Raw genomic sequence first — 144,179 nt, forward strand, 5'->3', positions numbered from 1 at the left:
CAGTCAATTTTGCATTGAAAAGTCAAATGGCGCTCCTTCCCTTCCAAGCTCTGCCATGCGCCCAAACAATGGTTTACACCCACATATGGGGTATCATCGTACTCAGGACAAATTGCACAACATTTTTTGGGGTCCAATTTCTTCTCTTACCCTTGGGAAAATAAAAAATTGGGGGCGAAAAGATCATTTTTGTGAAAAAATATGATTTTTTATTTTTACGGCTCTGCATTATAAACTTCTGTGAAGCACTTGGTGGGTCAAAGTGCTCACCACACATCTAGATAAGTTCCTTAGGGGGTCTACTTTCCAAAATGGTGTCACTTGTAGGGAGTTTCAATGTTTAGGCACATCAGGGGCTCTCCAAACGCAACATGGCGTCCCATCTCAATTCCAGTCAATTTTGCATTGAAAAGTCAAATGGCGCTCCTTCCCTTCCAAGCTCTGCCATGCGCCCAAACAATGGTTTACACCCACATATGGGGTATCATCGTACTCAGGACAAATTGGCCAACATTTTTTGGGGTCCAATTTCTTCTCTTACCCTTGGGAAAATAAAAAATTGGGGGCGAAAAGATCATTTTTGTGAAAAAATATGATTTTTTATTTTTACGGCTCTGCATTATAAACTTCTGTGAAGCACTTGGTGGGTCAAAGTGCTCACCACACATCTAGATAAGTTCCTTAGGGGGTCTACTTTCCAAAATGGTGTCACTTGTAGGGAGTTTCAATGTTTAGGCACATCAGGGGCTCTCCAAACGCAACATGGCGTCCCATCTCAATTCCAGTCAATTTTGCATTGAAAAGTCAAATGGCGCTCCTTCCCTTCCAAGCTCTGCCATGCGCCCAAACAATGGTTTACACCCACATATGGGGTATCATCGTACTCAGGACAAATTGCACAACATTTTTTGGGGTCCAATTTCTTCTCTTACCCTTGGGAAAATAAAAAATTGGGGGCGAAAAGATCATTTTTGTGAAACAATATGATTTTTTATTTTTACGGCTCTGCATTATAAACTTCTGTGAAGCACTTGGTGGGTCAAAGTGCTCACCACACATCAAGATAAGTTCCTTAGGGGGTCTACTTTCCAAAATGGTGTCACTTGTAGGGGGTTTCAGTGTTTAGGCACATCAGGGGCTCTCCAAACGCAACATGGCGTCCCATCTCAATTCCAGTCAATTTTGCATTGAAAAGTCAAATGGCGCTCCTTTCCTTCCGAGCTCTGCCATACGCCCAAACAGTGGTTTACCCCCACATATGGGGTATCAGCGTACTCAGGACAAATTGTACAACAACTTTGGGGGTCCATTTTCTCCTGTTACCCTTGGTAAAATAAAACAAATTGGAGCTGAAATAAATTTTGTGTGAAAAAAAGTTAAATGTTCATTTTTATTTAAACATTCCAAAAATTCCTGTGAAACACCTGAAGGGTTAATAAACTTCTTGAATGTGGTTTTGAGCACCTTGAGGGGTGCAGTTTTTAGAATGGTGTCACACTTGGGTATTTTCTATCATATAGACCCCTCAAAATGACTTCAAATGAGATGTGGTCCCTAAAAAAAAATGGTGTTGTAAAAATGAGAAATTGCTGGTCAACTTTTAACCCTTATAACTCCGTCACAAAAAAAAATTTTGGTTCCAAAATTGTACTGATGTAAAGTAGACATGTGGGAAATGTTACTTATTAAGTATTTTGCGTGACATATGTCTGTGATTTAAGGGCATAAAAATTCAAAGTTGGAAAATTGCAAAATTTTCAAAATTTTCGCCAAATTTCCATTTTTTTCACAAATAAACGCAAGTTATATCGAATAAATTTTACCACTAACATGAAGTACAATATGTCACGAGAAAACAATGTCAGAATCGCCAAGATCCGTCAAAGCGTTCCAGAGTTATAGCCTCATAAAGGGACAGTGGTCAGAATTGTAAAAATTGGCCCGGTCATTAACGTGCAAACCACCCTTGGGGGTGAAGGGGTTAATGCTTTTTATGCTAATTTTCAGCTGTGTTTTCCAGTACCAGCATAGCCGATGAGATTTCAGAAATCTCCTGCACACACATTGGTTTTGTGTCATTGGTATTTTGTACTTGGCATATTATTTTGGACATACAGCATGTCACTTCTTTCAGCGGTTTTTTTCACAGTTTTTACCCATTTACTTGAATGGGTGGTGAAAAGAACGCTGAAAAAACTCACTAAAAATGCAGGTATTAGGTTTTCTGCGTTTTTTTTGTGCCAAAACCTGATTCTATAGAATAGGACTTTTTTTTCCAACATTGAACTTTATCAGCATGCGCAAGAGGCAAATATATTTCATCGGTTGGACTAAATATGTAGAGTGTGATAATATAAACGTTTAGAAAAATGTCACAGCTTCCAGATTATCATATTTTCTAACATGTAATAAAATATCACAACTAAGCTGTTGTTTTCTTCTAAATGAAGTTAGTGCTTGATGGGCAGCTGTGATGATACGGTATGTGTAACTTAATGTATTTGCGAGAGTTAAGCATAGCCAAATTTAGAAAGAAAAACAGACCTCTGACAAGAAAATATGAGTCAGAGCTTACCCTAATTAAATGTTGCCATGGTAAAAGCTTTCCATGCCAGCCATATACACAGAATATTCCAGCTCTTCAGGGAGATAACAAATCAGAGCTAAGAAGCTATTTCAATATTTTTTTCTGGGGCCATTATACAGAAACTTTGTTTTTCTGGATGCGGCTTAAGTAGTATTTGCAGTTGTGGGCTCATTGGCAAAAGCTGCTAAATGCACATTTGCTTTATTGGCAGCAAAATGCTGATAATGTAGAACAGTAAAACAGTTGTAGCTGGGTAATAACAATATAGCTGGTAGCTAGCCATGGACAATAATGGAAACAAATCATATTTTATGTAATTTTAGCTTAATTATTATCGCACAATTGATAAAATATGTGTGGAGATTGGGTCATATGAAATCTCTAATGTCTTTATGGCAAAATATAACTGTTTCCTTCTATACAAATGGGTATAACTGTTTAGTCGTGGTTTAGTATTGAAGAAATGCTTTTATTTTTTGGACTAAACGATAGATGCATCTATACAATGGAGCCGTGCGTGCTAAGTATGGGATTTGCTTCTAAGATTTTTCGCCACAAGCTTCACAATTTCAAAACCACTTGGAGAACTTCTGTACCAAATGCAACAAATTTAAAATGTCACCAAAAATTAATATCAAAAGAGTGCATAAAAAACCTATAAGTAAAACAGCTAACAATGCTAGATAGGAGAAATTTAGAGGTTTTCCCAAATACCTTACAGTAGTGTCTCAAGAGCTACAAGAAAATGATGTTTGATTCCATTCCCCACTGGTATTTTGACAGTGGTCAATAAAAAGCTGAAGTGGTTTTAGCACATTTTCTCCCGATTCGCTGGTTCCACAGCTGGTATATATATATATATATATATATATATATACTGGCATGGTATGTGAGGGAAGACATGTATGACGAAGATTGCTATCCCAGAAGTTTCTCTCCAGCATGTTATGTGCTGCCAGGGATTAATCGGCCATGACAGGGTTGGATTTTTTGTGAGTGGCTGTAAAAGGTAGGTAGGACGGCTACTCATCATATCTCATCCTTAAGGGTGTGGTTTGGGAAGTTATATGTCTGACCACTGAGTTTTTTCTCTGTCTGTGGATATAGAGGCAGTAGAGCTCCCGAGAAGTTTTTACGTGAAACTTTGCTGGACTCTGAGCGATTAGATTCTGGCAGGCATAAGGACTGTGCTATAACTTCTCTTTTTGTTTCACATTTTTTCCAGAAAGGCCACGTTTATTTTATTGAAACTTGCACTGGTTTATACCATGATTTAAATTAGCCAGCAGAAGACACATTCCTGTGTCTGTTAGGAGTCGAGGTCCCTCTGCTGCACAGGGGGAATCTCGAGCCGTGTCTGCTGCGGTCTCCCATTCTGTATCGGCCGCAGTGGAGCCTGCTCAGCGGAGACATCGGTCCCAGCGTCTCACTGAGTCTGATACTGTGCAAAGGGTTACTGCTGCCTCTCCAGGCTCTGCTATTGTACCCTGCACTGATCTGCGGCAAGCAGGCTTTTTTGGGACTAAGTCCTGCTTTGCACACACTGAGCATGCCCAGGGTAAGATCTCTCAGTGGAGATCAAGGGTCACATGCTCAGGTACTGCAGCAACTTCCATTGGTCCTCCAGGAATGTCCTGTTCCTGATCAAGTTCTGTGGCAGCCTTCCATTGGTCCTTCTTGGAAGGTCCTGTAGGTGCTGCAGCTATCTAAGGTTCTCATGACCACACAGCCATGCGCCAGTGTCAAATATGTACGAGCTCAGCGCCAGTGTGGTCTTGTGTGTGGTCAGGGACCCGGCTGAAATAAGCCCCTAGAATGCTGGCACCTCCGGCGAGGAGTTTTGTGTATGCAGTCAGGGACCCGGCTGAAATAAGCCCCTAGAGGAGTTTATGTGTGAATTCAGGGCTGGCTAATAGCCGATAGAATTCCGGCTCCACCGGAGAGGAGCTGCGTGTTGGTTGGACTGCATGACCACTGTCGGCTCTACACAGTAGCTGTGTCCCCGTAAGCTAAACAGGGCACAGCGTTCTCTTTACTACGGGCTCTGTGAAGTAACAGAGTTTGTTTATTCTATTTTGCTTCACCGCCTTACTTAGCAGCAGGTTTTTTCCTGCACGGTGGATCCCGGGTTGTGAATGCACCTATCCCATCTAATAAATATATTCAGTGCGTTCCGCCAACCCTAACAGTACACTAGCACCAGGATCTGGCTAAGTAATGGCGGATGAACAGCGATTGCAGGGGTACAAGTGCAGTGCCCCAGAGTCCTGGTCGTTGCAGTACTGATGCTCCGCCGCTAAGGGGAGTGATGGTACGTCTGATGGCACTGAAGGAGTTCATCTGACCAGGTATCACAGACACCAATACACTTCATAGTCTGGCCTCCAGGGGGAGCAAAGGGCGCTATGTATTAGGCCACTCCTCACAATCTGGTAAAACTGGGGGTTAGATAGAAAGTTAGAGAGAAGCTGACTGGTTTGGAACCAGGCAACATCCTGTGGCAGAGGGTGTTGCAAGGGAAGATTCAGGGGGGTCCCTGTCAGGGGTGGGATCCTGACAGAGGCCTAACGAAAAGGAAAGAACGTTAAGGAACCGCGCCTGCACTACATCGCGGCGATATCTCAAGAAAGGACAAGAAGCGAGGTTTATTGTGGAGAGTGAGAAACGAGATCAAAGCAAAAAGGAGATAACACCAGTAGGAGTCGTGCTGTAAGATCGAGGCAACATCCTACTGAGGCGCGTAGCCGGTGGCCGGAACGCCGAGGAAGTATTAGGCTCCAAGCAATACTTCAAACCAACGGCAGGACAGTTAATTATAGGTTGGCTGTCTCACCTAAATCACCTAAGCAGACATAGGGGGCAACTGTGGGAGAGGGGCGTCACTAGGGTCCCGGAAGAACTCCAGGCCTACCCGTCATACGGGTGCGTCCTATCCATATCATCTGGGGGACGGAGAAGAACATCAGAATAGACATAAGTTGTGGGAAAGAACATCAGAAATAGACACAACAGTTGTGAGGACTATCCCGTGGTGCTCAGCAGGGAAGTACTACAACACACAGGCGCTAGAAGGAAGGCACAGATTTCCACCTGCAAAGGGACCTCTGGAGGTGCCATCGGACCGGCCGGTCTCAGACAGCCCTGTTAACCGTACTCTGGATTGAGGATCTTGAAGCCTTCAGTAAAGAGGTAAAGAGACTGCAACCCTGTGTCATCGTTATTCAGCACAAATTGCACCATGCACCACCACCTACACCTTTCATTGGACGCCTCTTAGCAGGGTCACGGACCGGGTCTAGCCACCGTGACAACCCCAGAACCGAGACAGAGAGGCCCAATACCGAGTTCCCCCGCGGCCCTGCATCTGGGGGCGCTCCACATCCAGCTGCTGGAGGGCCGGTTGGCATCTCTTGAGCGTGCAACCTCGGTGGTGGATGTTACCGCAATAGCTGTTCAGGCTGCTAGCGTGGCTGAAGCAGCTTTATCCACTGCCACCTCTGTTCCGACTTTATCTCACCTCCCATTGCCTGAAAGATACTCTGGGGACAGTAAGTCCTGTAGGGGTTTCGTGAGCCAGTGTGGTATACACCTCGAGATCCTGGCTGCATGTTTTCCCACAGAGCGGGCAAAGGTGGGATTCATAATCTCTCTCCTGTCAGACAGAGCGTTAGAGTGGGCTACACCGCTGTGGGAGCACAATGATCATGTGGTGCGGAGTGTTCCTTGGTTTCTGGACACTCTGAAACAGGTCTTTATAGGACCTCAAGTTACCCATGATACAGCGCTCCAACTGCTGGCTTTGACTCAGGGTTCAACCATGGTCAGCCATTTTGCCGTTCACTTCCGGACATTAGCGTCTGAGTTGGAAAGGCCAGATAAAACCCTCATTCCTGTATTTTGGAGGGGATTGGCTGACCATGTGAAGGACGCTTTGGCCACTAGGGAGATTCCCGCCACACTGGAGGAGCTCATAGCTGTATCAACTCGCATAGACCTTCGTGTTCATGAGCGAAGGTTGGAGCGAGCCCAGTGTAGGCAGAGGTTTCGGCTGGCTCCCACCTTCGCCAGACCTTTGTAATCTCCAGTCCAGGCGTCCGAGTCACATGAGGCCATAGAGGTGACACGAGCAGGATCCAAGTCCCAGTCCGCTTGTGCACTTAAGGTCTGTCATGTTTGCCGGCAGTCAGGACATCTTGCCTCCAAGTGTCCTCAGCGGTCAGGGAAACATCAGCGTCTAGTGGCAGTTGGATGAGGTACACCAGACACGGCGACGTTTGCCTCTAAGTTGTCCTTCAAGGGGGCAATTACCATAGGCCCATCCACTTTTATGGTAGAGCTATGCGTGGACTCTGGGGCGGTGGGTAATTTTATGTCATCCGCTTTCGCCCAGCGTCATGCAATACGCCTGGTGATGCTCGCCAAACCAGTAACCGTTCGAGTGGTAAATGGGTCAACACTACCCTCACAGATTTCCCACCAAACCATTCCTTCCACTCTTTCTGTCTCCATCACATCAGGAGATTATCTCCCTATTAGTCATTCCTGAGGGAATTGATGAGGTCCTGTTGGGGATACCATGGCTACGCAATCATTCTCATATAGAGTGGTCCTCAGGGAGAATATTGGGATGGAGTAAATCCTGTGAGGGTAGATGTCAGAGGGAGTGCGTTCAGGTTGCTACAACAGAGGTACCCGCAGATCTTTCCTCTCTCCCCAAGCACTATTGGCCCTATGCGGACTTGTTCTCCAAAAGGGCTGCGGAGACCTTTCCGCCTCACCGCCCCTATGACTGTCCTATTGACCACTTGCCTGGTGCTGAGCCTCCCCGGGGTCGAGTCTATCCGTTATCTCTCCTGGAGACGGAGGCAATGTCTCAGTACATCCAAGAGAATCTGGCAAGAGGATTCATTAGGAAGTCAGTGTCACCTGCAGGGGCTGGGTTCTTCTTCGTACAGAAGAAGAGTGGAGACTTACGTCCATGCATAGACTACAGGGGTGTTAACGCCATCACCGTTAAGAACAAGTACCCATTACCCCTGATATCTGAGCTTTTTGATAGGCTACAGGGAGCAAGGGTATTTACAAAATTAGATCTGCGGGGTGCTTACAACCTGATTCGTATCCGTGAGGGGGACGAATGGAAGACGGCTTTTAACACCAGGGACTGGCACTATGAATATCTGGTGATGCCCTTCGGGCTCTGTAATGCCCCGGCCATTTTCCAAGACTTTGTGAACGACATCTTCCGGGATATGCTCACCACCTCGGTCGTAGTCTATCTGCATGATATTCTCATCTACTCTCCAGATATTGACTCCCATCGGAGAGATGTTCGCAAAGTCTTCGACCTCTTATGAGCAAACTCCCTCTACACCAAGTAGGAGAAGTGTGTGTTTGAGCAGGAGTCCTTGCCTTTCCTTGGTTATATCATCTCTGCCCAGGGTTTGGCTGTGGATCCTGCCAAGCTACAGGCTGTGATGGACTGGCAGGAACCCCATTCACTTAAAGCAGGGCAGCGCTTTATGGGGATCATTAATTACTATCGTCAGTTCATCCCACACTTCTCAACTTTGGTAGCTCCCTTGGTTGCCCTCACCAAGAAGGGAGCAAATCCCAAGTTGTGGTCAGAGGATGTCTCCAAGGCCTTCCTCTCGGTTAAGTCACACTTCGCTAGCGCTCCCATTCTACATCGCCCTGATGTAGATAAGCCATTTATCATGGAGGTGGATGCCTCATCCGTTGGTGCTGGAGCAGTCCTTTTCCAAAAGGATGCTCAAGGTCGGAAGCATCCATGCTTCTTCTTCTCCAAGACCTTCACACCGGCGGAGAGGAATTATTCCATCGGGGACAGGGAGTTGCTAGCCATGAAGTTGGCTTTCTCAGAGTGGAGACATCTCTTGGAGGGAGCTCGCTTTCCCTTCCAGGTTTTCACTGACCACAAAAACTTTGTGTATCTACAGATGGCCCAGCGGCTGAATTCTCGCCAGGCTAGATGGTCCCTGTTCTTCTCCTGGTTTCATTTTACTCTTCATTTTCTCTCCGGGGAGAAGAACATTCGCGCCGACGCTCTTCTCCTGCTCCGTAGTGTCATCTGAGGAGGAGGAGGAGCCTCGGCTTATTGTCCCTTCTGAGAGCCTGAGAACTGTAGCTCCGGTTTCGCTAGAGTCTGTGCCCCCGGGCAAGACTTTTGTGCCAGCGAATTTGCGACCGGAGGTTCTCTCTTTGGCTCACTCGTCCAGAGTGGGTGGGCATTTTGGGACCAAAAGGACATCCGAGCTCTTGGCGAGAACGTACTGGTGGCCGCATATGGCCCGTGATGTCGGGGACTATATTCGGGTGTGCGTTTCCCGCACCCAGAATCGGTCTCCTCGGCAACGGCCTGCTGGATTGCTTTACCCCCTACCGGTGGCAGACAGGCCTTGGGAAATGGTTGGGATGGATTTCGTGGTGGGCTTTCCCAAGTCTCGTAGCTGCACCGTTATCTGGGTTGTCACCGATCATTTCTCTAAGATGGTGCACTTGGTGCCGCTTCCACGGTTACCTTCTGCACGGGCCTTGGCGGCGTTATTCATAAAGCACATTTTCCGTTTACATGGAATGCCTGATAAAATTGTCAGCGGCCGGGGTCCCCAATTCACGTCTCGGTTTTGGAGAGAGCTCTGCCGTTTACTCAGCATAGAGTTGAATCTCTCCTCCGCATACCATCCCAAGACGAATGGGTTGGTAGAGAGGACCAACCAGACTCTGGTGACATACTTGCGACATTTTGTCTCTGCTAGGCAGGATGATTGGGCATCTTTGTTACCTTGGGCGGAATTTGCCTTGAACAACGCCGTAGCCGATTCCACTGGGCAGACTCCTTTTCTCCTTAATTACGGCCAGCATCCACGTGTCCCTGTGCCCATGCCCGTATCATCCACCGATTCTAGGGTGGCAGACTGGGCGGTGGAGGCACGTGACATCTGGGACCACACACAGGATGCCATCCAGGGCTCCAAGGAGAGAATGAGGGTTTCTGCTGATACACACCGGCGCCCCGCTCCGACCTTTGCTCCTGGCGACTTAGTGTGGCTCTCCGCCCGTAACAACAGGCTGCGAGTTGAGTCCACTAAGTTTTCGCCTCGCTACATTGGCCCATTCAAGGTTCTGGAACAGATCAATCCTGTGGTCTACCGTTTGGCTATTCCTCCACGCCTTGATATCACCGACACTTTTCACGTTTCCCTCTTAAAGCCCGTTCATTTGTCCCAGTTTTCTGAGTCATCTGCCGGGACATCGGGTTTATCCTCGGATGAGTTTGAGGTGAATGCTATCGTGGGGTGCAAGGTGGTACGTGGCAAGAAATTTTATCTGGTGGACTGGAAGGGTCACGGTCCAGAAGATAGAACCTGGGAACCTGTGGAGCACATTCGGGCTCCGCTGCTCGTTGCAGCTTTTGAGCGTAGCGAGGCTCAAGGAGTGGGGCCCTAGGAGGGTGGGTAATGTTAGGAGTTGAGTTCCCGCTGCTGCACAGGGGGAATCTCGAGCCGTGTCTGCTGCGGTCTCCCATTCTGCATCGGCCGCAGTGGAGCCTGCTCAGCGGAGACGTCGGTCCCAGCGTCTCACTGAGTCTGATACTGTGAAAATGGTTACTGCTGCCTCTCCAGGCTCTGCTATTGTGCCCTGCACTGATCTGCGGCGAGCAGGCTTTTCTGGGACTAAGTCCTGCTTTGCACACACTGAGCATGCCCAGGGTAAGATCTCTCAGTGGAGATCAAGGGTCACATGCTCAGGTACTGCAGCAACTTCCATTGGTCCTCCAGGAATGTCCTGTTCCTGATCAAGTTCTGTGGCAGCCTTCCATTGGTCCTTCTTGGAAGGTCCTGTAGGTGCTGCAGCTATATAAGGTTCTCATGACCGCACGGCCATGTGCTAGTGTCAAATATGTACGAGCTCAGCGCCAGTGTGGTCTTGTGTGTGGTCAGGCACCCGGCTGAAATAAGCCCCTAGAATGCTGGCACCTCCGGCGAGGAGTTTTGTGTATGCAGTCAGGGACCCGGCTGAAGAAAGCCCCTAGAATGCTAGCACCCCCGGCGAGGAGTTTATGTGTGAATTCAGGGCTTGCTAATAGCTGATAGAATTCCGGCTCCACCGGAGAGGAGCTGCGTGTTGGTTGGACTGCATGACCACTGTCGGCTCTACACAGTAGCTGTCTCTCCTGTGAGCTAAACAGGGCACAGCATTCTCTTTACTACGGGCTCTGTGAAGTAACAGAGTTCGTTTATTCTATTTTGCTTCGCCGCCTTACTTAGCAGCAGGTTCTTTCCTGCACGGTGGATCCCGGGTTGCGAACGCACCTATCCCATCTAATAAATATATTCGGTTCGTTCCGCCAACCCTAACAGTGTCTTCCTCTGTGAGCAGATGAGTGAGTCGACCTACCACAATATGTATATACACAACACAATATTCACTGATATATATATATACTGTATATATATATATATATATATATATATATATATATATATATAAAATAATGTGGTAATGTATGTTTAACTGAAAAAAATGAATCCTGTAATAAAAATTAGAGCAAATCTGGATAAAAAATTGATAATTCAGAATCATACATAAAAATAGAAAAGATGAATGATCTAAGTGTGAATGAGTTCTTAGTCTCATAAACGTATCCACTGTAAGTTCTTGGCTTCCAATGGTTCTAGACAAAAAGCCATTCTGGTTGCCTGACTGCTTAGTTGCACCCATTTGGAAGTTCATGATCAGGACTAGAGTAAAAATGAAGCCTCCACTTTAGTTTCACGATAGACAAAAAGGATGTTTAAATAAATATGTATAGTGATTTTTATTTTTACATTACTTTGCTTTTGTATTCATGACTGAAAAAAATGAACAAGAATGCATTATTGCATTCTTTACAATGATTTTTATTGTGGCATTAAATATGCATCTAAAATATGCATAAGTTTGAAGCCATCTTTTTAAACTATTTTTCGGTTTAGGGTAGTTTAGGGTGGGGAATGTCCTTTGAGAAGGCCTGCCTCAGCACAATTACCACTACAAATAGTGGTAGATCTTCACGAGGGAAACTCACAACAGTCCTCAAAGACTATGGTGTGAAGTGGCACAGTGTACAGTAGCCGGACCACTCTAGTCATTTTAGGTACATTAACAGCTTGGTGCTTCATTCATTTGGTCGTGGTCGTGGAACTAGTGGTACAGCCATTTGACCAAAGTTTTCCAGGAGCAGCTTTTCAACACAATAAGCCACATGTTGCTCGTGTAGGAAAATGGACATGCTGCTCACATTTCCCTCTTGAGGAAACAAGTTTATTGTTGTAAAATGTTTTTAATGCACTGTGAACTGTGATGTGTATTTAAGGTGTCAGCAATACTGATGGTGTGTAGTTTGACAATAGGAATAGTGGGAGATGATGGTTGGAACTTGCCCTGAGTGGGAGGGGATAAGTTGATGGGTAGGTGACAATTTCCTGTTGCAATGTCAGATAGGGCCTGGAGTGCATTGCAAGTGGACCTTAAGGTCCACAGTGTCCATAATTGAGAGGAAACTGAAGTGAAGAGATAGCGTGATCCAGAGCAGAAGTGACTAAGAGACATAGTGACCTTAAGGAGATGGGTCCTAGGAGAGTTTATTACTTTTGAAAGTAAAGGGCCTAAGTTGGACTGTGTACATAAGATGAGTTAAGCATCTTGAGTGGGAGTTCTAGCGTGTCAGCATTACCAGCTAGATATATGGCAATGTATGGTATGCTAGATCATATCAGAAGAGAGCAAAATGAATGGAAAATCAGACTTTTTTTTCTTTTTGCAATCGCCGTTATTTGGTGAATAATGGTGATCACAACAATGGGGATGGTAAAAACCGACCCAAATCATGTTCTCTGGGGTCTCAACTACCCCTGGTAGCTGAGGCCTCGGAGATATTCTGATGCTGGGGGGTTGCTATACACTTATTTCTCAGCGCCATAAAAAGCGGCGCTAAGGAATAAGTACCCTTTACTGCCACAGTTAACTCCTTCGTGCCATGCGCCATACTAGTACGGCGCTGCGGCAACTGCAATTGTGCCAGCCGCAGTACTAGGATGGCGCACCGATCACTGCGGTCTCGCACTGATCGCCGCGGTAATCGGGTGCGGGTGTCAGCTGTATATGACAGCTGACACCCCGCAGCAATGCCCATGATCGGTGCTAGTGCCGATCGCAGGCATTTAACCCCTCTGATGCCACTGTCAGTAGTGACAGCGGCATAGAGGGGGATCGCGCAGGGACGGGGGCTCCCTGCGCTCTCCCACCAGAGCAACGCGATGCGATCGCGTTATTCCGGTATTCCGGAAGGAGTCCCCGGATCCAAGATGGCCGTGGGACTCCCTTCGGGTCATAAAGTGAGGCAGCTAGCCTGCGCCTGCTCAGAGCAGGCTCCAGAAAGCCTCCTTCACTGCATGTCAGATCGCTGATCTGACACAGTGCTATGCACAGTGTCAGATCAGCGATCTGATCTAATATAATGATGTCCCACCCTGGGACAATGTTAGAAAGTAAAAAAAAAAAAAATAAAGAATGCATAAAAAAAAAATCCCCAAATAAAGAAAAAAAAATTCCCAATAAATCCATTTATTTATGTAAATAAAGAAAACCCAATAAAAGTAAGTACATATTTGGTATTGCCGCGTCCGTAACGACCCGCTCTATAAAACTATCCCACTAGTTAACCCCTTCAGTGAACACCGCAAAAAAATAAATAAAAAACGAGGCAAAAAACAACGCTTTATTATCATACCGGCGAACAAAAAGTGAAATAATACGCGATCAAAAAGACGGATATAAATAAACATGGTACTGCTGAAAACGTCATCTTGTCCCGCAAAAAAAAGCTGCCATACAGCATCATCAGCACAAAAATAAAAAAGTTATAGCTCAGAATAAAACGATGCAAACACAATTATTTTTTATATAAAATAGATTTTATTTTGTGTAAAAGCGCCAAAACATAAAAAAAGATATAAATGAGGTATCGCTGTAATCATACTGACCTGAAGAATAAAGCTGCTTTATCAATTTTACCACACATGGAACAGTATAAACGCCCCCCCTAAAAGAAATTCAAGAATTGCTGGTTTTTGTTCATTCTGACTCCCAAAAATCGGAATATAAAGCGATCAAAAAATGTCATGTGCCCTAAAATGGTACCAATAAAAACGTCAACTCGTCCCACAAAAAACAAGACCTCAAATGACTCTGTGGGCCAAAATATGGATAAATTATAGCTCTCAAAATGTGGTGATGCAAAAACTATTTTTTGCAATAAAAAGCGTCTTTTAGTGTGTGACGGCTGCCAATCATAAAAATCCGCCAAAAAACGCTATAAAAGTAAATCAAACCCCCCTTCATCACCCCCTTAGTTAGGGAAAAGTAATAAAATTTTTAAAAATGTATTTATTTCCATTTTCCCATTAGGGTTAGGGCTAGGGTTAGGGCTAGGGTTAGGGCTAGGGTTATGGTTAGGGCTAGGGTAAGGGTTAGGGTTGGGGTTAGGGTTGGGGTTAGGTTTGGGTTTAGGGTTAGGGTTGGGGCTAAAGTTTGGGTTGGGGTTAGGGTTGGGGCTAAAGTTAGGGTTGGGGCTAAAGTTAGGGTTAGGGTTGGGGATAAAGTTAGGGATTGGATTACATTTACAGTTGGGACTAGGGTTGGGATTAGGGATAGGGGTGTGTTTGGGTTAGGGTTCCAGTTAGAATTGGGGGGTTTCCACTGTTTAGGCACATCAGGGGCTCTCCAAACGCGACATGGGGTCCGATTTCAATTCCAGCCAATTCTGTGTTGAAAAACTAAAACAGTGCTCCTTCCATTCATAGCTCTCCCGTGCGCCCAAACAGGGGTTTAGCCCCACATATGGGGTATTAGCGTACTCAGGACAAATTGGACAAGAACTTTTCAGGTCCAATTTCTCCTGTTACCCTTGGGAAAAAAAAATCACGGGATAAAAGATCATTTTGTGGAAAGAAAAAATGATTTTTTAATTTTCACGGCTCTACATTCTAAACTTTAGTGAAACAATTGGGGGTTAAAAGTGCTCACCACACATCTAGATACGTTCCTTAGGGGGTCTTCTTTCCAAAATGGGGTCACTTGTGGGGGGTTTCCACTGTTTAGGCACATCAGGGGCTCTCCAAATGCGACATGGGTTCCGATCTCAATTCCAACCAATTTTGCATTGAAAAGTCAAACGGCGCTCCTTCTCTTCCGAGCTCTGCCATGCGCTCAAGCAGTGGTTTACTCCCATATATGGGGTATCAGCGTACTCAGGACAAATTGCACAACAACTTTTGGGGTCCAATTTGACCTGTTACCCTTGGGAAAATAAAAAATTTGGGGCAAAATATAATTTATTGTGAAAATAAATATGATTTTTTTTTACGACTCTACATTATAAACTTCTGTGAAGCACTTGGAGGTTCAAAGTACTCACCACACATCTAGATTAGTTCCTTATGGGGTCTACTTTCCAAAATGGTGTTACTTGTGGGGGGTTTCCACTGTTTAGGCACATCAGGGGTTCTCTAAACGCGACATGATGTTCAATCTCAATTCCAGCAAATTTTGCATTGAAAAGTCAAATGGCGCTCCTTCCCTTCCGAGCTCTGCCATGTGCCCAAACGATGGTTTACCCCAACATATGGGGTATCGGCGTACTCAGGACAAATTTTACAATGACTTTTGTGGTCCAATTTCCCTGGTAAAATAAAACAAATTGGATCTGAAGTAAAAAATTTGTGAAAAAAAGTTAAATGTTCAATTTTTTTTAAACATTCCAAAAATTCCTGTGAAGCACCTGAAGGGTTAATAAACTTTTTTAATGTGGTTTTGAGTACCTTGAGGTGTGCAGTTTTTAGAATGGTGTCACATTTGGGCATTTTCTGTCATATAGACCCCTCAAAGTCACTTCAAGTGTGAAGTGGTCCCTAAAAAAAATGGTTTTGCAAATTTTGTTGTAAAAATGAGAAATCGCTGGTCAACTTTTAACCCTTATAACTCCCTAACAAAAAAAAATTATGTTTCCAAAATTGTGCTAATGTAAAGCAGACATGTGGGTAATGTTGTTTATTAACTATTTTGAATGATAGGACTCTCTAAGGGCATACAAACTAAAAGTTTAAAAATTGCTAAATTTTCACAATTTTCGCCAAATTTCCGTTTTTTTCACAAATAAATGCAAATCATATCGAAGAAGTTTTACCACTATCATAAAGTACAATATGTCTCGAGAAAAAAATCTCAGAATCACCAGGATCCGTTGAAGCGTTTCGGAGTTATGACCTCATAAAGTGACAGTGGTCAGAATTGTAAAAATTGGCCCTGTCACTTAGGTGAAAACAGGCTTCGGGGTGAAGAGGTTAAAAGGCATATCAGCTGTTGTTAAGTGGTTAAGTCAAGGTGAAAATGTTTGTAAATAATTAATTTCCCTGTTATCATTAGTAAGGAGACTGTTATATTTAAGTTCACACTGCTTCTTCATAATTGGGGATTAGTTGCACAATCCACAAACACCATCATCCTACTCTACTTAAAGAGGCAGTTACTATGCAAATCGTCATCTTTCACATTACTAGTTCTGATGTTCTCAGATTTGGGATTCACCATCGGTCCCCTGACAATGTCTTCATTCCTAGAAGCGGCGGAGATAGAAGCTGAGTGCCAGCACTGCACTCAAATCAGCCACAGTGTCATCACCATGTTCCAGGACATCTTTTGAAGAGGCAGCAATGCAAAATAAAATAGTGAATGACTGCAGCGCTGCCTCTGTGATGTCCTGTTCCAAGAGGGTCGATGAACGCTGCAAGGAGTGAGAGCAGAGCCAGCCTCATGTTTGAGACTCCTCTCAAATGAAATGGCACAGTAAGTACAGTTAAAAAATACATGTAGGGATCAGATAGATAGGGGCAACTGTATTGAGTATTGATTAATAAAGATAATTACAAAATTGGTTATGGTGTAAAGATAGATATAATATACAGTTTAGGTACTGGACCACCCATTTAATATTTGATCCTTTAGTGTCTGACTCAAGGGACCCTGCTTATCACCAACACAAAGAGACTATGGGTGTCCAATTCAAGGACAGCCTCCACATCAATGAAAAACTGTTAGCTAGAGATTCCCTTTAAATATTACCGCAGTTATGTTCTACTTTTTTTTATTAGTACTACATCCACCACTAATACTACAACTACTACCTCTACTATACATAATGATTAGTGTTATTATTTTGATGACGATGTCTTATGCTCCTTTATTCTCATCCTGACATCGTATGTGTTTAAAATTCCTTATGGATGATTATGTGAGCTCAAAATTCACCTACTCGGTCATTTCCCTTATGTTATTGATTTAATAAAAAAACATGCAATCACAAGAGTATTTACATATTCTATTCATTTTGCATGTGTACCTCCTAAAACATCACTTTTGTCGACACTCTAAAATGAATTGCTTCACATAACCATGTATCATTTTCATGTCCTCGTTTATGCAAATTCAAAGGAAACACAGTGTGCTTCAACAGGGAGACAAATTCAGGAATATCAATGAGGTAAGCTGAATACCTGACAATGACAAACTTCACATTATATAGCTATGTGAGAATAATTCTGACAGTCTGCATTATAGAAAATAATATGTGTAGACTGCCGAAATTGTTACCATCTGTTATAGCGGTGAAATTTTCTCTAGGACACACAAAACAGAGGAATACTGGCTTGTCTGTTTGTCACATACTAGATTCTTTTCACTCTCTAGATGGACATTCATCACATAACCCTTGTCATATGTAAACATATACACATAAAACCCATAAATATACCTATCCTAAAGTATCATAACAGTAATATGCCCAACATATGGAGTCGAAATGACTAAATAAACAGGAGGAGCTCTCTTTTTGTTAAAGCTTTTTTGTTTTATAAAGACCAGACAAGTACAGTCATTATTAGTGTTGAGCATTCCGATACTGCAAGTATCGGGTATCGGCCGATATTTGCTGTATCGGAATTCCGATACCGAGTTCCGATATTTTTGCGATATCGGAAATCGGAATCGGAAGTGTGTGGTGCGTATGGTTCCCAGGGTCTGGAGGAGAGGAGACTCTCCTTCAGGCCCTGGGATCCATATTCATGTAAAAAATAAATAATAAAAATAAAAAATATTGATATACTCACCCCTCCGGCAGACCCTGCCTCTTAGCGGTGCCTCAGTTCCTAAGAATGCAGGGAGTGAAGGACCTTCGATGACGTCGCGGCTTGTGATTGGTCGCGTGAGCGGTCACATGAGCGTCATCGAAGGTCCTTCACTCTGCATTCTTAGGAACGGAGGCAGACGCTTGGACCGGTGAGAACCGGGGCCGTCGGAGGGGTGAGTATATCAATATTTTTTATTTTTATTCTTTATTTTATACATGAATATGGATCCCAGGGCCTGAAGGAGAGTTTCCTCTCCTTCAGACCCTGGGAACCATTCTGATATTTTGTGTCCCATTGATATGCATTGGTATCGGGTATCGGTATCGGCGATATCCGATATTTTTTGGATATCGGCCGATCCAATCCGATACCGATACCTTTGCATATTGGAAGGTATCGCTCAACACTAGTCATTATTCCATCTCATGTGTACAACCTGATATCATGGGCACGGCAATGCCATGAGCATGTAATAACATTGTAGAAGCATTCAGGCCTTGTCTCACGTGCACTCTAGTTTGATTGATAGCTTGGATCAGCAGCATTGTTCCGTTTATGTGAACTGTGCACTGTAAAATCTTGCAGCCAAAGGCGGTTTTGCTTTTCAGCATTGGAGAAGCACAGAAGCACTGCAGTAGGCTGAATCCAGAGCAGTGATTACATGCTCTCTAGCACAGAACTTGTAAGTGCTGCACTCCTTCCACAGGTGACTGGACACTTCTAACAAACTAAAGTTATTCTGACCCCATAACTAGGCTGCAAGTGTAGGGTGCTTGAGACACCATTTTTAGGCTGCCTCAGTATGAACCAGTTTTCATAAATGTATCACCAGATAGCTTTGACTCGACTGCAGGAGGCACGTAGATTCCAAAAGAAGGTTCATTTTCAAGCTGAAGTCTTGTAGTATGCATATGCAAACGCCTACCAGGGCCATGGGGCACTCGAACCAGGTCAGACAGTTCTTTGGGGAAGTCACGGGGCCGTGACCCGACTCCTTGGCCCTGGGCATGTAATAAAAATGCAAGGGGAAAAGTTATATGGGATTGATTCGTCACGTCACCCGTGGTGTTCTGCAAGGGATGGCCGACGCTGCGGTTCAGGTCCTCTGGGGCCAATGGTGATGCAGCAAAGATGGTACAGCTCCCCACGGGTAGAGTGGGGCCCCAGGGCAGATATAACAGTCAGTTTAGGTGGTGGTGAATGTTGAGGTGCAGAGGGACGCAGAAAAGTACAGTTTTCTTTACCTTTACTTCTTGGTAGATGAACATGCAGTCCAGGGTACCAGTCACAGATGACAGCAGGTGTCTGTCTAGCTTTGAAGCATTCAAGGGGTCCATCTTAGCAGGTGGGGTTGGAGGCCTTACTGCTGCGTTCTGTTTTCAGGTCGCTGCTGCCTGTAGCTAGCTGTGGCCCTCTCCTGCTTGTTAGCTTCGACCTGTATGGCAGACAGCGAGAGCCTATCACAGGCACAGCCTATTCACTAGCAGCCTCCGGGTGTTCGGTGTGGCCAGGGGGCTTGCAATCCCCTGTCCTCCAGATTTGGCTGTCAGGGCATACAGCATTCGCACAGCCAAGGACTCTGGCGTCCTTCTTGTCAGCGCTCTGCTCCGGGGTCAGCTCTGACGCAGCTGCAATTCCCCAGAGCCCTTGTCTCCGCTCCTGTCCCTTGCCTCTGCCCAGACTAACTTCCTAACAGCCTAAACTGAATCTTCCTCCCGTTTCCATGACAACACTTCAATATCAACTGTCACTTTCTCCACCCACACCCTCTACCTAGTTCCCCCTCCAGCCTGAGATGGCCTGGAGTAGTGTGGTGTTGGATGCTAAAATGCTGGTACCGGGTAGTGCTCCCTTCTTACCCGAGAGTGGGGTACCACACCTCTGGCTGAGGTGCAGTACCTCTGTGGCGACTGGACCCTCAGGGGCGCTACACATAATTACAGTAGTAGAAACTGTAACACTTGCAGAAGGTAAAAAAGACTTATTCTGAACCAGAGCTGCCAGACATATGGCTACTTAATATCGCAGCCAAGATTTCAATGAGGAAAATGGGAGTTGCTGAGGTCAGAGCTAGGGAGGCAGACAGGCAAAGAGGGTGGGAAATCTTCTAAAAGAAAACCTTACTGCATTGCAACACAATAGCAAAAATACAATACTGTAAGATTCCCAAGTTGTGGGACATGACACACTTAAAAAAGGAACACCTTAGAAAAAGTCCTGTACGATACCTTATCTTCTGTAAACCACAGACAGCAGAGAGTGCACCTGTTTTTGTAGACTTTTGTAGACTTTCAGTGACTTTACAGAAGGCTGGCAGCCCAGCACCACATGCATAGTCACATGTAAGGTGAGGTGATCTGAGGAGAATCATCTTACTTCCTTGAACTATTCACAAACAGGGAAGTTTGAAGTCATGTTATGTCATGTTATATTTTATGTTCTCCCAATAGAAACCACCCACCTTGTACAGAATGCCTTTCCACAGCTCATATCTGTAAGGGTAGGTTCATAAAATCGTTCAGTGTCATCCAGACTTGTGGAATGATTTTTTCCCTCACTTGTCTGTGTGCAGTCTGTATGCAAACCGTTTTTTTGCAGCAGAAATGAATAATTTACAGGACCATTTTCAGTTTCCTATGTTGCAGGATTGCAATTTATCTGTAAAAATTGGATGCTGCACTGCAACACTCCATTTTTTTTTTACACACACATACGCTTGAATGGGTGAGTCTCATCTGATTTACAGAAGAAATTAGCGCATGCTGAAATTTTTTTCAGACGTAAATTTGGTGAGTGAAAAAATTGTATTATGCACTGGCTCAATGAATAAAACTGGTCCTGTGTGGTGTGTTTTTTTCACAGATAGCACTCTTTCCCACTGTGGTTTAACCCCTTAACGACCGCCGATACAACTTTTAACAGCGGCAGTTAAGGGGCCTTATTCTTCAGCGCCGCTTTTTAAAGGCGCTGATAAATAAGGGTATAGCACCCCGCAGTGTCAGAAAATCTCCGGGGTCTCTGCTACCAGGCGCTGCAGGGCCCCTCTGTCTTCCTATCTCTCTTGTGTCTGCTTCCTCCCTCCTCACTCCTCTGCGACAGACTACTGTAACTTCCCCTCCAGCCAGACTATATATAGGGGGGCCACCCACAAACTGGATCAGAGCTCCCCCTTCTGGCCTGGAGTAAGAACATGTTGCATGTTTGTGAATACCTGATAAAAGGAATCCTTCCTCGCTTCCAAGCATGGCATCACTCTCCCCATGAGGAAAGCAATGCCACTGTAACAACCAGGAACCTGGGGTGTTACATATACACACATACACAGATAACCAAAGTACACATTGATACATGAAAACACCTTCGGCCATGACTGTGTGTATATATATATATATATATATATATATATATATATATATATATATATATATGTATACAGTACATATATATTACATTATACTCACACATGCACCCACAGATAACCACAGTACACATACGGTAGTTACATATAAACATTTTGCACAGGTACATAGTTCTTGCATAATTTGGAGGTGTGCTTTGGGTCATTGTTCTGTTGTATGAAGAAAATCCAAGAGCCCAGAAACGGAAGTCAACGTCATATTATTATATGAACAAATAAGCTTTATTAAATATTAAAAAACAACACATCTATAGATAAAAATTATATTCCTAACAATGGAGTCAACATATGCAAATAAACCGCACAATACACGTCATGTGCCACAAGTCATATATGTGTGTATACATTGAAGTATATAGAGGTGCATAGAAGGCCTCTTTTGGTAATATCTATCCCCATTAATGTTGCTGCAGTTCTAAGTATAAAACTTAATCACACATATTGAGATGTCTCAGCAGTCAGAACCGCATGTATATACTTCATACCGAAGGTACACAAGAGTTTATCCAACCCACCAGGACAACCAATCGTCTCAGGGAATGGAAGTCTGTGTGAAGTTGCATGTAAGTACCTAGATCATCATCTGAAGCCAATTGTTCAAAATCTACCGTCACATATTAAAGATACCGGTGATGTATTAGGCAAAATAGAGGGCATCCCAATGGAGGAAGACATGTGGCTCGTCACACTTGACGTTGAATCATTGTACACTTCAGTTCAACATAGAGATGGCATACACGCGGTACAAACGTTCCTTGCAATGTCCAACTATGATGCAGAATTGATTGACTTTCTGATGTCCCTATTGAGATTTGCACTTGAACATAATTATTTTATTTTTAAAAACACTATCTACCTACAAAAGCAGGGTACTGCTATGGGGGCGGCTTTTGCCCCCTCATAAGCAAATCTCTTTTTAGGGGCATGGGAGAGGAAAATCTTCTTCACCAACCCTATAGTGGACATTGAAAAGGTTCTCTTTTGGGCCAGATTTATAGATGATATTCTTATGATCTGGCAGGGCACTGAACAAGAGCTCATCTCCTTTGTAGGTATCCTGAATAACAACAACATCAATGTGAAATTAACATGCAAGTATAGCCAGCAAAACATTGAATTTCTGGATATCTTCATTTTCAAGGGACCGTCAAATGTGTTAGAAACAGATGTATTCCGCAAAGAGACCACTGTAAATTCTCTTTTGCATGCCTCTTCTTCCCACCCCCATCAAGTGGTAAAAGCTGTACCAACTGGTCAGTTCCTACGGATTAAAAGAATCTGCTCGAATGATCATTTATTTAATAAGCAAGCTGATGACCTAGCTATGAGATTTAAGAACCGGGGATACTCTAATAGAAGTATCAAAAGAGCCCGTAGGAGAGCAACAGTGGAAAACCGAATGGATCTTCTCCAACCAAAAATCAAACCAACCAAACAGGACAACATGACCAGATTCATATCAACGTATAATGAGAAATGGATGGATATGAAAAAGGCCCTTAATAAGTATTGGGCAATATTGAAAACTGATCAAGTGTTAACGAGATATATTGGCAAAACTTCTTCCATTACTTATAGAAGATCACAGAATTTAAAAGATATGCTGGAACACAGTTACTACTCTGGTGAAGAACCAAATAAAGCGTTTGGCTCAAGAGGACCCAAGTGGGGGTTCTTCCCCTGCAATGATTGCATTGCCTGTCCAAATATGCAAAAGGCCTCAACGTTCAAATCGAGTGATGGAATTAGAACCTTTACCATCACACAACACATAACATGCAACACGGTAGGTGTTATATACTATGCTACCTGCCCATGCGACAAGATTTATGTGGGTCTAACATCTAGACCGTTAAAAATTCGCGTAAGAGAACACTATAGAGACATCATTAATGCACAAGAGGTAACGGACATATCAGTGCTTAAGCCAATACCAAGGCATTTTAAACGAGTCCATGACTGTAATGCCAGGTATTTGAGGGTGTCAGGGACTGACAAGGTCTTCATTGATCATAGAGGTGGGAATTGGAAAAAAGCATTAGCTTAGTTGGAAACCAGATGGATCAAAAAGATTGATTGTATCCATCCAAAAGGGTTAAATGAGAAATTGAGTTTTGCCCCTTTTCTTTAATTTTAATCATTCTTATGTGTGTTTTTGTTTTATTATTTTTAATAGTTCCTGTGTATATATAGTTTTTAATTCTGTCTTTTTCAGTTCTATTTTAGTTACTACTTACCATTTGGTGGTGATTTGGTTGGCTGTGTGGATCTGACTTGATTGGAGAGCTGTATATCATCGTGGGAGGTGTATATCCTCACTTGGGACTCCATGCTGGGGGGTGGAAGATTTCTTTAGAATCCATGAAAAGAAAATGAAAGCAACATAAGAGGAAGAGAATTGAAGAATATATGTACAATTTATTTGAAATGGACATGGTTGAATTGTGGACATTACTGGACACCCTCTGAAGCCTGGGCCATACCCACTGTGGGACTTAATAGTGAGCAATGATGTATAACAACATAATAGATACATTATTTTCTCCGTTGGATGTATCTGTTACTAAGCCGGCTTAAAATATATTGTGTATGTAATTCTCACTTTATTTTGTCATTTTATTTATATTAATATTATATACACATATGTTTTCTTAGGAGTAGTAGGAGTAGGTATTATTTACACATTAGTCACGGCCCTGTTTGGGCGTTTATTTATAATTATAGGTTTCTTATAGTTTTACCTTTGCCTTTATTGGGGACATTGCTCCCTTGTTATTCACATTGTCACCAATTATGGTGTTCACTATTAGGGTGTATCTCACTTGATGGAACTACAAAGTTTAGCGGCTTATTATATTGTTCATCCAAGTTAGTTTCCTCATTGCATATATATCTTTTTACCTACAATGTGGTCTATGGTACTTGCTTTTATATTTTATATTACCTGTTTCCCTTGCGTACCCTTATCGGTGGCGGTGTGTCCGCCGCTGCTCGGATCACCGCGCTGCCGTGGCAACGCGTCCGTGACGCTACTGACTCCGCCCCTGTCCTGACGCGTCGGATGGGGGGGCGTGGCGGTGGCGTGGGACGCTGACCTGCGCGTGCGCGGTGGCCTGAGGTGGCAGATAAGTGCTGTCGCCGCTCTGTGGCCGTATGGGAGGCGTAGCTGTCCCTTCCTTCCTCTCCTCTTCTCCTCTCCTCATATAGTCTCACCAGTGGTGAGCGCGATCCGTCACTGCTCGGTTCGCCGCGCTGCTATGGTTACACGTCCATGACGCCACTGACTCCGCCCCCTGCCTTGACGTTTCAGATGGGGGAGTGTGGAAGTGACGTTGGACGCCGACCTGCGCGTGCGCAGTTGTCGGATCCAGCGAAGTGAGCGCCATTAACACATTATGGCCGCATAATCAGTCAACCACTATAAATAGTCCTGTAACTGACACATAAACATACATTCCCCCGGACGAAGCTAACGCGAAACGCGCGTTGGGGTTCAGGACCGCACTTACAGGTTATGTAACACAGTTTCATTTCATTTCCTTTTGATACTTATACATTGTATATGGAGCATAGTTTTATAGGGCCAATAAGACTGAGATACGATGGTTACACCCTTTGGCTAGCAGTAGGACTTCCCTATATGTGACTTTGCATTTACTATGGAGGTCATGTGGTGGTAAGAGTGGGGCACTATGCACTTTACATTATATATGGCACCTTAGTACTTCGATAGGAGTGTTGACTGCTGAGACATCTCAATATGTGTGATTATGTTTTGTACTTAGAACTGCAGCAACATTAATGGGGATAGATATTACCAAAAGAGGCCTTCTATGCACCTCTATATACTTCAATGTATGCACACATATATGACTTGTGGCACATGACGTGTATTGTGCGGTTTATTTGCATATGTTGTCTCCATTGTTAGGAATATATTTTTTATCTATAGATGTGTTGTTTTTTAATATTTAATAAAGCTAATTTGTTCATATAATAATATGACGTTGACTTCCGTTTCTGGGCTCTTGGATTTTGTTGATTTAATGGAAGTGTCATATATATAGGCCAGTAGTTCTATATATGAAAATGTTGTAGGAAGAAGTTGGCTCCAATCAAGCTATGTCCACAGGGTATGGAATGGCGCTGCAAAATGGAGTGATAGCCTTCCTTATTCAAAATCCCTTTTACCTTGTACAAATCTCCCACTTTACCAGCACCAAAGAAACCCCAGAGCATCACATTACCTCCACCATGCTTGACAGATGGCACTGTTTTAGCATCTTTTCAGTTGTTCTGTGTCTCACAAATGTTCTTCTGTATGATCCAAACACCTCCAACTTGGATTCGTCTGTCCATAACACTTTTTTCCAATTTTCTCTGTCCAATGTGTGTTCTTTTGCCGATGTGTTTTCCCAAAAATAAGTCAGGGTCTCATATTAGTTTTTGCTCTGAAAGATGAGTTAGGGTTTATTTTCAGGGGACGTTTTTTGCGTAATCAACAATCCACATTTATTCTTGAAGAAAAATAAATCAATATTTATACAAATAACATCATTTCATCACACACTGCACATACATATGTATATACAAAAATGCTGTACATACACATGTGTACACAAACACATGCTGCACATACACATGTATGCCCAAACACATGTATATACACACTGCCCATACACATGTATATACACATACACAGCATATACTGTTATGACCCCAATGGCAGAGGGTCTCAGAAATAGTTACCAAGTCTGCAAACACAAAAACCAGCTCATAGGGCAGTGGTAACTGGGCTGACCATATATCTAATCCTAGCACCACAAATAACAGCAGCCGGGGAACGTGCCTACGTTGATTCTAGACGTCTCGCGCCAGCCGGAGAACTAACTAACCCTAGAAGGGAAAAGAAAGACCTTTCTTGCCTCCAGAGAAAAAGACCCCAAAAGTTGGATACAAGCCCCCAACAAATAATAACGGTGAGGTAAGAGGAAAAGACAAACGTAAGAATGAGCTAGGTATTTAGCAAAGAGAGGCCCACTAGCTAATAGCAGAATATAGTAAGATAACTTATATGGTCAGCAAAAACCCTATCAAAAATATCCACGCTGGAAATTCAAGAACCCCTGAACCGTCTAACGGCCCGGGGGGAGAACACCAGCCCCCTAGAGCTTCCAGCAAGGTCAGGAATCACATTTAGTACAAGCTGGACAAAAAAAAGAGCAAGCAAATAACTGAAAAAACAAAGAAGCAGGACTTAGCTTAATTTTGCACGAACCAGGACCAGCAGATAGGAGCAAACAAAAAGGATCTGATTACAACGATGCCAGGCACTGGACTAAGGATCCAAGAGGTTTATATAGCAACACCCTTGGACTAACGACCCAGGTGGGTGCAAACTGAGGGAAGAAAATCCCAGAGTCATATCACTAGTAACCACCAGAGGGAGCCAAAAAGTCTAATTCACAACAGTACCCCCCCCTTAAGGAGGGGTCACCGAACCCTCACTACGACCACCAGGGCGATCAGGATGAGCAGCGTGAAAGGCACGAACTAAATCGGCCGCATGCACATCAGAGGCAACCACCCAGGAATTATCCTCCTGACCATAGCCCTTCCACTTGACCAGATACTGAAGCCTCCGTCTGGAGAGACGAGAATCCAAGATCTACTCCACCACGTACTCCAACTCGCCCTCAACCAACACCGGAGCAGGAGGCTCAACAGAAGGAACCACAGGCACAACATAGCGCCGCAACAAAGACCTATGGAACACGTTGTGAATGGCAAACGACACCGGAAGATCCAAGCGAAAGGAAACTGGATTAAGGATTTCCAATATCTTGTAAGGACCGATGAAGCGAGGCTTAAATTTAGGAGAGGAGACCTTCATAGGAACAAATCGATAAGACAGCCATACCAAATCCCCTACACGAAGTCGGGGACCCACACCGCGGCGGCGGTTGGCAAAACGCTGAGCCTTCTCCTGTGACAACTGCAAGTTGTCCACCACATGATTCCAGATCTGCTGCAACCTATCCACCACAGAATCCACCCCAGGACAGTCAGAAGGCTCCACATGTCCCGAGGAAAAACGAGGATGGAAACCAGAGTTGCAGAAAAATGGCGAAACCAAAGTAGCGGAACTAGCCCGATTATTAAGGGCAAACTCAGCCAACGGCAAGAAGGTCACCCAATCATCCTGATCTGCCGAAACAAAACACCTCAAATAAGCCTCCAGAGTCTGATTAGTTCGCTCCGTTTGTCCATTAGTCTGAGGATGAAAGGCAGACGAGAACGACAAATCAATGCCCATCCTAGCACAAAAGGATCGCCAGAACCTGGAAACAAACTGGGATCCTCTGTCAGACACAATATTCTCAGGAATGCCGTGTAAACGAACCACATTCTGAAAGAACACAGGAACCAGATCAGAAGAGGAAGGCAGCTTAGGCAAAGGCACCAAATGGACCATTTTAGAAAAGCGATCACATACCACCCAGATGACAGACATGCCCTGAGACACCGGGAGATCAGAAATTAAATCCATGGAAATGTGTGTCCAAGGCCTCTTCGGGACAGGCAAGGGCAAGAGCAACCCGCTGGCACAAGAACAGCAAGGCTTAGCTCGAGCACAAGTCCCACAGGACTGCACAAATGACCGCACATCCCGTGACAAGGAAGGCCACCACACGATGCTTAGCACCTTCGAGCCAATGACGCCACTCCTCAAATGCCCACTTCATGGCCAGCAACTCCCAATTGCCAACATCATAATTCCGCTCAGCAGGCGAAAACTTCCTAGAGAAGAAAGCACATGGTCTCATTACCGAGCAACCAGAGCCTCTCTGTGACAACACGGCCCCTGCCCCAATCTCCGAAGCATCCACTTCGACCTGAAAGGGAAGTGAGACATCAGGCTGGCACAAAACAGGCGCTGAAGTAAACCGGCGCTTCAACTCTTGGAACGCCTCCACGGCTGCAGGAGCCCAGTTAGCAACATCAGAACCTTTCTTGGTCATATCCGTCAAAGGTTTAACAACGCTAGAAAAATTAGCGATAAAACGACGGTAGAAGTTAGCAAAACCCAAGAACTTCTGAAGACTCTTAACTGACGTGGGTTGAGTCCAATCATGAATAGCTCGGACCTTGACTGGGTCCATCTCCACAGCAGAAGGGGAAAAAATAAACCCCAAAATGGGAACCTTCTGTACTCCAAAGAGACACTTTGAGCCCTTAACAAACAACGCGTTCTCACGCAAAACCTGAAACACCATCCTGACCTGCTCCACATGTGAGTCCCAATCTTCAGAGAAAACCAGAATATCATCCAGATAAACAATCATAAATTTATCCAGATACTTCCGGAAAATATCATGTATAAAGGACTGAAACACTGAGGGAGCATTAGAGAGCCCAAAAGGCATCACCAAGTACTCAAAATGACCTTCGGGCGTATTAAATGCAGTCTTCCATTCATCTCCTTGCTTAATGCGCACAAGGTTGTACGCACCACGTAGATCTATCTTGGTGAACCACTTGGCACCTTTAATCCGGGCAAACAAGTCCGACAACAGAGGCAAAGGATACTGAAATTTAACAGTGATTTTATTCAGAAGACGATAGTCAATACAAGGTCTCAAAGATCCGTCCTTCTTAGCCACAAAAAAGAATCCCGCACCAAGAGGGGAAGAGGATGGACGGATATGCCCCTTCTCCAGAGACTCCTTGATATACGAACGCATTGCGGCATGCTCAGGTACAGACAGATTAAATAATCTACCCTTAGGAAATTTACTACCTGGAATCAAATCTATGGCGCAGTCACAGTCCCTATGAGGAGGCAGAGCACTGGATCTGGACTCGCTGAATACATCCTGATAATCAGACAAATACTCAGGAACTTCCGAAGGAGTAGAGGAAGCAATAGACACCGGCGGGGAATCAGCATGAATTCCCTGACAACCCCAAGGTGGTCTTGACTGATCACAAAAATTTGATGTATCTCGAGTCTGCTAAACGCCTGAATCCTAGACAGGCCGCTGGTCATTGTTTTTCTCCCATTTTGACTTTGTGGTCTCGTATTTACCAGGTTCAAAGAATGTGAAGGCTGATGCTCTTTCAAGGAGCTTTGTGCCTGACTCTCCTGGAGTCGCAGAACCTGTTGGTATTCTTAAAAAGGATCTGATTACAACGATGCCAGGCACTGGACTAAGGATCCAAGAGGTTTATATAGCAACACCCCTGGACTAACGACCCAGGTGGGTGCAAACTGAGGGAAGAAAATCCCAAAGTCATATCACTAGTAACCACCAGAGGGAGCCAAAAAGTCTAATTCACAACAATATACATACACATGTACTGTATATACACACACTGCACATACATCATATACAAGCCTGTCTCCTTTTCAGTTCCTCTAGACTTCCTCAGTTAAAGGACCTTTGGTGACATAGTGGTCACATTACTGTGATGTCACCAAAGGTCCTTGAACAGTCTTAGCCTCGGAATAGAAACACTGAGGCCTCTAAGAGAGTGGGGGCACTGGGATATTGCCCGGGTACCTGCCTCATGCCGGCCTTGACTGTAGCATGGCTTATTTTTGGTGTAGGGCTTATATTTCAAGCATACTCCAAAAATCCTTTAAATGCTAGGATTTACTTTTGCAGGTCTTATTTTTGAGGAAATACAACCCAAGACTTGTGGTGGACTGCTGTGTGTATTGGGCCTTTTGAGCAGATTGCCACTGGTGAGAAATTGATGTTGATATTGTTGTGCTTGCATAACACTGTCTATATGCAAATGCCTGAGACAGTAAGGAAAAGCGTGGTCCTTAACTTTAAGATGCTCTATGACCGGCAAAATTAAGTAGTTCTAAGACCTGCATGACTGAATTATACTATAGCCTGCTTCATTTAGCAACTTTGGGACTGTACCTTATGAAAGCATATCTTCTGTACACTGCATTACATCTGCTACATTGTGAAGTCTGTTGTCCAGAGTACCAAGTAGTTGGGCTGTGTCTATTGCTAATGGCAAGTGACTACTACAATTAGAGACTGCTTCTACTGTTCACTTTACCAACTAAGCTTTGTGCCTCAGGTCTGGTGTTTGCATCTTCATTTTCTGTATACGTTTTTATGCTAATGGATGGATTGCAACTGCTGCAATATTACTTTTAATTGCTCGATTTTAACCCTGTCCTGAGTCAATCAATGTGCAATCCTCAAGTGAGGTACAGTTTTGTACAATGTGTATGGGGTAGAAGGCCACACTCGTAAAACTGACCCACCTACAAGCACAATACACTTAAAGAAGCCATATAGTTAGATATGATGTAGCTGCCCTTTGTGGTAGAGTAGTTCCCTCCTCAGGAATGGCAAATAGATGCAGTTACACGCAAATATAATTTAAATAACTTTTCTCACAGGGAGGCAACAAACATGATGGTTCTGTGGTCTTGGATTACTCAAGAAGCGTAATGACCTATATGACGGATGCATTCCACTCTGGCAGGAATAAGACTCAATTCTCTCCTCTGCTGGGGCAATTCTCACCATCTTGTAAAGGTAGTACTCTAATACCTTGCTCTTGCTTCAACTTATCTTTTCAAATCCCTTACTGACGAGCTCTGTCTTCCTCCTCTTGGTGTAAAGCTTACAATTCAGTAACATTACACTGAAGCTTATAAATGTTCTCTATACCACCAATTGAAGGCCACATAGGCAGGCTGTTTCGCTTTTTGGAATCATTAAATCAGAAAATATGTGCCCATGATAATTTAATCATTTGTAAGTACATTTTGATGACATAGATATATTATTGGCCCTCGCTGTATTGATTACATGTTCCATTGACTGCACATCCTGATGATGTACTTATTCCTGGGAGCCAGACCTAAAGATAATGCGTAGTGCAATGAGACAACATCAATCGTATCCATACATCAGTTGCCTTTGTAGACCATCCATCTCGGCTACAATGCAGCTTGTAGGCGCTATGGATACATTAGGTACTTTGGTACCCAAAAACTTCAGTCCATCTCTGCAGCCAATTATTTCAGCTCTTCAAGTCCCAAACCTTCTTTTCAGAACATACTTAGCCCCTTGACGCTTGCTGGACTTTGTGCAGTGCTGACGTCTCTCTATGGTTGGCTGTCTTACAGAGCTCAGGACCCAAATAGTCTTGCAAGCGGGATTCCAGTGCAGAATGCTAACTCTGCAAGGCAACATCATCGGGATCTGATTGGTTTAGGTCCCGATGATGTTATTCCTGTCTTATCTTCTTGTTGCCACAATCAATAGAGATTGTGACATTTAGAAGATTGCGAAAGGTAGTGAGATTCCTCTCTCACCCCTCATGACATGATCATAGGGTGCCCACAGTTATCATGGCAGCCGGAGGTCACATGACGACTTCCGGGTCTGCCAGCTATGGTGGCCTGTTAGTCTCAGCCAGCAGCAGGGTATAACACACGATTTGCCAGTGTAAAGCGTCAGGTCCCCTGAATTGCAGTACATGTGTACAGGGACTAAGAAAAACGAGTTAGAATTTTAAAAAAATATATATATTAAAAAAGTCACAAAATAAATAAAAAAAATGAAGAAAAGATTATACCAATAAATACGTATATTGATGTAAAAACAAAAATAAACAAGTACATATATTTGGTATTGCCTTATCTGGAACAACCTGATCTATAAAGCTATCATATTAGTTAACCCTGTCAGTAAACTTTCGTAGAAAAAAAAAGCCTGGCAAAAGACTGCTTTTTCATGATACTGCCCCAAAAAAGTGGAATAAAACGTGATCAAAAACTCAAATGTAAATAAAAATGGTATTGCTGAAATCGTCATCTTATCCCGCAAAAAAAAACAAAAACAAGCCACCATACAGCTCTCAGTGGAGAAATAAAAATTATAAACCTCTCAGAATATAACAATGCAAAAATATATTTTTTCTATAAAATAGTTTTTATTGTGTACAAGCAACAAAACATAAAAAAATTGCACAAACTGGCACCGCTGTAATCGTACTGACCCAAAAAATAAATCTCTACTCTCTTTTTTCACACTGTGAACGGAATTAAAAATAATCTCTAAAAATTACCTGAAAATATAATTCCTCAATTGCTGTTTTTTGTTCATTCTGCCTGCCAAAAATTGCAATAGAAAGCGATCAAAATATGCTATGTGGCCGAAAATGGTTCCAATAAAAACTCCAACTCATCCTGCAAAAACCAAGCATTCACATGACTCTGTTGGCAGAAATATAGAAAAATAATAGCTCTCAAATTATGGAGATGCAAAAACCTTTTTTTGCATAAAAAATGTTTTTTAGTGCATTATAGCAGCCAAGCAAAAAACTACATAAATCTAGTATCGATGTAATTGCACCGACCTGAAGAATAAAGTTGTCAAATCACTTATACTGCACGAGGAACGGCAAAAAAATAAATAAAACCAATTCTTGACCTGCTCCATCTGCCTCTCAAAGATCGGAGAAAGAATTAGTGCACATTTATTCTGTGCTATATGCTGGTTTTCCATGTATATCTCTGAAATATACAATTCACACAGAACCCACAATGGAACATTCCTGTTAGGTGTCGAGTTCCCGCCGCTGCACAGAGGGAATCTTGCACCATGTCCTCTGTGGTCTCCCATTCTTCTCCAGCCACAGTAGAGTCTGCTCAGCAGAGACGTCAGTCCCAGCATCTGGCTCAGGCTGATACTGTGATCTGGTTACAGCTGCTGTCCCAGATTCAGCCTTTGTAACCAGTCCTGCTTTTCATCTACTGAGCAAGCCCGTGGAACGACCTTTCATTGGAGGTTGGAGGTCATATGCCCAGGTCCTGTAGCAGCTCTTATTGGAAAGGTCCTGGAAGGCTGCGACTATAAAAGGTTTGCATGGCCGCTCGGCCATGCGCTAGTATAGACTTGACTATGTATGTGTGTGCTGAGAGATTGATACTTGTGAATGCTCCTAAATGATCCCCATCCCTTTGGTTGTTGTCTGGGTATTAGGGTGAGTGGATAATGCAGTCATCGCCTAATAATGGCTTCCCAGCTACATTAACACTACTGAACAGTGTAGGGTGTGAATTCTCACTTGATCTCCGCATCTGACCCAATGCATCCTCAGGCGCGGGCTCAAAAGCCACCGAGGGTCAGAGCGAGATCAATCACCAGCGCAGTGGGGGTGAATTTCAGGGATCCACTAGCGTCCATCTGCTGCACCCTGTGACTGCTAACAGGGTACAGCGTTTACTTTGTTTCTCTGCGTCTCTGTGAAGCAACAAAGTTGGTGTCAGTTCATACCGGGTGACGGAACCCGTGTTTATTCTGGCGTTGTACCGCCATATAGTGCCGCCATTACCTAGCAGCAGGTTCCATCTCTGCATTGTGGACCCCGGGCTGCGAACGCACCTTTTACTATCTTTATAATTATTCGGTGCGTTCCGCCAACCTTAATGATTCCCTCTAATGAGTCAGAACGAAACATTTTGGACTTTGTCTGGCCTATGATCCATCTGTATCCGTCTTTTTAAGGGTGCATAAAAGTGTGGCCAGCCACAGTTTTATGCACCTTTGAAAAGAAGAACAACTCTGAACACAGGCCAGATGGAGTCCAGAGCAATGCTGCTGCCTCATTAGAGTGATTGGATCCATCAGGGGTGTCATCTGAGTCACGTAATTCAGAAATTTAGATGTAAACCCCAATGTAAGTGCTCGGTGTAGAGCATAGGATGTGTTCCCAAATTTTATGGAAAATGTTCCCAATAAAAACTTCAACTCAATCCACAAAAAAAACAATTCCCCACTTAGGTCTGTCATCTGTTAATGGAATTATAGTGGGCTTTCATTTTCCTGTACCAAAAAAGCTCTGGAAAAAAGCTGTGACACCGCCTTAAATAATGAAATTCAGCAAATTCTGCACTCCTAACTCCAAATGGCCTTCCTCCTTCTAAGCCACACAGTGTGCCTAAACCACATTTAACATCCACATTTAGCATTTCTGTGGCAATGAATGTCTGCTTGATTTACAGGGTGTGTGTCTCCAGAAGCATGAGCTGGGGACAATGTATGGGCACTACAACGACAGATTTGCAATTTTCACTTAACAACATCCATTATAGTATAGATTTTAGTGGAATGGTTTGAGGATGTCATTTCACATTGGCAGAGCCCCTGAGGTGCCATAACAGGAGAAAGACCCATAAATTACCTTACATTATAAACTATACCTCTCAATTAATTCACCTAGATGTGGAGTAATTATATTAACATGACAGGTGTGTCACAGAATTTTAGACCATTGGGTGGTAAAGAAAAAATAATCACATTTTTAGTACAAAAATTTAGTTTTAGCAAATGGGTAAAAGTGGCACCAAAATTTGTTACACAATTTCTGCTGAACCCCTTTATGTGGGTGTACAGTCCTGCTTCTCCACACAGCAAGACCCAGGATGGAAGGAGCACTATTTGGCTCTTACAGAACAAATGTTCATAGAATAGTTTTCAGAGAGCATAATCCCCCTTCAAGTGATCTCATTTTGGAAATTACACCTCTCTGGGAATCTATCTATCTATCTATCTATCTATCTATCTATCTATCTATCTATCTATCTATCTTTTAACTCAATGGGTGTTTTCGAGAAACAAGCAGCAATATTGGACTCTTCTTTGCACGGTACCCCAAAAGTAGTTTTCCACCACTTAAAGGGTATCGGCGTATTCAGGATAAATTGCATATAAATTATACTGTTTGTTATCTCCTATTACCCCTTTTGAAAATTACTTGGGGCCAAGCAACATTTTATGGGAAAAAATGGCAATTTTTCATTAACTAGGCCCAATTGTATCCAATTTTATGAATCACCTGACGGTGTATAAGAAAGACATAGCTGAACTGGAGCGGGTGCAGAGAAGAGCGACCAAGGTTATTAGAGGACTGGGGGGTCTGCAATACCAAGATAGGTTATTACACTTGGGGCTGTTTAGTTTGGAAAAACGAAGGCTAAGGGGTGATCTTATTTTAATGTATAAATATATGAGGGGACAGTACAAAGACCTTTCTGATGATCTTTTTACTCATAGAGCTGAGAAAGGGACAAGGGGGCATCCTCTACGTCTGGAGGAAAGAAAGTTTAAGCATAATAACAGACGCGGATTCTTTACTGTAAGAGCAGTGAGACTATGGAACTCTCTGCCGTATGATGTTGTAATGAGTGATTCATTACTTAAATTTAAGAGGGGACTGGATGCCTTTCTGGAAAAGTATAATGTTACTGGGTATATATATAGATTCCTTGATAAGGCATTGATCCAGGGAACTAGTCTGATTGCCATAGGTGGAGTCGGGAAGCAATTTTTTTCCCCAATGTGGAGCTTACTCTTTGCCACATGGCTTTTTTTGCCTTCCTCTGGATCAACATGTTAGGGCATGTTAGGTTAGGCTATGGGTTGAACTAGTTGGACATAAAGTCTTCCTTCAACCTTAATAACTATGTTACTATGTTACATTGCATTCGCTATCAATTCCTGACAATTTTGCACTCCAAAAGTCAACTGGTACTCCTTTTCTTCCAAGCACTGCCATGCACCTAAACAGCAGTTTTCCACCACGTATTAGGTATCTGCTTACTCAGGAGAAATTGTGCAACAAATTTTGGGAAGCACTTCCTTCTTCACCCCCCTTCAATGCTAGCACAGCATGCCAGGACCCTTTCGGAGTCATTTCTCTGCACCACTGTTCATCAGACACTGACTTTTGGACCTGTGGCTGCGAGGTGCAACTCTGTGAGTGAATTGTTCCAGCCTGGCTGCAGATTCTCTCCCCCCAAAATCACAATGTCTCCAGCTACAGGTTTCATGGTAACCATCTTGGATTTCTGATAACCTCGCAGCATCCTCGCTGCCTGCCTTCCTTCTCTTCATCATGCTCCTCTGCAGCCCATAAGCAGCGCTCATAGCCTCTTGATCTCTTCAGACACCAGGTATGTGCCTTTTCTCAGTCCAAATATACCTCAGGATGGGTTAATTAATTGTTCAGGGACAGCTTTCTGGAGTCATGTCCTCACCACATTCATGCTAAGCCACATCCCTTCCACAGAAAAGTTTAACATCCTTTTTCTCCTGTTAACCTTGTGAAAATGAAAACTTTGGGGCTAAAATTCCATTTTTGTGAGGAAAAAATGTGATTTTTTTTATTTTTACTGCTTAATGTTATAAAATTCTGTGAAGCACCTGTGGGTTCAAGGTACTCATCACACATCTAGATGATTTTTTTCTGGGGTGTAGTTTCAAAAATGGGGTCACTTGTGTGGGGGTTTCCACTGTTTAGGCACATTAGGGGCTCTGCAAATGTGACATGGCATCCGCTATTTATTCCAGCCAATTTTGCATTTCAAAAGTCGAATGCTCCTTCTCTTCGAAGCCCTGCCATGTGCCCAAACTGTAGTCTTCCACCACATATGGGATATCTGCATACTCAATTTGCACAACAAACTGTATGGTCCATTTTCTCCTGTTTCCCTTGTGAAAATGCAAAATTTGGGGCTAAATCAACATATTTGTGGGAAAAAGTTAAATTTTCATTTTTTTTCTCTCTACATTGCCTTAATTTCTGAGAAGCACCTGAAGGCTTAATAAATGTTTTGAATGTGGTTTTGAGCACTTTGAGGGGTGCAGTTTTTAAAATGGTGCCATTTTTGGGTATTTTCTGTCACATAGGCCTCTCCAAGTCAACTACATGTGATTCAAGCCCTAATAAAAAGCTTTGTAAATTTTGTTAGAAAAATGAAAAATTGCTGATTAGCTTTTAACACTTCCTAATAAACAAAAACTTTGTTTAAAAATGATGCTGATGTAAAGCAGACATATAGTAAATGTTATGTATTTTGTGTCACATGGCACGGAAATTAAAAGTTTGAAAATTTTCATAAAGTGACACTGATCAGAAATGAAAAATTTGGCCTGGTCAATAAGGTGAAAACAGGCTCTGGCGCAAATGGGCTAAAATTTGCTTGGGACATTTTGTAAGATTTGCCGTCTATCAATGGAGCTTGAGAGCTGTTAACCAGTTCTAGCAGGGTTGGCAGATTCATATTAGACGGTTCATTGGTAATGTCCTTCAGCAGCAGCTGATTGTTGACCCTAAAGGAATAGAGGAGTTATGCCACTTTTAAGAAGGGTGGGGATAGTTCTTAAGTGGATGGAAAAATTAGACTGGCATTAAAGACTAACTATCGTTTTAATTTGTATTTAATAAATCAAAAGTACACTTGAAAATAATCCACTGTGTAATATATAATTTCAGTGGAATCTGCTTTTATTTTTTTATCCTTGAATAAAGCTACTTTATTTATACGTCTGTTGCTTTTTGTAACACATCTGTCTCCAGTGGACAACTCTTGCTAGCATGACATTGAGGTACATGTGGGGAGTAAATAAAATGTATCCTAATGTATCTGATTTCAACAAATGTCAAAAAGGCACTTTGTTCCTCTGATGGGTGAAGTGGGGCTAATGGCTGCATTTGGCACATACAAAACATTGGCACATAATGAGATGTGAACTGAGTGTTTTCCATATTCTCACTGTAGGCATATATTGTGACTAGTGATGAGCAAATATACTCGTTACTCAAGATTTCTCGAGCATGCTCGGGTGTCCTCCGAGTATTTTTTAATGCTCGGAGTTTTAGTTTTTATTGCCGCAGCTGAATGATTTACATCTATTACCCAGCTTAAGTACATGTGGGGATTCCCTAGCAACCAGGCAACCCCCACATGTACTTATGCTGGCTAACAGATGTAAATCATTCAGCTGCGGCAATAAAAACTAAATCTCCGAGCATTAAAAAATACTCGGAGGACACCCGAGCATGCTCGAGAAATCTTGAGTAACGAGTATATTCGCTCATCACTAGTGTTGAGTGATACCGTCCGATACTTGAAAGTATCGGTATCGGAAAGTATCGGCCGATACCGGCAAAGTATCGGATCCAATCCGATACCGATACCGGATACCAATACAAGTCAATGGGACTCAAGTATCGGACGGTATTCCTGATGGTTCCCAGGGTCTGAAGGAGAGGAAACTCTCCTTCAGGCCCTGGGATCCATATAAATGTGTAAAAGAAAGAATTAAAATAAAAAATATCACTATACTCACCCTCCGACGCAGCCTGGACCTCAGCGAGGGAACCGGCAGCGTTGTTTGTTTAAAATTCGCGCTTTTACTTGGTTACGTGAAGTCCCGGCTTGTGATTGGTCAGGGCGGCCATGTTGCCGGGACGCGGACCAATCACAGCAAGCCGTGACGAAATTACGTCACGGCTTGCTGTGATTGGTCCGCGTCCCGGCAACATGGCCGCCATTAACCAATCACAAGCCGGGACGTCACGGGAGGCTGGACACGCGCCCATTTTAAAAAGCGCGCGTGTCCAGCCTCCAGTGACGTCCCAGCTTATGATTGGTCACGGCGCCATGTTGCCGGGACGCGGACCAATCACAGCAAGCCGTGACGAAATTACGTCACGGCTTGCTGTGATTGGTCCGCGTCCCGGCAACATGGCCGCCATTAACCAATCACAAGCCGTGACGTCACGGGAGGCTGGACACGCGCGCTTTTTAAAATGGGCGCGTGTCCAGCCTCCCGTGACGTCCCGGCTTGTGATTGGTTGCGCCGCGGTCAACCAATCACAAGCCGGGAGGCTGGACACGCGCGCATTTTAAAATTTTAAAATGCGCGCGTGTCCAGCCTCCCGGCTTGTGATTGGTTGATCGCGGCGCAACCAATCACAAGCCGGGACGTCACGGGAGGCTGGACACGTGCCCATTTTAAAATGCGCACGTGTCCAGCCTCCCATGACGTCACGGCTTGTGATTGGTTGCGTCTCCCATGTGACTGCGACGCAACCAATCACAACGCCGGAACGTAATTTTAAAATCCTGAAGGACCTGAAATTACGTCACGGCTTGCTGTGATTGGTTGCGTCCCGGTCACATGGGCGGCACGCAACCAATCACAAGCCGGGACTCACGTAAAGGAAAGAAAAGCGCAAATTTTAAACAAAGAACGCTGCCGCTTCCCTCGGTAAGGTGCAGGCTGCGTCGGAGAGGTGAGTATAGCAATATTTTTTATTTTAATTCTCTCTTTTACACATTTTTACATTAATGTTGTTTCGATACCGATACCCGATATCACAAAAATATCGGATCTCGGTATCGGAATTCCGATACAGCAAGTATCGGCCGATACCTGATACTTGCAGTATCGGAATGCTCAACACTACTCATCACTAATTGTGACTATGTAAGTGGTCTTACCTGTGGTTCTCTAGTTATATGCAGTCTCTGCATATTTAGGAGCCATAGCAATGACCTGGAGATGGATAGCAATCAATGCTGTATGAGTTTAGTGTCTGCACTGTGTCAGAATTATTTGGCAAGTTAGGATTTTTACTATTTCCTCATTTTTTATGCAGATTTCCCATCTCCAAGCTGTATAAACTAGAATGCTCATTAGATAAAGCAGATCAGTTTATGAGTCTCTGTGTAATGAGGGAGGCTGTGATCTAAGGATTCATCATCCTTTATCAGAGTGTGCAGAATTATTAGGCAGCTTGTTTTCCTCAGGCAAAATGGGCCAAAAAAAGATTTACCTATTGTGAAAAGGCAAAAATTGCTACAAGTCTTACAGAGGGACGCAGCACTCTTGAAATTGCTAAAATATTGGGGCGTGATAAAAGAAACCATTAAAAGTTTGGTTGCAAATAATCAACAGGGTTGCAAAAAATGTTCTCAGAAAATAAATGCACATTAACTGATAAAGATTTGAGAGGAATCAATTGTGAAGTGATCAGAAAGCCATTATCCTCTAGTGCTGACATATTTCAGAACTGCAACCTCCCTGAAGTGCCCAGAAGTAGAAGGTGTTCAGTGCTCAGAGACATGGCCAAGGCAAGAAAGGCTGAAGCCGACCACCACTGAACAAAACACAGAAGGTGAAATGTCAAGACTGGACCAAGAAATATCTGAAGACACATTTTTTAAAGGTTTTGTGCAATGATGAGATTAAATTGACTCTTGATGGACCAGATGGATGGGCCTGTGACTGGATGAGTAACGTACACAGACCTCCACTTCGATTCAGATGGCAGCAAGGCGGAGGTGGAGTGCGGCTATGGGCAAGTATTATTGATGATGAGCCAGTTGGACATTTTCAGGTTGAAGATAGACTCAAATTCAACTCCCAAACCTACTGACAGTTTTTAGAAAACTCTTTCTTCATAGAGTGATACAGGCTAAATTGTTCACTGATATTTTTTTAAATGTCAGAAATGTATTCATATATATTTTAAATACCGTAGTTTTTTATTCTCACTTTAACAGATGAAAATAAATAACTGAGATGGGAAAATGTATATTTTTCAATTACTTGCATAATATTTCTGTGCACTAATAGTTACCCAATAATTATGCCCACATAGAAATTCTCCTAACAAAGACAAAACCTCCCTTTTACTTTCTTACATTTTCAGGTTTCTGGTTTATTACCTTCTGGATTGACTGACAGCACCATAGTTGTTCAATAATAAACGGAATCGTCAAAAATAAAGATTGCCTAATAATTCTGTGCACAGTACATCATGGTCTTTTTGGCATATTGCTTGTAGTACATATGGTTTAGTTATCAAAAATAACCCCAGTCGTTCCAACTACTGCAACTATTTCCCAGATATTAATGATGGGAAACATCACATTTCTGTCACTAAAAGAAATGTTTTCACTTACTGATAGGCTAACGGTGATTTGTAGTCCATGCATGTGAAGGAGTTCAGAAAAAATACAAAAATCTTAGCATTTTATTTGTGATTTATTTACAATATATTGATTGTTACATATGCAGAAGTGTCATACTATTGGCTTACAAAAATATATATAAAAAGACTTGCTCTACCAAACCTTGCTATAAGCATATAACATGATTTCTCCAAAAACCCTTCGATACCATTATTTCATGCACATTCACACAACTTAGACAGTAAATATATTCTATAAATGCATGAAACGGCATATGAAATTTTCCATAATATTGAATAAGGAGCCTAACAAGCCAGCTGACGACATTTACATTGATCCAAAGAAAACACATACAATCTCTGGACTTTACATACAGAACATACAAGATTTGATAAAATAATAAGCTCCAAGGTATTAAATGTAGCAGTAGATGACAAAATATTCACATTAGTGTAACCCCTGAAGGGCTTTACACTGCAATATTAGAAGGCGACACTGGACATGGTCATTCCATACATTCGTCCTATTTACCCACAAATTGTCCTATTATTCTCCTCTACCTGTTCTTCCCTTAGCCAGTCACTTTATTGTGGTATCTTGCATTATCCAATTATGCCAGTTAATTGCATAATAAAAATGGCATCTATGTACAGCAGACGAGACTAAACCGAGCCGCTCTAAATTGCTTGTGTGCTACATTATAGACATTGTTGAGATTCGGCAGTTTCAAAGAAAAATAAGTGCATTGAATGAACAGCGCTCGTAAAGCAGGACCCCAAGATTGTATACAGGAAATGACAGGCTGGGCATAAAGATTACACATATAGGGCAATGGCTTTTTTCACAGTGTTTATCTACTACATTTTGTCAGCGTGATGTTTTATTTGCCTTAGATCCGAGAGGGATAAATAAAATGTAAATTGTAGGCTTGCTTTTCTGGCAGGGATGTCTTAATTTACTTGGCAGAAGACAATAGGTCATTTAAACATTTTATGTTTTCCACATTCTTCTATTGATGTATTATCTGTTGTTATAGTATTTTTCTATATGACCACCGTGGAGCTGGTAAGAGGGCACATAGAGGCCCATATAGCCATTGGGTCCAGCACATACAGAGGTCCCAGACAGAAAACGACTCTTGTTCAAAAATGGTATTTTGGCTCTTTGCAGTAAAATAGTTCTTTATACGAGAAGCTGCTAGCTGCTTTTGGGGGTGCTAGTAGGGCCCCCTTACTACCTTGGCCGCTGTGTGGCTGCACAGGTTGCGCCAATGATGTCTCCGCCCATGTGGAGCTATTAACCGCTGGAAGTCGTGCTCTGTAACATATGGAACATGGCGGAGCATGTCACAATTTAGTATTTGTCTAATTTATACAGAATCCAAAATAAATTTCTATGTATACCTTTGTATGAAAGCAGTCTCATATAAAGTTGCAATAATGAAATATGTATCTCTCTGGGTGCTTCATCATGAGTCCATATGAAAACGAGCCCAATGTGGCTGTTTGCCTGAGGCCTTTGGCCTTTCTGACATTGGATGACTGTGTATACTCCAGAATTGCAGTAATAATTTGGAATTGTACAACAACCCCTTTAAAGAGGTGATCCGCCTCCTCTCACTTTCTCATTGGGAGGCGAGCTGAGCTGGATTACCCCTTTAAGGAAGATGTTTGGTCACGCAACATCATTGGCATATGCATAGTAGTAACTTGGGCTGTCATTACAGGTCTCTCTAGACTCTTTTTCCTATAGGGTAAGATTAAGCTTTATTTGCAGTAAGTGATGGATTTCTTTGTGACCAAAAGTCATTAAATAAAACTAAAGGGACAAATTTTTTTGTTCTGCAAGCTATCACTGGCGTTCAGCAAATGTTGTCCATCTTTATGTATTATAATTCACAAATAGCAAGAATGCACCAAAGGCAATCCGCTATGTACTACTTGGCTGCACTTAGATAAATAGTAGACACAACCAGCCAACAATAGGATAATAAATCATTACTTTCAAACAATCTCAATTCAGTGTTTAACTACCAGAGTTTTGGGTTCTTGACTTAGTTATTTTATCTTTTAATTAAACAGTTTTAGGCTGACTCGGAAGACTATTCTATTCTATTATTAATTCATTCAACGTGCACTACTTAGAAAGCGTACATTGGTGCAGAACACTAGGCCATGTACCAATGGGCTTTTGTCATGTATATAGAAACCTTCGGCACATATAAATACTGAGACCACGAGACCTATATGTTGGGAATATTTTGCAACATATTCATTTGTCGTGATTGGCCTATTCCGCTATATATCATAGCATCCCCCAAAATAAGTGATTGACAGATCTTTAGTCCCTACCTCCAGAAGGACCGATCTCATTACCTAACCTATGCAGACTTTCATAAATTTTTTTCATCCAAAAGAAGAATTAGATTTTGGCTAAATAGAGAGAAAAAACATTCTCTAAAGAAAAATTTTAACCTCTCCAACCAACTGAAAGCCTTTTAATCTTAAAATATATTTACTAAATGGAAGATCCGACAAAATCATGATATTACAGAGACTTTCACTATCTTCACTGAAGACAGAGACACTTGAGTCTATGTTGATTACATATTTTATATACCAAAGTCTATGCCAGTGTACACACACATCCGTATTCTCACATGCTTCTGCTTTTAGCTATTTGAAGCATAATATCCAAGTTTTGGATAGATAGAAGCAATTCTCAAGTTTTTAAAAAAGGAAAATACGTATTCGCTAATCTAGATGTCATCAGGAAGACGAGACCAACATTTTTTGTGCTAAAAAAGTCTAAAAATGATGTGTATTAGGGTTAAAAACTCTTCAGTAGAGATGAGCGAATTTCCTCGGGTTCCCTCTTATTCGGTAAGTTATAGAACTTGCCAAATAAGTTGCAGAGGGAACCTGGCTTCCTGGATTGCGCCGGCCGATCAGATGATCGGCGCCGCAGCTGCATGTGTTACGTCTGTGTGACCATCACGACACATGCATAGAGAGCCCAACAAACAGGCTGTCCATGCATGTGCCGTGACTGTGACATAGGCAAGATACATGCAGCTGCGGCGCTGATCAGTTGATCGGCCGGCGCAATCCAGGAAGCCGAGTTCTCTCTGCAGCTTATTCGGCTGGCGCTATAGCTTGCCGAATAAGAGGGAACCCAAGCACATTCGTTAATCTCTACTCTTCAGTATTTCAGATCAGACATTGAGTGGTTGCAGCTTCCATAGCTCCACATATGCCATAGAGCAGAGTAAGGTGAGCACCTTTCCACTCCTTTACTTGGTGTTCCGCCTCCGGTGTGGAATAATCCAAGGACGCATCCTGCCCTTTTCTTCTTTCTTAAGCATGCACATTCTGTAACAAGGTTATGCTTTTAAAATATCTATGTGACATTGTATACCTGGAGAGACTGATGCAAGCCTGTAGACTTAATGCTTTAGTGCTGGGATAACTTCTCTATTTCTAAGGAAAGTAATTGAATTGCTTCTCTTACATCACCTTCTTATAGATGTAGATTACACATCTCCCCTTTATGCTCCTGTAAGAATAACTTGCACATACAGTTGTTTAGTCTTATCACATACTCTCACCATAGAAGGCTTATAGAGCCAATTTTCTTTATAATATAACTCTCCAAATCCTCTACAGTAGTCATCAGTGGATATAATTTCTATACAACTAACAGCAATATATAAACATAGTTATCTTTCGCTTCATTTAATATTATATAGGTGCATTATTCAACTAGCCATGTGTACAAATGCTAGGTGCAATGCTATATATGCTGCTAGGAATAATAGTACTGAAAAAGTACATATTTATCAAGTGGTTCAGTACTTCAATATCAATACGTTCCCATTCTTATAATTATACGCTAACAGTATTAAGTCATAGAGGGAATAGACAAATCAAATATATAAAGCATTATTTCAAAGTTCAATATTTATTGATGAAATATTCTGGGATATTGTCAACCTTCATCATCCGCAGATAGAAGATTTTTGTTAGACCAGCAGTAATTACAATTTTAAATGGGAGAGGGGACACATAGGTGATTTGGGGGTTACAGCATCCAAGTCCAAAGACACAATACATTATGTGAAAACGGGGCCTAGTTACACAACATAACCCCATGTAAATGTTATTAGTTGCTATAATCCCTCTGGAGATTTTCAGCATAAATTCTGCAGAATCTTAAAATAACCAAAATATACAGTATATGTATATATGTTTCATGTTAGGACAATACGTTCAAAATGAGTGTCCCTATTCTGCTGTTAGAGCGATGAGTATTTTATAGCCAAACTGTTAACTTACAATATTGGATTGGACTGAAGCAGGGAACTATTAAAGATACAGAAAGGGCAATAATGCACAAAAGTAATGAAGAAGTGCTAAGAGCTGTTATATTAGCTGCATGGAATAATGATTTATCTTTGATAAAGTGCAGCATTTTCCTTGCACACTTCCATCATGTTGTATAGATGTGTCCATGTATACATAAAATAAAGGTTTGTAAGTATATGCTAAGAGATGAAGAAAACATAAAAATAAAGAAAAAAATTGGACAATAAATTTTTTCCTTGAAAATATACAAAATATATCTATATTTTACTTAATTACTTTATTTGTTAGTATCAATAGAGTATAATTAGGAAACATTTATTTACTATGCGAGCTCTATAGAAAAATTGGTGTTCCCTCAAAGGTTACCTGTTTGAACAATCCACCACCCACACTGTTCATATGGTCATGTTGAAAGATAATGACATCCACACTTTACTTATTGCTGGCAGGCTAAAAACAAAAAGTGTTTTTAATTCATATGCAAATGAGGCTTAAACGCTCTGGGAGTGATGATGCACTTCCTAAATTTCTGCCTCCCTGACTCTGTTTCCCACCCTGTCTTCCTCTGCTTGACTGAAAGCTGGCAGTGGCTGTGTAGTTAAACCAGTGAGCTGTCAGTCAGGTATAAGAAGGTGGAGCTTGGCAGGATATAAAGGCAGGAAGGCAGTAGCTTGAGAAAGGCTCTGATCACAGGTTGAGCACTTAAGCCTCATTTGCATATGTATTAAAATAGAGATTTTTCAGCCAAGGAGCAACAGATTGCAAAAGCAAGGTGTGGCTGACATTATTTTCCAAAGATCCGCATGGCTGAATAAACAGTTGGGGGGTGTATCATTCTGATAAATTTTCTTCAAAGATTGGTCCCAAATATTGTAACAAAATATGGCAGATTAGCAAAGTGTAAAAAGTGTTATTGAGACCTAATCTAAGCAACCTTAATATGTAGATAGCGTATATATTTATATCCCTTGCTTCTTACGTGTGCCCTAGTCATGTTATCAAATGTTTAGTAACAAAGTAATGACGTCCCTTGAATTGAAATTTTCAGTAAAGAGTGTAAGTTTATGGGACTAGACAGGTTTATCTAAATGGACAAGTGTGCTATTATGTAGCTCTCCAATACCACTTAAATTTAAATACTTTTCACAAAACAAATGATAACTTTTAGAATATTGCTAATTGGGTTATGGACAGGATCCTTGATCTAAAAATATTACACTCATCTAAACTCATCTAAAGTTTTATGTTGTTTTTTTACATCAAAATAACACTTAACCTTTTATGTGTATTTATTTATTTCTGTGTAAATACCACTTCTAACCAGATGACTGCATGCAGAGCCAACTTTTATGCAGTTTGGTCTATTTGTAGAGCAGTTGACTGTGTAGGTGCTTCATATGATTCTTCTAATTCCCCAGGCTTTGGCTTGTACTCAGGGCTAAACGGATTTTCAGTTTCAAAGTCCATTATGTTCTCCTCATCATCTTCAACAATAGACAGCTCAATGTTTTGCTTCACATCTTCTGTTTTAGGCTCTTTATCTATTGAAACTTCAATGGTTTTTACTTCATCATTGGGAAGTATCTCAGAAGGCTTCATATCCACTGGGCTATCATCCTGACCATTCACAGCTTTTTCTTCTTCGGCTTGATTTGGGGACTTTCCCTCACCCTCTATTGGAATTTCCTCCTCGTTGGATTTCTTTATACTAAACCCTATTGGAACTTTAAATGATGAACTTTTTGATGACTTATTTTGAGATGGGGTGAAAGACTTTTTAATTTTTTCTCTTCTCTCTGGGGATACAATTTTAGTGCTGATCTTACTCATTTTCTTTTCGATATTTTGACGTGAAAATGCTTTCTTCAGACTGTCTACTTTCTTCAGGCTGGATCTTTTCATTTTCTCAGCTCTGCTTGGCTCTAATTTTTCATCCACACTGTCATCATGACCATCATCCTCATGATTAATATCATCATCTGAAGAAAGGTCAATTGTATGCATGGTCTCCTCCTGAGACTTGTTAGGGTCATTGAATTCTTCTGGACCTTCTGTTATACTGGGAACAGGTGTTGGTTCTTTCACAAAGACGCTTGCCGGGATTTCATTTTCTTCCTGTAAAGAAGAGATTGCAATTAGATATAACACAGACTAAATACAAAAAACAGAATATTCAGGCTTTGACGCAAGTGAAAACTAATTGACATTGTTTTTTATGTAGACATTATAAGAGCTCAAAAGTTCAGAGTTGAAGAGAAAAATACAAAATATAGTTTCAGCAGTAATAGAACTTAGCATGAAGAAAGCTGAATACCTTAAATCATTGTTAACTATTGGTAGCTGATCATTTAAAGAAACATATCCCCCTAATCAACTGTTCACATAACAGTTCACACAACTAATACAAGGCTGGCTGTGTTACTCCTAGAGCTACTTCATGGCTACAGAGATCATAATAAATGTGCATCCTGACTGGGAAGAGATAAACACGTAATAATGAAAGCACAAAGTTGAGCGAATGTCCATCTCTTTAAACAGAAAAGTACCCAAGTACTGTATATATATATATATATATATATATAGAGACATATATATATATATATATATATATATATATATATATATATATACATATATACACACACACATACATACAGTTGCACTCAAAAGTTTACATACCACGGGAGAACTGTTGCTTTCTCTGCCCTTTTTCAGAGAATACAAATGATAACACCAAAACTTTTTCTCCACTCATGGTTAGTGGTTGGGTGAACCCATTTATTGTCAAACTACTGTGTTTTCTCTTTTTAAATCATAATGGCAACCGAAAACATCCAAATGGCCCTGATTAAAAGTTCACATACCCTGGTGATTTTGACCTGATAACATGCACAGAAGTTGAGACAAATGGGTTTGAATGGCTACTAAAGGTAACATCCTCACCTATGACCTGTTTGCTTATAATCAGTGCGTGTGCATACACGCTGAGTGAGTTTTTGGGATTCAGACAGACTGTTGCATCTTTCTTTCAGCCACTGACATTTCTGGATTGTGAGTCATGGGGAAAGCAAAAGAAATGTCAACGGATCTACGGGAAAAGGTAGTTGAACTGTATAAAACAGGAAAGGGATACAAAAAGATATCCAAGGAATTGATAATGCCAGTCAGCAGTGTCCAAACTGTGATTAACAAATGGAAATTCAAGGGGCTCTGTAAAAACAAAACCACGTTCCGGTAGACCAACAAAAATGTCCTCCACAACTGCCAGGAAAATTGTTCGGGATGCAAAGAAAAACCCACAAATAACATCAGCAGAATTACAGGACTCTCTGAAAACTAGCAGTGTGGCTGTTTCAAAATGCACAATAAGGAGGCACTTGAATAAAAATGGGCTACATGATCGAGTCACCAGAAGAAAGGTTCCAACATGACAACGATCCAAAACACAAGACCAAGTTGACCTGTCATTGGCTACAGCAGAAGAAAGTAAAGGTTCTGGAGTGGCCATCTCAGTCTCCTGACCTCATTATCATTGAGCCACTCTGGGGAGATCTCAAGCGCACAGCTCATGCTAAATAGCCCAGGAATTTACAGGAACTGGAGGCTTTTTGCCAAGAAGAGTGGGCATCTTTACCATCTGAGAAAATAAAGAACTTCATCCAACAACTACCACTAAAGACTTCAAGTTGTCATTAGTGTTGGGCAATAAATGGTATTAAGAAATGGGGTATGAGAACTTTTGATCAGGGTCATTTGGATGTTTTGGGTTGTCATTATGATTTAAAAAGAGAAAACACAGTAGTTTGACAATAAATGGCTTCACCCAACCAATAACCATGTGTGAAGAAAGTTTTGGTGTTTAAATGTAAGTAGTTTTAATGGTTTTTCCACAATGTTGTCCTGTAATGTGTCACAAAACACTGCTTGCTACAGATATTGTGCTGGAATCTCGAATGGTACAAAACATTAGACTTTTTCTGTCTCTTTAGATGAAGGCTTGTATGTTTTACTATGAAATAATGTGGTGCATCTTAGAAAATATACTTTGAAAAGCCAAAAAGCTTCTTGGATGACAAGGACTGGCAGCTTCTCCGCACCCCGCACCCCTAGACTGACAGATACAAAAACATGGGGTGTGACTTGTCAGTCTAGGAGATTGGGGACTGGCCTATTGGACTAGAAATCCAAGAAGCATGGCCACTGGATGAATTTTACAAAGAAGCGCATGTTTCTTATGAAAACACTTCAGAGTAGAGTTTCAGGGTAAAACATACACAGCTGCAATAATGCAACCACTGGCCAATGCAGCGGTTAGGTTCACATTAAATTAATGGAGGTATTGAATGTGAAGAGAATCTTTGAAATAGTCATACTTGGAGGGAAAGGGTGAATGTGACTACATTGTACCACACAATACATAAATACATTAATGTATTTGTTAAGATTCTTTAGAGAGAACTAGAGTTAAGCCCCCGTCTCACTAAGCGAGATCGCTAGCGAGATCGCTGCTGAGTCACAAGTTTTGTGACGCAACAGCGACCTCAGTAGCGATCTCGCTATGTGTGACACGTACCAGCGACCAGGCCCCTGCTATGAGATCGCTGGTCGTGTCGGAATGGCCTGGACCTTTTTTTGATCGTTGAGATCCCGCTGGGTAGCACACATCGCACACATAGCAACGCAGCAACGATCCCTGACAGGTCGTATCGTTGTCGGGATCGCTTTAGCGTCGCTAAGTGAGATGGGGCCTTTAAACTTTACAGAACAAATAGATCTACAGATAATGACCTAACCAAATAGTTCCCAACCAATGATGAAAATATTCTTCACAGCTGGGTGCCAGTTTCCACTTTGTGACATACATTTTTGTCAGTCTGATTTTGGTGCACTGCAAGATCAGCAGCAGGAAAGCGGATGAATGACTTAGACCTGCTCCTGCCTCAACTGGCAGGATCAGTGCAACTACTGATTCTTATAGCTTAACCCTCTACTTGCGTCAATAGTGACCGTAAAATCTAGATCAGTGTTTCCCTACTCCAATCATCAAAAGTCACCAACAGATCATGTTTTCAGGATTTCCTTAGTATTGTCCAGGTGATTGTTACATTACCTATGCTATACTAAGGAAATGTTGGTTGCTTTTTAGGGCAGGAGTTGGGGAACACTGATCTAGATGATTAGACAGTGGGAAGGGTCTCTCTGTCACCCATTGTGCTTCAGATGTGTGGGTGCCGATAGATAGCTATTGCAGCTGGTGGGACTAACAATGACCCACATGGCTGCCAGCGTACTACTATTAGACTGTTTTAAATGCTTGGTGTAACAGAATGCCAGTCAGCATGTTGCTGATATGCATAATACACTGCTATATATAAAGGATTACAGTGCATTCTATGAGACATCAAACTCACTAAAATTCAAGTCTGCATTGTCATTTTTGGCTGTCTCTCCTCTAAAAATAGATTTAAAAAAATCTATGAAACTCAGAATGGCACATATGAAAAGTAGAGTTCATTCCTCGTTCAAGAAAAGCAACCCCTCATACCGCTTTCTCAATGTAAAATACAAATTTTAGAGGTTTTTGAAAATAAATAAATACTTGCAGAATTGCTATTTTTTCTTCATTCCTCCACCCTTCCAAAATTCTAAATAAAGAGCTATAAAAATATTGTATTGGTAACTAACAATGTATCCATTTATTCCGCAAGAAATAAGCACTCACCCATCAAACAGCTTTGTTAATAAAAAAAAAGTAAAAAAGCTGCAGCCTGGCTATCAGGAGGAAGTAAACTTTACTCCTCCGGGTGGCCTCCGGCTTTCAGTTATAGAAGCGTGGGTAGAACAGGTTCAGTCACTGCTCAGTTCATAGCGACCAGCAGCTGTAACTGTACCCCTGCACTGACTGACAGCCAGCTTAGCACTGATGTACTATAGGGCCAGCTGTCAGTCAGTATCGGGGATGTGGTTACAGCTGTCGCTCACTAGGTACTTAGCAGTGACTGCAGCTGTGCCTCTATAACTGAAAGTCGGAGGCTGCCAGGAGGATTAAAGTTAATTTTCACTTTTGGTGCAGCGGCCACACAGATTTAGAATGCTATTAACCTGCATATTAACCCCATATCTGCAGGTTAATGGACTCAAACGACTGAAACAAACAAAATATTACAAAAAACTACATGGAAATGTGTAATACATGGATGAGATGAGTGCTCCAAAGACAGAAGCCTACATTGCTTAGACAAATTATACCCCTTTTAGTGCTTATCAAATTTCGATATAAGCATAGTTTATTACACTGTCAGATGAATCGAAAAGTGTTCAAAGTTTGTTATATGGTAATGTAAAGGAAGAAATAAAACCATTAGTGTTTTTCTTTGTACAATATAAACTATGTTAATTTATTTTGCACTTGGGTCAGGTATAACAGTGTATATCCAGCCATGACGAGTAGTTAATTAAGCAGCATAGTAGAAAATTAGATTATGTTCAGCTTGTATCTAAATTTAGACTACTCCTGTAAAGGCATGCTTTAGCATGAAAAAGGTAGTGAGAACGCTAAATCAATGCTCTAATAAAGAAACTTAGGTGATCTAAAGACTTTCTAGTTAATCTTAGAGCAAATAATTGCTTCCAAAGGAAGATTATATTAGCCTTGGACATTTTAAATTGGGCACAAATCACTATCTCCAATTATAATGAAAAGTCATTTTTGCATGTAGATGTAGTTAAGGGGGTTGAAACATGATTTTATTTTAGAAAGGTGCTTATTTTGTGAACAGTTTCACATTTAAAGGGACAAAATGATTGGAATATTTGTTTTGCTCATTTTCAAAATTTACTAAAGAATTTTGTATTTCCTACATTGGGATGATTTTTATTCAAATCGTTAATTCTCACGATTTGTATTTTTTCTTACTTTTTCATTACTTGCTATCTCCATCATTCCTGTGTGTTACTTTGCATGCCATCATCCTAGTGAACCTTTTTTACAGAGTGGGGTGAACTTATCCGAGTGGAATTGAATTCTACAAAAATATATATATTTTCCACAATTGAGGATTTCATCTCATTCGCTGAGCAAATTCAGCAAGATGACAGCAGGTTCACCGCCAATTTGCTAAACTGTAGAGAAACAACAAAGTGTTGAAACAAACAAAAAAGGAATGCTCACCTCATCCAACACCATGGCTCACTTTCCTTAGTCCATGGTGCTTTAACTTACTGCAGTCTGGCTCTGAAATAATGAGCATCGTTACCCAAAGCGGGGACTTAGGGCCCCTTCACACTGTGCAATCAAAGTCTGAACGAGCGTTCGATTTGTGACGTTTATCCGTCCTCGTTCCGAGGTTGCAAAGTGTGACATGGCGTTACGATCTGCGACGCAGCCCAGCATCGTACGATGTGAAAGAAAGAGCAGAACTTTCTTTCGTCGTAAATGTCTCGCTGTGGCGGTCGAAATCGTAGTATGTGACGGCGGTCATACGAGCTCGTAATGCGACTACGTGGGTTGGGCTTCCGCATACCTGTCTCCTGATTGGGCGTGACGTTTTAGCACGCCCATGCTGGTAATACGTCACGCTCGGAGTTGTAGGACTATGGCGGTGTGAAGGGTAGCGTACGATTGCGACGCGTGACGTTCACATCGCAACTACGTCAGAAAAAGCGTTAACATCGTAGAGTGTGACCGCTGGCTACGAGCTCGTACTGCGATGTCGAATATGACGCAAATGCGTCGTAATCGTAGCAGAATCGACCAGTGTGAAGGGGCCCTTAGGGCCATGTCTAGACCCGGGACATCTCTGCACATGCGTGTTGCAAAGCCGCGGTGACGTCATGGTGCGCTGTGACTTAACAATGCACACTTTGGGCTGGGCCGAAAAGGTCCAGATCATCTGTGTATACCCAGGGATATCCTGGACCTTGCAGCCTGGGGTTTCTGTTCACAGAAGTGTTAAGAAGAGGCACTGAACACTGCACACGCTACACTGAGCAGTGGAGGTAAGGGGTGAGGTATTATCTGTTTCTTTTTTTTCTCTACAACTCCAGAACTCAAATCATAAAAAGAGACATTCAATGTTGCTACAAATCAGACTTCCCAGTTTAGGATGGGGGGTGCTAGTGTTGTAGTCCTGTACTGATTGTGGTCTTGGTGATGTATTCCTACACTGATGATGATCCTGGTGATGCTGTGTTTCTGTACAGAATGAGGGCTATACAGATATATTTCTGTATTGCTGGTGGTTCTGGTCATGTTTGTCTGTATTAATAAGGGATGTGATGCTTTTTTGTACTGATGGGGGTTCTAAGTGATGTATTTCTGTACTGCTGGTAGTTCTGGTGATGGATTCTTGTGCTGCTATTGGTTCTGATGTTGTAAACATGTAACAAGCCAAAACAAGTAAGATTACTTGATACATGGCTATGTTAATAAAGTGTTGTGCTGTAAAGCAAGTTAAGGGTTACTATGTTTTTATGTATGTTAGGAGCATTAAAGGGGTAGTCCCAGTTTGTGATGAGAAGGTAGTCATTCCGTGTGACTGCAGACATTTTAATTCTCACAGTGCACACTGCATGCTTTCAGGATTCTCTGCTGCTGGTGGTAAGAGTGGGAGGTCATGAAACAGCAAGTATGTGATTTGCATACATGCGGTTATGTGCTAACCAGACATGCATGGCCTCGCTGAATGAAAATGAATTGAGCAAGGCCAGACATGTCTAGTCTGAATGTGGCCAAATGGAATACTTGACCGTCCACTCTTACCAGAATCCTAAAAGTGTGCAGTGCATACGACCCATAGTGACTGCAGAATTTCCTCTCAAACCTGGTCGAGCCCTTTAATTATAAAATAAGGCGCTGTAGCATGCGAATACTAACAGCGTGTAATATCCTCACTGTCAATATTCAGCTCTGCTTGCTGGTTCCAGCAGTCATCACATGGTCACTTCACTCATATGCAATTTTCATACTTATGGTGACATGACATTTAACTTTTTATCCTGCTTCTCTCATTTCTTCTCTGAATATTGAGAGAATTATTAAGAACAGCTTGTCGGCCCTTGACTGACTAAGTGTGCAAATAGCTTATGAATAATTGGTCCCACGATAACTACTCAAACCTTATTGAGGGGGGGCACCAAACTGAATTCTTGCCTAAGGTGCTGGAAAACCTAGATACACCTCTGGATTAGGCAAGAATGTATTGCTATCAGTCAAGATTTGGCCCAGAAGCTGATATCCATCATGCAATTGTAGAAGTCTTAAAAATTAAGGGTTAGCACTGTAAATATTGAATTTTAAAGGGGTATTCGCCTCTCCTAGATTCTATCCCAATATGTAGTGGGTGTAATAACAATAATATTAGCAAATATCTCCAATTAGAAATGTAGTATAGTTATTTTTATTTGCTTTGTCTTTTTACTCACGTGCAGGCATTGCAGGACCTTACGTATCCATGGTTACGCCACTGATAAAGTGACACTCAGTTAGCTAGTTGCTAATGGTCATAACCATGGATACCTAAGGTCCTGTACTGCCTGCACATGAGGAAAGAGACACAGATAATCAAAAAACTATACTATATTTCAAATTGGAAGTATTTGCTAATATTATTACTACACCTACTACATATTGTGATAGTATCTTGGAGAGGGGAATACTCCTTTAAAGTTTCAATCTTGCATAAACTTGATGTACTTGTGAAAAAATAAAATTTGTGTCATTTTCAAAACTTTTGGTCACAATCGTACAGTGTTTTTGAATACTTTAATACGGAGCAGCAGAGTAATATAAAAGAAAGTCAAAGATCTTGGAAACTAATTCAAAATCTGGAAAAAGGCACCAAATCGATTCTGTGCAATTTGTACCTTCTTATGTGGAAATATGGCTTTTGGATGCCCTCAGGAACCAAAACTCTCTCCTCATATATCTACAGCAGTATGCCACTGTTAGGAAAATATATACCCTGAGGAAGGGATTGTGAAAGAGTAACCATTTTTTTAATTTTTATTTCATAAATCAATTGTTCACATGAAAATGAGAAGCTTTATCATATTTAGAATTGAGAGTCCTCAGTGGTTGATACCTTTTAATGGCTAACTGAAAAGATGGTAACAAATTGCAAGCTATCGAGACTACATACGTCTCTTCATCAGGCAAAGACTAAAACAAATTCTGAAGAATCACATATTTATGCACAACATAGTATAGTATAGTAAGCTTTATCATATATCTTATCAGAGAAATCTGCTTTTTTCTCCTTCAGGACAGATCTTTCATTCTCAAAATTCTCAACTCTGGGGTAAAATTTGTAATCAGTGAAGACAGATTGTTACATTACCGAGATAGGAGATGACAGTTGGTCAATCTGGTGTTCACAGGTGTATCATAATGACAGGCACAGGGGTCTGCAGAAGAATTGACAGCCTTGACAACCCATTGATCCAATGTGAACAAATGACAGGGGTTTAGATAGGTGGGATGTGTGACGCGCTTCCAGCTGGCACTTGTTAAATACCGCTGTCAGAGATTGACAGAGGAATTTAACTGGTTAACAGCTGTCACATGTCATGAAGGGGTGAAATAAAAGACCCAAATGATGAATTAGGCTAAAACATCTGGTTAAATAAAACCTTGCTCACACTGTTGAACAAAAGAAAAAATTACAAAACCAAGTGAACTTAACTTAAAAAGGCACAAAGTTAATGATGAATGGGGTGCAAAAATAAAAGTCACTATTAGCACCACTTTCAAGTCAGAAAATAGATGCAAAAAAAATAATGGATCGGGGCCTCAGTGTTTTGAGCTGCTCCTCCTCAATTATCTGCTTTATAATTTTTGTCCCCTTGGAAACTAAAGCAATTCAAGTTCATGTAACATAATTAACTTCTTACTTTTGTAAAAAGGATGTTCCACTAAATCAGAGCTGTGGTTGCTTTATTCTAGGGACATGGAAACCTCTTTCTTAAAAAGAAACTCAATAAACCGTGGCAATAGATCAACTAAAAACAAGAAAGTTCTGATTGGAAATACCACTCAGGACCAATACTGGGAATGTCTGAAAGGAATTGTCTTCAAAATATATATCTCAGCTCGGAGGACAGGTTTAATGTCAAGTGAGTAAGCGATAACAAACTGTAGCCTAGAGACAAACCGTGCTCTTACTGCCTGCTAACTAAATATATCCTACAGTGCCTATTAGGTCTCTGAAATTCTGATACTTCCAATGATTCATTATTTAGAACAGAATGGTCATTAGCTGTAAATTTAAAAAAATGTAGAGCTGGTCTGCAATTTGAGAGCTTAAGTATGATTTCCAATCTAAAAAGATAAAAATACAAAGTAAAGCTGTTTAATAGTCTCTGATTCACTCAAGAAAATAATTAATTCCAAATTGTACGAAATATACTTCTAATCATATTTGGAGCTGAGGAGAAAAAGAAAGACTTTACTGCAAATTTCCAAAGAAAGTTTATGTTTTATGTGTCGAGAAAGCAAGAATATTTTTAGCTCAAAATAAAAAAATAAAAAATAAAAATAGGTAGTCTAAAAAGTATATTTGAGCCTAAATCCCAAGTAATGGTAATACCTCTCTTTTTTTATCTTGTTATATACTATTTTTATAAACTATGAAGGACACGTGGACTAATATGAAATCTATATTCTGTCCAATGAGTAGCTTGGGCCGATGCTTTGTCCTTTAGGGTGAGGTCCGATGGTGTAGTTGACCATAAACCGGTTATGTACGTGATATGACTGCAGAAAAATGAACTGCACATCTGTCATGCTTCTCCTTTGTGACATAAATTTTAATAGGAATATAACTTCTTTTTAAGTTTAGTGTCCTTGTCCTTGTATTCTACATTTTCTATAGGGCTTTGGTATTGAAGCTATTAAGCCACACAATAACTTCTGTCTTCTTAGATTATGCTTTCATTTCAGAATAAAATGTTCGAAAATTGGAATTCTGTACATCCGTGCCCTTGGTAAAGAAGAAAACTGAGCACATTTTCTCATTGAGATAGCACATTTTCAATTAGGAAGTAGATGATTTGCAGGTAATTGCTTTTAATTTTTTTTTTCTTTTGCCATTTTCTGTTCATCACATCAGCTTGAAAGAACGGTAATCAAAGTTCTCCAATCCTAAATTGTTTTCCAATAACTCCAACAGAACTTGACAGGCAGCCACCATATTTTTTATATTGCTATTAGGGTAATAGATGTTTTTTCCCCAAAATATAAATGTAAAGGCGGTCTGCATGCTAAATCCTATATTTACTTTAATTTCATGGTATATTAGCAGACTTGATAAGGATTTATCCACAGAATCGGACCATGAACTTGTCAATATAGCGGTCATGGCTCGGTTTTGGGACTCAATCCAGTGATTTCTTGCTGCGGGGTCGGTTTCCCTCTCTGCTGAGCCGCAGCTTTTGTGGTCTTTGTCCAACTGCTGATAGTTCCTTTATCCTGTAAAGCGCTGAGGAATATGTTAGCGCTATATAAAAAATAAAGATTATTATTATTATTATCGTTGCCTATATTTCCTTGGTTTGCTTCTATTCAGGTGCTTCTCACTTTTCCATTTTGCTCTGTCCTGTCACATATTGGGGGTTACTTTTACTCACCTTGCACCTGCCGTCTTTGCTGGCTATATTTCAAGATTGATGGGTGTTTAGAGTTCCATCGCCTTAGCTAGAGATTATTTTGTTTTAGTAATCTCAGTTGCTTTTCTGCAGTCTGTGAGTTATCCTCCCCAGCATCCTTTCCTTTCTTCCATGTTTGGAGTCTGGGAGATTTTCACCTAGTCCATTTATTTTTTGGTTCTCTGTATTTCCCCCTGTCCATCCTGTGTGAACATATTAAGTTTCTTGCCCTGTGTCCTGGTTTCTCCCTGCACATTCTCCTTTCCCCTTGTAGGATTTGTGTGCAGCCTCCCATCTGGTTCCTCAAGAGGTATAAGAAAGCCCTCGATGACCTTTTCAGGAGCCAAATTCGAGGAGGTGTTTTTTCTTTTTAGTTGTGCAGCTAGGGACCTTTCTAGTCTGTACAGCAACCAGTTGGGTGTAGGCATGGCGTCTTCCTTTATTATTCCTTTCCTTCCTCCATTATTTCGTGTGAGTGTATGCGAACATGTTCGTATGAAAAGCCTTTCATTGCTAGTATTGTAGCAACATAGAATAAAAACAAAATGAGCAAATACCCTTCAGTAAGTAAATAGGTAAAAAAATATTAATAGATCATGTATATAACATAGGGTACTTAGTCGACCCTATTTTGATCCAAAGGGCATAAAAGCCATACTACTGCGACAAGGTGTACCCAATCAGGATGGTCATTAATTATTGTAGCTCACCTCGATATGTGCCAGTAGGCCTAAAAATAGACAGGAGAAGAGCAGGACCTGTTGTTTTTGTTCTTTGGACATTAAGGGGCATGGATCCCCCTTTTCGGGCTGTGCATTGTGTCTATATAGTTTTCCATGGGCAGTTGTTCAAATGGACAGGTCAAGGTCCTGCTGATTAGGTACACCTTGTTGCGATGGGATGACTTTTACTCTGTTTTGATCAAAATATTGTCAACTAAGTACTACATGTTATTTACATGAACTATTACTATGTACTTACTACATGATATTTTAATTTTGTTTTTATCGTAGGTCATATCTGTTCACTATTTTTCACTGTGTGAATGTGCACCTACACATTGCACTCATACCAACATGTGTTTCGACTCATTTCCTTAGGATTGTCGCTATTGTATAATAGTAAGAGTAAAAGTCATATCAACTTTTATAAATCATTTTATTATTCATATTAAAAATAATTTGGGGTACAAAACACATAGGCAAAATTTATGGACTGCAGAATTATCAGCGATTCCCTAGAGCAATCCAAATGTAAATAGCCCTCCAGTCACAAGTAGAACCCCTTGTAAATAGTAGAGAATTAAGGAGTCTGGCAAGTCATCAAAAGTGTAATCTTTAAAATTAAACAGAATGGAGATCTTCACATATCATCACTTAAATTAATCCTTAAGAAAAGCGTGATCAAACAGTGATGCTTTCTTGTATTGTTGGCTGTGGAGACACACGGGCTAATGAGTGTTCTCTTTTCTGCTGGCCTGGCTGTATTTAGAAAGTTCATATGGACCAGGGATCATCCCACTGAATGCCCACAATCCTTCCCCATGGATATAATACTACTCAGACAACACAGGGTGAGGATAAAACAGTGTGGCAATACTTTATTGAACAACCAACAGACAATAAATATAGTACAGTCCCTGAAAGTACATAAGATGGTGCAAACTCCAGGGTTTCATCCTTCTGCTGGTTCGCAGGGATTAGAGAGCTGAGACTTTGGGACTTCCAGGGCTGACTACCCCCACCAGTGGCACCCCACTTTTGGAAAGCACCCACAAGAAGGAGGAATTTACAAGTTAAGGAAGCTGACAGTCCATTAAGGTACATAGTGAGGTGACCAGATGGTCCAAATTGGCTTCTTTGAATGTCCCCATGGGGTCAGTGATGGTCAGCGAAGCAGATCTGTATTTCTCCAGCTGGGGCCATGGTCCCTTAAGCTTGCATCCTGTAGAGTGTCTAAAACTTGCATTTCTCCAGTTGGAGCCGTGGCTCATTGGCTACTGTCATGTAGATTCTCTAAATCTGTATTGCTTCAGTTGGAGCCATGGTTCCTGGCTGCTGTTCTGTAGAGTCTTCTTGCAGAAGGAAGGAGGTCCCATTTAATACCCACATCTGTTATCCAGGTCATCAACCACAGGTCAGGGGAAAGGTGGGATGAGGTCAACTTTAATTGTTCGAGTACTCAATCAATCTGAATAGTTTGTCCTTCAATGTTTGCAAGTCAAAAAGCTGCATGGACTAATACAATGGGTAATCAACATATTAGCTAACATTGATTGCTTAATGACTGTGTGTCCCTGTCTTTCAAGGATAGCAACACAATAAGCTGCAACAAACATTAATTCAAGGGTCAACATTCAGACTCATATGAACAATGGCATTTGTTTCCTGTCTTACTAAAAAATACATCTGGCCTAAGGCTAGTTTCACACTAGCGTTTACCTGATCTGCGGCGGGCTGTGGACTTCCTCCGTGAAGCCCCGCCCCCCGCCGCACCTCCGCCGCTAGCTCCGCCTACTTCTGCATGCGGCCTGTGTACCTATATTTAACATTAGGTATGCAGGTCATGCCGCAGTATGCGGATGGTGCCGCATGCGTCGTTTTGACGATGCGGAAAAAAAAAAAAAAGCTACAGGCTACGTCCTACGCTGGTCGCCGCAGCGTCAAAACAATGCATACAGCAGCCTCCGCATACAGCCGCACGACCTGCGTACCTAATGTTAAATATAGGTACACAGGCCGCATGCCGGCCGCATGCAGAAGTAGGTGGAGCTACTGGAGGGCGGGGCTTCACGGAGGAAGTCCGCAGTCCTCCGCAGCTGCTCCACACGCAAGTGTGAAACCGGCCTAATTAAGAATAAATGTTGTGTTGTCACAATGGCTTCAATGACTGTGCAGAAGACTGTTTATATAGGACTCCACTTTTGAAATCCGATTGGTTAATACAAAATTTGTTTGTATGTAAATTGCAAAGTACTTCCAATATATGCGCATAATGTACAGCACAGAAGTGAAACATATTTCTTTTTAATCGCATATTTTATTAGCAGAAATGAGTGAAGCTTCTATTGTTAAAAATGCAAATACTCTGATATGCTGAGAAACTTTTGGAACAACTAACCATTGTGTAGATTCTTCATGACAATAGGTCATTGTATAAAGCTGGCAGGCACATGTTTTCTGCCAGTACTGGGTGTGACAGATTAACCACAGTTGGTAAAGTGTATCCTCAGTTTTATGAGAAAATATTAATAGTGCAGGAGTGTGCACAATTATTGCTTTTATAAATACATAGAATACCAGAATCTGTTTCTAAAATGCAACACGGACATCTGTGGTCCATTCTACAGGCTACGCACATCTGTGGTCTAGCAGGCCGAGCATCCTTTTTGGTCTCCTAGTCTCTTGTATTCAGTAGGAGATCCAGCACTATTGAATCCTATGACATTGTACACGCTATCTCCTGTACTGGATATGAATAGCAGGGCAATCTTGCGCACACCACTACGCCACCAACGGAAAACTAAGCAAGATCTGGGGGAAGACACCACGCCCATCTGACCAGACCAGCCTGATTGACAGGCGAAAACGGCTACTTTGGTAACGTATTTCGGCAGCATAGGTGGGGAATCGGGGTCCACAAAATACACTATTGTAATGCACAGCTCAGGCCCTATTTAACAGTATTTTTATCTCATACGGAAAAAACGGGGTGACAGGTTCCCTTTAAGTATGCAGCAGATATATGCCAGAAATTGACCAGAAGTGAACAGAAGGTAAGACTAACCACTGCTTATTAAATGTGCTAAAATTCTCTTTCCCCCACACTTACTCACATCATGCTTACATATGCCCTAACAGTTTTGGCTACACTACTCCTTGCTCTCCTTCACTATTCGCAAACCCCAGCACCCTCTAACCAAATAATTATCTCTCCTTCTCTCTTACCTCCCCATCTGACCTCCTCCTCAACATCTCTCATACTGTCTCTACAGAGAGGAAGAGGACTAGACCTCTAGTGCCCCTATTGGAAGTAGCAATCCTAAAAGTCAATGTCGACCCTTTAACGAGCCTTGCCACATGACTTGGGATAAAAGCCAAAACCAGAATCTCAATTTGCAGGCACTGTGTTTTGGGGTACTGCCCCTCGTCAGTGCAAAGTGTGAGATCTGGTTTGGCTTTGTGAGAGGCGTATGACCAGGATCCAAGAAGTATCATTTCTCCTTGCAGAGAGTGACTTAAAGCAAAGGGCAGTACCCCGAAACACAGTGTCTGCAAATACGCAGGCGCTCTTCGCTTTATCCTGCTGAGGGCAGTGCAAAGTTCTGCAATGTGTATGTGCCTGTGCCACTTACATTTATGAGTTATCAGCTCCTTCAGGGCGGAGTGAAGCATTCCTGACCAGGTCTTTATTTCAACTGCACAAGATTCGCATAGCTAGGTGGATGATATTATCCATGTTGTTCATCATTGCAAGAAATCCAGCTATTGTGGGGAGAGAAGAAGCATATGACACGGGATAATCATATCAGGTATTTTCTCTGATTGATGTGGGAACTGGGGGCTTATACACATGTTGCTAGACTGCTGTCTAGGGGGGGCTTAAAGGTGGTACTTTTAGATTATAAGGAAAACACCCGGAGACAGATTCCTTTTAATTTCAATCAAATTTGAATCAAGGACTAATACTTCATGTAGCGCTAATCTTGATATAAACGTGATGGACAAAATGTAAGCTAATGGAGTTGTATCTACTTTATGTCAAGTCCAGCATTATAAAAGAGTCTTGCACTGGGACTTTTGTGGTCGTTGGGAAACATCAGCTCTCCTCTGAAACATTGGACTCATATCTGTTATGTTGGTAAGCTTGCCCAATGCAGTATTCTGTAAATAGGTCTTTATTAGAAAGCCACTGGTTGCTGTCACACACTGATGTTAAGTGATATTGCCAGAAAACATGGCCTTTTCTAAGAAAATTAATGGGATTTTCTTTATGATAGTAAAATATTAATGAACCATGTGAACATATGATCAGATTTGATCAGGCTTTTTTGACCGTATTGGAGACCAATTCTATGACATCGTAAAATGACATCATTTATCCAGACATCTCATTTTTTATGTTTGGCCACAATACTAAATAATTTATATTTTTGCCAAGTTAATCAAGTAGTCATGTAATTTGGCTCATGCACAGATTTGCTGCTTGTAGACATGTATGGACTTGTTAGTAAAGCTCTTGAAAGTAGAATATACTAAAATATGTGGCCAATCTAATTGCGAGGTTTTGTTTTTGTATAAGTAGGTCAACAATCATAGAGTCAATTCCATCATAATACCTAGGATTCAGTCTTTCACACTGCATAAAGTGTGGCTCTACAAATGATTTTATATATAAGTGTATCGGATCATATCACAATCAACTAGACATTAAAAAAACATAAAAAATAATGGAATTTTTCTCTTGAAACAAACACATGGTACATGTAATTATTCACTGGCTGAAGCAAGCTTAATAATTTTTTGGTATGGAATATGGAATATATGACAATGTTGGTGAGTCTTCCTTGTTTGGAAACTTACAATAGATTCCCAAGACCATGCAAAACAAAAAAGCATTTCAGTGCTGGTGATGTGGCACAGGAAGGCCTACAAAGCCCAACATCCTGGGCATATACAAAAAGAGAAAATAGAAGGAGCCAATTTTTTCTTTTTCCCACAATCCTTAAGGTACCTTCACACGAAACGACTTTGTAACGATATCGCTAGCGATCCGTGACGTTGCAGCGTCCTCGCTAGCGATATCGTTTAGTTTGACACGCAGCAGCGATCAGGATCCTGCTGTGATGTCGCTGGTCGCTGAATAAAGTCCAGAACTTTATTTGGTCGTCCGATCGCCGTGTATCGTTGTGTTTGAAAGCAAAAGCAACGATACCAGCGATATTTTACACTGGTAACCAGGGTAAACATCGGGTTACTAAGCGCAGGGCCGCGCTTAGTAACCCGATGTTTACCCTGGTTACCAGCGTAAAAGTAAAAAAAAACAAACAGTACATGCTCACCTGCGCGTCCCCCAGCGTCTGCTTCCTGAGCGCCGGCCCTAAAGTGAAAGTGAAAGCACAGCGGTGACGTCACCGCTGTGCTGTTAGGGCCGGAGCTCAGTCAGTGTCAGGAAGCAGACGCTGGGGGACGCGCAGGTGAGCATGTACTGTTTGTTTTTTTTACTTTTACGCTGGTAACCAGGGTAAACATCGGGTTACTAAGCGCGGCCCTGCGCTTAGCAACCCGATGTTTACCCTGGTTACCTGGGGACCTCGGCATCGTTGGTCGCTGGAGAGCGGTCTGTGTGACAGCTCCCCAGCGATCAAACAGCGACGCTGCAGCGATCGGCATCGTTGTCGCTATCGCTGCAGCGTCGCTTCGTGTGAAGGTACCTTTAGTGAAACTAAGTAAAAATTAAATAGGAAAAATAAAAAATCTCCTCTGTACCACAAAAAAGGTCCTAATTTTTAATAGTAACTATCATATCACAATGTACTTTTTCACAATGAAGCAATTTATAACACAAAGATGTATTCAAGCAGATATGCTAAGAAATTTTTACTATTCTATTTTAGGGTGCTTTCTTAGTGCATTCTTTGCAATGTTCAGTGGTCCCATCGGGGTTACGTCCGAAACCGCCACAAAATGAGTTTCTGGCAAATGCACCAATCGGCCCATCTATAATATAACGCTGGGAGCGTCACTCTGTCCGAAGCCTCTATAGACTGCGCAAGCGCACGCGCCGGCGCAGTCTAGACCCCACAGAGCGACGCTCCCAGGAGATCGCGGTATGCGTAAACACTGAACGCACACTGCGATCTCCAACAGAGAAGCAGGGACCGCCAGGAGGGTAAGTATGATATATTTACCTGTCCCGTTCCTCCGTTGCGCGCTGCTCCTCCGTCCTCCGGTCCACATCCTCTGCCTGTGACGTTCACAGTTCAGAGGGCGCGATGACGCGCTTAATGCGCGCCGCCCTCTGACTGAACAGTCACAGCCAGAGGACCGGAAGACAGACCGGCGCGCAGCGCTGGATCAGGCCCAGGTAACTATAGCAAGTGCCGGGGGCCTGAGCTAGCGGCGACTCCGGCACCTGACCCCCACAGCGCGCCGGTGTCCCCGCCTGCTCAGGCCCCCAGCACCGCCGTGCACAGCCACCGCACCCAGCACAGCCTGAGCCACCGCACCCAGCACAGCCGCCTACAGCCACGCACAGCCGCCCCCACTCAGCACCGCCACGCACAGACGCACAGCACAGCCACATACAGCCGCCGCACCCAGCATAGCCACGCACAGCCACCGCACCCAGCACCGCCACGCACAGCTGCCGCACCCAGCACAGCCGCCGCACACAGCACAGCCGCCCACACCCAGCACAGCCGCCCGCACCCAGCACAGCCTGAGCCACCGCACCCAGCACAGCCTGAGCCACCGCACCCAGCACAGCCACGCACAGCCGCCCACGCACAGCACAGCCACATACAGCCGCCGCACCCAGCACCGCCACGCACAGCTGCCGCACCCAGCACAGCCGCCGCACAGCCGCCCACACCCAGCACAGCCACGCACAGCCGCCCGCACCCAGCACAGCCACCCACAGCCACGCACAGCCGCCTGCACTCAGCACAGCCGCCTGCACTGATGGGGGCGCAGGATGGAGCAGCACATGACAGGGTGGAGCAGCACATGACAGGATGGGGGCGCAGGATGGAGCAGCACAGCCACCGCACCCAGCATAGCCGCCTGCACCCAGCACAGCCTGAGCCACCGCACCCAGCACAGCCGCCGCACCCAGCACAGCCACCGCACCAAGCACAGCCACACACAGCCGCCGCACCCAGCACAGCCACCGCACCCAGCACAGCCACGCACAGCCGCCTGCACTCAGCACCGCCACGCACAGCCGCCCACACCCAGCACAGCCGCCTGCACTCAGCACCGCCACGCACAGCCGCCCACACCCAGCACAGCCGCCTGCACTCAGCACCGCCATGCACAGCCGCCCACACTCAGCACCGCCACGCACAGCCTCCCACGCACAGCACAGCCATATACAGCCGTTGCACCCAGCATAGCCACGCACAGCCACCGTACCCAGCACCGCCACGCACAGCCGCCGCACCCAGCACCACCACGCACAGCCGCCTGCGCTCAGCACCGCCATGCACAACTGCCCGCACTCAGCACAGCCACGCACAGCCGCCCGCACCCAGCACAGCCGCCTGCACTCAGCACAGCCACGCACAGCCGCCCGCACCCAGCACAGCCGCCTGCACTCAGCACAGCCACGCACAGCCGCCCACACCCAGCACAGCCGCCCACAGCCACGCACAGCCGCCTGCACTCAGCACCGCCATGCACAGCTGCCCGCACTCAGCACCGCCATGCACAGCCACCCACGCACAGCCACATACATCCGCCCGCACTCAGCACAGCCGCTCGCACTTAGCACAGCCGCCCGCACTGATGGGGGCGCAGGATGGAGCAGCACATGACAGGATGGGGGCGCAGGATGGAGCAGCACATGACAGGGTGGAGCAGCACATGACAGGATGGGGGCGCAGGATGGAGCAGCACAGCCACCGCACCCAGCACAGCCACGCACAGCCGCCGCACCCAGCACAGCCACCGCACATAGCACAGCCACGCACAGCCGCCCGCAGTCACGCACAGCCGCCTGCACTCAGTACCGCCACGCACAGCCGCCCGCACCCAGCACAGCCACGCACAGCCGCCCGAACCCAGCACAGCCACGCCCAGCCGCCCGAACCCAGCGCAGCCGCCTGCACCCAGCACAGCCACGCGCAGCCGCCCACGCACAGCACAGCCACATACAGCCGCCCACACTCAGCACAGCCGCCCGCACTGATGGGGGCGCAGGATGGAGCAGCACATGATAGGATGGGGGCGCAGGATGGGAGCACATGACAGGATGGGGATGCAGGATGGAGCAGCACATGACAGGGTGGAGCAGCACATGACAGGATGGGGGCGCAGGATGGAGCAGCACATGACAGGATGGGAGAGCAAGATGGGAGCAGCACATACCAGGATGGAGACCATATACCAATATAAATGCTCGCCACCCGGGCGTAGAACGGGTTCAATAGCTAGTTGACTATAATGGAACAGAGCGAGTGTTCTGTCGTGCATCATTTTTGGGCGGACACCCAGAGGGTTTGGACAAAAGCCCCGACAGGACCGCTGAACATGGGAAAGAACGCAGCATGAAAGGGGCCTTAGCAATGTAATGCAATAGTGATATAAGTTAAAAGGAATCTGTGATTCTATTCATACTGACCAAACTACGGGCAGCATGTGTCAGATCCTGGCTACATGATTGCAGACAGGTATTTTTTGTGCTGTTTTAAAGAAAACAGTTTGATAATCCGGTCAAAATCTACAGGGGGAGACGTGACTAGTTTGGCAAAGCACCTGGTGGTGCTAATGGATTCCCATGGTAGCTGGGGGCCTACTGAACGCTCAAGTCTCTTTCATCTCGGTCCTCCAGTGAAGACCAGTAGACAGAATAGGAAACCATCATTTTCACTATATGCTGCAATATTAAACCTGAAATAAAATTACCACACAAACAGAGTTATAAAAGGGGTTGTCCACTACTCAGACAACCACTTCTCAATCCCTATAGCTCATCCTTTACTCACCTCTGTTGTCAGTGCCATTGCAGCAGTGTTGGCACTGGCTCTCTTGGGCTTGTGTGACATTGTGCCAATCAACAGTGACCCCTTCCTTCGGACAAATCAGATATCCGGTGGAAGTGAAATGGTAGCTGCAGCCCTCCCTTCTTCCAAATGAAGTGAGAGTGTAGCCAGCACTGATTGGCCACAGGGAAGATATAAAATAACAATGTCACATAAGCCCCAAGAGTGCCAACACTGCTGGAACAGTAAGTATAGGAGTTATCATTTTTATTTCACTGGGTGGAACCACAGGGATTGAGAAGGGATCGTCTGAGTAATGGACAACCCCTTTAAACTGCCCTTCTTATTTGCAGTGTGTGAGGAATAAAAAAAAATGCTATTATTAAGGTTCTGTTCCTGCAGTATGTCCCAGATCAATAAATTCACAGTTACCCGGACTTTGTAGATCCAGCACCTCCCTATCTCTTGAATGTTTGTATTAGGCCGGGGTCACTTTTACCGCATGGAAAATTAGTCCGAGTCTCCCTGCCGAGAGTCACACGAGTGTTCTCCATTTGGTCATCCGTGTGTAATGCGTTTGCAATGCGATGATGCGATTTTCTCGCACCTATGTATCCGTATGACATCCGTATGACTTTACATTTCTCATTGCTTTTCCCCATTGAATTTAATGGCTCAATGGGCTGAAATTAGGAAAATGTGAGAGTATGTGTCACAAGTCACATGGATGGTCCGTGAGGTGTCCGAGTTTTTCTCGCACCCTGAGGCTTGCATTGATGAGTTTCGGACGATATATGGGTATGATTTTACACGCACGCTGAATAAGCCCGAGAAAAAAAAATGCTGATGTGAGCTGCCCCATAGATTAACACTGGTCTGTGTGCTATGCGATATTTTCTCACATAGCGCTCATCCGTATTCTACGCTAGTGTGACTTCGGCCCTATTCACATACTGGAACAATCCAATTTTCAATATACTTCAGTACTGCAGTAGTACACCACAATCAGATTTAGGCCATATCTATCCCTAGGTGGAAGGAGCTGTGCATTCTGACCCCCTATCCTTACACTGTATAATCCTAAAAAGGTGATGCTTGCCAACCGTCATTTTTAAAGCGAACCCGTCAGCCCCAAAATTGATGGTGAGGTAAGCTCACCGGCATCAGGGGCTTATCTACAGCATTCTGTAATGCTGTAGATAAGCCCCCGATGTTACCTAAAAGAGGAGAAAAAGAGGTTAGATTATACTCACCCAGGGGCGGTCCCACTGCGGTCCGGTCGGATGGGTGTCTCAGGTCCGCTCCGGCGCCTCCTATCTTCATTCCATGAGGTCCTCTTCTGGTCTTCACACCGCGGCTCTGGCGCAGGCGTATTTTCTCTGCCTTGTTGAGGGCAGAGCAAAGTACTGTAGTGCGCAGGCGCCGGGCCTCTCTGACCTTTCTGGCACCTGCGCACTGCAGTACTTTGCTCTGCCCTCAACAGGGCAGACAAAGTACGCCTGCGCCGCAGCATGAAGACCAGAAGAGGACGTCATGGAATGAAGATGGGAGGCGCTGTACCGGACCTGAGACGCCCATCGGAGCAGGACCGCCCCTGGGTGAGTATAATCTAATGTCTTTTTCTCCTCTTTCAGGTAACATTGGCGGCTTATCTGCAGCATTACAGAATGCTGTAGATAAGCCCCTGATGACGGTGAGCTTACCTCACCATCGATTTTGCGGGTGACAGGTTCCCTTTAATACTTGCTGTGATAGACCCCCACATTAGCTACGCTATACCATGCTATGTGATATGCATTAAGGGAAAGCCCATGCTGTTGTTTCTGATTTCATTAGCCCTCTCTCAGTCTTCAGCAGTGTGGGAAATGGTTACCGAGCATTATCTTCTCCGATCCGATCCACGCAAAACATTCACAAAGTGTTGAGGTAATTCTGCTAAAAGTTCCTCTTCAGTAAATTAATCTGATCATCTCCACTGTATGGTAAACATGATACAGCACAAAGGGTACAAAATATTGGTACATGAGGTTTTTTCTACCAGTTTCTGCATGTGTCACAAAAAAAGCAATAAGAAGCAATTAGAGCATCATCACACAAAATAATCAGCCCTCACAAAGTTCCATTGATAAAAAAAGAAAAAAAGTTCTCGGAAAATGGAGCAATCCAAATTAGCTTTTGGTTTTTTTTTTGTACAAATTTATTATTTTTAGGGACATGAATAAAAGAAGAAAAAACAAACAAACAAAACTATAGACATTTGGCATCATCATAATCATATTGAACTGGAAAATCCCACTGCCAAGTAATATCTATAACACAATAAATGACATGAAACAAAACCCAAAAACAATAGGCGATATGCATTTTTTCACCATTTCACTTTCTTTGATTTTTTTCCCATAATTTCCCAGTACATAAAATTGAATGAATGTACAGTGTCATTAAAAACTGCAACTTGTTCTGTAAAAACCAAGTCTTGATCTTGTTATGTCGACAGAAGAGAAGAAAAAAATCCCAAAAGGCAGAAAAATTAAAAATTGACAGCGGCGTGAATGGGGTTTTTGCTTTTTTGTGACTGATAACCAATTCTTTTTTATATATATTCTTCACTTTTGAATTTTCTAAATGTCCATAACATTATAATATGTCCACAATAATTAGTATCTACATTTGTTTTAGAAAGAAGAAACAACAGGGAAGAACTTGGAGTGGGATAGGAGCAGGGGGAAAGGAGAGGGAGAGTATCGGGGTATAAGGAGGGAGGGAAGATACCATCCAGTTCTATTCATTGAATTGGGGTTCTTAATTAATCAAACACATACATTTTTTGCAAACCCAATTACGATAAATAGGACAGTTACACTTTATTACAACATAAAAAGCAGAAATCTACAGAAAACACTAAAAACATGGGCAAACAATATTATTCCAAATCATATTTTGCCAATATCCGAGATTGTGACATTTATGGGATTTATTTCATAACATTGAATAAAATGATTCTATCCCTAATAAAATCAGGATTAAATATGGTCAATTTTTATCCCATCATTATGAATGCATTTAAATAACTATTCTCTGACATGTGATGAACTATTGCTTCCAGTCAAATGAAAATGCCGAAAGTAGTGAATTCATACTCATAACACATTATCTCTATTGCATATCTTATGATAATGGAGCTATTATATTGTATTAAGCAACAATGAAATGAATATAACAGGCCATAATTACTCCTTTGATCTGTTCTTCAAATTATTACTGCAGATGTATTCTGCTTCCACATTAGCATACGTGGCTCACCTTATATTTAGAGATTGACTAATGGAAACTCATTGGCTTCTAGCACATAAATGCATCCACTTTAACTTTTATTTCAGCATAATACAAGGCAAGATTGTGAGAGGTGAGTTATTGTATTCTCCTAAATGTTTTCCAGTCAATCATTATTCAATACAAGCCGTGAGGAGTCAGACTGTATTATTTTCTCAGCAATACAAGCCATGTTAATTTACTGCCTTGTTTGGGACACCAGGATCTCAAACATCACGAAGTTGCCAAGGAATTTTCGACTATTTGAGGACAATTATCACAGCGAGCTATTCCAATTATGTCTTTAAGAAAACCTGTTTTTTCGAAATAGTGGTCTGGTTACAAATAACCCTTTTCCATCATGTGGGCCATCAGGTAATAATTGTGAACAATTAATTAAGCACTATTCACTTTACCTTGGGGTAGGAATACTTAATGGGATTACTTCTGTTTGCTGATGCTAAGTTGGCTCAAGTTCAAGAGCTAATGAGCAGTAAAATGGCCAGAGGAAAGGATCTGCAGGAAGGAAATCGTGCCACACAACTGCTAGATTGCATTTCTTGGTCTGGGACCGAATAAGAAAATACGATTTGGGCAGCTATGGAGATGGATGAATAATTTACCACTCTATTGCTATAGATATATAAATACATACCAAGGATTCCATACACTTCTTGCCCAAATTTAAGAATTAGGAACAAACTTCCGTTATTTGTACCTTACTTGTAGCAAGCGTTCAGCAGTGATGAAATGTCGGAAGCTTGGAGCATGGGACGAGTAACCTTTCAAGAAGAGCATTTCAAGAAGTGATCAAATCCTTTAAAGCTCACCTGAGTCACATTAAGAAAAAGCAGCACATCAATTCATTAAACCCATGCATCCATTGGGATTTAACTGGAAAGCTGCAGTATTGAGCAGTTTGGGGATTGTAGAGATACTATCAAGAGGATCTGATACAACAATGCAAGCAAAGTGCATATGTTATTAAATATATATATATATCCCCCTTTGAAAATTTGTGTCAAAATGACTATGTAGTACTTTTTGAAAAATTTCCTATGTTATAATCCACTTTTGGGATCGTTCATACGAGCGTATAAATTAGGTGAGTGCTATCTGATGATATTCTAAAGGACAGTGCTAATCAGTGTTTGGTTTCTCATGCAGAAAAAAATTGCAGCACAAATCGGATGGCACGCACCCATTCATGTCTACGTGTGCTTGGAAATCATCGGACTACAGTCGGATGACATCTTAGTACAGTCCAATTTCCACAGACTCACAGAATGGAGAAGATGTAGAAATTTTGCTCTCCAGTTTCTCGTCACTAGTGATGAACGAGTATACTCATTGCGTGGGTTTTCCCGAGCACACTCGGGTGATCTCCGAGTATTTGTTAGTGCTTTTGTTTTCATTGCCGCAGCTGCATGATTTACGGTTTCTGGACAGCCTGAACATGTGTGGGAATTCCCTAACAAAAAGGCATTCCTCACATGTATTCAGCCTGTCTAGAAGCCGTAAATCATGCAACTGCGGCAAAGGAAACTAAATCTCCGAACACTAACAATTACTCAGAGATCACCCGAGCGTGCTCGGGAAAACCCGAACAACGAGTATTCTCGCTCATCACTACTCGTCACCTGTGCTCTGATTCTCTCATTCAAGAGAATTGGATCACACTAAGCTGAGACTGAGCAAACTCAACTTTCCCTAATGAGAATGCTCAGGTCAATGGTACAAGGTGTGTAAGCTGTTGCCAGGTAAGTTTTAACATTAGTTTATCTTGAAAAGGATAAATGCATCAGGCATGTTGAAATTCAATATGCCTATTCCATTTTTTCCTAATATCTATCATTGGCGGTTAGGTAGAAAGCCCTCCTGCAAAGTTGGTGTGTTTGGATGTCTTATTTCAAGCATGATCAGCTTATATCCTAAATGTCTATACATTAGACTATGGGTGGATGATCATATGTTCCAGGAACATTCACTCAGCTTTTGCAGTAAGAAAAAAATTCAACATGCCTGATCCTTTGATCTTAGAGGAAGGAATGTCTGGTAGCGGCTTACTACCCTCTCTCTATTTGGAATACTCCCTATTGAAAATGTATTGCCACATAAATTGCAGACAGGCCTTGTTTGTTTGCTTACATTCCGAGCATGACCATCCAGTTTGGCTCAGGACTGAAGACGCTGCTCCTAGCTTCCAGGGATTAAGTAATAACACAGTAAATGAGAAGAATGCTAACAAAGTAAGGGATTTGCATGCTGCCGAGTAACAAGGATCCATTATGTCCCATGACTCCTCACCATGAACATTGAGTTAGGTAAAGAAAAATCAATGGTGATGAGCGTTCCCATGTGAAACAACTCCCATATCACAGCTTACTAAATGAAGATTATAATTATTATTATTCTTGGAACGTGGCCATTTTGACATTTGACAAAGAACAATACTGCAATTAATTGCATTCACATCTGAGTTTGGATTGGAGATGAGTGGGCTTTAAACAATTTGTTGCTAATATCAGAAAGGTAGCTCCAAAGGTGGAGGACCAACACATTAACCCGTCACCACATGTTAGGGAAAACCTTGTAGATCTGATGATATCATTGTACAAGTTTGAATTATTAAAGCTAAGAATATCAAACTATTATATTTGTATAGTGTATATTAGAGATGAGTCAATCTACTCAAGGGGAATGGAATTCACTTCACATCTTACCAAAACTTCAGTTTCATCAGAACCCACATTTTTTTGCTATTCGATTTGCTTGAATTGATCAAAATGGTGGTCTGATTCTTTCTAGGGTCAGGAAGGGTTTAAAAAAAATATACTCCCCTCATCCCTCAGCTGTCCTAGCACCACAGCACCCTGTCCAATCCTCTACTGGTTTGCCACTTCTTGTCTTTTCTTCTGTTTTCACTCTTTGGTACCTCCAGTGCTCCATGACACCATCATGACGATGCATGGACCTTAGTCGGCACTAGAGTCACCAAAGACTATATAAGTCTGAGGACCGAAGAAAACAATGTAGCGGAAGACCAAGTGGGAAGCTGTCGTGACAGGACACGTGGGGGGGAGGGGACTCATTTTTACATTTTAACTCCTTCATTTATTATGCTATGACATTTGGAGAAACCACATAGCATAGTTTTATCCTCTTAACCTCTTCATGACCTTGGGATTTTCCGTTTTTCCGTGTTGGTTTTTTGCTCCCCTCCATCCCAGAGCAATAACTTTTTCCGTCAATATGGCCATGTGAGGGCTTATTTTTTGTGAAACGAGTTGTACTTTTGAACGACATCATTGGTTTACCATGTCGTGTACTAGAAAACAGGAAAAAAATTCCAAGTGCGGTGAAATTGCAAAAAAAGTGCAATCCCACACTTGGTTTTTGTTTGGCTTTTTTACTAGGTTCACTAAATGCTAAAACTGACCTGCCATTATGATTCTCCACGTCATTACGAGTTCATAGACACCAAACATGTCTAGGTTCTCTTTTATCTAAGTGGTGAAAAAAAATTCCAAACTTTGCTGAAAAAAAAAATTGCGCCATTTTCAGATACCCGTAGCGTCTCCATTTTTCATGATCAGGGGTCAGTTGAGGGCTTATTTTTTGCATGCCGAGCTGGTGTTTTTAATGATACCATTTTGGTGCAGATACGTTCTTTTGATCACCCGTTATTGCATTTTAATGCAATGTCACGGCGACCAAAAAAACGTAATTCTGGCGTTTCGGATTTTTTTCTCATTACGCCGTTTAGCGATCAGGTTAATGCTTTTTTTTATTGATAGATCGGGCGATTCTGAACGCGGCGATACCAAATATATATAGGTCTGATTTTTTTTTTTATTGATTTATTTTGATTGGGGCGAAAGGGGGGTGATTTAAACTTTTATGTTTTTTTTATTTTATTCACATTTTTTTAACTTTTTTTTTTTACTTTTGCCATGATTCAATAGCCTCTATGGGGGGCTAGAAGCAGGCACAGCACGATCGGCTCTGCTACATAACAGCGATCATCAGATCGCTGCTATGCAGCAGAAAATCAGGTGTGCTGTGAGCGCCGACCACAGGGTGGCGCTCACAGCTACCGGCGATCAGTAACCATAGAGGTCTCAAGGACCTCTATGGTTACAATACTGAAGCATCGCCGACCCCCGATCATGTGACGGGGGCCGGCGATGACGTCATTTTCGGCCACCCGGCCGGATGCGGTAGTTAACCCTGCTGTTCTGTTCGGGTCATAGTGACCCGAACAGACTTTTTGCGGCCCTGTAGATTTTTTTCTGTAAGTCTCTAAAACTTGAGACTCCTTGACTTTTCCTCATTTGGGGGGACCTACATATGAGTATATATATATATTTTTTTTTTCGTTTACTTTTTGCTACACGAAAAAAGTTACACTAGTTCTGTTCGGGTCATAGTGACCCGGCATCGTTTTTTACAGCTGTGAGGCCATATTTTCAGTGAAATAAAGGAGTTATAACCTCAGTTGGGTCTATTTATTGCATCTACTATTGTATATCAATTGATTTATTTCCTAAATTATTTCAATGGGGTCGTACACGCGCTTTACCGGGGGTATGCATTGAGATCTGCGCACCATAAAAATGGCTTTATATTGATTATTTTTGGTGCACAGTCTATTCTAAAATGTAGAGTGCATCTGGAGAGATCACTAGGTGTGCACTACACGTGTATATTATGCGCAGAACGGACTGCTCAGAACGCGCTGTCTAACATGTTTTGTTTTGTAAAGCTGAGCTGTAAAGTGTTGCAAATATTTTTTTTTGCTAAGTAAGTCTGTCTTCCTGGCTTATCTGCTTGTGTACAGAAGGGTGGGTTCTTATCTTCTCTGATTTTTTATCAGTACATATGCTAGCACAGACATTTTACCTTTCGGTTTCTTTGAAAAGCAGCTGTGTACAGACCTCTGTTCCAGGATCTCTGTTCCAGGCAGCATCTTTCATATTCATGCAATAGAAAATCAAATCGGTGGCCAATGATTCTCTTTTTCAATATCCTGGATTTGTCAGCCTATAATTCTTTTGTCTTGTGGAGGGAAATAAATCCCAATTGGAACGCCAACAAACTCCATAAAAGAAGACTATTTATCGAAGAACTTGGGAAGTCACTGGTTCAACCTTATATTGAGAACAGAAATGTTACACCAAGAACAGAAGCAGCGGCAGCCCTGGTACAAAGCGTCCGTCAACATGCCCAGGACAGTGAAGCCATGACCTCCACAAGCTCTTCTACCCCCATGGCCTCTTCTGGCATCAAAAGAAAAAGATGCAGCTATTGCCCTTCATCTTGTGACAACAAGACAAGTATAACATGTTACAGCTGTAAAGCATTTATATGCAAACAACATGTGTATTGTCTTGCATGCAAGAAATCGTAAATTTATCTGATCATATGTAAGTATATTCACATTGTAATGTTTATTATCTTTAATTTTTTATCACAAAATGTTTGATTTGATTTTTTTTTTTGTTTTTTTTTTACAAAATGTGTAGTTTTCTATTTTCGTTTTTCTCATTGATCTGTTTTTTTCTGAATAAACAAAAAAAAAAATAATTTCTGTTTCATTTTTCTTTTTTTTACTACCAAACATGTTCACAAACAGTCTAGTAAGCAAAAAGTTATAAAAAAAAATGAGTTAGAGTGTCTAAAATCAAGGTTTAATAAGCCGGGTCATAGTGACCCGAACAGAACTAGTGTATAGTAAATGCGAACAGAACAGCAGGGTTAAATGCCGCTGTCTGCGTTTGACAGCGGCATTTTAACTAGTTAATAGCGGCGGGTGAATCGCAATTTCACCCGCCGCTATTGCGGGCACATGTCAGTTGTTCAAAACAGCTGACATGTCCCGGCTTTGATGCGGGCTCACCGCGGAGCCCTGCATCAAAGCAGGGGACCTGACGTCGGACGTACTATCCGACGTCAGGAAGGGGTTAATTGATTTATTTTGAATGGGACGAAAGGGGGGTGATTTAAACTTTTATTTTTTTATTTTTATCTATTGCGGGCACATGTCAGCTGTTCAAAACCGGCTCACCGCCGGAGCCCGCATCAAAGTGGGGCTTCTGACCTCGGACGTACTATCCCATCCGAGGTCAGAAAGGGGTTAATATATAGTAGTCATCATTTTGTCTTCTACCCAGTTAATTATTCTCTTTTCTGTGTTTCTTCTGTTCTCTGTGATTTTCTGTGGCTATTCTTCTGTTTAGTGTCGTTAGCACTGCAGCACTGGAGTCCTGGGTTCAAATCCCACCAAGGACAACATCTGCAAGGAGTTTGTATGTTCTCCCCATGTTTTCTTGGGTTTCCTCTGAGCTCTCCGGTTTTCTCCCACACTCCAAAGACATACAGATGGGGAATCTAGATTGTGAGCCCCATTGGGGATAGTGATGATAATGTATGTAAAGGGCTGCAGAATAAGATAGCACTATGTAAGCAAAGCATAATAAACAATAAATACATGATATCACGTGATTAAAAACTATGCACAAATAGGAGGTCTCTTTTCCCTGTCTGAGTCATGAGTCATCACTAGTGTTGAGCGATACCGTCCGATACTTGAAAGTATCGGTATCGGAAAGTATCGGCCGATACCGGCAAAGTATTGGATCTAATCCGATACCGATACCCGATACCAATACAAGTCAATGGGATTCAAGTATCGGACGGTATCCCTGATGGTTGCCAGGGTCTGAAGGAGAGGAAACTCTCCTTCAGGCCCTGGGATCCATATTAATGTGTAAAATAAAGAATTAAAATAAAAAATATTGATATACTCACGCTCGGACGCAGCCTGCACCTTACCGAGGGAACCGGCAGCCTTCTTTGCTTAAAATGCGCGCGTTTACTGCCTTCCGTGACGTCACGGCTTCTGATTGGTCGCGTGCCGCCCATGTGGCCGCGACGCGACCAATCACAGCAAGCCGTGACGTAATTTTCAGGTCCTGGATGCCTAATTCTAGGCATTCAGGATTTTAAAATTACGTTCCGGCTTGTGATTGGTCGCGTCGCGGTCACATGGGCGACGCGACCAATCACAAGCCGTGATGTCACGGGAGGCAGGAAACGCGCGCATTTTAAAATTACGTCACGGCTTGTGATTGGTTGCGTGCCGCCCATGTGGCCGCGACGCGACCAATCACAGCAAGCCGTGACGTAATTTCAGGTCCTGAATGCAGAAATAGGCAGGATAAAAACTTTGATGGGAGTTTGTTTTTAATAGGGTAGTGCGCTGCGGGTCTCTTGGCAATTACTACATCTGTAAGTCCTTGAATAATAAAAAAAGTAGTGAGTGACTCATAGATAGAGTCTTAATGAGGGTTTAAATAGAGAAATATGGGGACAGAAGATGGAGACACGTCTGGCTCTGTGCAGGTAAATTGTCTAGCGTGACAATCCGGCACAACACCTCATTAATTGTGGCCCATTTTGTAGTATCATAGGGTTGACAAAACCTTAATACTTTGCTCCATGAGTGGCCTGTACACTGTATGCTGCAGTTTTCTCGGGCATTAAAAGCGAATACACTCTGAACAATGTAAACAATCCAACATCCGGGATGCTAATTCTGACATTGCACAGTGGACTAATATACAAAGTTTCCTGTGTGAATAGTAACTGTTTTGATTGTTGGTTTGCATTTTCTTATGTTACAAGGCAGAGCCGGAAATTTTTCCCATTCAAAGCGAAACAAAACAAATGTGACTCAATTTACATCAGCCTGAATCATTAACAAGCAGAGAATGTGCAGAAATGATTTATTCCAAACATGTCACCTGCAATCAGCTATTCCGACAATTTATACTGTTATACAGGGATCTAAGAAATGAGACATGTGAGATTTATGAAAATATGACATTGTATCCACATTCCTTATTGGAGGATTACACCTGCAGCCTCAGTGCCAGACATACACTTTTTCATACAGAACTGCAATATAACAGTAGAATAAATAGCTCTTTAATATATTTTATTCATACGGTCATAGTCCATTTCTATGATCCTTGGTCTTGACTTATTGCGGTGCAGGACTAGTCTCATCTCTAGCTGTGGTCCCTGGATGGCTCTTCCCAGGAAGCAAGAGACCTTTTAACCATCACTATTGGTGCTAGGAAAAGTTGGCCAGGGTTGACTAGTCTTATCTCCATCTATGATCCCTGGACAGATTTTTAAACTATATTATGTCTGAAACCCCAAAGGAAAATATACTTAGCTGCAACCCTGCAGGCAGGCTCTGATTCATGCTCACTGTGGTTCGGGCAGCATGAATCTGGTGACAGATTCCCTTTAAAGAAGGTTTTTCATAAAGGCAACCAATATCTATACGCTTTACAATATTTGGATGCCATGCTCCCAGCTTGAAACGCTCCTCTATGAGCCACTTTGGAGACCTTGGAGGACCAAGGGCATCTACTCATTTTACTGACAGCCATTCGGAAGCAATCATGGGTTTCCACAGCACTATGGTGAAATCGTGACATTCAGTTAAGTCAACCAACGAAAGTTGAAAATAATACATTATTAAAGTAAATATGAGGATTGGAATACTAATATAGTCAAAGTTACTGTTTTAGTGATGATTTAATCAAACACGTTGGTTATCACTGTTGCTTTGCCAATGTAGGTTTTAATCCCAACAAGAACAACATCTGCAAGGAGTTTTGCATGTTCTCCCCCTATTTGAGGGCATTTCCTCCAGTTACTCCGGTTTCCTACCACACTCCGGATATATTGTTATGGCGCTGGCGTACACAGACCAAAAATTGCCCTGTGCAAGAATAGTATAGTCATAAAGCTCATTATATATATGTATATATACACACATTATCTCCCCAGCAAAGCCTAAAAAGCCTAAAAAATTCAGTTGCTGTATTTTAACGATTTTTTTTTGCATTTGTCTCTTTACCCTTATAGACATACATGATCTATCTAGATTTTCCCATAAGGTGAATCAGAGTTTGTTCAGATAAAATCTTGAGCACTTTACGTGCGTGGAATCCAAGCTCAGGATCACATATCTTTACTCCCATATCTGTACATATCACTTTTATAGAACTTGCTAAGGAAGCCTCGATGCTGAAACCTGAAGCTTACTATCACATATCTCTACTACCATCTCTTAAGAAAAGCACACACAAAACACTGTAAGCTACAGCACTGCATGAAAGAACATGGAAAAATTGTGCAAGTAGATATCACACTGGGCTTAAAAGAAGAACCCTACAAAAGGATAAGGTGACATATACTGTCTATTAAAGATAATACAAGTCAGTAGTAGTCGTAAGGTGCATGGTAAGAAAAAGTCCATTGTTAATACAAATAAAATGTTTGAAGCGCCGCTCCAGTGTTTTGTTTTTTTCTTCAGCACTGGAGTGGTGCATTAAATGTAAGCCTCCGATCCCGTGGCGCCATCTCGTGACAGTAGCTCCTCACTGGCAGAAGTCAGAAGCTACATCACAAGCTCTCAATACAAGTCTATGAGAGCCAGAATGAGGACAGAACGAGGCTCTCATAGATTTGTATTGAAAAGTGACCTCCGTGCAGCTCCATGAAACACTGTGTTCTAACACTGAAAACACTGAGAGAACATGTACATGTTTCATGGACGTCTTAGGCCCCTTTCACACATCAGTTTTTTGCCATCAGTCACAATCCATTGGCTCAATGGATCCGTTGCAGATTGTGAAAAACTGATGCGATGGATTCGTTTTTTCGACTGATTCAACTAGCTGATCTGGCTAATTGGATCCAAAATAAATCGGAGCATGCTCAGTTAAAAAAAAATGGAATCCTTCGCCGGATTCCGTCATTTGAAAGGTCCGCCGCCCATAGGCTCCCATTCGAGCAAACGAAGGATGGCGATGGATCCGGCAAACTGATAGCAAAATACTGATGTGTGAAAGGGGCCTTAATGAGGCCTTGACCATGCCTCCAACAATCAGGTGAAATGATCTTTTGTCATGGTAAGCAGAACTTGCACTGAGAAGAGCTATGGCAGCCCATGGGCACTGAGCGGTGCAGTACAGATCGCTCAGCGAGCATCGTTTACTTTGGTCTGCCTTCATAAACAGGCATGTATACGACCACCAATCAGTTTACAGATTTCTGGCAGCACGCTACGACCATGTAAACTGACATCCTTTTATTCGATATTGTCATATGACATGATGTAGTCTACTACACTATATATCACCTTTTATTTTTTGTTATACAAATGTATTCTGACCTGATGAAGGCCAAATTGACACTCCATGTTTAGCTGCGCATTGGCAGTTTTCCAAGAGTACAGTGTAAGCATATCATTAGTAACTTGTAAAGAAAACAATGTCAAGTCCCACAGCAATGGGGTGGCATGAAGAACAAAAAAACATGTAGCAAGTATGTTGTATCTGCAATATTAATAAATCTGGTACAATTTTTTATTATTTTGCTGTATTTTAAAATGCTGCATTTTAGGTTACGTGCCCTTACTGTATTTTCGGACCAAGTGTGATCTAACAAAACACTGGATAGCACTCAGCCCACTGCTATATTATGGGGCCATATACGGTTGATTGTTTCCTCGGGCCGAGCCGCATGCCCCATTTGGATCTGATCCACAGCCGGCCCATTCATCACTGTCTATACTTAGATGGCGAACCGCAGATGTGTGCACCCAGATTTAATCTGCCTTATAGACGAGTCTAATGGAGTTTTGGGTAGCATTCCAGAAATGTCATTATTTTCTGATTGTTATTGGCGCACGTGCAGATATGTGCACACATATGTTCAGGTATATATCTATGGGATCAGTAATTTTAGCATGTCACCCTGATCAAATATTACTGATAAATGGAAAGCTTCCTGAAAACAACTTACGGTATATATCACAGTTGTCCCAGCTGGGAAATAAGTGTGAAAGTTGCAGCAAAGCAATGTCTGCAGTGAAGTGGGTCAGACTGAAGGCATGCTATATAAATGTGGTTAATAATTATGTCACCTACACAGCATTGCAAAATTGCCACCTGAATCTTCCAATGACAACACTATAAAAAGAGGTTTCTTTAGACTGCCATGCTCGCTTGATTTATGGATATGGCCACTGATTTTCATTGAATAAGGTAATCAAATTACCTCTGCTAGGTTAGGAATTCCTAGGCCGTAGAAGTGATTGATTGTTCAATTTCTGAATATTATCATCCTCCCATATGTTTTAATGCCTGCAAACCTGTACAAAAATGGTACGGCTAATAAATATAAAGGCCGTTTCCTTGCAGTTGTACGGCACCGAGAGGGATTTTGTATTTCACACTTGTCTGTTTGCCCTAATAAAAGTGAACAAACTATCTGCAAGGAAACTTGTCATGCTGGGATGGAACGCGTAAAATGTTGTGCTAAATAAAGCGGATGTCAGAGTCACAGAACAAGGGCAGGAGCTGCTGGAGATCCGCAGGCAGGTTATCTGGATACAAGCCGTGTACATATGGACTAAACTGCGGGATATTAGCTCCAGCTACATGGGAGAGTATGTTTAGATTTTTTCCTATATAAAGATGTAAGAAGTTGTAGTCTGTATTCACTACTAGAAATTAGCCAAGTTTTTATTTGACCTTCTGAGACTTTAAAAGCGACATATTTGCTCACTCAGCAATAGGGCCGACTGTCACTACCGAGGGCACTGTTACAGATGGTGACTGATCCTACGCCGGCGCCATCCCCATGACTGAATCCCAAATGACGGGGAATAGAATTAATTTCCTCCTGGCAGCGGGGCTCTAAAGTGCGGGCACCGGGCAGGTTCTGGACGCTTTTAACCTGCAGGTTAACCCCATATCTGCACAATATAGCATCCTTCACATGACAGGTTCCTTTTAAATGAGACACGTTCTTGCACTGAAAGAGATATTCTGGACTTGGCAAATAAATACTATTTTTTAATGAAAAATTTTCATTGCATTTGACAATGGATAAGGCCATTAACCTGTAGATTAACGTTAGGAGGGTGCTGGGTTTGCTGTACTAAAATTACAGCACCTGGAAGAAAATGAACTTATTCCTCTTGGGTCCCGCTGACATTAAGTCATACATGGCTACAGTCATCACTCACTATAGTATGAGCAGGAGCTATAAGCATGTCCCGGCACTTTGACTGACAGCTGCCTCTGTATTGATGGACTGCAGAGCAGGCTGTCAGTCGAAGTGTATGGGCATGCTTAGAGCTCCTGCTCATAGAATAGAGAACAGTGGCTGTAGCCGCACCGTCATGCCTTTGCAACGAAAAGCCATCAGCTCCTGAGAAAAAGAATGTTCTTTTTATCCCAGTTGAAGGACTTTCAGTGTGGTGTCCCGGCACTTTCCTAACAATATTCAACTGCAGATTACCCCTATATCTGCTTGTTAATAACGATATCCAACAGGTATAAGATCCTTCATTGTGTATTTTCAGAGAATAAAAAAGACAGGCTGTGCAGCGTACTTCTCAAAAATGTACTGGGAAATGTCCCTGATGTATATGTCATACAAATCAATATACTTAAAGACAGAGACATACAGTCATGGTTACTTCCTTTGTGTGTATTGGAACAGCACAAAAAATGAGAAAAAAAGGCAAACTGGACATAATTTCACACAAAACCCCAAAAATGGGTTGGGTAAAAATGATGGCACCTTTCTCTAAACATGGGTAAATAATTTTGTTTCAAGCATGTGATGCTCGTTCAAACTCACCTGTGGCAAGTAACAGGTGGGCAATATAAAAATGACATCTTAAACCTGATAAAAAGGAGAAAAGTTGACTCAATCTAAGGACTTGAAAAACAAAATTGCTAACAAATATCAACAATCTCAAGGTTTTACAATTCCAACTCCAGAGATCTTGATTCCTGGGAATGGTTCCAACGTGATGGGTAGAGCAAAGAAACAGAAGACCAGGCCATAAGGTGCTTCCATTCAGATGCATCGAGGATCCAGAGGGATGAATGGAAATTTTATGTTTTACCTGATGAAGGCTAGACAGCTGAAACGCATTGTGTTTAGGTTTATTATGTCTTTAAAATTTGTCATAAGTCATCTAGCAATCCTTTTCTAGGTTTTTAAAATAAAAAATGTTCATCCATCCATACCTCTGGATCCTCGATGCCTCTGAGTCAAAGCGCCTTATAGCCCGTTCTTCTGTGTCTTTGCTCTGCAAGGCCATAGGCATATTGGGAACTATAGTCTGTATTAGGAGAACCATATCAGCGTGAAGAAGGAATATACATGGCAGAAAACCCAGAAATGGCACATTGACTAATACAGATACACCCAAGATCCTCCAAATCATTCTGTAATTATAGCCTATGGTACATTAGGCAAAAGGCAAAAGCTTTGAACATAATACTGTGGTTTCTTTGTCTGCTGACATTAAATCAAATACCTCTTAGCAAGACTATAATTTCTCAATTTAAAACCAAATGTGTTAAGTCACTTATTCTAATGATCACTAAGGCAACTGGTTATTGTAGTAAAACTAGCTCCTGGGAGAATTCATCGAGGAACTGCACAGCATGGTGCCAAAGCTATGCAATGTATAGGCTATCAAATGTCATGGAAACCACCTTAGTTCTTATTAAACTAAACTAACGTAGCATATTAATAATATATTAATTAAAATATTTAAATATAGTCACTTGAGACTTTGTTGAAAGAGATGACATATCTACATACAGTATATCAGAAGAAAAGGTAACGCTATTCCTTATATTACATTATAAAAAAAAGCTTCTTTACAATAAATCCATGACAGCGCTTGTAGAGTCAAAAGAACACTGCAGATAAATCATATTTGCTGTGCCATATACAGTATAAATAAAGGGCCGGTGTAACAGGCCAAATTAACTCCTATCCAGATTAAACCCAGGTATAGTTTTTCCCAGGCCAGAATACACCCTGGGGAATAAACGGTCTTAGGCCAAACTATACCTGGGAGTGTAAAATATCTTAGGCCAAACTATACCCCTCCAGGATACAATATACCCCTCTATTTTATGAGCCCTTGTAAAGGAGATAGATCTTAGATGCCATTTTTTAATAGCTTAAAACTAACTTACACGTACAGTAGTGGGACTGTATTTGTGGTGTTAGTCACATGATGAAGACTGATCTTACTATGTCATGTGACTGGTAACGGACAACAGTCATCATTACAACTGAGATTACACTGGTGTCCAGTAAGATAAATGCTTTTACCTTAGAATACAACTGTAACTTTGTATTATCACTTCACCGCTTTTCTCACCCTGTCTCTGATTGGTTGAAAAGTGTGCAGATCTCTTTCTATCACACTCAGACACACAGCTTCTTGTAAAGTGTAACTACTGAGAAGTGCGGTAGGATTCTTTACCTCATTATATCTTTGTAGAAGTCTAATATTTTTACTGATTGAAGTTATTCTGGTTCAAGTAATAAAAGTCTATGTATTTAGAACTTTAAGATTTAAGTCAGTTATCTTCTCACATAACTTACCTGACTAACCCGAACCCCCAATAAGGCTTCTTTCACACTTCCGTCTTCCAAATCTGCACAGGATCCGTCAAGACGTTGAAATGAAGGATCCTGTGCAGATTGTGGAAAACGTGTGCACTGGGCCCGTCTTTCTGACGGACCCGTCGAGGCTATGTGCACCTGTTGTGTATGCGTCATCGCAGCGGTTTTCCGCTGCAAAAATGCATACACAACACAAACCAGGTTAAAAAAAATTAAAAAATCGCAGTATTCTCACCTACCGAGGTCCCGCGCAGCGTCACCATGGCTCCTGGCAGCTAGCGTTCCTAGTAATACATTGCAAAATTTCGCAATGTACTACTATGAATGCTAGCTGCCAGAAGCAACGCTGCGTGGGACTCCGGTAGGTGAGGATGTTGCGATTTTTTATTTTTTTAAATATTTTTAACATTATATCTTGTTACTATTGATGCTGCATAGGCACAATCAATAGTAAAAAAGAAAGCGAGCGAGCGAGAGAGAATTTCCCTGACGGGAAATTCTTCCACACTTGCTCTCTTTGAAAAGACGAGACCCGTCACTGGATTCCTGGTTTTCACAGGCAGCGACGCATCCTGCGTCCATAGGCTTCCATTGTAGCCAGTGACGAGCAGCGCAGGATGCGTCGCTTACCAATTTTCCGATGTGCAGAAAAAACATTCCTCTGAACGTTTTCTCTGCCCGACGGACCGTTTTTTTATGCAGGATCCAGTGAAAACAGATGCCCATCCGTCACAATCCGTCGCTAATACTAGTCTATGAGAAAATGCAGGATCCTGCATTCTCAAAAATCGAAGGATTGTGACGGGAGCTGAAAGACGGAAGTGTGAAAGAGGCCTAAGGGTACCGTCACACAGTGCCATTTTCATCGCTACGACGGCACGATTCGTGACGTTGCAGCGTCGTATGATTATCGCTCCAGCGTCGTAGACTGCGGTCACACGTTGCAATACACGGTGCTGGAGCGATAATTTCATGACGTATTTGCGATGTAGAAGCCGTTGGTTACTGTGCGCACATCGTATACAACCTGTGTCACACGATGCAATCATGCCGCCACAGCGGGACACTAGACGACGAAAGAAAGTTTCAAACGATCTGCTACGACGTACGATTCTCAGCGGGGTTCCGGATCGCAGTAGCGTGTCAGATACTACGATATCGTAACGATATCGCTAGAACGTCATGAATCGTGCCGTCGTAGCGATGAAAATGGCACTGTGTGACGGTACCCTAAGACGTTGAAAAATTAAGTAATTCTTGTGTACATCACTCAACGCTGCTGATATCAAGAGGGGATACAATCTGGCATGAGATTGTATGAAATGGCCTAAGCTATAATATAACCAGTGTATAATGAAGCCTAGGCAGCTTTTACCCCGGGTATAGTCTGGACTCAGGGTATAATATGCTCTGTTATACTGTGAAGGATGTTGCATGAGATGGAGGCTATGCAAACCACTATAGCACTACCTCCTTAGACTCTGTACATTATAATATGAATATGCTTTGTTGGAGTTTTCCGTTATGATGTTACTAAACATTTTCGACCCATAAATATAATGATGGTATATACACTCACCGGCCACTTTATTAGGTACACCATGCTAGTAACGGGTTGGACCCCCTTTTGCCTTCAGAACTGCCTCAATTCTTCGTGGCATAGATTCAACAAGGTGCTGGAAGCATTCCTCAGAGATTTTGGTCCATATTGACATGATGGCATCACACAGTTGCCGCAGATTTGTCGGCTGCACATCCCAAAGATGCTCCATACAAGGCAGGATGGATCCATGCTTTCATGTTGTTTACGCCAAATTCTGACCCTACCATCCGAATGTCGCAGCAGAAATCGAGACTCATCAGACCAAGCAACGTTTTTCCAATCTTCTACTGTCCAATTTCGATGAGCTTGTACAAATTGTAGCCTCAGTTTCCTGTTCTTAGCTGAAAGGAGTGGTACCCGGTGTGGTCTTCTGCTGCTGTAGCCCATCTGCCTCAAAGTTCGACGCACTGTGCATTCAGAGATGCTCTTAGGCCTACCTTGGTTGTAACGGGTGGCGATTTGAGTCACTGTTGCCTTTCTATCAGCTCGAACCAGTCTGCCCATTCTCCTCTGACCTCTGGCATCAACAAGGCATTTCCGCCCACAGAACTGCCGCTCACTGGATTTTTTTTCTTTTTCGGACCATTCTCTGTAAACCGTAGAGATGGTTGTGCGTGAAAATCCCAGTAGATCAGCAGTTTCTGAAATACTCAGACCAGCCCTTCTGGCACCAACAACCATGCCACGTTCAAAGGCACTCAAATCATCTTTCTTCCCCATACTGATGCTCGGTTTGAACTGCAGGAGATTGTCTTGACCATGTCTACATGCCTAAATGCACTGAGTTGCCTCCATGTGATTGGCTGATTAGAAATTAAGTGTTAACAAGAAGTTGGACAGGTGTACCTAATAAAGTGGCCGGTGAGTGTATGACAGGCTAAAGGTGAAAAAAAAGCTAATGTTGGAATGAGGATCTTAGGGCTCACCAGAGAACAAGATTCTGGAGGCCCACTCTACATCTAACCAGAACATATACATAGCTAATGATGCAGATGTTACTCCAAATGTCGTCAACAAAGTTCAGTATGTTATATATGAATTCACACTTAAAAAATAGACTTTAGTGGCAGGTGGTTGGCGTCAAAGTTAGGGCCAAGTAAAACTGTCTTCCGCTAAATCTTTCAGGCAAAATTTTAATGTAAAGGTATATGTTGAGATCCATGTATGAAATGCCTCAGTTCATAGTCATCAGCTGTAGCTTGATAACAGTATTATGTTTCTAGGGTACAATAGCCCCATAACATACAGTGGGGGAAATACGTACTTGATCCCTTGCTGATTTTGTAAGTTTGAACACTGACAAGACATGAACAGTCTATAATTTTAAAGGGAACCTATCACCCCGTTTTTTTCGGTATGAGATAAAAATACTGTTAAATAGGGCCTGAGCTGTGCATTACAATAGTGTAGTTTGTGGACCCCGATTCCCCACCTATGCTGCCGAAATACGTTACCAAAGTAGTCGTTTTCGCCTGTCAATCAGGCTGGTCAGGTCGGATGGGCGTGGTTTCTTCCCCCAGATATTGCGTAGTTTTCCGTTGGTGGCGTAGTGGTGTGCGCATGTCCAAGGTCCCGAATCCTGCACAGGGGTGTGAAAATAGCAGCGATGTCCGTTAATCCATTAGTGGTCGGTGGGCGCGGCCATCTTCCTTTGGCCGCGCGTGCGCAGAAGCGGCGCTCTGCTGGCCGCGGCTTCAGGAAAATGGCCGCGGGATTCCGCGCGTGCGCAGATGGATATCGCGGCGGCCATTTTCCTGAAGCCGCGGCCAGCAGAGCGCCGCTTCTGCGCACGCGCGGCCAAAGCAAGATGGCCGCGCCCACCGATCACCAATGGAATAACGGACATCGCTGCTATTTTTACACCCCTGTGCAGGATTCGGGACCTTGGACATGCGCACACCACTACGCCACCAACGGAAAACTACGCAATATCTGGGGGAAGAAACCACGCCCATCCGACCTGACCAGCCTGATTGACAGGCGAAAACGACTACTTCCACTACGCCACCAACGGAAAACTACGCAATATCTGGGGGAAGAAACCACGCCCATCCGACCTGACCAGCCTGATTGACAGGCGAAAACGACTACTTTGGTAACGTATTTCGGCAGCATAGGTGGGGAATCGGGGTCCACAAAATACACTATTGTAATGCTCAGCTCAGGCCCTATTTAACAGTATTTTTATCTCATACCGAAAAAAACGGGGTGATAGGTTCCCTTTAAGGTTAAGGTTAATTTTAACATTGATTGAGTAGAATATCTATATACTGTGAATAAAAATGAGTGTATGTGTGTGTGTGTGTGTATGTGTGTATGTATGTGTGTGTGTGTGTGTGTATCAGCCACGCCCACTCCATGCCCTAAACAATCACTAAGCATCTTTCATTTCACCAGAGCTGTTTAAAAGAAACTGAGCTGTGATTGGTTGCTATGAGCAACAGTTTTCCCACTCCACAATACCTCAACCGACTCTGACCGGGTGGGAGAAATCTAGCACCCCTGGGAACATAAGCTCCCAGCCATTGTCTGTCCCCCCAGAAAGGAGCAGAGAGCACATGACAGAAATAAATCACCCCCTCCTCTATTACTGCCACGCTCTATTGTTACCAGCGTAGAAAATCGCATCATCAGCGGCCACACACAGAGTGACACTGCTAGGTTACATAACAGCACATCTCCAAGAACTCCCTGCTCAGCACCACCCAGCTCTGGACTATGGGATGGAGGATGTGTGATGGGTATATGGGTACTAGATTATGGGATGGAGGATGTTTGATGGGTATATGGTCACTGGACTATGGGATGGAGGATGATCATTATAATTTGTCATAACTAACCACAGTTAGCTACTATGCCCGGGCAATGCCGGGCTCTTCAGCTAGTCAAAAATAAAATCCAGAAAATCACATTGTATAAATTATACAAATGTATTTGCATTTTGCAGTGAGAAATAAGTATTTTATCCCTCTGGCAAAAAAGACTTAATACTTGGTGGCAAAACCCTTGTTGGCAAGCACAGCAGTCAGATGTTTTTTGTAGTCGATGATGAGGTTTGTGCACATTTCAGGAGGAATTTTGGTCCACTCCTCTTTGCAGATCATCTCTAAATCATTAAGATTTTGAGGCTGTCGCTTGGCAACTCGGAGCTTCATCTCACTCCATAAGTTTTGTATGGGATTAAGGTCTGGAGACTGGCTAGGTCACTCCATGACCTTAAAGTACTTCTTTTTGAGCCACTCCTTTGTTGCCTTGGCTGCATGTCTTGGGTCATTTTCTTGCTGGATGACCCAGGCACGACCCATAGACCCATTTATAATGTCCTGGCAGAGACAAGGAGGTTGTCACTCAGGATTTTACGGTTCATGGCTCCATCCATTCTCTCATTGATGCGGTGAAGTAGTCCTGTGCCCTTAGCAGAGAAACATCCTCAAAATATAATTTTTCCACCTCCATAATTGACAGTGGGGACAGTGATATTTGGGTCATAGGTAGCATTTCTCTTTCTCCAAACATGGCACGTTGCGTTAATGCCAAAGAGCTCAATTTTTGTTTAATCTGACTACAGCACCTTCTCCCAATCACTCACAGAATCATCCAGGTGTTCATTGGCAAACTTCAGATGGGCCTGCACATGTGCTTTCTTGAGCAGGGGGACCTTGCAGGCACTGCAGGATTTTAAACCTTTACAGCGTAATGTGTTACCAATGGTTTTCTTGGTGACTGTAGTCCCAGCTGCCTTGAGATTATTAATAAGTTCCCCCCGTGTAGTTTTAGGCAGATCTCTCACCTTACTCATGATCAAGGACACCCCACAAGGTGAGATTTTGCATGGTGCCCCAGATCGATGTCGATTGACAGTCATTTTGTATTTCATCTATTTTCTTACTATTGCACCAACAGTTGTCTCCTTCTCACCCAGCATCTTACTTATGGTTTTGTAACCCAGTCCAGTTTTCTGCAGGTCTATGATCTTGTCCCTGACATCCTTATAAAGCTCTTTGGTCTTGCCCATATTGTAGAGGTTAGAGTCTGACTGATTAATTGAGTCTGTGGACAGGAGTCTTTTATAAAGGTCACTGTAAGACAGCTGTCTTTAATGCAGGTGATGAGTTGATTAGGAGAATCTAACTGGTCTATAGGAGCCAGAACTCTTAATGGCTGGTAGGGGATCAAATACTTATTTCTCACTGCAAAATGCAAATACATTTATATAATTTATGCAACGTTATTTTCTGGATTTTATTTTTAATATTCTATCTCTCAATGTTAAAATTAACCTACTCTTAAAATTATACACTGTTCATGTCTTTGTCAGTGGGCAAACTTACAAAATCAGCAAGGGATCAAATACTTATTTCCCCCACTCTAGTAAGTGACGTAGCATTCCAAAAAATTTTTTGCACACTTTGCTTGCAATTAACTTATGTTATAGACCATGTATGATATATTATGGATGGACCACACACATTTGTTAGTATACCCACATACTGCAATATATTAAGAAGAATAAAACGTTGGTGAATGGAGTGCTTCTTTAAGTGAATAAAATCATATTTATAGTTATTGTAGTTGTAGATTTGTTGGGTTTATTTCGGCAACATGTGTATGACTTATTGTGAGCTCAATTCAGATATGTATTAAAGCTACATAAATTTATGCAGCAGATTTGCTGTATGTGAAAATATCCTTTTATGTTACTATTTTCAGATCAATTTGTAGTTTTGTATAAAACAAGAAACAGAAAAAAAATTGAATGTAACAAGATTGCATCAAAATACAAAGCATGAAGTAGATTTGATCATCAATATATTTACAACATGTCTACGACGTGCAATCTTTTGTAAATTATTTCTAACATTTTTGGGCAATTCAGTTTGTAGATAGTCAATTTGTGTTTGTGAATCGAGGGTGTTGTCAGAATATCTTACATGAGTTGTGGTTCCCTAGAAAGTGTGGAGTATTAATTTCAATCCCTCTTGTAGCAAACCAAAGCTCCTTTTTCTTTGTCATTATCAGCGGACATAGTAAAACAGTGGATAGGGATCTGTATATCATATTCCTCGCTACAATGGAAGATTCTAGTTGCACTCAATATGGAATATAATATAAACTTGGAGTTCCCTGCTTTCTTTCTATTATCACTGTTATTTGAGATTTACATGGGTAACATGATGCACTCTCTATATCGGTACACCCATTAAACGCTAATATGAGTATAAAACCACAGAGCATCCTCCTGATTTGTCTGCTTACGTATAACCCACAGAAATAGAAAATAGAGGAGGCACTTGCTAAAAAGTAAAATCCATCTTCTTTATTTAAATGTGTTTAAAAAAAAACAGAAAACGAGAAAAGGTAGGATGGCAGCAGCATGGACCAGCAATATATCAATGGAACCAGGGATTTCTGGTGACATCATTGTCAATGGCCAATCTAAGCGGAGTATGCCTGCCCTCATCAGATCACATATAAGAAATAACAAGAAAAAGGGCACCATGTGTGAATCAATACAAACAGCCAGACCTCCATATGTGAGTATTGCTCACCTCGGGTAGTTGTGCTGAGCACGCACAACACTGGCACAACCACAAGAATTTCCACTGAATTCCTGCTGCACCGACCATCGGCATCAAGTGCCCTAGACAGGGGGTAAACTGTATACAGTATATGCTGCGTTGCCAGGATGATACCGTGTATTTTCCTTTCCTCTCTCCTCATCAGATCACAGGCATTACACAGTTACTGGCTGGGAATCCCTGGTCCCATTGACGCTTGGCCAAGCCATGCTACCTGCTATCATCTCACCAACCTTTCGGTTTTTTTTACATCTACAATTCAATAAAGAATATGAAATTTTTCTTTTGTTGAGAGCCTCTGCTCTTTGCTATTTTTACAGATTTGCATTTAATCTTGATTGCACGTTAGAGCACCACCGTTTTTCCTGGCAGCGTTGTGTTTCCTTCACAACGAACGGTCTAGTATAGTAGCCATATAGAAGATAGTACCAAGCCGGATGTTCTCTATCCCCTACCGAGCTCATGTATTATGACTGAATATTGGTTGTGTGTGAGTGAGCACCAGTATAAGCTATTAGAGCTCATTTGACCATATAATGAATAGTGGAGCGGTCTTCAGGAGTCCAACTTAGGTTATCCATGGTTGCCAACTGTTGAAGATTTTCCAGGACTCCTAGGCTGAAAGGGACCAGGTTTATTCCAGATGTGGGTGTTTATAGGAGCGATTGGGGTTACTGGGAGAGGAAGGGCTGTCAGGACTAAACAACCCAGAAATATTGCCAACTATGTAAATCCCTTCAATAACAAGTAGGCTCCGAGAAACAGTTTATGCCCATGCCTATATTATGGCTCTGTGTAGGAATTGTACAGTATATTTTCTGCCCCGATAGACGCCACTTCACCACAGATAGAGAAAACACCACCCCACCACCACTCTAGAACTATGGTGGATTGCTATTCCTACAAGAGAGGAGGCCATAAGCGTCTTCTACCACAATGTGTATGTAGTATTCACATAAAGGCTATACGTATAATAAAGAGCATCAGATACATTATGTAACATAAAGAAGTAATCATCAGATACTCTGGCTATAGAATAAATAGGGTAATACATTTTATGCATAACTAAAATTAATAGAGCAAATGCACCATAAAGAATAGTTATAGTTCCCCTATCTTACACATATATCATGCTGCTGCAGGATAGTTCGGTAAATGACATATATAATCATATAGCTACAGTACATTTTTCTGTGTGGGAATTTAGATCAGTGTCACTGTGTATCAGCGTTAACAGTATGCCAGTCCTGCACTAAAGCAAAGCATGATGGAAAATTGTATTCCACTAAATCAATGAGGAAACAGCAGTTGTTTTGACAACATAATTATGGAAAGTCTCATTCTGTCTTCTTATTACATACATGTCATCAGCCAGGCGTACCATATATGCTTTCAATTAAATCATTTACTTCTGGCTATAACTAAGAGCTCAGCAGACGACAAAGAAAGGAATAGAAAAGAACAAAAACTAATTGTTAACCCTATCACATATAGAGTCGTTTTGATCACATTTAAAACTATGTTTGAGATTTTGCAGTGCCTGTAAATGGAATTCAATATAATTGCTTGGAAAACAGAAAAAAAACATATGGTAAACCAAGTAGAAGAAGGTGGCATCAGCATCCAAGAATGATCGACTTGCTTTACTATGGCATCATTATTTCAGAAAGAGGAGCATTTGGGAGACCATAATAAAGCAAGTTGTTCATTTTTGGATGCTTAAGCCACCTTCAACTACTTGGATTTTGCTTGGGGAAAGGGATCGTTCTATGTCTGTTGTTCATACATGCACATGGAATTGAAGCTTGATGCTGTTTCAACATCATTATTATATGAAAATAGACATAAGCCCCTCAAGTTCTGACAAATATCCTAAAACATTCATTCAGATGAAGCTGTAAAGGGGTAAAATGAAATAAAGGTCTAGGGGCAAAATCTGTAATTATTCACCAACAACTGATGCTTTGTTATCAGGTTATTATAAGCCAATGTATTAGGAACAGCAGCAGGTTTTGCTTTAACGAACCAGCACTTAATATGAGCTCTGAATGTCGGGGTTTTAGTACCAATGAACTCAAATGATCAGAGACCAAACCATTGAACTATTAATTTGAAAGGGATCAAAGGACTAATGACTCTCTTTGATGGGAGTCTAAGATGTGATATGTCTGAGGCCTCTCATCCAGCCAAATCATACCTCTTGCTTTGCACTTATGATGGGCAAACACCTTGCTTTTAATTTGGATTAGTCAAAATGGTTTTCTGTTGACACAATTAGTGACTGGATCCCCTCTTCAGTCAACATTGGGGACCTAGAAAGGACTACTTGGCTGATCAGTAAGGCTGCCTTTTGGGCACAAGCAGTCGATGTGTGTGCACCAGTTTTTGTGTATATTTTACCAAATATTGTCAGAAATTCTTATGTGTGCAATAATTATGCAAAAAATGTCACTGTTTTGTTTTGCTCATCAAAAATACAAAATGAAAATATAGTCAATTTGGTGAAGGTGTGGTCTTAAAATAAATCTTTATTTAAGATATTTAAAGAAAAGCAAGAAAATGGCTTACACCACGCAGAGATTTAGTTTTCTAGGTTTCAGATAGCATATATAGTAAAATACTGTATGTATGTATATATAAATCTCAGAAATATATATATATATAACATATATATATATATATATATATATATATATATATATATATATATATATTTATATATATACATACAGTACAGAGCAAAAGTTTGGACACACCTTCTCATTTAAAGATTTTTCTGTATTTTTATGACTATGAAAATTGTACATTCACACTGAAGGCATCAAAACTATGAATTAACACATGTGGAATTATATACTTATCAAAAAAGTGTGAAACAACTGAAATCATGTCTTATTCTAGGTTCTTCAAAGTAGCCACCTTTTACTTTGATGACTGCTTTACACACTCTTGGTGAGCTTCATGAGATAGTCACCGGGAATGGTTTTCACCTCACAGGTGTGCCCTGTCAGGTTTAGTAAGTGGGATTTCTTGTCTTATAAATGGGGTTGGGACCATAAGTTGTGTTGAGCAGAAGTCTGGTGGATACACAGCTGATAGTCCTACTGAATAGACTGTTAGAATTTGTGTTATGGTAAGAAAAAAGCAGCTAAGTAAAGAAAAATTGGGAAAACTTTGAAAGTGTCCCCAAGTGCAGTGGCAAAAACCATCAAGCGCTACAAAGAAACTGGCTCACATGAGGACCGCCCCAGGAAAGGAAGACCAAGAGTCACCTCTGCTTTTGAGGATAAGTTTATCCGAGTCACCAGCCTCAGAAATCGCAAGTTAACAGCAGCTCAGATTAGAGACCAGGTCAATGCCACACAGAGTTCTAGCAGCAGACACATCTCTACAACAACTGTTAAGAGGAGACTTTGTGCAGCAGGCCTTCATGGTAAAACAGCTGCTAGGAAACCACTGCTAAGGACAGGCAACAAGCAGAAGAGACTTGTTTGGGCTAAAGAACACAAGGAATGGACATTAGACCAGTGGAAATCTGTGCTTTGGTCTGATGAGTCCAAATTTGAGATCTTTGGTTCCAACCACCGTGTCTTTGTGCGCCGCAGAAAAGGTGAAGAGATAGACTCTACATGCCTGGTTCCCACCGTGAAGCATGGAGGAGGAGGTGTGATGGTGTGGGGGTGCTTTGCTGGTGACACTGTTGGGGATTTATTCAAAATTGAAGGCATACTGAACCAGCATGGCTACCACAGCATCTTGCAGCGGCATGCTATTCCATCCGGTTTGTGTTTAGTTGGACCACCATTTATTTTTCAACAGGACAATGACCCCAAACACACCTCCAGGCTGTGTAAGAGCTATTTGACCAAGAAGGAGAGTGATTGAGTGCTACGCCAGATGACCTGGCCTCCACAGTCACCAGACCTGAACCCAATCGAGATGGTTTGGGGTGAGCTGGACCGCAGAGTGAAGGCAAAAGGGCCAACAAGTGCTAAGCATCTCTGGGAACTCCTTCAAGATTGTTGGAAGACCATTCCCGGTGACTACCTCTTGAAGCTCATCAAGAGAATGCCAAGAGTGTGCAAAGCAGTCATCAAAGCAATAGGTGGCTACTTTGAAGAACCTAGAATATAAGACATAATTTCAGTTGTTTCACACTTTTTTGTTAAGTATATAATTCCACATGTGTTAATTCATAGTTTTGATGCCTTCAGTGTGAATTTACAATTTTCATAGTCATGAAAATACAGAAAAGTCTTTAAATGAGAAGGTGTGTCCAAACTTTTGGTCTGTACTGTATATATATATAAATTTAGGAGCTGTTTGGAGTTAACGTATAAACTATTGATTTTGCGATAGTTCATATATACAACAAAACAGTTGCTAAAAAATACAATTTGTAATGCATACAACAAAGTAACATCAATGAAAATGTAAAGAAAAATTAGATATAGCTGGTAAAAAATATTTTTAAAAAAGCAAATAAGCCTGTAGCTGGTCAATAAGGTGCAAAAGACTTGATCATTAAGAGGATAAAAAGGTGTCTAACTTCTCTAACATGCTACCAAGAACAAGGCCAATAGTGTTACATTTACAGAAGTTTTTCTAATGTGGGAATTTCTGTATAACTGGAGGGCGCTTCATAGTACATTCCTATTCACCCACCTGTCAGAAGACAGATTTGTGCTATTCGCAACTAAATAATTCATTCCTATACATTGCAAGAAAAGATGAAAATGTTAGATAATGTTGTTGATGCCTCAAACTATTATGAAGATGTTGGATAACGCTTGACTTGGAGCTTGTTACCATGAATAACCTCAGAGCAAATTTCTAGTATTCAATTCAGGTGTGACTGCGATTAACCCAAATATTTGTCTTCTCACCCTCCCCAATATGACACTTATAGGGGTGCAGGAATCTGAGCTGAGTTGATTGCAGGGCCAATCAAAAAATCCTTTGCTGTTTTTGGACAAAAGGTTAAGTTCTCATGATGAGCTTTCGGCATGTTCTTCACACTGTATATTTTACCCCCCTGCACTTACAGCAAAGTGGATGTGTTTTATAGAAATCTAATGCCACTGTTTTTTTCTGTGCAACAACAGTCTCTGAGATTTATTTGTGGATTTTCCCTACAGTATTGCATTAGAGGTAGAAAATCTGCAGGTAAGAAACGCATGTAATCCGCACATGACTGTATCACCAGAATGTTGTCAAAGCCAAATAGCCGGAAGTATCAAAAACAAAGCAGCTTTTTTAAATACATAACATACCAAAAAAAAAAAATTGCAGCGTCAAAAACATGATAAAAATGCATGTAAAAAGTGACCAATAAAAATTCAAAAAATGCTTGTGATGAGAATCAAGTATCTAGTATGCCATCATTGCTTTTGGAAACAAAAAAATACACTTTTATTTAATTTTAAACAATCTAAGAATTAAAAAATAGTTTTTCTCGCTCTGCGTTTAAGGTCTTGAAAGCGTTTCCTGTAAAATTTTATTGAATATCTGTATTGGTGCCCTCTGGTGTTCATTTGATTCCTTACCGCAAAGGCCATTTCATGTGTTCAGTACTTATGAGAAGCCATGTCTAGTGGTGGTCCGAAAATCAGTTGTACATGGGCCGTGAAAGATAAATATGTGAAACTGGACTAAGAAATGAAAGAAATACATAGCTGAAATAAGATGTGCGAAATTGGACTTAGGGGTTTTCCCACAAACAGTTCATTTTAATCAATAGATTTTGGAATAACAATAATTTCCACACTTGGATGTGTTTAAATAAAATGTTCCTGTGCTGAGATAATCTTATAAATGTGCCCCTGCTGTGTACTGTGTAATGGCTGTGTCTGACTGTGCAGGAACATGGTCTGATCATACCACAGCTCCTAGGTGGGGGAGGAAGCAAAAGAATATATAGACAGAACAGCACAGGATCACAGCTCCTGGGCAGGGGAGGAAGCAAAGGAGTATACAGACAGGATAGCATGGGATCACAGCTCCTGGGCAGGGGAGGGATGCAAAAAAGTGTATATAGACAGAACAGCAGTGGGTCACAACTGATTTTTTTGTGTAAGACAAATAATTTCCCAGTCAGTTTTTAAGCAATATTTTACCTCAAAGAAAGAATTTGCTATGATCCCATGCGGTAATGTCTATATACTCTCCCCTGACCAGGAGCTGTGATCCCATGCTGTCCTGTCTGTATATTCTTTTGCTTCCTCCCCCACCTAGGAGCTGTGGTATGATCAGACAATGTTCCTGCATGGTCAGACACAGGTCTGTGGTTTAATCTATTTTTTGTTTGGCTAAATGATTTTTGAGGTGAAAGTTGATATTATTCCGTACTGCCAGGAGGTCTAGGATCGTACATCTTGAGGTGTGCGGCAGTCCTGTTTATAGGAATCTCATGATTGTGAGGTCTTTAGCAGTTCGGTTGATTGGTATTTCTATATTTTGGCATTTCCCTTCTTGAAAGGTGATATACTGTTTGTTCTTTATGTGTATTTTTTTCAGGCACTCTATTTTAACGAGTTTATTAAAAGTTAATTTTTAATCAAATAATCACATCCTGCTTTTCATACTATATTTGATTGGTGGTCACAGCTTTCTATATTTATGGTAAGACACAGCCATTACACAGTACACAGCAGGGGCACATTTATAAGATTATCTCAGCACTGGAACATTTTATTTAAACACATCCAATTGTGGAAATTATTATTATTCAAAGATCTATGGATTAAAATGTACTTTGTTGACAGGAAAACCCATTTAAACTTAGTGAAGCGAATAATGGATTTGTATAGTGTTATAGTGTACACATGACATAAAATAGATTAGTATGGTGTCAAATATACTGTGTGTTGGGGGACACTCGCTTAGCAACAGGACTCAGTCACACAGGTACGTTTTTCTCACAAAAACAGTCCATGCGCTTTACTTTGCAGTCATAAACCGGGTTATGCACAGTTCACTGTAAACTTCATAGAACACAATAGGCACCAACCGGTGACATTAATTTGCAGTTTTAACTCAGATATTTCATATACGGCGTTAACTCAAAGATACTAAACATGCTGGACCTCTCACTTCATCCAGATACTATGGGTGACCGTACACGAAACAGTTCATCAATGTACATGGAACACAACAAGCACCAACAGTCTGTTCCACTGGCAGATACTTATCTGCCGCTATGATAGCCCCTTCCCGGATGTTACCTTTCTGGAGCTCCTGCTCCACATGCTGACCTCCTGTCAGTCCTCTTTCCTCCAGGGAAACTGCCGAGCTGGGATCACCAACTTGCCTGGCAGGCACACATCAGTTAGTCCAGATCCTCAGATGGGCTGTAGCTCCCCCAATGCAATGCCGTTGCTGACTCTGCATACACTCCTTCCCATGTGCTCTTCAGGAAGTCCTACTCCCAGGACTCCCAACACAGGTTGCGCTGTTCAGGAAGTCCTACTCCCAGGACTTCCAACACAGGCAACTGCGTGTGCTGTTCAGGACATCCATCCCCACCTGGGACCGTCCAGCACACAAGTCTCTAAGTTTGCTGATCAGGGATCCGATCCTACTCCCAGGATCTCCCAACACACTAGTCTTCAGATCCACGGCCTCACAGTGCGCTATTCAGGGATCCAGTCCACATACAGGACCTCCCAACACACAAGCCATCCAGGATCTCACACTCTCCATTACAGAGAACATTCAGGTCCATACACAGGAACCACTACCGACCATGTGACGACATCATGATCACATTATGTAGTTGTAACCACTCCCATAGATGGGAGGTGTGTGTGGCTAGTTTGACCCACACAGCTCTCATAACTAGCCCCGTAAGCCTCCCTTCACAATTATAAAAACACTGGTGGGACTACAGGTCCAATAACAACAGCATTAATTCAGGCTTACAGCGCAGACTCCCTCTGTGACACATATCAGCCATTTACAACTCTGCCAGTCACTGTTTCACCATCATTATAACCACAGATATGACTCCATGCACATCCCGAAGAGCACACACAGAACCCCCTAGCTGTAAAAGGGGTCACTGCATCACAATATATATATATATATATATATATATATATATATATATATACAGTGGGGCAAAAAAGTATTTAGTCAGTCAGCAATAGTGCAAGTTCCACCACTTAAAAAGATGAGAGGCGTCTGTAATTTACATCATAGGTAGACCTCAACTATGGGAGACAAACTGAGAAAAAAAAATCCAGAAAACCACATTGTCTGTTTTTTTATCATTTTATTTGCATATTATGGTGGCAAATAAGTATTTGGTCAGAAACAAACAATCAAGATTTCTGGCTCTCACAGACCTGTAACTTCTTCTTTAAGAGTCTACTCTTTCCTCCACTCATTACCTGTAGTAATGGCACCTGTTTAAACTTGTTATCAGTATAAAAAGACACCTGTGCACACCCTCAAACAGTCTGACTCCAAACTCCATTATGGTGAAGACCAAAGAGCTGTCAAAGGACACCAGAAACAAAATTGTAGCCCTGCACCAGGCTGGGAAGACTGAATCTGCAATAGCCAACCAGCTTGGAGTGAAGAAATCAACAGTGGGAGCAATAATTAGAAAATGGAAGACATTCAAGACCACTGATAATCTCCCTCGATCTGGGGCTCCACGCAAAATCCCACCCCGTGGGGTCAGAATGATCACAAGAACGGTGAGCAAAAATCCCAGAACCACGCGGGGGGACCTAGTGAATGAACTGCAGAGAGCTGGGACCAATGTAACAAGGCCTACCATAAGTAACACACTACGCCACCATGGACTCAGATCCTGCAGTGCCAGACGTGTCCCACTGCTTAAGCCAGTACATGTTCGGGCCCGTCTGAAGTTTGCTAGAGAGCATTTGGATGATCCAGAGGAGTTTTGGGAGAATGTCCTATGGTCTGATGAAACCAAACTGGAACTGTTTGGTAGAAACACAACTTGTCGTGTTTGGAGGAAAAAGAATACTGAGTTGCATCCATCCAACACCATACCTACTGTAAAGCATGGTGGTGGAAACATCATGCTTTGGGGCTGTTTCTCTGCAAAGGGGCCAGGACGACTGATCCGGGTACATGAAAGAATGAATGGGGCCATGTATCGTGAGATTTTGAGTGCAAACCTCCTTCCATCAGCAAGGGCATTGAAGATGAAACGTGGCTGGGTCTTTCAACATGACAATGATCCAAAGCACACCACCAGGGCAACGAAGGAGTGGCTTCATAAGAAGCATTTTAAGGTCCTGGAGTGGCCTAGCCAGTCTCCAGATCTCAACCCTATAGAAAACCTTTGGAGGGAGTTGAAAGTCCGTGTTGCCAAGCGAAAAGCCAAAAACATCACTGCTCTAGAGGAGATCTGCATGGAAGAATGGGCCAACATACCAACAACAGTGTGTGGTAACCTTGTGAAGACTTACAGAAAACGTTTGACCTCTGTCATTGCCAACAAAGGATATATTACAAAGTATTGAGATTAAATTTTGTTTCTGACCAAATACTTATTTGCCACCATAATATGCAAATAAAATGATAAAAAAACAGACAATGTGATTTTCTGGATTTTTTTTTCTCAGTTTGTCTCCCATAGTTGAGGTCTACCTATGATGTAAATTACAGACGCCTCTCATCTTTTTAAGTGGTGGAACTTGCACTATTGCTGACTGACTAAATACTTTTTTGCCCCACTGTACATATATATATATACTGTATATGATAAGTTTTTGATACTCTACCGATTTTGCAAAAAAAAAATAGAAATCAAATTGTAATTATTAATTTGCATTTTATTGCAAAAAATAAGTATTTGATACAATAGAAAAACAGGACTTAATAATAGGTCCAGAAACCTTTGTTTGCTTTATGGATCTCCACCATTTTGAGGGCGCTAGGCAGCTGCTTAGAAGACACCATGGCTGCTGTTTTTTTGGCACAAGGTTAGAGGAGGATGGGTATTTATAACGCTGTGAAATTTGCATCACCTGGCCTTCCCTATCGATGATAGCGAACAAGCCATAACCCTAACAGGATAATTAAGGTCTGAAACCTTGGTCAAAGTTATCTGAGCACATAAATCTCCAAAGTTACCCAAACTTTTGCATTGGCCCATTTTTCCTTTTTTACAATTTTTAAAATTAAAAACTGACAATGTGTATATATATATATATATATATATATATTTATTTTTTTTCCCTAAAATACAAGGGAAATGTGTCATCGTTAACGTTAGCCATTTTAGGGATCATTTCATCTTCAATTTGCTAAGCTGTTCACTGTTAATTTCTTCACTGTATTTAGGATACTGACATTTCTGGCACAAACAGGATATAATTTCAATGTGCAGGGGTGGAGGCAATAGTTTTCTTCTGCTGTGATAGGAACATGACCCACAAACTCAGTTGTGTAATTAAACTCAAAATGAGGGTCATAATAGAAGAATCCTGATTCAACTAGCATACAGTGGCTTGCAAAAGTATTCACCCCCTTGGTTTTTATCTATTTTGTTACATTACAACCTGTGTTTAATTATTTTGGTAATCCAACTTGTGTGTGATGAATCAGCACTAGTCTAAGTTGGTGAAGTGAGAAAAATACAGGCATAAGTTAAATTTAAGGCATCAAATAACTTAAAATTGGCATGTGAATATGTGTTCATCACTTTTGCTATGAAATTCCTAAAAATTTCGGGTGCAAGCAATTCCCTTCATAAGTCACATGTTTAGTGAAAGGAAGTCCACCTGTGTGCAATATAAGTGTCACATGGTCTGTCAGTATATAGACACCTTTTCTGAAAGGCCATAGAGGCTACAAAACCATTAAGCAAGAGGCATTACTGACCAAATACCTTGAAGACCAAGGAGATCTCCAAACAAGTCAGGAGCAAAGTTGTGGAAAAGTGCAAGTCAGGGTTAAGTTATAAAAAAATATTCCAATCTCTGATGATCCCCCGAAGCACCATCAAATCCATTATCATCAAAAGGAAATAACATGGTACCACAACAAACCTGCCAAAAGAGGGCCGTCCACCAAAACCCTCAGCCACTGCAAGGAGGGCATTAATCAGACACAGCACAGAGAGGTAACCCTGAAGGAGCTGCAGAGCTCCCAAGCAGAACCTGAAGTATCTGTCCATACAACCACAATAAGCCATACACTCCATATAGGTGGTCTTTATGGAAGGGTGGGCAAAAAAAGCCTTTACTTATAAAAAAAAATTGTAAAGCAATTTTTGAGTTTGCTAAGACATGTGAGAGACTCCCCAAATGTATGGAGGAAGATGGTGTGGTCAGATGATACCAAAATTGAACTTCTTGGCCACCAGGGTAAATGCTAAGTCTGGAACCAAACCAACACAGCTCATCACCCCAAGAACACAATGAAACATTGTGGTGGCAGCATCATTCTGTGGTGATGGTTTTTCATCCCCAGGGACAGAGAAAATGGTCCAAGTTGAGGGGAAGATGAAAGGTGCGAAATACAGGGATACTCTTAAGCAAAACCTGTTTCAGTCTGTCAGTGATTTGAGAATGGGATGGAGGTTTACCTTCCAACAGAACAATGACCCAAACAAAGCTGCTAAAGCAACACAAGTGGTTTAAGGGGAAAATTGTACATGTTTTGGAGTGCCCTAGTCAAAGACCACACCTTAATCCAATTGAGAATCTGTGGTCAGACTTGAAGATTGCTGTTCACCAGAGGAAACAATCTAACTTGAAGGAGCTGGAGCAGTTTTGCCTTGAGAAAATGTCAAAAATGTCATTGGCCAAATGTGGAAAACTCTTAGACACTTATCCAAAGCAACTTGCAGCTGTAATTGCTGCAAAAGGAGTACTGACTTGAAGGGGGTAGTTATGCACACTGAAGTTTTCAGTTATTTTGTCCTATTTGTTGTTTGTTTCACAATAAAATGAAAACCAATGTTCACAATTGTAGGCATGTTCTTTACTTGAACTGATGCAAACCCTCAAAAAAAGTGCAATTTCAGGTTGTGAGGTAGTAAAGCACCAAAAATGCAAAGGGGTGAATACTTTTGCAAGCCACTGTATATGCGGGGGTGGATGAAGACAGAAGAACAGTACATGGGCCATTTATAATTCATCATACCGCACCCTTATGTGTCCGTGACAGAAGCGGACTTTGAAGTGGGAATGGACCCTCACCCCCAGGGCCCATGTGCGACTGCACCGTTGGTACGTCTGCCCCGCATATGTGTAATAAGCTGCAGCATGACAGGAATATAGTGTATGTTTGAAAAATCCTTGTAGTGCAATCTGAAAAGAACTGAAAATGTGTGAAAATGAATCAAAGTAGAAGTACGCTGCCTGTGGGAAATACGCTACTTCCATGAAAGGCAGTGGGAGACGAGTTGCCGGCTATCTGTCAGTGCCACAACAATGCAGCTAAGTCTTATCCTGGGCTGGGCTGCTTGCTCATGAGGAATGTAAAATATTTGGAGCTGGGATTTTACACCACATACAGAAATGTGACACAAGGCCAGTTTTTTCCTAACCTTTGCCATATAGAAAAAGTGCCCACACAAATACTTGTAACTGCTTATATACGCACAACGCCCTGCTACAATCACACGAGTCCTCCCATACATCTAATCCCAGGGGAATGGATAGTGAATAATCCAAATGTATCGTATCATGTAAAGGCATATTGCGTCGATAGTTATGTCCTTTTCCATTTTTCGTGACCTCGGGTTGGGTGAGGGCTGATGTTTTGCGTGCTGATCTGACGTTTTTAATAATACCATTTTGGTGTAGATATGATCTTTTGATTGGCCGTTATTGCATTTTATTTCAATGTAACAGCAACCAAAAACCGGAATTCTGGCGTTTTGACTTTTTTTCTTGTTACGACGTTTAGTGATCAGGTTACTTCTATTTTTATATATTGAAAGATCGGGTGATTCTGAACCTGGTGATAGCAAATATGTGTATATTTGTTTTTTATTGTTTTATTTTGAATGGGGCGAAAGGGGGGTGATTTGAACTTCTATAATTGTTTTATTTTTTTATTTTTAAAAGCATTTTTTTTTACTTTTTGCATGCTTCAATAGTCTCTATGGAAGACTAGAAGCTGCAGTTGTCCGATTGGCTGTGCTACATACAGGCAATGATCAGATCGCCTGTGTGTAGCAGAAATGCTCCCTTGCTATAAGCGCCGACCACCAGGCGGCGCCCATAGCAATCTGGCTATGACAACCATAGAGGTCTGCTGGAGACCACTGGTTGTCATGCCAAAGCATTGGTAACCCGTGATCATGTGACAGGGTCATCAATGGGCGGGATTTCCAGCACGCTTGCCGGAAGCACGAGTTAAATGCTGCAGGTTAACAGACGTGGGTGGATCGTGATTCCACCAGCGGCTGTTAGAGGCACATGTCAGCTGTTCAAAACAGCTGACATGTGCTGGGAAAGATATGGGCTCAGCGCCGGAGCCCACATCAAAGGGAGGGAGTCTGACATGGGTGTATTACTTCGTCCAACGTCGGAAAGGGGTTAAACTGTAATTTCCAGCAAGCTTGTACCTACCAAGTCAAAACCCATTCTAAGTTTTTAACAAGACATGATGGGAGACTCTGGCAGACATAGACACAAAAGATTTCCTGTGCAAGAACAATATATGGGCCCTTTACAGCCCATGCACAATTCCACCTGCTTTGCAGAGGCTAGTGGCACCCTTACATCTTGGGCCCCTCTGTGGCTGCACAGATTGCACCAATGATATGTCTGCCCCGCTAGGATACATAGTTTAAAGAAAGCAATAAGTCAGACAACACTATCCTAATGAACTAAAAATGTAATTTAGGCTATTTTGACACTTTCAACATTCACAGTCCGACTGCGGACATCAATGTCCGGTCTGGCTGGAGGTATTTGTACCTGTGAGACTGTCAAGTTAGAGACAGGTCCAGACATCTCAGTCCATATTTGGAGCGTGAATGTTGAATGTGCGAAGTTGGTCTAACACATGGCATTGCATGTAACATCAAACTGTATAGATGTCTAATAAAGAAAGGTGCTGAACACCACATGGCCAAGATGCCACATGTAAGGCCAAGAAACTCTAAGCTAAACCTGATTAGCAGGAAAACTCCAAATCAGTTTACTGAATAGTGATGTATGTTCTGCAAATGACGTAATGTGCCAAGTTACCAATCTAGCTGCTCTATTGAGGGTGTATAACAGCCCCCTAGCCCCCCAGGTACACTCACTGTCCAGCAGAGAATGTTGTGCCCTCAAGCTCCTCACATATTAGGTATATCAATGTATCAGGACCATTCTGAAAGATGACAGGTCGCAAAGTATAAAGTTTGCTGATGCCTTCATAACCTGAAAGAGTGAAGTACTCGAACCCTGTAAGACAATTGCATTTTGCCTTATTTTATGTTGAAGCTGTGCCCAGTCTGAGAAAGAAAACTGACACAGCCCAGGGTTAAATTAAGAAATGCTCAACAGAATTGGACACATGCTAAAATGCTCAGAGTTGAAAGGGTGAAGATTCAACTTTTCCATTTTTGGTCTGAATTATTCACGATTAGCTTGAGCACATGATATACCGTATCTACTAAGTGAAAAGGAAAAGGGAAAATCTCAAGTTAAAGTTAAAAGTGATTCTTTATATCACATCCTGTGGTTACATTATTACAAAAAAGGTTTATAGTATGAGAAAGAAATACATAAAAACATGTATGAATTATAAAAAGTAAATGTTTGCAAAGAGGTATTCCGAGACATAAGAGTAGCAGTGGGGAGGAAACAGTCACTTATTTTGACAGTTTATGTACATCCACCCTTCGGCCACATCTGGACTAGCTTTCACACTGCTCTGTAGGTGACCAGCGATGCCGTCGCAATATATCAGTGTGCACCACCAGCCACTCCCTACAGCAGAGCTCCCCACCCTAGCTGTCGAAAAACTACAAAAATTAGGTGTGTGGTATTTTCCCTGTGAATCAGTGATTCCAGAGCCTCTTTAAGAAAGATATTTTTGTTAGAAAATGACATAATAAAATAAACCAGGTCACGGAACAATAAAAGTGAACGCTGTGCACACTTTGCAAGTCATATTTTTTCCAGAGTTTCTTTCCACGCATGGTCCCCATTAAAGTAATTACAGAAATGGTATGTTCCCACGAATGTGCCCATTTTCCACACTATAAGTATCACAGCAATGACCAATATTTCTATCCCGATGTGATGACATCTGCATGAAATTTTACATATGATACAGAAATGATTACTACCCATATATGTAAATGATAGCGAGTTCGCAAAGAGTGGTCATCTGCTTCTGTCGTTGTACATGCGAGTGATGGGTATGGCCTGTTTACAGCAGAATAGGATTAAACCAGAGGCCCATGAGTCGAGGAAGCAGTTGGAGTGATTTGTGCCAAATACATTAATATGTGCAAGTTTCATAAAAAAATATGAATTACATTTTAACTTAATGAATAAATGAAGTCTACATCTGCTCCGAGCGGATTTTCATCTCCAAATTGTTCTCCTCCTAAACAAATGTAGCCTAATCCGAGTCCTATGTGGCCACCACGCCCATTTTTCTTTTCCATTTCCAAAGTTATTGAGTGGCCATAAAAGTTGCTAATTTTACAGTAAAAATGTTTCGACGTGCACCATTTTAGTGGCACTGGTTACACCACCACCTTGCAGTTGCTTGAGAAATGTGGGCCCCAAGTGAAATTAAATTACTACAGGGTAAGGCTACATGACAACATGAAGATCGCGCTCTCACATTGTGACGATTGTCAATATGGCTGCATGCCTTCATTGCAAAAAATCCAAACCTGTTAGATTTTTGGTTGTGCAGGTGTCACTTGGCAATATTGTTATGCACAACTTGTGACCTGTATGCAAGTAGTCTGTACTTTGATTGTTTTCACAAAATCACAAAATTCAAATCGCAACTCTCAAATATGTCAAAGGAAACAAGTCCTTTAGCACTCGCCTTATTATATAATATTCAATTTTTCTGCTATACAAAAAAATACCCCACCTATTCATTTCAACCATATATGGGGCTTATATTGAGCATTTTGCTTGAACCATTTCTTAAAGTGAAAATGTGGTTTTGAATTATTATATACAAGATTGTGATATATGAGAAATTTATATGATATGATAAAGATTTTGCTGAAATATGCCATGCAAAGTAACATCTCTATCTATCTATCTATCTATCTATCTATCTATCTATCTATCTATCTATAGTTTTTGTATATCATGACAACTATACTCTAAGTACCACCAGCTCTATAGCGAGACAGGAGTGGCTGCACAGGGTACCAGTCACTACATGTTATACATATAAGAATCTTTCTAAAAAATATTTTCGATAATTAACGTAACAGAAAAAGTTATATTTTGAACAATTTCGGTGTAACGTACCTGGAAGATCAAGACTTTGAAGTTATTTCTTCTCAAGAGTACGTTGTGGTTGCTTTCCAGCTTCTTCACCTGCACAGTCTGCTTATCCATACGATCCTTGACATCTCTCATGTTGGCGCTGACTTTGCGAGATTTCTCCAGAAGTTTGCTGACAGTGTTGCTGGTAGACGTATGACTTTTTGAAAGTTTGGTGATATCATTTTGGATACCCTTTACTGAGTTTTCTATGTCAATCTGCCTCTTTTCCATTTTGTGCTGGTTTTCTTGCACTGAATCCAGCATGTTCACTAGTTTATCCAGCAGGGTGAGGACTGTGATGGCGTTGACCTGATTACTGTCTTTGATGGAGTCCGCCACTAGTTGCTGGGGTGTAGGGCTAGAGCTGGGGGACTCCGCAGGGCTGTGGCTGGGCACCACCAGCTCCTGGCTCTCATGATCAGCACTCTTCTGAAACTCTTCACTGCTCTTCTCTATCTGAATTGCATCTTCCTCCATGTTCACAGATGTTCACAAATCAATCCGTGCAGCTGCTTTACTTTTCCTCTTGTGCTTTCTGATGATCTATTCTAATGAATTTGTTGTAAAAGTAGCAGATGTTCTCTTCTTTGGCTTCTTCTCCTTTGATTAGTGTTTGCTTTGATAGGATAGTATGACACACTAGTCTGCAGCAAAACACTGCCAGCAACTACATTCCAGCTTCCCTTTTAAGCCTCTGCTCCACCCAGTGGGAGGCAAAATGTGAATTATCCAAACTTTTCAGATCCAGGGGAGTGTTCCAGAGCATACACTCCATGTCACGGCACTCCTAGATGTGCAGGTTTACATTTTTTTTAACATGCCATAGTTTAATAATGACTTCATGCAGGCACAGAAAACACCCAATGTTGGACTGGAGCCATCTCTACTTCTCTTGGCTGCAGGGGAAAACTTTTGGCTGGCTGCTATGATACACTGGAACACTGAGTGTGTTTTTTTCCTGGATGAAGTTATTTTCAGAGAGAAGTATTGTTCGCATCTGCCAAGGGAATAACTCATGATGTGGTTCACATCTACATTTCTTTTTACTTACAAATATAGGTTAGAGATCTCAGTTTTCACAGAGCTCTTTTAGAGGGAAAGTCGCAGTTATTGTAAGATTATCTTTCCTTTGTTGTGGACGCTTTCTTTCTGGGACATTTCCTCAATTTAAAGGCAACCTGTCACACAATTCAAGCTGCTCAAACCATGGACAGACAACTGCAGCCAGATATATTTTTCTCCAAAATGTTTCTAGCGAGAGACCTGTCATTCACCTGCAGCCATGCAGATAGAAGCTATCCGGTGGGCCCCAACAGTACTTCATCTCTGGCTATGATCCTTGGCCGTGTCTTCCAGCTATATTTTCTTGGAAATGTTGGAGCATGTCAGAGAAAGACTTACCTGCTGTTATCACGCAGTCAGGCTTTGAGTCATGTTGGTTATTGATTGGTTAACATGAATCACATGACAGGTTCCCTTTAACTCTATAAAGCCATACTCTATTGTGCTGTCATGAGACTGAGCACTTTAGATATAGGAAGGTATATGATAATTACCTCTAGCGGCTGCAGAGCCAACATGATTCATTCCTCTTTTCCCTAAAGAAACCACTTCTCAATGTTGAAATTGAAGGAGTAAGATGGTAAAATATTTAAACTATGGAAATTGCATGATTGATAGACATGCTAATCATATGTTGAAAAAAGTGGAAACAAAACTTTTAAAACATCTCAGCTTATTCAATGCAGAATATGAGCCACACGCATAAATCCCTGCACTTACACACCTTGGTTGCTTTCAATGAGGTAAAAAATGGTTGTCCGAGGTATGTTGTGCCACACTGAATGCCTTTGGGTATGCAAATCATCAAGATCTGCTGCTAGCAGCTCCCTTTACAATTTCCAACCAAATCCATTCGTGAGACAATTCCGGAGGTGCTGCAGGCCATGGTAGCATATTTAGGCCATTTAGGCTGCTAACAGTAGCACAAGCAACATGCAGCCTGTTGTTGTCTTGTTCAAAAACAACTTCTGTGATACTTTCACATTCCGTCGTGAAGACCTCTTCATTGCGTTGCCTAGTCTCCAGACCTTTCGTCGGCTATTACTGTGTCCAAGACAGAAGCTGGACCCATTACTGAAAAGGATAAATCTTCATTCCAGTCCCCATTGCTGTGTTGCCCTGCACTATGATAGCCTTAGAGAGCGGTTCTATGAGGTCAATAAAAGATCTGTAGCTGGACATTTGGATCATAGCCCAAAGTCTTGCAAACTCCTTCTGATTGCTTGTGTAGACACTATTTGATGCCTTAGGCACAGTATGTGACATCCACTCTCATTTGCAGTACAGAATGGATAACTACAGGACATTATTCGAGTCTGATGAGACCACATTCGCAGTGCCATGAAGAGGGCTTGATGAGAGAATGTCACACTTGTCATACTCTGGGGATTATTGTGTGGGATGGTATAATATAAGGTAGCCAGACCCCACTAGTCTTTATTCCAGATACACTAGCAGCTCGACCTTTCATTAATTTGGTTAAGAAACCAATGGTAAGGTGATTTTTCCAAAGTCACAGAATTTTGTAAAATAGCTTTTTTTCACCCCAATTTTGCCACATCTGTTCTCTCCCTCCTTGCTCTCACTCTCCTCCTCTTCCTACCCTAACACCACAGTGTTCACATATGCTTCTGGTATCTGAGACTCTTCAGGATCACCTCCACGCCCGGGGGTTAACATCTGGTGATGAGGGTCTGGATTCTGAAACCTACTTTTTCCGGCCCCAAATCCAACATTAAAAAATCTGGGGCATCAGTGCAGATGCTTTCCTCCTCTGGATTCTGTGATTCTTCACAGACGTCTGATGCCCATGGAATAGAATGTGCGAACAACTCTGCAGAATGGCCCATCTGTGGTTCCTCACAGTCAGGTTGGCATTTGGAAATTTGTGACACGGGGGGAAACAAGGGTGATTGGGGTGCCACTTCTGAGGATTGTACTGTGTGTGATGTTAAAGGTGATGGAAGAGGAGAGGCCACCTGATGCAGTGATTGCTATCCACTGGAGCACATGCTTTTTATGAGCCTCATCTACAAGGCGTACTGCTGTGTGGCTACGAAAGAAAATGAGTCGAGTAACAGATGTTGTCAGTGGTGTTTGGATAGGACAAGACAGTGTTTGTTCAGTTGAGCCTTTATTAACATTAACACCTAACCCACATACACCTTGATCACCAAGCCTATTCCCCCTTCCACCACGACCGCACTTTTTCCCACTCATGTTGTATGTAGCCTTCCCCTCTTGTAACTGGCTGTTTCATTCACAACCTTAAGGTACCTTCACATTAAGCGACGCTGCAGCGATAGCGACAACGATGCCGATCGCTGCAGCGTCGCTGTTTGAGGTGAGTATGTAGTGTTTGTTTTTTTTACATTTTACGCTGGTAACCAGGGTAAACATCGGGTTACTAAGCGCGGCCCTGCGCTTAGTAACCCGATGTTTACCCTGGTTACCAGTGTAAAACATCGCTGGTATCGTTGCTTTTGGTGTCAAACACGACGATACACGCCGGTCTGACGACCAAATAAAGTTCTGAACTTTGTTCAACGACCAGCGACATCACAGCAGGATCCTGATCGCTGCTGCGTGTCAAACTAAACGATATCGCTAGCCAGGACGCTGCAACGTCACGGATCGCTAGCGATATCGTTTAGTGTGAAGGTACCTTTAGGCTCACAGCTGCCAGTCACCTGTCACTAAATGAACAATCGCTATTTATTTTTTTAGATAGTGTCCCTGAACAACACTGTTATACCTAACGATTCTTAAGTGGAAATCTGGCCTTCTGATTTGTCACCGAAACACCGTTTTATTACAAATGATTTGGATTAGCTAATTGGGCATCCTGGCTGCACCCCCTATATTAGACCTAACGATTTAAGTGGATGGTTTGGGCGCCCTGTTTGGCTGCTGGAATCAACACACATTAAGTTAAGGGGAAAAAAAAAAAGAAAAAGAGCGCACCGCTCCTCTGTTCTCTCCACACTCCCTCCCCTCATCAGAAACATCCCCACCCTGCTCATCGAACATCACCACTATCCTAGTGATGATAACAAAAGCATTGATGGAAACGCGATGATTTACCGAAATGTGACCGAATTTTGCCGACTTTGAGTAAAAAGGCTCATGAAACCGAACACAAATCCGAATGTGCTACGTTCGTGCCAAATTTGAGATAAGCGAATGTTTTCCAAACAAGTTTGCTCATCTCTAACCAAAACCCCTGTACTAAGACTGCTATTACCACCATACAGTGACCATATAATGGTAATATCAGTTTTACACCAGTGCTCTGCAGATCATTAATATGCGTGCATTGTGCAGGTTCTCACCAGTGATATTCTCCCTGATTGTTATCACTCATTTTTCCTTTTCCATTGCATTCGGTCCAGACCACTATGACCTCTTCTTCCACACATCATAACTCGTCCCTGCAAGATGTAACACACAGACATCTTCACTTTACTGATTTTCCAGGACCCTTTATCACCTCTACATAAACCACAACTTGTGATACCTTATAATAATTCCCCTGTGCCTCCTTTAATAATGCTCCCCCTTGACCTCTTACAATAATTACCCTGTACCTTCTTGTGCTGTCTTATGTTAATAATAATAATAATAATAATAATAATTAGGGTTGAGCGAAACGGATCGTTCATTTTCATAAGTCGCCGACTTTTGGCAAAGTCGGCGTCTCATGAAACCGAGCCGATCCCTGTGTGGGGTCTGCCATGCGGTACGTGACTTTCGCGCCAAAGTCGCGTTTCAATGACGCTAAAAGCGCCATTTCTCAGCCAATGAAGGTGGACGCAGAGTGTGGGCAGCGTGATGACATAGATCTCAGTCCCCACCATCTTAGAGAAGGGCATTGCAGTGATTGGCTTGCTTTCTGCGGCGTCACAGGGGCTATAAAGGGGCGTTCCCGCCGACCGCCATCTTACTGCTGCTGATCTGAGCGTAGGGAGAGGTTGCTGCCGCTTCCTCGGAAGCAGGGATAGTGATAGGCAGGGTACATAAAGCCACAAACCGCTTGTGCTGTAGCGATTTCCACTGTCCAATACCACCTTTTGTTTGCAGGACAGTGGAAGCTACATTTTTTTTTCCTCAGCGTTGTAGCTCATTGGGCTGCCATAGAAGGCTCCCTGATAGCTGCGTTGCTTTGTGTGTACGCCGCTGTGTAAACCAACTGCTTTTTTCAAAGCACAAAACCTGTTTTTCCTTCCTTTCTGCACAGCTATCTTGAGTGTTTGTCCACACTTTTGTGTGCAGCAGTCCTTTTTATAGCTGCCTGCCATACTTTTCTGACATTACTGCAGGGAGATAAATATTGGCAAGTCTGCCTCTGTGCCATTGCTGTGTGTGGCATCTCTCTCTCATTGTGTGGCACTGAAAACACTGTGTAATAGTTGGCCATTTTTTTTGGGGGGGGTACATTCTCCCTTTTAAAAAAAAAAAAAAATTATTGGGAGATAAATATTGTCAAGTCTGCCTCCGTGCCATTGCTGTGTGTGGCATCTCTCTCTCATTGTGTGGCACTGAAAACACTGTGTAATACTTGGCCTTTTTTTGGGGGGGGGGGGGTACATTCTCCCTTTTCAAAAAAAAAAAAATTATTGGGAGATAAATATTGGCAAGTCTGCCTCCGTGCCATTGCTGTGTGTGGCATATCTCTCTCATTGTGTGGCACTGAAAACACTGTGTAATACTTGTCCTTTTTTTTTTTTTTTCTAAATTCTCCCTTTTCCAAAAAAAAAATTAGTGGGAGATAAATATTGTCAAGTCTGCCTCCGTGCCATTGCTGTGTGTGGCATCTCTCTCTCATTGTGTGGCACTGAAAACACTGTGTAATACTTGGCCATTTTTTTTGGGGGGGTACATTATCCCTTTTAAAAAAAAAAAATATTTATTGGGAGATAAATATTGGCAAGTCTGCCTCCGTGCCATTGCTGTGTGTGGCATCTCTCTCTCATTGTGTGGCACTGAAAACACTGTGTAATACTTGGCCATTTTTTTGGGGGGGGTACATTCTCCCTTTTCAAAAAAAAAAAATTAGTGGGAGATAAATATTGTCAAGTCTGCCTCCGTGCCATTGCTGTGTGTGGCATCTCTCTCTCATTGTGTGGCACTGAAAACACTGTGTAATACTTGGCCATTTTTTTGGGGGGGGTACATTATCCCTTTTAAAAAAAAAAAATATTTATTGGGAGATAAATATTGGCAAGTCTGCCTCCGTGCCATTGCTGTGTGTGGCATCTCTCTCTCATTGTGTGGCACTGAAAACACTGTGTAATACTTGGCCATTTTTTTGGGGGGGGTACATTCTCCCTTTTCAAAAAAAAAAAAATTATTGGGAGATAAATATTGGCAAGTCTGCCTCCGTGCCATTGCTGTGTGTGGCATCTCTCTCTCTCATTGTGTGGCACCGAAAACACTGTGTAATACTTGGCCTTTTTTTTTTTTTTCTAAATTCTCCCTTTTCCAAAAAAAAAATTAGTGGGAGATAAATATTGTCAAGTCTGCCTCCGTGCCATTGCTGTGTGTGGCATCTCTCTCTCATTGTGTGGCACTGAAAACACTGTGTAATACTTGGCCATTTTTTTGGGGGGGTACATTCTCCCTTTTCAAAAAAAAAAAATTAGTGGGAGATAAATATTGGCAAGTCTGCCTCCGTGCCATTGCTGTGTGTGGCATCTCTCTCTCATTGTGTGGCACTGAAAACACTGTGTAATACTTGGCCATTTTTTTGGGGGGGGTACATTCTCCCTTTTCAAAAAAAAAAAAAAATTATTGGGAGATAAATATTGGCAAGTCTGCCTCCGTGCCATTGCTGTGTGTGGCATCTCTCTCTCATTGTGTGGCACTGAAAACACTGTGTAATACTTGTCCTTTTTTTTTTTTTTTCTAAATTCTCCCTTTTCCAAAAAAAAAATTAGTGGGAGATAAATATTGGCAAGTCTGCCTCCGTGCCATTGCTGTGTGTGGCATCTCTCTCTCATTGTGTGGCACTGAAAACACTGTGTAATACTTGGCCATTTTTTGGGGGGGGTACATTCTCCCTTTTCAAAAAAAAAAAAAAATTATTGGGAGATAAATATTGGCAAGTCTGCCTCCGTGCCATTGCTGTGTGTGGCATCTCTCTCTCATTGTGTGGCACTGAAAACACTGTGTAATACTTGGCCATTTTTTTTTGGGGGGGGTACATTCTCCCTTTTCAAAAAAAAAAAAATTATTGGGAGATAAATATTGGCAAGCCTGCCTCCGTGCCATTGCTGTGTGTGGCATCTCTCTCTCATTGTGTGGCACTGAAAACACTGTGTAATACTTGTCCTTTTTTTTTTTTCTAAATTCTCCCTTTTCCAAAAAAAAAATTAGTGGGAGATAAATATTGGCAAGTCTGCCTCCGTGCCATTGCTGTGTGTGGCATCTCTCTCTCATTGTGTGGCACTGAAAACACTGTGTAATACTTGCAGGGGTGGATTAAGGGTAGCCAGGGCCCCGGGCTGTTCAGACACTGTGGGCCCCCCTGGTCATGTGACGGGGGTCATGTGACGGGGGTCATGTGACCGGGGGGGTCATGTGACCGGGGGGGGGTCATGTGATGGGGGGGGGGGGTCATATTATACCCGAACCAGATTATTCCAGAAAAATCGTCGGGCCCTACTCTACTGTAACCTATTAAATATTTGTTAAAATCTGCAATATAATTTAGGTATATTTTGACCAATAATATCACATACAAGGAACAAATACCACTGCGCCATGACCAGACCACAAATTACAAACACAGTGATCGAATAATATCACATACAAGGAACAAATACCGCCGCACCATGTCAAGACCACATATTACCACCACTTGGTGACCAAATAGCACATTCAAGGGACAAATACCACAACACCATTTCCAGACCACATATTACCACCACATAGTGACTGAATACTACAATACTGATCAGTAATAATAAAAACAAAAACACAATACTATCACCATAAGTGCCAGTATTCACAGGAGATCTATACTTAGTATGCAGTGTCTGTGTAGAGATAATACAGAGATCACTGGTGACATTATACACAGGAGCTCTGTATATAGTGTATAGGTAATACAGTGATCACTGGTGACATTGTACACAGGACCTCTGTATATAGTATAGTGTCAATGTATAGGTAACACTGACTCACCAATGACGTCTCTAGGTGAAGTCCTTCATCTTTCATCCAGCACAGACCGCCATCATTTCCTCCAGCCAGGACTCGTTTCTGCAGGAAATAACACAGTTATCTCGAGCTCTGCTTGCAGAACACATTACTTAATTTTTCACAACTTCTACATTACACATGGAGAAAAAAAGGCGATATAGAGTCACTCTGCACAGTAACAGGACCGCCCCCCATTTAAAACAGTATACTCAAAAAATAAAATAAATACATCACTGCAGTAATAATATCCCTTAATTAGCCCCTATGGTAATAATATTCCCCACCCTGGCCCCGTGTGTCTCATTCCTGGCTCCTGCCATATGTTCTCCCATCCTGCACTCATGAGTATCCATTCTACCCCATGTGATCTCCCCATCCTGCCCCATCTGTCTCCATCGTATTCTCCTGCCCCATGATCCAATCCTGCCCCATGTCTTTCCTTCTGCCCCGTGTCTACATTCTGCCCATGCCTCCAGTCCTGCCCCCAGTGTGTCCAGCAACCTGCCCCAGTGTGTCCAGCATATTACCCCCAGTGTGTCCAGCAATCTGCCCCAGTATGTCCAGCATATTGCCCCAGTAACCAGCAATCTGCCCCAGTGTGTCCAGCATTGCCCCCAGACAGTGTCTCCAGCAATCTGCCCCAGTGTCTGACTCCAGCATATTGACCCAGACAGTGTGTTCAACAATCTGCCCCAGTATGTCCAGCATATTGCCCCAGTGTGTCCAGCATATTACCACCAGTGTGTCCTGCAATCTGCCCCAGTATGTCCAATTGTCCAGCATTGCCCCCAGTGTGTCCAGCAATCTGCCCCATTGTCTCCAGCATATTACCCCCCAGTGTGCCCAGCAATCTGCCCCAGTATGTCCAGCAATCTGCCCCAGTGTCTCTAGCATTGCCCCAGTGTCTCCAGCAATCTGCCCCAGTGTGTCCTCCAGCATTGCCCCAGTGTCTCCAGCAATCTGCCCCAGTGTGTCCTCCAGCATTGCCCCAGTGTGTCCAGCAATCTGCCCCAGTGTGTCCTCGAGCATTGCCCCAGTGTCTCCAGCAATCTGCCCCAGTGTCTCCAGCAATCTGCCCCAGTGTCTACAGCAATCTGCCCTAGTGTCTACAGCAATCTGCCCCAGTGTCTCCAGCAATCTGCCCCAGTGTCTCCAGCAATCTGCCCCAGTGTCTCCAGCATTGCCCCAGTGTCTACAGCAATCTGCCCCAGTGTCTACAGCAATCTGCTCCAGTGTCTACAGCAATCTGCCCCAGTGTCTCCAGCAATCTGCCCCAGTGTCTCCAGCAATCTGCCCCAGTGTCTCCAGCAATCTGCCCCAGTGTCTCCAGCAATCTGCCCCAGTGTCTCCAGCATTGCCCCAGTGTCTCCAGCATTGCCCCAGTGTCTCCAGCAATCTGCCCCAGTGTCTCCAGCATTGCCCCCAGTGTGTCCAGCAATCTGCCCCAGTGTCTCCAGCATTGCTACAGTGTCTCCAGCAATCTGCCCCAGTGTCTCCAGCAATCTGCCCCAGTGTCTCCAGCATTGCCCCAGTGTCTCCAGCAATCTGCCCCAGTGTCTCCAGCATTGCCCCCAGTGTGTCCAGCTATCTGCCCCAGTGTCTCCAGCATTGCCCCAGTGTCTTCAGCAATCTGCCCCAGTGTCTCCAGCAATCTGCCCCAGTGTCTCCAGCATTGCCCCAGTGTCTTCAGCAATCTGACCCAGTGTCTCCAGCAATCTGCCCCAGTGTCTCCAGCATTGCCCCAGTGTCTACAGCATTGCCCCCAATGTGTCCACAGTCCACCGTTAGCTTTTAAAAAAAGACCGAAAAAAAACCCCAGTCTCCTCACCTTACCAGCGCTCCACGCGGCGAGCTCCCTCCAGCAGCGCACACTCGCCGGCGACTGACAATGACGTCAGACGCCGGTGACGTGTGAGCTGCGGCCGACTTCAGCTGCCAGCCTCCAATTGGCTGGCTGGCGGCTGTTGTTAACTATTGAGGTGCGGGCGCGCGCGCGCACGCACGTCAATAGGGAAGCGCCGCAGCGCCGGAAGGGGCCCGGTGAGCAGATGAGAAGGGGCCCCATGCGGACCCCCTCTCTCTGCCCACCGGGTCCGGGGCACATAAATGCCGGCGGGCCCGGCACACTCCGGCGAGATTATCAGAGGGTCAATCTGCGGTGGCCCAGGGCCCCCCCAAGCCACTGGGCCCTGGGCTACAGCCCATATTGACCCTCTGATAATCCGCCCCTGAATACTTGGCCATTTTTTTGGGGGGGGTACATTCTCCCTTTTCAAAAAAAAAAAAAAATTATTGGGAGATAAATATTGGCAAGTCTGCCTCCGTGCCATTGCTGTGTGTGGCATCTCTCTCTCATTGTGTGGCACTGAAAACACTGTGTAATACTTGTCCTTTTTTTTTTTTTTTCTAAATTCTCCCTTTTCCAAAAAAAAAATTATTGGGAGATAAATATTGGCAAGTCTGCCTCCGTGCCATTGCTGTGTGTGGCATCTCTCTCTCATTGTGTGGCACTGAAAACACTGTGTAATACTTGGCCATTTTTTTTGGGGGGGTACATTCTCCCTTTTAAAAAAAAAAAAAAATTATTGGGAGATAAATATTGGCAAGTCTGCCTCCGTGCTATTGCTGTGTGTGGCATCTCTCTCTCATTGTGTGGCACTGAAAACACTGTGTAATACTGGGCCTTTTTTTTTTTTTTTTTTTTTTTTTTACGGTAAATTCTCCCAGAAAAAAAAAAAAAATAGTGGGAGATTAAGATTGGCATTTCTGCTTGAGTGCTGGGCCTGTGTGTGCCATCTGTCTCAAATTATTGGGCCACAGAAAACCTAGTGTGTAACATTGGGCCTGATTTTCCTTTCAGTGTCAGGCACCTATAAAGGTATATATAAATCCAATAGAAGTTTGAGTTCACCTTATAAGCTGTTTTACAGTAACAAATAGTGTTACTTTGGTTACGTTTTGCAAGCAATGAGGAAGTCTAGTGGAAGAGGTCGTGGCCGTGGGCGGTCATTGTCAGCTGGTAATGATGGTAGTGGTGGTGGAGCATCAGGTGGTCGTGGTAAAAGCAGTACAGCACCTAAGTCTCGAGTTGTTGAGCCAGGTTCGTTGTCTGGCTACACAAGGCCTCGAACACTCTCTTTTCTGGGAGTAGGAAAACCACTTTTGAAGCCGGAGCAGCAGGAACAAGTATTGGCTTTCATTGCTGACTCTGCCTCTAGCTCTTTCGCCTCCTCCTCGGAAAGTGCCAAATGTCAGAGCAGTGCATCGTCAGTGGATGCTCCCGGTCAGGGACAAGTCGCTTCCTTGTCTTCTTCACCCAGAACAAGAGAGAAGGATGCGTCAGGAGACACAACGGGTTACTCCATGGAGCTCTTTACACATACCGTTCCTGGGTTAGACAGTGAAACAGTTAACAGGCCATGTCCATTAGAAGTTGAATCGGACATGGAGTGCACAGATGCACAGCCACAGCCAGATTACTATGCTGTTCCTTTGACTCAGACCAGAATATTGCCCTCGCAGTGTACTGAGGCAGAATCAAACCCAGCGGAGACTATGGTGCCCCGTCACGGACGATATACCACCGGCTTACATGGTGACACAGACGAAATCGCACATGACATAGAAGAGGAGGTCATAGATGACCCAGTTGTGGACCCCGATTGGCAGCCATTGGGGGAACAGGGTGCAGGCGGCAGTAGTTCTGAAGCGGAGGAGGAGGAGCCGCAGCAGGCATCAACATCACAACAGGTTCCATCTACCGGGCCCGTATCTGGCCAAAAACGCGTGGCAAAACCAAAACCAGTTGGAGGACAGCGTGGCCATCCGGTTAAAGAAGCTCAGTCTGCAATGCCTGAAAAGGTATCCGATAGTAGAAAGAGTGCAGTCTGGCATTTTTTTAAACAACATCCAAATGATCAGCGCAAAGTCATCTGTCAAAAATGTTCAACAACCTTAAGCAGAGGTCAGAATCTTAAAAGTCTAAATACAAGTTGCATGCATAGACATTTATCCACCATGCATTTGCAAGCCTGGACTAACTACCAAACGTCCCTAAAGGTTGCAGCACCCTCGGCCAATGAAGCTAGTCAGCAACGCTACATCCCTTCCCTCCCTGTAAGCCGACCATTTCCCACACCACCTGCAGTATCTGTGCAGCTTTCGTCGCCAGGCCAAAGCAGTCAGGGAATCACCAGGTTTGTAGTAGGAAACACTGCATGTAGGGCACCGGCAAGAATACCATCTCCAACCCTCTCAGTCACCCATGTCCACCGGCACCACCGGTAGTTCCACGATCTCCAGCTCTCCAGTCCAGCTCACCCTACATGAGACTCTTGTTAGGAAAAGGAAGTACTCATCCTCGCATCCACGTACACAGGGTTTGAACGCCCACATTGCTAGACTAATCTCATTAGAGATGATGCCCTACCGGTTAGTTGAAAGCGAAGCTTTCAAAGCGCTGATGGACTACACTGTACCACGCTACGAACCACCCAGTCGGCACTTCCTTTCTAGAAAAGCCATCCCAGCCCTCCAACAGCATGTTAAAGACCGCATCGTCCATGCACTCAGGCAGTCTGTGACTACAAAGGTGCACCTGACATCACATGCCTGGACCAGTAGGCATGGCCAGGGACGTTACATGTCCATTACGGCACACTGGATAAATGTGGTGGATGCAGGGTCCACAGGGGACAGCAATATTGGGACAGTTTTGCCTAGTCCACGGTCAAGGAAAGAGTTGGCTGTAGGCGTTCGCCCCCCCTCCTCCTCTTCCTCCTCCTCATGCAGAAGCGAGAGCTCGTCCACACACCGCAGTCGCACATCCACTCCATCCGCAGCTGCCACTGTTGCACACCAGGTGTGCCATTATGGGACAGCTAGTGGCAAGTGTCAGCAGGCTGTATTGGCAATGAAGTGTTTGGGCGACAACAGACACACCGCGGAAGTTCTGTCAGAGTTCTTGCAGAATGAAACTTAGTCATGGCTGGGCACTGTACATCTTGAGGCAGGCAAGGTTGTGAGTGATAACGGAAGGAATTTCATGGCTGCCATAGCCCTTTCCCAACTGAAACACATTCCTTGCCTGGCTCACACCTTAAACCTGGTGGTGCAGTGCTTCCTGAAAAGTTACCCAGGGGTTACCCGACCTGCTCCTCAAAAGTGCTCCTCAAAGTGCGCAGACTTTGCTCGCATATCCGCCGTTCGCCCGTACACTCCAGCCGTATGCAGAACTATCAGCGGTCTTTGAACCTTCCCCAGCATCGCCTAATCATCGACATTTCAACAAGGTGGAACTCCACACTGCACATGCTTCAGAGACTGTGCGAACAGAGGCGTGCTGTTATGTTTTTGTGGGAGGATACACATACACGGGCAGGCAGTTGGATGGCAGACATGGAGTTGTCAGGTGTGCAGTGGTCGAAGCTACAAGACCTGTGTCAAGTCCTTCAGTGTTTTGAGGAATGCACACGGCTGGTTAGTGCAGACAACGCCATAATAAGCATGAGCATCCCCCTAATGCGTCTGCTGATGCAAAGTTTGACGCACATAAAGGAGCAGGCGTCTGCAGCAGAGGAAGAGGAAAGCCTTGATGACAGTCAGCCATTGTCTGGTCAGGGCCGTGTAGAGGAGCGGTAGCGGGCGAAGAGGAGGAGGAGGACGAGGAGGATGATGGGGATGAGTACTTTTTTAATGAGGAAGCTTCTCCTGGGCCAACAGAAATTAGTGGCGTTGCAAGGCCGGGTTCTGTTTTTTTAAGGGAGACAAGTGACGTAGATTTGCCTGTAACTGCCCCTCAAACCAGCACAACCGCAGATTTGCCAACAGGAACTTTGGCCCACATGGCGGATTATGCCTTACGTATCCTCAAAAAGGACCCACGCATTACTAAAATGATGAGCGATGACGATTACTGGTTGGCCTGCATCCTTGACCCTCGCTATAAAGGCAAATTGCAAAATATTATGCCACATGAGAACCTCGAACAAATCTTAGCAACCAAACAAGCTACTCTTGTAGACCGTTTGATTCAGGCATTCCCAGCACACAGCGCCGGTGATGGTTCTCACACAAGCTGCAGGGGGCTACATGGCAGAGGTGTTAGAGGTGCACAGATCAGAAGTGGCGTTGGACAGAGGGGTTTTCTGACCAAGTTGTGGAGTGATTTCGCAATGACCGCAGACAGGACAGGTACTGCAGCATCTATTCAAAGTGACAGGAGACAACATTTGTCCAGTATGGTTACTAACTATTTTTCTTCCCTTATCGATGTTCTCCCTCAACCGTCATTCCCATTTGATTACTGGGCATCAAAATTAGACACCTGGCCTGAATTGGCAGAATATGCATTGCAGGAGCTTGCTTGCCCAGCAGCTAGTGCAGCACCCCAGAGTCCTGGTTGTTGCAGTACTGTGGCTCCGCCACTATGGGGAGCTGTGGTACGTCTGATTGCACTAAAGGAGTTTCTCTGACCAGGTACACTCACACCACACTTCACACTCCGGCCACCAGGGGGGGTGGTCCTATCTAGTAGGCCACTCCTCACAACTCTGGTAAAACTGGGGGTTGGACAGGAAGACAGGGAGAAGTAGCTGGGAAGAGCTAGTGAGAGGACCTGTCAGGGATGGGGATCCTGGCAGACTCCTCAGAGCAGAACTAACCAGTAAACAACGGGAATACAGAAAAAGGAGAAATACCAGAAGGGGTCTTGCTGTTAGACCGAGGCAACATCCTTCTGAGGCGCAAACAGTCGGTGGCCGGAACGCCGAGCAAGTAAGAGACTTTAAGTACATTGCAAACCACGGCAGGACAGCTAATTACAGGTTGGCTGTCTCACTTAACACCTAAGCAGACAACGGAGGCAGCTGTGGGAGAGGGGCGACTCTAGAGTCCCGGAAGAACTCCAGGCCTACCCCGTCATACGGGTGCGTCCTACCATATCACCTGGAGGACGGAGAAAGAACAGTAGAGACAGAAAGAAACAGTTGTGAGGACTATCCCGGGAGCTCAGCAGGGAAGAACTACAACACCCAGCGCTAGAAGGTAGATACTGATTCCCACCTGTGAGGAGAACTCCTGATGTGTCGTTGGACCGGCCGGTCTCTGAAAACCCAGTTAACAGCGCTCTGGACTGAGGTCTCCAACATCTTCAGTAAAGAGGTAAAGAGACTGCAAACTGGTGTCCTCATTATTTACCGCGACCTGCACCGCTACAACACCACTTATTGCACCGGACGTCCCCCACTGACAGACAGGGCCACGGACCGGGTCTAGCCACCGTGACAACCCCGAGACTGAGACCCAGAGGCCCGGCTCCGGGTACCCCTCGGCCCTGCGGCGGTGTGGGGGCGCTCCAACAACTTGGCGTCACGAACAGGATCTACTTAAGCCTGAAGAATCAGGTCATGTGTGCCTTGGAACTGTGATTATTGTGCTTGGACTGTACTTTATTGAAAAGACTGTGCTGTGCCATTTGCCGCCAAAATTCGCCATTGCCGCGCGCGGAGGGAGGAGCCTCAGCTACGTGGGCGGGATCAGCCAAAAGAAGCGCGGAACGTAAAGCGCGGTGAGGCGCCAATCCCGGAAGAGGAACTCCGACCTCCAGCAGGTTAGTGGGAGGAAGGGACGGCCATGTCCGAGTCGGGAGGAGAGGAGGTGGCGGTCGCAGCCGCGGACGAAGGGGCAGCTCCGGTCCCCGCAGCGGGCGAAGCCGCGGCCCTAATACCACCACTGGCTGCCGCAGAACCCGTTGCCCCCATCAGCCAGTCGGACACTGCCGCTAATGCAAAAGCCATAATGCCCTTCTCCATGCCCTACCTGCCCGGAGCGGCCTGGCTCCCACGATACTCTGGGGAGGCACATACGTTCACTGACTTTAAAGAAGGGCTCTGCAGCCTGCTCGAGTTCTATCCCCTAACCGAGCCCCAGAAGGTCCATATGATAACCGGCCAACTCTTTGGGGCGGCTCTGAGAGAATTGAAATCCTGGCCCGCTGAGGATAAAGGAACTGCACAACAGATTTTTGCCAAGCTTAAAGCCACCTTTGATACTCGCACTGCTACAGAGATTAAACTGACTTTCTATGGATGCAAACAAAAGTCACAGGATAGCTTGCGGGACTATGCCCTTAATCTCCAGGAAGCGATGCGGGCCATTAAGCAGAGTGACCCCGGCAGCATGCAGGATGAAGATAAAATCCTGAAGGAGCGGTTCATTGAGGGGCTCCTGTGCAGTCACCAGCGGGGCCAATTGCACTTCCTGGCCATGCAAAATCCAGACTTGACTTTTGCGCAGTTTAAAGATAAAGCTATCCAGGCATTGCAGGAGCGACAGCCCAGCCGCGCAGTACCACCCAGGCGCCCCGCTCTCACCTACCACCAGGAGGTGGCATCGGATACCCCAGTTGCCGCGGAGGCCGACGCCCAGAGCTTCGAGGACGACTCCCCTGCAGGACTTCGTCTCCAGATGCAAGAACTAACCAAGAGCGTTGCTGCCCTGGCCCGGACGGTGCAGTCCCTACAGGAGGCCCCCAAAGAGAAGATCCAGTTGGCTTCCAGCCCGGAGGATGTCCCTTGGATGCGACAGAGGAGGACTCCGCCGACCAGGAGCCGGCCCGACGATCGCTTCCACCAGGATGGACGACCCATCTGCCGCCGCTGTCACCAGGTGGGCCATCTTGCAAGGTACTGTCCTTTAAACGAGCAACCCCTGGGGCAAAGGGCCAACCCCCAGGAGTAGGACGGTCAGGCCCGCAGCATTGGAGAACCAAGTATATTGGAGGACGACCAGTTCTCCCTGTAGTGATTGATGGAATCCCCTTGAATGCTTTGCTGGACACCGGTTCTCAGGTGACGACTATACCTTACGTGCTCTACAAACGGTATTGGGAGGACGCTGATATTACTCGTGGCCCTGATGATGATTTCACCATAATCGCCAGTAATGGTCAGCCGTTGCCACAAGTGGGGTATAAGGAGGTCACCATCAAAGTGGGGCGGGTGGAATTGAAAGCCCAAGGGATTGTGATTGTAGATATTGATCGTCGAGAATGTAATCCCATGATGACTCTTGGTACTAATGTTATAGAAAATTGTCTTGCAGAAGTGATTGTTTTGTTGCAACAGGTGGCAGAAAACGCTGGCCACAGTGAGCAACGTGCCCTGCAGAAGGAAATCAGAGCTCTGATGCAAAGACAGCAGGTAGAGCTGACTGGTGGTGAGATTGGTCGTGTCACTGTAAGTGATTCAAACCCCATCGCGATACCTCCCAAGAGTGAAATGTTAATATGGTGTCGAGCAGCCATAGGCCTCAGGGGTAAGGACTACCAGGCCTTGGTAGAACCTGTATATTCAGACAATAGGCCTACTGTTCTGACAGCCCGGGGGGTGGTAGACGTCCGACAGGGGAGAGTGCCCGTACGTGTCCTCAATTGTGGGGAGGAAGAGGTCCACCTAACCAAGTATACCACGCTCGCCAAACTGTTCACTGTCAATAATAGTGTAATACAGACACCTGAACCCTTGGTCCCGTCAAACGCGGCGGAGAACAAAGGTTCTGCTGAGCACTCGAAAGATTGGTGTCGGGAATTGCATGTGGGCACTGACTCTACCCCATCTCATCAAATACAGGGGGCTTACAGGGTGGTGCACGAGTACGAGCAGGTATTCAGCAAACACCCCTCAGATTTTGGGCAGGTGAAAGGGATCCAACATCACATCCCCACGGGAGATCATCGACCCATAAAAGAGAGATATCGCCCTGTACCCCCAGCTCATTACCAGTGTGCCAAGGACATGTTGCGGGAAATGAAGGAGGCTGGGGTGGTGAGAGACAGCTGTAGCCCCTGGGCGGCTCCGTTAGTCCTTGTTAAAAAGAAAGATGGTACAATGAGGATGTGTGTTGATTACAGGCAGTTGAATCGCATTACACATAAGGACGCATACCCACTGCCCAGGATAGAGGAGTCTCTGGCTGCTTTAAAATCTGCTAACTATTTCTCTACCTTAGATCTCACCAGTGGGTACTGGCAGGTTCCTGTGGCGGAGGCGGACAAAGAGAAGACGGCCTTCACGACGCCAATGGGCCTCTGTGAGTTCAACTACATGCCCTTCGGATTGTGCAATGCTCCCGGAACGTTCCAGAGGATGATGGAGAGCTGCCTGGGACACCTGAACTTTGAAACCGTGCTGCTATATCTGGATGACGTCATAGTCTTCTCTAAAACCTACGAAGACCATCTGAAGCACCTGGCCGAGGTGTTTGAAGCCTTGTCCAAATTCGGCCTAAAAGTGAAACCGTCCAAGTGTCATCTGCTGAAACCTAAAGTGCAGTACCTGGGCCATGTGGTGAGCGCTGAAGGAGTGGCCCCAGACCCCGACAAGGTCACAGTGATCCAGGACTGGCCAAAGCCTAGTGACCTCCACGAAGTCCGGCAGTTCCTCGGGTTGGTAGGTTACTACCGGAGATTCATTAAGGATTTCACTAAGAAGGCCGCACCCTTGCAAAATCTGCTGGTGGGCCAACCAAAGAAGACCAAGGGGAGGAAAACCCCCTTCGATTGGAACGAAGAGCTGGAGGAATCCTTCACCTGCTTGAAGTCGGCGCTGACGGGAGAAGAGGTACTGGCTTACCCCGAATACGACCAACCGTTTGTGCTGTACACAGATGCCAGTAATGTGGGACTGGGAGCCGTGCTGTCTCAAGTCCAGAACGGCAAGGAAAGAGTGATCGCTTACGCCAGCAGGAAACTCCGTCCCACGGAAAGGAACCCTGACAACTACAGTTCCTTCAAACTGGAATTCCTTGCCCTGGTCTGGGCAGTGACGGAGAGGTTTAAGCACTACCTGGCCTCCGCGAAATTCACCGTCTTCACGGACAACAATCCGCTAACGCATCTGGATACTGCCAAACTCGGGGCCTTGGAACAGCGGTGGATGGCCCGGCTGTCCAACTATGATTTCACCATCAAATATCGGGCAGGGCACCAGAATGCCAATGCCGATGCTCTGTCCCGAATGCCCAATTTACCAGAAGTGGGAGAAGACCCGGAGGCACTTGAAGAGGTAGAGCTGCCTGCCTTCCATCGCCCCAAAGCCACTCAGAGCTCTCACCATGTGAAGAACAGGCACAAGAACCAACCGGATGCCACGCTGAATCCCCTGCCCCACCACGGATGGGCAGAAACCCAGGATAGTGACCCCGCGGTCCGTCAGGTGAAGGAGCTCTTGACGCAGGCTGGGTTGCACCCTGGCCCAGATGATCCACAAGAAACCCAACAGCTGTGGAAGGGGAGAAGCAAGCTGTTTATCCATGATGGCAAGCTGTGCAGGAGGAGCATCGACCCACGTACTCATGAATTGGTGTGGCAGATAGTGGTGCCAAGGCGAGATGCGCCCATGGTTCTGGGAGCCTACCATGATGGAGCCGGACACTTCGGATGGAAGAAGCTAGAGAAGCTACTCCGAGGGAGGTTCTATTGGATTGGCATGAAGAGAACCATTGAGAAGTGGTGTCGGGAGTGTGGTCCATGTAGTCTGCGCAGAAAGGACCGTGACAGCCAACGGGCCCCCCTGCGGCCTATCATCACCAAACGGCCGCTTGAACTGGTCGCGCTGGATCATGTGAAGCTGACACCTAGCCGGTCGGGCTATATCTACGCCCTTACCATCGTGGACCACTACTCCAGGTTTCTGGTGGTTGTGCCTGTTAAAGATCTAACGGCCAGGACTGCCGCCAGGGCCTTCCAGCAGCACTTTTGTAGACCCCATGGCTACCCAGAGAAGGTACTGACCGACCAGGGGCCTGCCTTTGAAGCAGAAGTATTCCAAGAATTCTGCCAGTTGTACGGGTGTAAGAAGATCAGAACTACACCGTACCACCCTCAAACCAACGGGATGTGCGAGAAGATGAACCAGGTAGTAATCGATTTATTGAAGACCTTGCCTGTGGAAGAACGGAATCTGTGGCCGACAAAGTTGCCTGACTTGGTGGATATGTACAACCACATCCCAGTAAGTTCCACCAACTGTACTCCAGCGTACCTGATGCGAGGAAGGTCTAGTCGGTTACCCGTTGATCTGGACATGGGGGTCCTAGTACCTGAAGATACCTCGCCGGATGCGGATTGGGATGCAGAAAGGCAGCGAAGGTACCGCGAAGTGCAAGAGTGTGTGTAGAGAAGTCTCGCCCAGGCTAGGCAGAAGCAAGAAAGGGACTACAACCAACGCGCTCCTGCGATTCCCCTGTCACCTGGTGAGCAAGTGCTTAAACGGAAGAGGAGGTTACACAAGCTCGATGACCAATGGGAAGCGGAACCGTATACCATCTTGCCATCTGACTTCGACAACACTAAGGTCTGTCTCATCAGCAAGGACAAAGGGGAGACCTCGACAGCGGTATCCAGGGATCACCTTAAGGTCTGCCCCGATAAATTGAAAGAGAGGGGCACGGCCCCAGAGATCTCCCCGCCGGTGGAAAAGGAGAAAATGTTCCATACTGTCCTTGGTGACTTTCCCCAGTCCTGGACGCTGATAAACCAAGCCGTTGCGGTACCTGTTGTAATGTTTGAACAGCCGGACCCGCCAGAAACAATGGTGGTACCAGATCATCTGGCTCCACTACCTCAACAAGCCTTGCCTGAAGATGCCATGCCAACCATTGAACCGGCAAATCCTCCCTCTGCTATCAGTGAATCTGCTGTACCCACTGTTGATAATTGCAGCTCTGAGAGCCCTAACCTGCCAGTGCTACCCAGACTCACTAGAAGTGTAGTTAGAAGACAGCGCACTACACCAGCGGTAGCAAGCATAGCGGGCCCTGTTAGGCCAATAGCAACCCCTGCGCTGCGAAGGTCCACACGCAGCACTCAAAATCAAACTCCCCTCCGCTACAAACTTTGGAGGTATTAATAAGGGCTGCTATTTAATTGAAAATGTTGTATATATATCTTTTTGTTACAGGTTTTTAAATGGACAATAGAGTAATGGACGGTGAATTGCTCAAAAACTTTCAAAAAGGGGGGCCCCTTTGTTTACCCGGGGTCCCCGCTGTTTCAATCACAGAACTGAGAGTCATAAACTGTGCATGACCTAACTTTTGCAACGTTCAAGAATCCTCACCTCCCGTAAAGGGAAGCCTTGTTATGTTCAATTGTTATGCTATTTCAAAAGTTTGTGTGTTTCCTGTTAACATGTATTATTGTTCTTGTTTTCCCAGTCCCGGAGTCCTGGATTTAACCGGGGGGGAGTGCAGCACCCCAGAGTCCTGGTTGTTGCAGTACTGTGGCTCCGCCACTATGGGGAGCTGTGGTACGTCTGATTGCACTAAAGGAGTTTCTCTGACCAGGTACACTCACACCACACTTCACACTCCGGCCACCAGGGGGGGTGGTCCTATCTAGTAGGCCACTCCTCACAACTCTGGTAAAACTGGGGGTTGGACAGGAAGACAGGGAGAAGTAGCTGGGAAGAGCTAGTGAGAGGACCTGTCAGGGATGGGGATCCTGGCAGACTCCTCAGAGCAGAACTAACCAGTAAACAACGGGAATACAGAAAAAGGAGAAATACCAGAAGGGGTCTTGCTGTTAGACCGAGGCAACATCCTTCTGAGGCGCAAACAGTCGGTGGCCGGAACGCCGAGCAAGTAAGAGACTTTAAGTACATTGCAAACCACGGCAGGACAGCTAATTACAGGTTGGCTGTCTCACTTAACACCTAAGCAGACAACGGAGGCAGCTGTGGGAGAGGGGCGACTCTAGAGTCCCGGAAGAACTCCAGGCCTACCCCGTCATACGGGTGCGTCCTACCATATCACCTGGAGGACGGAGAAAGAACAGTAGAGACAGAAAGAAACAGTTGTGAGGACTATCCCGGGAGCTCAGCAGGGAAGAACTACAACACCCAGCGCTAGAAGGTAGATACTGATTCCCACCTGTGAGGAGAACTCCTGATGTGTCGTTGGACCGGCCGGTCTCTGAAAACCCAGTTAACAGCGCTCTGGACTGAGGTCTCCAACATCTTCAGTAAAGAGGTAAAGAGACTGCAAACTGGTGTCCTCATTATTTACCGCGACCTGCACCGCTACAACACCACTTATTGCACCGGACGTCCCCCACTGACAGACAGGGCCACGGACCGGGTCTAGCCACCGTGACAACCCCGAGACTGAGACCCAGAGGCCCGGCTCCGGGTACCCCTCGGCCCTGCGGCGGTGTGGGGGCGCTCCACTAGTGTGCTATCAGAAAGAGTATTCAGTGCTGCTGGTTCAATATTAACCGAAAAAAGGACTCGTCTGGTTACCCAAAATGTGGATGATCTCACCTTCATTAAAATGAACCACTCCTGGATTTCAAATTATTTTGCCCCACCTTTCCCGGCTGACACCTAGCTTTCCTATGAAAAGGTCTTGCTTGTGGACTGGTCTTACTGAGTGTTCCAATCTGTTAATTTGCAGCAGCTGTTTGTCCAGCATACGACATGTTTACACCTCCCCCAATGGGAAAAATCCCCCCACGGGGCCGTTGTCTCGCCACTTGGCGCAAGCACCCGTTACAGTGCTGATTGTCTGAGGAGGCGGGTGTGCCCGCTTTTGGTTGACGGCATTGCCACTGGGTCCCTCATAGTACAATGTAGTGTCTCTGGCGGTGGTGGTGCGCACCCAACGTCAGACACACCGTTGTAACATGAGGGGCCCTGGGGCGGTACCGCCGGCCACAAGAGAGTTCCCCCCCCAGCTCAAACTGTGCTCTACCACGTGCAAAATTATCTCGCACAGCTCCACCAATGTTTAGTCTATGCACTGACATCATTCAATGCCTGGCACTGACAAACAATACCAATTTGTTTGCATCTATGATGCTAGTTAAAGTAGACTGGGTCAGTGTCCTATATTGACACCAGTAAATACTAATTTACTGCCAAATTACTTTGTCATAAACTCTGCAGATGAGCCCACCCCTGTACCTAAGCATGCCACCCTTTTTTTACTTATAGTTGTTTTGCGAGACATTAACATCTATTTATTTTTTTGGAGTACTAACTGTGTCAGACACTCCTTGCAATACTCCTCCACTGACCACAATGCTGCCTGCCTGTGCATCCATGTAACCGATGTAAAACTGCCATGAGCCTATTGTTTGTTATTTTAGGCCTTTGATAGCCTGTCTGCGGCCCCTACTTGCAATACTCCTCCACTGACCACAATGCTGCCTGGAGTGCCTGCCTGTGTATCCATGTAACCGATGTAAAACTGCCATGACTGCCTACTGTTTGTTATTTTAGGCCTTTGTGAGCATGTCTGCGGCCCCTACTTGCAATACTCCTCCACTGACCACAATGCTGCCTGCCTGTGTATCCATGTAACCGATGTAAAACTGCCATGACTGCCTACTGTTTGTTATTTTAGGCCTCTGTGAGCCTGTCTGCGGCCCCTACTTGCAATACTCCTCCACTGACCACAATGCTGCCTGCCTGTGTATCCATGTAACCGATGTAAAACTGCCATGACTGCCTACTGTTTGTTATTTTAGGCCTTTGTGAGCCTGTCTGCAGCCCCTACTTGCAATACTCCTCCACTGACCACAATGCTGCCTGGAGTGCCTGCCTGTGTATCCATGTAACCGATGTAAAACTGCCATGACTGCCTACTGTTTGTTATTTTAGGCCTTTGTGAGCCTGTCTGCGGCCCCTACTTGCAATACTCCTCCACTGACCACAATGCTGCCTGCCTGTGTATCCATGTAACCGATGTAAAACTGCCATGACTGCCTACTGTTTGTTATTTTAGGCCTTTGTGAGCCTGTCTGTGGCCCCTACTTGCAATACTCCTCCACTGACCACAATGCTGCCTGCCTGTGTATCCATGTAACCGATGTAAAACTGCCATGACTGCCTACTGTTTGTTATTTTAGGCCTTTGTGAGCCTGTCTGCGGCCCCTACTTGCAATACTCCTCCACTGACCACAATGCTGCCTGCCTGTGTATCCATGTAACCGATGTAAAACTGCCATGACTGCCTACTGTTTGTTATTTTAGGCCTTTGTGAGCATGTCTGCGGCCCCTACTTGCAATACTCCTCCACTGACCACACCAATGCTGCCCGTGTACCCCTGGAACCTATTTAAAAGTTCATAGAGCCTAGTTATATATTTTATTTACTATTAATAAGGCCATGATGGACTACGCTGTACCACGCTACAAGCTAACCAGTCGACACTTCTTTTGCGAGAAAAGCCATCCCAACCCTCCACCAGCATGTAAAAGACCGCATTGTCCATGCACTCTGGCAATCTGTGAGTACAAAGGTGCACCTGACAACAGACTCATGGACCTGTAGGCATGGCCACGGAAGATTACGTGTCCATTACGGCGCAATGGGTTAATGTGTTGGATGCATGGTCCACAGGGGACAGCCTACTAAGTCTGTCTGCAGTCCCTAATTCAAATTGTCCTCCACTGTCTAAATCGGAGCTTCCACCTTCTGGCTTTCGGCCTATAGTATCAGAAATTAAACTGCATTTGGCCTTCAACTTTGGTTACGGCCTACTAACGGTGTCTGCCCCTGCCTGGTGTTTTTCCTCAACTGAATAAAGCTGAGCTTCAACCTTCTGGCTCTCATTAAGTGCTGTTATTTTAAAAATTGGTGGTTAGGGCCTACTAACGGTGTCTGCCCCTGCCTGGTGTTTTTCCTCAACTGAATAAAGCTGAGCTTCAACCTTCTGGCTCTCATTAAGTGCTGTTATTTTAAAAATTGGTGGTTAGGGCCTACTAACGGTATCTGCCCCTGCCTGGTGTTTTTCCTCAACTGAATAAAGCTGAGCTTCAACCTTCTGGCTCTCATTAAGTGCTGTTATTTTAAAAATTGGTGGTTAGGGCCTACTAACGGTGTCTGCCCCTCCCTGGTGTTTTTCCTCAACTGAATAAAGCTGAGCTTCAACCTTCTGGCTCTCATTAAGTGCTGTGTTTTCAAAAATTGGTGGTTAGGGCCTACTAACGGTGTCTGCCCCTCCCTGGTGTTTGCTCTCAACTGAATAAAGCTGAGCTTCAACCTTCTGGCTTTGGGCCTATAGTATCAGATATTAAACTGCATTTGGCCTTCAACTTTGGTTACGGCCTAATAACGGTGTCTGCCCCTGCCTGGTGTTTGTTCTCAACTGAATAAAGCTGAGCTTCATCCTTCTGGCTCTCATTAAGTGCTGTGTTTTAAAAAATTGGTGGTTAGGGCCTACTAACGGTGTCTGCCCCTCCCTGGTGTTTGCTCTCAACTGAATAAAGCTGTGCTTCAACCTTCTGGCTTTGGGCCTATAGTATCAGATATTAAACTGCATTTGGCCTTCAACATTGGTTACGGCCTACTAACGGTGTCTGCCCCTGCCTGGTGTTTTTCCTCAACTGAATAAAGCTGAGCTTCAACCTTCTGGCTCTCATTAAGTGCTGTTATTTTAAAAATTGGTGGTTAGGGCCTAATAACGGTGTCTGCCCCTGCCTGGTGTTTGTCCTCAACTGAATAAAGCTGAGCTTCATCCTTCTGGCTCTCATTAAGTGCTGTGTTTTCAAAAATTGGTGGTTAGGGCCTACTAACGGTGTCTGCCCCTCCCTGGTGTTTTTCCTCAACTGAATAAAGCTGAGCTTCAACCTTCTGGCTCTCATTAAGTGCTGTTATTTTAAAAATTGGTGGTTAGGGCCTACTAACGGTGTCTGCCCCTCCCTGGTGTTTGCCCTCAACTGAATAAAGCTGAGCTTCAACCTTCTGGCTTTGGGCCTATAGTATCAGATATTAAACTGCATTTGGCCTACTAGTGTGGTTGGGCCCTTAAAACAGTGTCTGCTGCTCCTGGGTTTGCTACTCCACTGAACAAAGCAATGCCGCCTGTTTAGTCCTGTCCTGTCACCAATTTTGAACTGCATTTAGCCTACTTTATTCTTTGGCCCTATATCTGTTTCCTCCTCATCCTGCCCATTGCCCAGCCACTGCTAGATGAGTCTGCTGGTACATTGACCTAGACCACTACATTCCCCTTGCACTCTACACAGCCAGAATCTGACCCTGCTGAAAGTAAGGTTCCCCTTCCAGCATGTTATACCACCTTACACAGGGACAAAGAGGAAGGTGCAGATGAAAGTGCAGGTTCCTTCATCAGGTGGGGGGGGCATACTCGTTGGCGATGTCACTGGCACAGGGCCCCTCAGAGTACGCAAAAGTGTCGCTGCTGGTGGGAGGCGCCCCTGCCTTGCAAACACACCGCTGTACTTTGAGGGGCCCTGTGCCAGTGCCAATGCGAACAAGTGTGCCCCCCTGCTTGCTCAGGATCACAGCACTTGCAACGTTGAAATACTTTCCTCTCCCTGCTCCACCGCCGTGACGTAGTCCACGATTCCTGGGCCCACTAAAACCTTGAACCAGCCCTACCCCCCACAAATTTGCCAAATGACCCCCAAGTTCCATTGAACAACTATTATTATAAAGTTAATTAAGATTGACAAGCTTCAGAAACAAGAATGGATGTTTTTGGCATTAAAATGGGCACTGTAGGTGTTTTCCTGGCCTCCACTCACTGCCGACTATGCTTCCCCATTGACTTGCATTGGGTTTCGTGTTTCGGTCGATCCCCGACTTTTAGCGATAATCGGCCGACTGCACTCGACTCGACTCTGGACAAAGTCGGGTTTCACAAAACCCGACTCGACCTTAAAAAAATGAAAGTCGCTCAACCCTAATAATAATAATAATAACTCCTAACTTCCCCTGAAAATGATAATGATCCTCCCATGGTGCCGCCTTATAATAAAGACCCTCAGTGCCTCTGTACTGTAATAATGCTCCTGAGCAGGGGCGTCCATTCATGGCAACAAAAAAAGCTTTTATAACCTTATTTTTAGAAACTTTTGGTTATTATTGTAATTATTGCAATAACTACGTTATTATTTATGTTGCTGCCTGTTTCATAGGATGTCCTTTACAGATGATACATCTAAATGTTTATTTTGCAGGCACTTTACTTTTTGTGTATACTGTGAGCTGTGGGCAGTAGGTATAAAAAATCGACGACATCCTGGTACTATGGAAGGGTGATGCAGAATCCTTTACAGACTTCCTACAATATCTCAACACTACTCTGGAAAGTCTATTTTTTACCTATGAAATTGGTGGGCAAAGCATAAATTTTCTGGATGTCACAATTTCCAAACAACAGGATGGCTCTCTGGGCACCAGCATCTTTCGTAAACCAACAGCCACCAATAGTCTTCTTAGATGGGAGAGCCATCACCCTTTTCCACTTAAGAGGGGGATCCCAAAAGGACAGTTCCTGCGACTTCGTAGGAACTGTTCTTCCCTAAGTGACTTTAAAGTCAAATCACAAGAACTCAGACATCGGTTTTGTGATAGGGGATACCCTAAAGATGTAATTGACTCTGCGTACACTACCGCCCTAGGTGCAAGCAGAACAACGCTATTAGCACCAAAACCCTACATGGAGGGCCCAAGGATAACAAGGCTCATTGGAACGTTTGATGACCAGTCCAGGAGGATACATGACATTTTTAAACGACACTGGCAGATTTTAAGATCTGACCCGGAGGTAGGCAACTATGTTTCCCCATATCCATCGATTACTTATCGTAGGGGGAGATCCATTAAGGATAACATAGTCCACAGTCACTTCATCCCCCCAAAACAGCAGAACACCTGGTTGATGAACAGATCCACAGGGACTTACAGATGTGGGCATTGCTCTTTCTGTAAATTTATTGAAGTGTCCAAATTCTTCAAAAGTTCTGCTACTGGCAGGACTTTCTCTATGAGGCAGTTTGCCAACTGCAGAACAACCGGTCTGGTATACATATGTACATGTTCTTGTAATAAGGACTACATAGGGAAAACCAAACGTGAGCTCAGAGTTCGCATTAGCGAACATCTGGGAGATATCAGACATGGCAGGGACACCCCAGTGGCACGTCACATTAATACTGTTCATGGGGGTGACCTAAGTTCATTTTCATTCAAGGTCATTGAAGTGATTGCACCATCGGTTAGACTGGGAGATTGGGACAAAAGGATCCTACAACGTGAATGTAGGTGGATCTATTTATTGAAATCCATGAGCCCAATGGGCCTAAATGAACAGCTGACCTTTGGTAGCTTCATCTAGCCTCAATTATGTAGGCCTGTACAAGCCATATATATATTGTTTTTTTTTTTTTTTTTATTTAGGGTTATCCAATGTGACCCAGGATTCATTATTTACTTGATTTTGTTTATTTATTATTTTGTCCTTTTTTCTGAATATTTGGGACGTTCACTAAACATCTGATATTCGTTCCCTTGTAGAATCCCCTCTTTGACATATACTACCTGCAAAAAGGACTCAGATCTACCGTAAATATAACTCCAGGATAGATCGGAGAGGAAAACTGTGTGAGTTCCCCAAAACCATGGTGCGCAAGCGCAGTGGTGGCCCTATCAGCCATCTTACTGTGGACAACTAAATCGGTCATATACCGCCAATGATTATCATATACCAGTGGGCGGGCTGACTACGGCGCGGATCGATGATGTGCGCTCCGGGCGGCATAAGAGGTATGCAGTCTAGTACTGACATACAACCTCTAGAGCCGAGGACATAGTGCGGGGAATTTACCTCTCACTTCCGGTTCACCAGTTCCGGTCTTGTTACAGCATGGAGCGGTAATCTGACTGCACGTTGTGGACGACACGCCATGTGGTAAGAACGCCGGGGATACTCACATATTGTATTCATATAAGGGATACCTAGTGAACGGCACCCTATTTCCACAGCTTCTCTATCTTTCTACGGACACTTGTGGCTGTGCTTTCCCTGATGAACCCCCGCAAAACCCCAGAAGAAAGAGAGGGGGGGGAAACGCGTCGGATATTAAATATGGGGACCATGTGAGAGTGGACTATTGAGACAACCTGCATACAGATATCATATGGGGACAACTTGAGGGCGTCTAATGGACGAAACGGGAACATCCAAATGCTGATAAGTATACCTCGTACAAATGACAACTGTGTGCATATATCAGCAGGGTGACAGAGTGTCTGGCATATCTGCAAGATAACTTAGAATAACTCCCCTGAAAGTATAAGGGAATAGATATTACTTTGTCCTTATTGTTTATTAAAACACCCCTCTGTATCGATATATCTGTGTTTCAAAGGAGCACAGATAGAGTGGACCCCAGCCATTGGGCCATCTAATAGGCAGAGTATCAAAGTCTCAATTAATCTGGAACTCTCAGCCCTTTTAATAATTTGGGCATATTTGATAAGACCAGACCATATCTCTCTAAGATAATAGAGGAAGTCTGATAATATCCTTCAAGTATCATGGAAGGTGTGCAGATGCTTTAATCAGTATCTTTTAGTATCATGGAAGGTATTCAGACGCCTTAAATACATATAATTATCTGCGTAAATTAAGGCATATTACTACACCCTGGCTACCCGTGATTTCCTATAGGACATATTAGTCAAATAGTCTATTATACCAGTATTCTATGTTAATCATCAGCCTGGTTGATAGGAGTCTGAAATAGACGTACATTATTCGGTTTATTTTTGCTAATTTTTTCTGATTATAATTTGAGTATTTTGTTTTGTTTTTTTCTCTTTTCACTGGATAGAGGGATACATAGTTATCCAGATAAAGGCACATTGTTATACATAGGCCATCCAAGATGTTCCATTGGAAGCAATTATCTATTTAATCAATATCTAAAAAGATGATTTTTCTGGCTTATATAAGTCTGAAATGTACTTTTTTGTTTATTTTTGCTAATTTTTTCTGAATTGATTTTCTATTTTTTTCTTTTTTCTTCACGGGCTCTAGTGGTGTATGGGGACATAAATCTTTTATCTATCCTTATTAGAGGGTCAGTAAGGGACCTTAGGGTCAGCCACCGCTGAGTGGGGGCGCCTACCGCAGTAATTTAGGGTGCCTACCTCCATTGTTAGGTAGGGGAAGCTCTAGGTATCAGGTAGAATGCACTAGGGCTTCAGCATACCAGGGAACCCTAGGGACTTAACAGGGCTAGCCTCCGACGAGTGGGGGCGCCAACCGCGGCAAAGTAGGGTGCCTACCTCCACAGTCAGGCAGGACCCACTAGCCCACTATACAGGGTGGCGTAGGTACATTCCATACCTCCAATTTTTTATAACTATTTAATAATAAAGTCAATTTTTAATTGCCATAATAAAGGTTTAATTTTAGGAATTCTTGTTTTGGTTTAGGTTAGTTGTTGTTCTAGGGTTCCGCCATATCATAATTTGGTGTAAGGTTTAGTAGTGATGGCTAGTTTTCTTTCAGGACCACTAGATAATAAAAGATGGCTTGATGATGCGAGAGAGGTCTTTTCGGACATTGATGGTACTAATGGCATATCTTCTACTCCAACTCTGAGATCACAATTTTCGGACGTCCTGGTAGCATATAAAAATAACATCAAATCGTGGTGGGAGGTCCAATCTCTGGATAATTATATCAAACATAAAATAGTTCCACGTGGTCTGAGAATACACTTGCTACCAGCTCCCAGGTGTGCATCCCCCACTTTATTGATTAAGTGGGAGGAGGAGTCAATAGCCTCGTCATTGAGGTTTATGCAGATACTTCTGGAAGAGGAGAAAAAAACTTTAGAGAACTCCACTTCCAAATTAAAGGAACTTATTGATAACATCTTGAAATATAAAAACGACTCGGATTTTGCAAATAGGGAAGAAACCCTTAAAAACTCAGTTGAGAAATTCCATTTGGAAATAAAAGAAAGGAAACATAAACGTTTCCTAAAGGACTGTCTTGAATTTAAGGAGAAGAAAGCATATCCTTCCCTACAGTCAACTGCAATAGTAAGGGTGGAGGCCTCCTCCTCGGATATTGACTCCTCAGATATAGACTCGGCACCAAGAGGACCTGGGTCAAAACAATTCTCTAGACCAAAGAACCGGGGTCGGAGAGGTCGAAGATGGCAAAATTTTGGGCCAGACAGGGGTTTCCAACCTTCTACTTCCTCCTCCTCCTCTTTTTTAGAGGACCGGGGGGGGCTGATGTACGATCTTCGGAACCGAAACCCCATCAGTCATCAAAAGTAATGGCACAATCGGAACGAGATGATAATCAAATTATCAATTTGTCGTCACATCTCCTGACCACAATGGAAAAACAGGTATTAAGTAAAGGTCTCACCTTTGTTCCAACTATGAGGTTTGACCCATTCACGTGGATTAAGGACCTCAACCTCTTTACGAGGAAACTCAGATGGAGACAATTTTTTCACAAAACCGATATACAAAAGTGTCAACAACTGGGGGTTTCCCTAGATGACCTGACTGACCTTGAGACACTGACCGAATTAAGTATGGAGGGGAGCAGGACTTCTGGTGAGGGTCCCTTTTCTGATCTTAAACTGGTGAGCAAAAAGATGCCACCGGCGAATAGTTTTGGTAGCATAGATGTGTTTCAAAAACTGGTCACGGATGAGATAAACAACGTCATCCCACACTTTGACTCTACACATCCCAATTTAACTAAATCAGAAAGGAGGTCCCTAACAGACCTGAGGAATAATACATCTATAGTTGTGAAACCCTCCGACAAAGGCGGGAATACCGTCGTAATGGATCATGACAAATACACTGAGATGTGTATGACTATTCTGGCGGACAGGTCATCATATGAAATACTAAAGAACGATCCGACGACTGACTATGTTTCAGAGTTACGGAGATTATTAACAAAAGCCTTAGAGTCAAGACTCATCTCTAAAGATGAATTTGACTTCCTTTTTCCCAAATCCCCTATGGTAGCGACATTTTATGCTGTGCCTAAGATCCACAAGGGGCTGTGCCCCCTGAAAGGACGCCCTATAGTGTCAGGGGTTGATAACCTATCCCAAAATTCAAGTATCTACCTGGACAGACTATTGAGAGCATTTGTGACAGCTCTCCCCTCCTACATTAGGGACACCAGTGATTTGTTAAACAAACTGGAAGGAGTTGTCATTGAACCTGACACTATCATAGCCTCCATTGACGTGGAGGCTTTATATAGTAGTATCACGCATAAAGATGGCCTCCATGCTATTGGGTATTTTTTGAGCAGTAGAGGTGTGCAATACACAGCACATAATACCTTCATACTCCAACTTCTCAACTTTGTGTTGCAGCGAAACTACTTTTTGTTTAATGGAAAGTACTACCACCAGCTCAGGGGCACAGCAATGGGGAGCCCATGTGCCCCCACTTATGCCAACTTGCTCCTGGGCTGGTGGGAAGACATTTTTGTCTTTAGGGATGAGGATGATGTATGGAGCCCCAGGATTATTTTCTGGGGCAGGTTCATCGACGACATCCTGGTACTATGGAAGGGTGATGCAGAATCCTTTACAGACTTCCTACAATATCTCAACACTACTCTGGAAAGTCTATTTTTTACCTATGAAATTGGTGGGCAAAGCATAAATTTTCTGGATGTCACAATTTCCAAACAACAGGATGGCTCTCTGGGCACCAGCATCTTTCGTAAACCAACAGCCACCAATAGTCTTCTTAGATGGGAGAGCCATCACCCTTTTCCACTTAAGAGGGGGATCCCAAAAGGACAGTTCCTGCGACTTCGTAGGAACTGTTCTTCCCTAAGTGACTTTAAAGTCAAATCACAAGAACTCAGACATCGGTTTTGTGATAGGGGATACCCTAAAGATGTAATTGACTCTGCGTACACTACCGCCCTAGGTGCAAGCAGAACAACGCTATTAGCACCAAAACCCTACATGGAGGGCCCAAGGATAACAAGGCTCATTGGAACGTTTGATGACCAGTCCAGGAGGATACATGACATTTTTAAACGACACTGGCAGATTTTAAGATCTGACCCGGAGGTAGGCAACTATGTTTCCCCATATCCATCGATTACTTATCGTAGGGGGAGATCCATTAAGGATAACATAGTCCACAGTCACTTCATCCCCCCAAAACAGCAGAACACCTGGTTGATGAACAGATCCACAGGGACTTACAGATGTGGGCATTGCTCTTTCTGTAAATTTATTGAAGTGTCCAAATTCTTCAAAAGTTCTGCTACTGGCAGGACTTTCTCTATGAGGCAGTTTGCCAACTGCAGAACAACCGGTCTGGTATACATATGTACATGTTCTTGTAATAAGGACTACATAGGGAAAACCAAACGTGAGCTCAGAGTTCGCATTAGCGAACATCTGGGAGATATCAGACATGGCAGGGACACCCCAGTGGCACGTCACATTAATACTGTTCATGGGGGTGACCTAAGTTCATTTTCATTCAAGGTCATTGAAGTGATTGCACCATCGGTTAGACTGGGAGATTGGGACAAAAGGATCCTACAACGTGAATGTAGGTGGATCTATTTATTGAAATCCATGAGCCCAATGGGCCTAAATGAACAGCTGACCTTTGGTAGCTTCATCTAGCCTCAATTATGTAGGCCTGTACAAGCCATATATATATTGATTTTTTTTTTTTTTTTTTATTTAGGGTTATCCAATGTGACCCAGGATTCATTATTTACTTGATTTTGTTTATTTATTATTTTGTCCTTTTTTCTGAATATTTGGGACGTTCACTAAACATCTGATATTCGTTCCCTTGTAGAATCCCCTCTTTGACATATACTACCTGCAAAAAGGACTCAGATCTACCGTAAATATAACTCCAGGATAGATCGGAGAGGAAAACTGTGTGAGTTCCCCAAAACCATGGTGCGCAAGCGCAGTGGTGGCCCTATCAGCCATCTTACTGTGGACAACTAAATCGGTCATATACCGCCAATGATTATCATATACCAGTGGGCGGGCTGACTACGGCGCGGATCGATGATGTGCGCTCCGGGCGGCATAAGAGGTATGCAGTCTAGTACTGACATACAACCTCTAGAGCCGAGGACATAGTGCGGGGAATTTACCTCTCACTTCCGGTTCACCAGTTCCGGTCTTGTTACAGCATGGAGCGGTAATCTGACTGCACGTTGTGGACGACACGCCATGTGGTAAGAACGCCGGGGATACTCACATATTGTATTCATATAAGGGATACCTAGTGAACGGCACCCTATTTCCACAGCTTCTCTATCTTTCTACGGACACTTGTGGCTGTGCTTTCCCTGATGAACCCCCGCAAAACCCCAGAAGAAAGAGAGGGGGGGAAACGCGTCGGATATTAAATATGGGGACCATGTGAGAGTGGACTATTGAGACAACCTGCATACAGATATCATATGGGGACAACTTGAGGGCGTCTAATGGACGAAACGGGAACATCCAAATGCTGATAAGTATACCTCGTACAAATGACAACTGTGTGCATATATCAGCAGGGTGACAGAGTGTCTGGCATATCTGCAAGATAACTTAGAATAACTCCCCTGAAAGTATAAGGGAGTAGATATTACTTTGTCCTTATTGTTTATTAAAACACCCCTCTGTATCGATATATCTGTGTTTCAAAGGAGCACAGATAGAGTGGACCCCAGCCATTGGGCCATCTAATAGGCAGAGTATCAAAGTCTCAATTAATCTGGAACTCTCAGCCCTTTTAATAATTTGGGCATATTTGATAAGACCAGACCATATCTCTCTAAGATAATAGAGGAAGTCTGATAATATCC

The 144,179-nt window shown here is 43.3% G+C and overlaps 1 protein-coding gene across 1 annotated transcript; it reads right to left on the reverse strand.

The window, feature by feature from the left end:
- Positions 1–45,004: 45,004 nt before the first annotated feature.
- CAVIN2 (caveolae associated protein 2) lies at positions 45,005–109,917 on the reverse strand. The gene is made up of 2 exons (XM_077275377.1): positions 109,238–109,917; positions 45,005–47,542 (listed from the first exon to the last, which is right to left on the reverse strand). The coding sequence occupies exons 1-2, from the start codon at positions 109,730–109,732 to the stop codon at positions 46,775–46,777; spliced, it is 1,263 nt and encodes a 420-aa protein (XP_077131492.1). The 5' UTR covers positions 109,733–109,917; the 3' UTR covers positions 45,005–46,774.
- Between the last annotated feature and the right edge of the window lie 34,262 nt (positions 109,918–144,179).

Source organism: Ranitomeya variabilis, chromosome 7 (assembly GCF_051348905.1).
Source record: "Ranitomeya variabilis isolate aRanVar5 chromosome 7, aRanVar5.hap1, whole genome shotgun sequence".
Taxonomy (NCBI): domain Eukaryota; kingdom Metazoa; phylum Chordata; class Amphibia; order Anura; family Dendrobatidae; genus Ranitomeya; species Ranitomeya variabilis.

Coding starts and splice junctions, on each gene's coding strand:
- CAVIN2 (XM_077275377.1), bottom strand. CDS start 109,732: ATGGAGGAAGATGCAATTCAGATAGAGAAGAGCAGTGAAGAGTTTCAG. Junction 47,543..109,237: donor TCAAAGTCTTGATCTTCCAG/GTACGTTACACC, acceptor TCTTCTTTACAG/GAAGAAAATGAAATCCCGGC.